Source organism: Branchiostoma belcheri, unplaced genomic scaffold (assembly GCF_001625305.1).
Source record: "Branchiostoma belcheri isolate BF01 breed outbred unplaced genomic scaffold, Haploidv18h27 scaffold80, whole genome shotgun sequence".
Lineage (NCBI taxonomy): Eukaryota > Metazoa > Chordata > Leptocardii > Amphioxiformes > Branchiostomatidae > Branchiostoma > Branchiostoma belcheri.
Genome location: NW_017804465.1, coordinates 1,128,840 through 1,265,428, shown reverse-complemented (window position 1 = coordinate 1,265,428; position 136,589 = coordinate 1,128,840). Strand labels below are relative to the sequence as shown.

The 136,589-nt window shown below is 43.6% G+C and overlaps 9 protein-coding genes across 9 annotated transcripts in view; 3 read left to right on the top strand and 6 right to left on the bottom strand.

The window, feature by feature from the left end:
- Positions 1-13,558, bottom strand: part of LOC109486460 — a 17,116-nt gene extending 3,558 nt beyond the window's left edge. Inside the window, exons 1-19 of the mRNA XM_019790289.1 lie at positions 13,301-13,558; positions 12,122-12,312; positions 11,138-11,369; positions 10,278-10,477; positions 9,677-9,829; positions 9,098-9,236; positions 8,599-8,751; positions 7,656-7,835; positions 6,421-6,545; positions 5,788-5,890; positions 4,974-5,076; positions 4,605-4,656; positions 3,789-3,876; positions 2,547-2,645; positions 2,060-2,247; positions 1,561-1,671; positions 1,259-1,493; positions 717-833; positions 243-433 (exon numbers count right to left, since the gene is read on the bottom strand). Coding sequence (XP_019645848.1) covers positions 243-433; positions 717-833; positions 1,259-1,493; positions 1,561-1,671; positions 2,060-2,247; positions 2,547-2,645; positions 3,789-3,876; positions 4,605-4,656; positions 4,974-5,076; positions 5,788-5,890; positions 6,421-6,545; positions 7,656-7,835; positions 8,599-8,751; positions 9,098-9,236; positions 9,677-9,829; positions 10,278-10,477; positions 11,138-11,369; positions 12,122-12,312; positions 13,301-13,535 — 2,895 coding nt within the window. The 5' untranslated portion in view covers positions 13,536-13,558. The remainder of the gene's footprint in view (positions 1-242; positions 434-716; positions 834-1,258; positions 1,494-1,560; positions 1,672-2,059; positions 2,248-2,546; positions 2,646-3,788; positions 3,877-4,604; positions 4,657-4,973; positions 5,077-5,787; positions 5,891-6,420; positions 6,546-7,655; positions 7,836-8,598; positions 8,752-9,097; positions 9,237-9,676; positions 9,830-10,277; positions 10,478-11,137; positions 11,370-12,121; positions 12,313-13,300) is intronic.
- A 2,894-nt stretch (positions 13,559-16,452) lies between these two features.
- LOC109486476 (ketimine reductase mu-crystallin-like) lies at positions 16,453-22,161 on the bottom strand. The gene is made up of 9 exons (XM_019790306.1): positions 22,068-22,161; positions 20,770-20,948; positions 20,189-20,333; positions 19,559-19,621; positions 19,108-19,209; positions 18,581-18,758; positions 18,055-18,176; positions 17,336-17,420; positions 16,453-16,896 (listed from the first exon to the last, which is right to left on the bottom strand). The coding sequence occupies exons 2-9, from the start codon at positions 20,934-20,936 to the stop codon at positions 16,835-16,837; spliced, it is 924 nt and encodes a 307-aa protein (XP_019645865.1). The 5' UTR covers positions 20,937-20,948; positions 22,068-22,161; the 3' UTR covers positions 16,453-16,834.
- A 187-nt stretch (positions 22,162-22,348) lies between these two features.
- On the top strand, positions 22,349-40,986 carry LOC109486459 (lysine-specific demethylase 7B-like). Its single transcript, XM_019790288.1, has 23 exons — positions 22,349-22,490; positions 23,661-23,746; positions 24,428-24,486; positions 26,337-26,395; positions 26,817-26,977; positions 27,566-27,707; positions 28,418-28,616; positions 29,037-29,199; positions 30,966-31,053; positions 31,397-31,503; positions 32,142-32,236; positions 33,396-33,506; positions 34,023-34,187; positions 34,617-34,765; positions 34,984-35,129; positions 35,740-35,845; positions 36,189-36,341; positions 36,836-36,973; positions 37,444-37,544; positions 38,002-38,103; positions 38,568-38,677; positions 39,173-39,377; positions 39,870-40,986. Exons 1-23 carry the CDS (start codon positions 22,384-22,386, stop codon positions 39,956-39,958), a joined length of 2,841 nt encoding a protein of 946 aa, XP_019645847.1. The 5' UTR covers positions 22,349-22,383; the 3' UTR covers positions 39,959-40,986.
- A 3,591-nt stretch (positions 40,987-44,577) lies between these two features.
- On the bottom strand, positions 44,578-47,656 carry LOC109486457. The gene is made up of 7 exons (XM_019790287.1): positions 47,546-47,656; positions 47,226-47,261; positions 47,024-47,094; positions 46,560-46,642; positions 45,680-45,691; positions 45,204-45,255; positions 44,578-44,768 (listed from the first exon to the last, which is right to left on the bottom strand). The coding sequence occupies exons 1-7, from the start codon at positions 47,626-47,628 to the stop codon at positions 44,578-44,580; spliced, it is 528 nt and encodes a 175-aa protein (XP_019645846.1). The 5' UTR covers positions 47,629-47,656.
- Positions 47,657-47,840: 184 nt separating this feature from the next.
- Positions 47,841-53,382, bottom strand: LOC109486456 (contactin-associated protein-like 4). The gene is made up of 5 exons (XM_019790285.1): positions 53,082-53,382; positions 52,481-52,606; positions 49,134-49,318; positions 48,529-48,640; positions 47,841-48,079 (listed from the first exon to the last, which is right to left on the bottom strand). Exons 2-5 carry the CDS (start codon positions 52,569-52,571, stop codon positions 47,841-47,843), a joined length of 627 nt encoding a protein of 208 aa, XP_019645844.1. The 5' UTR covers positions 52,572-52,606; positions 53,082-53,382.
- Positions 53,383-59,934: 6,552 nt separating this feature from the next.
- Positions 59,935-63,812, bottom strand: LOC109486455. The gene is made up of 8 exons (XM_019790284.1): positions 63,809-63,812; positions 63,444-63,654; positions 62,710-62,893; positions 62,126-62,274; positions 61,560-61,666; positions 61,276-61,325; positions 60,948-61,080; positions 59,935-60,050 (listed from the first exon to the last, which is right to left on the bottom strand). The coding sequence occupies exons 1-8, from the start codon at positions 63,810-63,812 to the stop codon at positions 59,935-59,937; spliced, it is 954 nt and encodes a 317-aa protein (XP_019645843.1).
- Positions 63,813-64,080: 268 nt separating this feature from the next.
- On the bottom strand, positions 64,081-95,837 carry LOC109486454 (protocadherin Fat 4-like). The gene is made up of 44 exons (XM_019790283.1): positions 95,783-95,837; positions 91,725-91,933; positions 91,125-91,340; positions 90,543-90,787; positions 90,067-90,218; positions 89,362-89,539; positions 88,792-88,939; positions 88,338-88,446; positions 87,887-88,018; positions 87,278-87,423; positions 86,531-86,741; positions 85,930-86,171; positions 85,268-85,522; positions 84,678-84,947; positions 84,440-84,535; positions 83,850-84,006; positions 83,230-83,377; positions 82,644-82,834; positions 82,023-82,263; positions 81,599-81,719; positions 80,996-81,200; positions 80,434-80,587; positions 79,888-80,027; positions 79,202-79,482; positions 78,592-78,759; positions 78,031-78,205; positions 77,438-77,612; positions 76,859-77,070; positions 76,415-76,533; positions 75,724-75,934; positions 75,224-75,399; positions 74,519-74,662; positions 74,155-74,338; positions 73,570-73,713; positions 72,811-73,039; positions 72,224-72,381; positions 71,621-71,806; positions 70,797-71,180; positions 70,196-70,398; positions 68,999-69,670; positions 67,799-68,245; positions 66,731-66,996; positions 64,736-66,478; positions 64,081-64,315 (listed from the first exon to the last, which is right to left on the bottom strand). The coding sequence occupies exons 1-44, from the start codon at positions 95,835-95,837 to the stop codon at positions 64,081-64,083; spliced, it is 10,533 nt and encodes a 3,510-aa protein (XP_019645842.1).
- Positions 95,838-106,069: 10,232 nt separating this feature from the next.
- On the top strand, positions 106,070-114,708 carry LOC109486452 (cadherin-23-like). Its single transcript, XM_019790282.1, has 12 exons — positions 106,070-106,093; positions 106,484-107,776; positions 108,187-109,317; positions 109,694-109,781; positions 110,469-110,738; positions 111,393-111,600; positions 112,258-112,388; positions 112,737-112,812; positions 113,042-113,228; positions 113,523-113,672; positions 114,121-114,274; positions 114,701-114,708. The coding sequence occupies exons 1-12, from the start codon at positions 106,070-106,072 to the stop codon at positions 114,706-114,708; spliced, it is 3,720 nt and encodes a 1,239-aa protein (XP_019645841.1).
- A 96-nt stretch (positions 114,709-114,804) lies between these two features.
- The window catches only part of LOC109486451 (protocadherin Fat 4-like), a 21,901-nt gene continuing 116 nt past the window's right edge, over positions 114,805-136,589 (top strand). Inside the window, exons 1-28 of the mRNA XM_019790281.1 lie at positions 114,805-114,963; positions 115,311-115,446; positions 115,831-115,990; positions 116,455-117,345; positions 117,505-117,644; positions 118,008-118,186; positions 118,658-118,953; positions 119,409-120,100; positions 120,518-120,803; positions 121,247-121,495; positions 121,841-123,901; positions 124,281-124,419; positions 124,792-124,943; positions 125,458-125,640; positions 126,046-126,171; positions 126,498-126,656; positions 127,083-127,237; positions 127,675-127,785; positions 128,039-130,685; positions 131,138-131,698; positions 132,133-132,282; positions 132,686-132,798; positions 133,099-133,211; positions 133,616-133,796; positions 134,820-134,992; positions 135,412-135,509; positions 135,740-135,801; positions 136,108-136,219. Coding sequence (XP_019645840.1) covers positions 114,923-114,963; positions 115,311-115,446; positions 115,831-115,990; positions 116,455-117,345; positions 117,505-117,644; positions 118,008-118,186; positions 118,658-118,953; positions 119,409-120,100; positions 120,518-120,803; positions 121,247-121,495; positions 121,841-123,901; positions 124,281-124,419; positions 124,792-124,943; positions 125,458-125,640; positions 126,046-126,171; positions 126,498-126,656; positions 127,083-127,237; positions 127,675-127,785; positions 128,039-130,685; positions 131,138-131,698; positions 132,133-132,282; positions 132,686-132,798; positions 133,099-133,211; positions 133,616-133,796; positions 134,820-134,992; positions 135,412-135,509; positions 135,740-135,801; positions 136,108-136,219 — 10,366 coding nt within the window. The 5' untranslated portion in view covers positions 114,805-114,922. The remainder of the gene's footprint in view (positions 114,964-115,310; positions 115,447-115,830; positions 115,991-116,454; positions 117,346-117,504; positions 117,645-118,007; positions 118,187-118,657; positions 118,954-119,408; positions 120,101-120,517; positions 120,804-121,246; positions 121,496-121,840; positions 123,902-124,280; positions 124,420-124,791; positions 124,944-125,457; positions 125,641-126,045; positions 126,172-126,497; positions 126,657-127,082; positions 127,238-127,674; positions 127,786-128,038; positions 130,686-131,137; positions 131,699-132,132; positions 132,283-132,685; positions 132,799-133,098; positions 133,212-133,615; positions 133,797-134,819; positions 134,993-135,411; positions 135,510-135,739; positions 135,802-136,107; positions 136,220-136,589) is intronic.

Here is a 136,589-nt window from a genome sequence, read left to right as displayed (position 1 = left end):
GTAGATAGATAATTCTAACGCCCTATTGTACCCAGAACCTTGCCTATCTATGTCATAGGATGCAGACACGGTTCTGGAGAGTCTTCACTTATCCAAGGGCGTAGATTTGCCCATGGCACGGTTCTGGATACGCGTCCGTTCCAGCATAGATAGAGCACGGTTCGTTACGTACAACAATCCCCCAAAACTAAACGTTACTTATATCTGCACCATATATATATAGTGTGATTAAAAGTTCTCACGTTTCGAAAGTCGCCGGGCGGGAGCTTCTGGCTGTCCGCGGAGTCGTTGAAGTTGAGTACAGAGTCCAGTATGAAGGCGCCCTGGAACTGTGCCGAGCTGATCCCGACAAACTTCAGGTATTTCACCAAAACATCGCTCACGTACGCGCGGCTTCCGCAGCCGAAGGTCTGGCAGGCAGAGCCTGGTGTGGCTGGGGAATCATCAAGGCAAAATCAGCATTATGACCAGTAGAAAGTAATGCTGGCAAAATCTAAGGCTGTGTTGTATCCAGAACCGTGCCTATCTAGTTCCATGCCTGAATTGGTACAGACCCGACAGATAAACAAGCAACTGAATAGATATGAGTCACTGACAAGTAGGACTTGAAACATCTGACAGTTTTCAAACTCTATCCAGTTGCTTTAGTAACTGTTTTCTTGGGCATGGATTTCGCATGATGTTGCAAGTACACTTTATACACTGTATATACTCACTCGTGTCTTTCTCCTCAAAGTCGAACGCTGAAAAGATGATAGAGTTGTACTGTATACAGGGCCGGGCCGTGATGACCCGGATTGCCTCCAGTAGTGCCGCCATGCCCGACCTGTCAGCTATAGACTACAGCCCAGCCTTGTTAGCGTTAGTTAGTCCGCTGTCCAACATCCGCTACCTCGCTTGGTGAGCAGACTACATGTAAAGCTCACAAGGCTGGATTCCAGTCTATGGCAGTATACTCTTCAAGAAGTGTAATCTTAAAGAAAATATTTCAGTTGCCGCAAGACAATATCACATTGGCCAGGCAGTATCCATGAGCTAGACAGTATCCATTTGCCTTCGGTGGTAATGGATACTACCTCGCCAATTTGATACTGACTGGTAGCCTGCTTAAACCAGACCTATTATAGCTCCCGAGTCCTATACCCTCTATTTACGACGTAGGATGTAGGACTCGAGAGCTATAACAGGTCTGGTAGCCAGGCTAACTGCCTCACCGAAAGATCTGCTTGAAGAATAAAAGATGGACTTCATGACTTACTCGTATCCTTCTCCTCAAAGTCGAATGCTGCGAATATGATAGAGTTGTACTGTATGCAGGGCCGGGCCGTGATGACCCGGATCGCCTCCAGTAGCGCAGCCATGCCCGAGCCGTCTGCGCACACGCCTGGCGTGTCCGGGTACGTGTCGTAGTGAGCGGCGATCAGGATCGGCCGGTCCAGGTTAGTGGCGGTCCTCGAGCCAGGCCACACTCCGATGAGGTTCCTGCCCTTGACCTATAATAGAAAGGGATGGTTGGATCAGTAAAAAATTAGCAGGTTGGTGAAGGAAGTCTACACACACGCCCGGGGTGTCCGTGTAAGTGTCGTAGTGAGCCGCGATCAGAATCGGCCGGTCTAGGTTCGTGGCGGTCCGGGAGCCAGGCCACACTCCGATAAGGTTCCGGCCCTTCACCTGTTGGAGAAACGGTGTATATACATAATCAAAACTATGGAGTAAGTAAGATTACATACGAGTTTGTAGATGCAGTATACATTCCTCTGGTAGAAAACCTGTAGGTTATGCTGTCAATCAACTTTGAAACCCAAACATACAGACCTAAACCACCCAAAACAATATTTCCGTCCCGGAAGGATCCATTAATTTCTCCACCGTAATCTTCCTCTGTTATCTAAATGCAGTACTTTACCTTGGGGTTATCCGTCTCGAACTCCTGAGTGAAGACCTACAAATAGTGCTTTGGAATCCAAACATACGAACCTAGCACAAAGTAGAGCCACCCAAAACAATACCCGGAGGAAACTAGTCATCCTGTATATCTAGTATGCTATATGCAGTTTACCTGTGGGTTATCCGTCTCGAACTCCTGTGTGAAGACCTGCAGGTTGTGCTGTACGAAGGTGTCGTACGTGAACTGTAGCGCCGACTGCTTCCCGATGCCGCTGGTGCGGTGGTTCCGGTTGGACGAGAAATGGTCCACCAGAATCTTCCGCAGGTTTTCCGTGGTACTGCTTTCACCAACAGCGGTACCTGGGTGGACGGAAAGAGGCACTACAATCAATCACGTTCCTATGTAGAAGCCTGTGACTCTCAGGGGCTGATATTGTAGCCTCCGCAGCAGGCTTATAGAACCGGGGGTTTGGTGGTCTTCGGCTGTTTTCTGATTGAAAAACGGGGGTAATTCAACCAACCAGGCCGGCTATATGCAATCAGAAAATAGCACACAAAAGCTCCCAAAGACCATGAAGACCCCCAAAACCCCCAGTTTTTGACATGCTATGGAGGCTAGGCTGATTGGGCCTCCTCCCTGAGAGCTTGTGGCCATAGACCTCTAACATAGACTTTGTGGTGGAACCGGTTGGACGAGAAATGGTCTACAAGGATCTTCCGCAGGTTCTCCGTGGAACTCCTGTCGCTAGAGACGGTACCTGGGAGGGGCGGTCAGCGACTTTATGGTCGACAAGAAGCACACTACGGCTCTGAAATCATTCACACTTCCCTGCATACTAGTTGTATATTTTACACATATTTCATCTTGTGCATTGCATATATTGTGATCTTGGTTTTTTCATGGTTTGTTACAGACTGTTCAGCCTCTACCACACATAGCAGACCATGGCCCCCAACGTTCTCAAGACCGTGGCCGGGATTCTTGAGAATGGTCATATGTGGTGGGGTCTCAGTAGACGAGTTTTGCCTACCATTCTGTTAAAGTATTCTGTGCCGACTATAAGTTTTTAAAATAAGGCCGGAAAAGTAATCTGTAATATCATGGATTTCAGGCTGCTCCATACCCAGGGCCGACCTTGGTTAGCAAGTGGTCGGGAGAAAAATGGTGGGAGGGTTCTGAATGTGTGACAGGGGCTTTGCGTATAGCTGACTACACTTATGAAAGGTCACATCCCTCCCTTTTTAGGCAATGGGGTGGAAAATCCAGGTGCCAGATCAAGCAACTACAACCACATTCGATGGATTGGAAGGCCGATGCTAATAGTGCCCAAACTATAGTGCTATAGTGCCCAAACTGTGGCAAATTATTACAAACGAGACCACAGTGTCCCTTGCCTGGCCTTGCACCGTCCCAGCGCCTGTAGTTATAGGTCGGTGGACTTTCAAAGGTCAGTGCGCCAATTAAGGTATTAAGGTGTTTCATGGTGTTAAGGGGGCCTTGCGGTATTATACCTCAAGGTAATTGCTTGTCTGTAAAAAGTTACGCCCCTTTTCATGTTACAGAATATTATAACAGAACTATGAGTTTTCACTAGATACCTTTAACAACCGACCCTCACTGCATTAACAAATTGAAATGTACAGTGAAGATGAAGTCTTGCTTTGAGATACCAATTTTTGCAGTAGTATGTAGGGTTGTCAATTTTGGCAGTGGCTCGCGAGGCACTGCAACTATGTCTACCCTGCAATTTCGTTTCTTGTTTTCGCTTACTATGTACGGTTTTCGTCAAAATACCTGCATAGTACTTAGCTTGGAATAGCTAGCTATGATTAGCTTGACGCAGCGACGATTTTCGTAGTGACTAGTTCTACACACATTCTTGAGCTAAACACAAACTTACCACCCATGACCATCAGCAGAAACCCAACCGCCAGCCAGTCGTGCAGAGCCATGTTCAGATAGCGGCGGTACACCAGCTTCAGTACGGGCTACTAACACTCAACACGCTCAGAACAAAACGTTTTTCACTACGGTAACCTAAAAATCCGTGGTGAGCCCTGCACAGGCTGGCGCCTAGTCTCTGCTGAGCTGGTGATCGAGAGTTGAAAATCCGGTCTTTTTGGATTTAGCTCGCTGGCAAGGTCATAACGGGTCAGCCTATATATAGGGGACATGGGTGTTCATGTAGAAGAAGGCGTTTGCCTGAATATAGCGCTTATATTTTTGAGGCGACGTTTCCGTACAACACGAACTGAGGACATGTGTGTCAGACTAGTGTAAGTTAGTTTAATTGAAGTAATAAAGATTCCGTACTCGTTTTCTGAGGCGTATTGGTGGAGGGGGGATACCTAAACAGCCGAACGAGGACTCATAAAGTAACGATTAATTTTTCTGCATCAACAGGCCCGTGTCTGGAGCTCAGGAATCCAAAAGGTCGGTAGGTCAATAGTTGCTTCTTTGCGAGTAGATTAAAGACACCAAAAACTATTTCAGGTGTACAGGTAAACAGTTTATTGTCGAGAACAAAACAGTGATGTACATAGTTGTGTGAACGATACAGATATAAAACTCCCCCAAACTAACTCGTCAAGTCCTAACACAGTTTATAATCATAGTTGCAGTGGATAGTTGGTTCCCGTGATTTTATCTGTATTCATCAATTAGTGAAAATTGCTGTTTTCATTTTCCATTGTGTGCAGAGATGTGTCTAAGTCACAACGTTGATTGAAGTCTTCTCGGTCATCTGGGTGAAGGGCTGGTAGGTGCGCCTGAGTACAGGAGGGGAAAAGATCATGATTTAACAAATTGCAAAATGGATGGATGAAGTATTGTACAGTTATTGTACATAGCACATACCCAATGAGTGAAGTACAGGTCACACAAATAAATAGTTTGTATGTTGGGTTAATATTTTGTCTTTTGACATATAGTGTTTCAAAAGTGTCCAAAAAGCTGAGAAATTGTCACTAGAGAAAGAACTATGCTGTAATGGAATCTAACTAATGTAAACTAATCAAACAAGCATCATCATCATTCATCGACCCTTTGGGACGGAGTTAGTTGGACAAGTACTGTAGTTCCTTACTTGACGTAGCAGAGATAAGCTACAGTCGCTATCAGCAGCACCAGTGTCAGAGCGAACAGGACAGCCAGGGCAGTGTTCGACTGGCGGAGACCGACTGTAGGGTCTGTATGGGGATAACGGGAGAGTGAGAATCCAGTTAAAACGAGCATTTGGGCGTTACATGGCAATAGACATAGCTATAATTATGAACAGGACAGTGTTCGACTGGCGGAGGCCGACTGTAGGGTCTGTACATGTGGGGAAAACGGGAGGTAATGGTTATGATATTCATTCAAACGTTCAATTGGGCGTTACGTGTCAATAGACCAAGATTGATGGACAATCGAATCAAGGGTGTAAAAGTGATTTGATAATTCGTATGGGAGTTGGAGACGTCTACGTATAAACTTTCTACATCGGTAACGAAAATGAAACTCATCTGACTGAAGTTTAGCCTGTGTACCATCCGGATTTTGCTCAGCTACGCCAGAGTTTTTCTAGCGATGCGGAGCAAAATCCGTACCATACGTCCGTACCAATAATAGGGTTAGAGCGATGTATTCAATCGTAAACAATTGCAATATACGATATCTGTTCATGTAATGGTAGGTTAAAATACAAAGTTAAAGTATTCTACATAAGAATCTAAGGACCAGCTTCTTAACATGTATCTCAAGACGGATAAGATAAAATGTTAAAGCGAATTATCAAGTAGTTAACGAAATATTTTTCTTAAGGACAGGTTAAAGCACAAACATATTCTACGTCCAAATCTAAGAACCGGTTTACTGTGTATTTGATGTAAAGGATATTAAGATAAAATGTTTCCCCTTGCCTTCTGAGTAGGCGATGTTGAACTCCTCCATGACGTCATCAGTACTGTCCTGCATCCCGCTCAGAGAGCCGAAGTACACCAGACCCCCGGGGAATCCGGTTACCTGGGATATCAAAATGATCAAGACAAGGCTTTTATGGAGTTTGAGCTTATGTCCAATAATATTTATTATGCGTTAGATGTCCATGTTCTTCCATGGCGTCATCAGTGCTGTCCTGCATCCCGCTCAGAGAGCCGAAATACACCAGACCTCCGGGGAAACCGGTTACCTGAGATATCAGCGGCAAGAGAACCACGTTTAGGTTAGAAATCTCAACAATCGAGGAAATAATTTCCAATGTTCTCTAATGCATTCTATATGTTCATGTGGATCTGAATTAAGTCAAAGTCAAAGCCCATGGTACTTCTACAGCATTTGTGCAATACGTAATCTTTTGATAGTTTGTCTGGCTCTCATCTTCTCTTAATTTTTTGTCGCCCTAAACTGAGGGGAAGCGTGATGCGAATGCCCTACAGCTCGTGTTTATAACCAAGCACAATGGGTCACCCCTACGACAAGTGTGTTGGGTTCTTTGATGTGTGGAGGTTATCAAGTTAGCGATCAATATCTTAAGATTTTTTACTGGTCCCTACCTCCCCGTTCACAGTCCACCTCTGCAGCAACGTCGGGTCGATCGGCTTGGCACCTTTGGTCACGTGGCTTGGCTCGGCCAATCGGAGGACGAGTCTCTTGTTGTCAGCGTTGTACCTGCCCACAACTACAGGGGAAATAAAGGCATAAATCAGCATTTGCTGTAGGATCTAGGAACAAACTTGCGGACTACTCTTTATCGTGTTAGCCAACGTAGTCAGAAGATTGTCAGATGAAAGATTGTTAAAGTTAGTTAGGTTAAGACATTAGCAAAAGTTAGGCATGGTTTCGGAAGTTTTCCAAAGTTTACCAATTAATGCGTTTTCTTTGTTGGGTTTTCTATTTTGTAATGCTTTTTGAGTATCCTGTCAAGAGTTTTAAATTTCAGATTTAGTGATGAACGGTATATCTGTTTCTATCAGACCTCTCAGGAAACATATGTTTCTATATCTAATCTTACAGAAATAATCTCCAAGATGGCAAGACGATTTTTGGCGGCTGCAAGACAAGAAGTTACCATTTGCCACATTTGGCGTAAAAAAGATGCCAATACAAAAAACGCCTAAACACGCATCAAAAACAAGCTGATGCCTAAACCTTCGACAATATTACAGAAACATGTATTTCGGTCGGTTGTAGCTTACCGTCCAGAGGCACCTGTAGTTCAGAGTTCACCATGACTCCCTCTACTGCCAAATTTCTATGGGACTCCTTATCCTCACCGATCCGAAATTCAGGGAGCGAGTAGGGGAGCCCCTTGTGATCTCCCTTATACAAATAGGATAGTTCCTAGGCAACTATACAGTCTTACAGAAACACGTTCTTACCATCCAGAGGTACCTGTAGTTCTGAGTTCACCATGACGGCCTCCACAGCACCGTTCGGTTTGACCGTGTCGATGTCGATGCTGAGGGAGAAAGTTTCCTCCTCCTTTCCCTCTCCAAAGTCAGTTTCATACTCATGTATCTGGATCGGTTCTAGCTTACCCTAGGCGTCGCTACAGCCTTACAGAAACATGTTCTTACCATCGAGAGGCACCCGTAGTTCTGAGCTCGTCATGACAGCCTCTACTGCTAAACTGCTACCGTAACGAAATTTAGGGCGCGAGACTATGGGAGTACCTAGGAAACTACTAGTCTACAGTCTTACAGAAACATGTTCTAGCTTACCATCGAGAGACATAAGTTGCGTATCAATACAGAAACATCATTATCTATTTCGGTCACTTTTAGCTTACCATCGAGAGGCACTTGTAGTTCTGAGTTCACCATGACAGCCTCCACAGCACCGTTCGGTTTGACCGTGTCGATGTCGATACTGAGGGAGAAGGTCTCCTCCTCCTTTCCTTTCAGCCGCCAGGACTTTCCTGTCAGCGCTATCCCGCTCTTCAGGAGGTCTGGGGAATCGTTGAACGGGTCTGGAAAACAAGAAACAAACTTCATTGTTATTTACTTATTTGTTTATTTATTATTATTTATTTTGAGGTTTCCTCCTCCTTTCCTGCAGCAGTCAGGCGCCAGGACTTCCCTGTCAGCGCTATCCCACTCTTCAGGAGGTCTGGGGAATCGGTGTACGGACAACGAAAAGGTGTGAGAAGGCAAGGTTCCAAGTGCACTCACGGCCGAGTTCAGCCTAGCCTCTACCAGGCTTGAGGAGGCGGCTGGAAAGAGTAGAAATCGGCCAAAATAGAGAGATAAGCATGCCAAGGGAGTTTGGCCGTTGAGAGAACAGTTGTGGGGCGGCGAACTGTTCTCTCAACGGCCAAACTCCCCTGGCATGCTTATCTCTCTATTTCTACTCTTTCCAGCCGCCTCCTCAAGCCTGGTAGAGGCTAGAGTTCAGCCATCTCACAAGTATCACAACACATTTGCATCGAGTTACCAGGACATTCTGTTCCAGTAGACATTGGACACCGAACAAGACTACTTCCTGAGAGGGGTGAAAGGGGCTATTTACATCAGGGCCCATCACCCCTCACTCAACCGCGACGGGGGCCGACATCGTCTACCAGTCTACCATCGTCTGCCTTTGACTCAGTTCGTGTTGACGTCACACTTCAAAGAAGCCACGTGACAATCCTCACTGGGTCAGTCTACTGAGGAAGACCAGAGTGACTGGTCGAAAGCTCTAGGTCAAAGAACTTCTTTGTGTTGGATCTAAAGTTTGAACTTTAAACATACCGAGGCACGTGTCCGGATATGTCGCCATCTGCATGACAGTGGCGATGGTGGCGTCTGTCACCTTCTTCAGGAACGCCAGGTTGTCGGCGGTCACGTGATCCGTGTCGTCACAGGGTTTGTGGAAACACTCCTGCATGTAGCCGCGCTCCTGGGCTGGGGTAAAAAAAAAAAAGGGGAAAAATATTGAGTTACGTGCCTGAAGAAAGAAAATCTACGGTTTTTTTTTTACGATACGCGGAGACTATCCAGAACCGTGCCTGATCCTAAACCAAACCCATTCAGGCATAGGCCTAGATAGGCACGGCTCTGGATCGTCCACGCGTATCGACTACTGTGTCTTGATCAAATCCGATTTGATTTTGCTCTAAATTATATTTTTTTATGCGCATCTTTAGAAAGTACATGTAGTAATAATGTTATCTTGGGAATCTACTATCGTCTGTAGTTAGTATAACGTCTCTACTATTCAATACGGAAAGACAAATGAATCTATACCAACCAGAATCAGTAATGTGTATGGCCCGGAGGTCGGAGTCGGCTACCCAGAAGCTGTAGTGATCTCCGTGCGTCAGTTTGTTGTAGACGTCCCAGTACGGGTCCAGTTCGGCCGGGAGATCTTTCTCAGGCATGTGCAACAGCTTTAAAAAAATAAAGAGGAAGGAAAAGAAGAGAAAAAGATTATTGAAATGCTGCGACGGTCTCTTCGTTTAAGTGTAGGTTTAAAAATAAATCAAAGAAAGTATGCCGTCGGAAGTTCGGGGCTTCGATACCCTTTTCTCTTTTGCTGTGAAAATTTTCGTGAATGACATCAGATATCAGTAAATCTGAATGTATCTTGTATGCTGTTACCTGGTTCTTAAACTTGCTGTCCGGCAGGGCCTCCCAGGCCGAGATGTACGTTTTCTTTATTCACAGCCTATTTCTATACAGGACCGGCGATTTGGGGACCGCCTGTCGCCCTCCTTAGCACAACACAGACTGGTTCCACAATGAGGGTAGACGCCAGTTAATTTTCCCCACTTTTCTTTGCATATACATGCACAGGGGGATAACTGCATACAAGACGCCTTGTTGTTACCTGGTTCTTGAACCTGTTGTCCGGCAGGGCCTCCCATGCCGAGATGAACTTCTGGTACAGCGGCGAGTCGAAGTTCCGCCCGACCAGCGCGATGAAGTCACCCCTGCTGCCGTCAGCCTGGATCCGCGTGTAGGCCTCCTGCAACCCCGGGGCCTGGAGATCGAATATTTGTGTATTTTGGTCGCTTTTTTATGATCAAAGTAACAGCACCATTTTTGGTCACCTACTTCCTTCTAAGGCGGTATACCAACATCAAAACTTCTTTTAAAAGCCTAAGACTCCCATCTCCCACATTTTCGAGTCTTCGTCATGTTTAATCGTTTTTCCAGTTACTCATATGTAAGCGCTGACTAGTAAGTTATGCTAAGGCCATTTTGGTGATGCAGAAGATGGGTGATGGATGTCACTCAATAAGTCAATAATTAACCTTCTCAAGTTATCTAGTACATGTAGTATAGTTTGGATAGTCTATGACTATTGTTTACCCTTGTGTCTAACATTCTTCTGCGCACTAACGTTTAACGTTGTAAAGTTAATGGTATATGACCGTTTGTTGCAACTAGGTTTTCTTTCCTTTTACTCATGAAGAACATTAACGCACCTCCTTGAAGCGCTCCTCCTCCGGAAGACGCTGACTGTCCTCGGTGCTGTTGAAGTTCATGACGGAGTCCAGCACGAAGGCTCCCTGGAAGTCGTTGGAGGAGATGCCGAGACTCTTGATGTAAGGAATCAGAAGCTCCTTCAGGTACTTGGCGCTTCCGCAGCCGGCGTTATGACAGGCGGCGTGGTCCAGAGTGGCACCTGCAATTAAAAAAACTCAATTTTACGTTTTTTTTTAGTGACAAATATGCAGATCTAATGGCATGTTGGCAACTCGCCGTGTGTGTCTTCATCACCTGTGAGCTTCACTCCACTGTACAGTGAGGCAAGTTGTGCCTTCCCGAGGGTACAACATCGGGCATGCCTGGGGATCGAACCCGGGACTTCATGGTTCTAAGCTATCTACCTGGTCAATGTGACTACTCTGTTGTGGTCCCTTAGGTAATTTGTATCATTGACACAGGCATTGAGAATACTGTCTATAGTGACCACATAGACCAGAGTGATCGTCTTGGGCACTTTGACTGCATAAATTTAGACAAAGCACACTTTATTAGCATTGGCAGGCTTAAAAAACTGAATTACCGCTAATTTACAATGCAATATCAAATTTCTCGGTGGATCAAAGACTAGGGAATCATTCAACTTTACTCACTTTACTTCACCTCGAAGTCTAATGCTGCGAAGACGACAGAGTTCTCCTGCATGCACGATCGTGCCGTGATGACCCGGACAGTTTTTTGTCATTGACACAAGCATTAAGAGAATCCAGTCTATAGTGTATATAATACTGTGTATAGATTTTATCGGTACCCCGAGTGGTGTTCTTAGGCAGTTTTGACTGTATCAATTTTTACTCACTTTCCTTCACCTCGAAGTCGAACGCCGCGAAGACGACAGAGTTCTCCTGCATGCACGATCGGGCAGTGATGACTCGTACCGCCTCCATTAGTGCCGTCATGCCGGACCCGTCCGCGCACACGCCCGGGGAGCCGCGGGCCGTGTCGTAGTGAGCTGCTATCATCACAGGACGGTCATCTGGTGTTCCGGTATTCAGGCCCGGCCATGTCCCGATGATGTTACGCCCTTGTACCTGAAAATATAGCGATCAATGGTCTTAAAACCGGTGCAGAGGCCAAGTGGGTAGAGTGCTCGCCTTGCATTGACGGTAGGTCGTGAGTTTGATCCGCGACCGAGTCATACTAAAGACTGGTACATACTGCTTTCTCTGCTTAGCATTTGGGAAAGAGTATGGGAGTTAAACACACAGCACTACGAGAGGACTAGCCCCCTTCCTTGTACCTGTGAGAAGCAATAGATGGTCTTAGTCTATATACTGGCCCTGGAATTTACTGGAAACCCTCTAGCACCAAGGCTAGTCCTGGAGCCGAGGAGCTAGCCTGTATACTGGCCCTGGAAACAGTCTGGTATCCAGGCTAGTCTTTGAGATGAGGAGCTAGCCTGTAGACTGGCCCTGACAACAGTCTGGCACCCAGGCTAGCCCTGGAGCCGAGGAGCTAGCCTGTATACTTGCCCTGGAAACAGTCTGGTATCCAGGCTAGTCTTTGATCCGAGGAACTAGCACCTGGAGATAGCAATCGTTGTTTTTAGGGCCCCTGGTCTGCTTTGTTAATTCTTACTCAAACACATTCCGATGTGTTTTCAGACAGGAGTCTAAATCCCTCCTGCTATAAAATTGTAACATGATGTAACCCAACACCAGTTAACATGGTGACTGACGTTTGGTTCAGGACATTGACGTTATTGGCTTGGAGAAGAGGAAGAAGAGGAAACAGAGCAAAAACCAAATGTTTCCTTAAATTCGGTAAACATGACAAAACTTACGTCCTTGCTGTCCGTGTCGAACATCTGTGAGAAGACCTGAAGGTCATATTTCCTGAAGGTCTCCGTGATGAAGGTCACGGCGTCCTCCTTCCCGCCAGGACTGGTCACGTGATGGCGGTCGGACGAGAAGTGGTTGGTCAGCAGATGACGTAAGCTGTCCGTGGAGCTGTCATAGTTGGTGGTGGTGCTACCTGGGGAGAAAAACAGGACACAAATACAATATTGTTTTCCTTGTATGAGTATTCTTCTTCTGTCACTGCGTAGGCTTATGCAAATTATTGGTTGTGGTCGAATGGTGTTCATTTTACAACGGAAGTTTTGCTTTGCTTGAATCCAATTAATCGCGTCGGTAAATTTGCGCGTCTGTACTAAAATGTCATAAGTCGAAGACTACTAGTCTAGGAGAACAGGGGGATTTTTCTGATCGTCGTAATATGAAAACAAATACATAGTGATACGTGCACAACATCAAGAACACACCTATGTCACTTTATAATCTGTCGTCTTCTATTTTCTTACTATTGTATAGTACTATTATGTCCTGTATACCGAAACAGGGTCAGTCAGTAGGTCAGTAGTTCGAACACACCTTAGCCACATTCCCCACATTCAAACAGGTGGTTTTCAGATAAGAGTGATCGAAAACCTTGTTGATCAACAATTGTTTATTGTAACTTTATTTTGTCTGTCATGAACACGATAGCCTCCACCTGACTCCTTTGATAGGCGTTATGGATAATGTAAAATTTGGCAAACATATGGTCAGTAATTGACCAGGTGAAACCGTGATAAGAGTATCGTTTCCCCTAAGAAGTCATCACCTCCCCTGGCCTGTTTTTCTCCCTCTTTTTGGCTGAATCCTACAACTTTTCAACCCGCTGTGTTGTTGTGGAGATTTAGACTACGTACATGAGATGATGAGGTCTGAAGACAACTCAGACAGCTAAAGGCAGACGTTTAGCGTCAGAGTTGTTAGTGACTGGAATGCTCTACTACAGTCCGTAGTCGACTCAAAAACAGTCAACGAGTTTAAGACACGGTACCGGTTAGACAAACATTGGGAGAGTATGAAGTACAACACTTGAGTAAAGTTTGAGACCGGGATTACTACAGGCAAGCCTTCTCATCCCAAAGTTGGTATCAAGGTATGAAGGTAACTCCGCAGTGTTCTAAACCCACCTTTAGCTACAAGCCATGAGAACGCCAGCAGCAGACTGCAGACCCAGAACCGCATCTTGGACCTGTTCTTCCGGTATCTCTTCTGCACGTCTGACTCCGCGCAGGAGTCTTTTACTCCTTCTTTTTTCCCACCTGAGAAAAGCGACGAAATCCTGAAGGGACGGAGCGCTCGCTTTCTGTGGTGTCTCATCTGGGTAAAGGTAGTTAGCCTAGTAATTATCTGGCTGTAACGCATCAGGGTAGCAAAAGAACCGGTTTTTCTTGCTCTTTTTTTTTTGGGGGGGGGGGGGGGTATTTGTTGTCGGCATCTACATGTAAATACGAGGGCCTGCAGTGGGGGGGGGGGTGATTACGAATTACCGTACGCAAAAAAAAATTGCCGCCGATTACGTTTAAGTCTCAGAGCTGACGGCGACTTTACGCTTTGCGGCTAATGTTCTTTTACGAATTGCGTTGATTTTTGGGGAGGCTGCCTACGGATTACTAAGCCTAAAGCCTGTGGCTATTGACAGGATCGTCCTGTCAATAGCAGAAAATATTGCACTGCTGACAGGATCGTCCTGTCAATAGCAGAAAATATTGCACTGCTGACAGGATCGTCCTGTCAATAGCAGAAAATACTGCACTGCTGACAGGATCGTCCTGTCAATAGCAGAAATATTGCACTGCTGACAGGATCGTCCTGTCGATAGTAGAATAATTTGCACTGCTGACAGGTATTTTCCTGTCAGCAGTGCAAATTATTCTACTATTGACAGGATCGATAAAATTTTGGTATTTTTATTTCGTACTGGAAATTTTGGGGTGGGCGCTGGTTCGTGTAGGTCTTATGTAGATGTTATTATGTATGCTATTAGGCCATTTTTTACGATCCTGCGCTGCGGCCCCTGCAGATCGTCGTGCATACATTGATCCCCCGCTCGGTAGCGCGCGCCTGGCCTCCCGTAAGCAATGCGGCGGCAGTGCGTGCCTGTCGCCCCGACTAGCCTCTACCAGGCACCGCGGATCGCTAGAAAAATAGTAGAAATTGGCCGAAATAAAGGGAATAAGGTCGGCTAACTCCCTTGGTATATATTCCCTTTATTTCGGCCAATTTCTATTATTTTTCCAGTGATCCACGGTGCCTGGTAGAGGCTAGTCGGGGCGACAGTAAGCGCTAGCCATTACAGCCGGCGCCGCGGGAATGACACAGCGGTCCACCGGCGGGTACCCGTCGGGCTAGCCTGGGTGCCACCCCGCGCGCGAGTGTCTATCTCCTAAGTAAAAGTCACGGGAAGCCATACTCCCGGCAGACCTACTTGGCACACTGGGTCTAAATTCTAAATATCTCCTCGCGCATGAGGCGTTTATATAGAGGGCTTCGCGTGGACGAAGGGGTTTGGGTGGATAATGGTAGCGGACAAATACGGTTTCTCCCGAAATCTATCGCCAAATAAACGCCGGACTCTGGGGCACCCAGGGTTAACCGTCAGGCGTGCAAACAGCAACACAACAACCCGCCCCCAGTAACAGTAACACTAACCAGCGTGCCAGGCCCTGCAGCGTGCCTTTGCCGGTACTGGGGGCCCAGTGGGGCCGGTAAAATTCGGTGGCCAGCTGGATACGCGCGCCAGGGGGCTGTTGTTGTTAGCGGGCCGGCTAGCTGAACCGGCCACACCAGCGGTACTTTCCTGGATTTGTTCCATTTGATTTCGAAGTTGTTGAAAGAATAAATAATGGATAGAGATCAACTTCTTTTTGTCCTTTTTATTGTCTTCATCTCATGTAACCGCCTTCGTATTTCAGACAGCTTATGCATGAAATTCGCTTGTATTTATATTTTGAACATGTCTAGTTTTGACAAATATCTGCTGGAGTACTCTGTATTCATCACAGCCACATGAGGGCCTGCAGCCACATGAAGGACTGACTTCCTAGTATCTTCGGACACGAAGAAGAGGCCAACAAACTCTGTATTGATAACTGTTAACGTGATGATAGCCGCCATCGTGAAACGCCTAATCTGCAGTACAGTAGCCTTCTGACTGGTTAAAAAATGAAAACAAAGAAGAAATCATGTCAATACAGCCCAAAATGGAAGATTTAAAAAATCCTGTCAATAGTGCCAAAAATGGCACTGCTGACAGGACGATCCTGTCAACAGTGTCAAAAATGGCACTGCTGACAGGACGATCCTGTCAGCAATGCAGTATTTCCTGTTATTGACAGGATCGTCCTGTCAGCAGTGCAATATTTTCTGCTATTGACAGGATCGTCCTGTCAGCAGTGCAGTATTTTCTGCTATTGACAGGACGATCCTGTCAGCAGTGCAGTATTTCTTGCTGTTGACAGGACGATCCTGTCAATAGCCTCAGGCAAGACGAAAAAGGCCTGATAATACGCCTTACGAATAAGGGCATGCAGGCCCCCAAATAGAGCGTATCAAGACTCAACTGGCCATAATTAGTGCCATACCTGGACACACCGATACAGGTAGATGTATTTTTACTTGTATGTGTAATGCCTGGATGCTCATTTCAAATAAAAATACTCACTTCCGAAAAATAGTCTAATTAGGTTGGACTAACTTATAGGATATAATGAATGAAGACCTTTATTGTACACACATACCCATTGGGTTAAGTACAGGTCACAACAAAAGGATGGTATATAAGGATCATACCCTGCTGATGTTTCGGTGTCTGTCAGCCACCTCTCTTAGAGATTCTCAATATCTACATGTAGGTGTCTGGTCATAGAACGTGACTATGTGATTTCAATAAAGACAGGTGAAGACATTCTATCTTGTAGTAGATTTTTTAATTACTGTTTGTTTCAGAAGAAGTCTGAGTAATTTTAACTTTTTCAAAATCATGTGGGGACTACTGGTCAAGTCTATGCTACAGTTACATTGACAGATATGAATTCAAAATATTTTGTCAATACCTTCATTATTAGAACAATAACTATCAGATATAATTTTACTAAAACAATAAAGGAATGTTTAAATTGTCGTCTTCCAGTTTACAAGAATCAGGTAAAAATGAACCATACCACCATTCTAAAATCATGCACCAATTTAATAATCATTCAAGAATAAGCATAATTAAATTGAGCATTTCAAGAAATAACAGTTATATACTGAACGTCTCCATATACATGTAACGCCATATTAAGGCACATTGCTTTTGAGTGAAGCTGCATACTTGCATAATAAATATTTAATTCATTTTAAACTGCCACTTATGTCCAAAAAATTTCTTGCTTGGTCTAGGAAGCTGCTAACTAATTATAGCCATATGAAGGTTAATACTCATAGTACATGTTCTTTGCGTATAATTTTACTAATAAAACAATTATATACATGTAGTAAAATTCAACAATGATTGTTAAGGCATTATCATAACGGTTAAACTTTACGTAACCAACACCAAGTAAATTGGGACTTACCCCAAATTTTAGTTACGTAAAGTTTAACCGTTGTCATAATGTTAGATACCAACACAGATGAACTTTCATGCTAAGACTGTTAAGGCAGTTGTTCGGGAAGACTGTTCATGAGGTTGTGAGTTTGTCGTACACCAGTTGAGCTGACACCACATCTTCTATGGCCAATCCTGGAGCAGGAACAGAAAAAACACAAGGTAAGCAGTCAGACACAGGAGAATGGAGTCATAAATAGTGCTTTTGTTGAGCCTGGATGCCCTCTGATTTGCTATGGGCCTAGTATACTGGCTGGCTGAAAAAATCACTTATAGGAAGTATGTGAGCCCCAGTATAGAAATAGGATGGCACCCTGGCTAACTTTTATCATAAGAATAACTAATGTACCAAGTACTAGTACATGTACTTTCTTCTGAAGACAAGATAATTCTTCAAGATTTGTGGTAACATGTATAAATGCAAAATAAACCAAGCAGCTGGATAGATTCTCCAAAGAGTCAGGCATTTCAGATACCAGACTAGAGTATGTATTATCCACTATCTTTCAAGATTGGCTGAGTTAAGTGTGAAAGATATTTGAGAATGAAGGAAATTTAAAAGACAAAGACTGACCGAGTGACTTGAAGATGGTTGTCTTGTCCTTAAAGGCCTCCTTCTTCCCTAAGATGACCTCCCCGACCTCTCCATACACTTCAGCCTGAGGGGAAAACAGATAGAACTCTTATCACTAAGTGTGTTGGGCTCTTTTTATGTGCAGAGATTTTACACTACCTTGGTAATCCTTCGTCACTATAATCTCTCTCTCACTCACTCACTCACTCACTCACTCACTCACTCACTCACTCACTCACTCACTCACTCACTCACTCACTCACTCACTCACTCTCTCTCTCTCTCTCTCTGTGACTGTATATGTGTGTGGATAGCATTCAGCACCAAGGACAGGACCTGAAGTATTTGTGTGACTGAGCATCTCTGTAGTTACCTTAGACAGAATGATGTCTCCTGACTCCTTTGGTGCAGCCTCACTACTGTCCACATACACCACAGAACTGAGGACCTACTCTGGGTCACCCCTACCCTTCTCAATATGTGTGCTGGGTTCTTTTACATGCAGTGATTTGACACCAAATTCTCTCTCTCTGTCTCACTCACTCGCTCGCTCACTCACTCACTCACTCATTCACTCACTCACTCTCACTCATTCTCTCTCTCTCTCTCTCTCTGTGTGTGTCTGCGTATGTAAAGTTATGTATGTATGTGTGTGGATAGCATTCAGCACCAAGGACAGGACCTGAAGTATTTGTGTGACTGAGCATCTCTGTAGTTACCTTAGACAGAATGATGTCTCCAGACTCCTTTGGTGCAGCCTCACTACTGTCCACATACACCACAGCACTGAGCATCAACTCTGGGTCTAGCTCCTGCCAGTCTGGTCTGCACGCTCCAACAACTGCCAGTGGAGAGAACACAGGCTCAACTTTGCAAAAATGTTGGTCACCATTCTACCTTTCATATAAGACTGTTAGTCAAGTGACTGCACAGCAGAGTTTGAGAATATTTCAGGTAGTACCCACTACTTTTATTTATCAGTGATTGAAAGAGATCTGTGGTCAACAGTGACAAACAAAATGTAGTGGAAACTACCTGAAACATCTGACCATTTTCAAAATCTTATCCAGTTGAGTAACTGTCAGTGTTGTCTTGGCATCTTGTTACCTGGATGTCAAACCTTCATGGATTTTCCTACTTTGTTCATAATTTTGGCACACTGTGATGATTTTTGCCTACCTGTACCTAAAGATCATACAAACAAGTAGTCTGTTGATTATTTGACACCATGATAAACAAACCTACCGTTGATGTGGCTGCCAGGTTTGACCCAGTCCTTCTGTAGTACAGGAGTTCTGGACATGGTGACAGTTGTGATGATGTCAGCCTCCCTCACAGCTTCCTCCACAGTGGCACACGGCGTCGCTCCCGTTTCTGCTGCAAACTTTTGAACGTTAGCTTGAGTCCGGCCCCACACACGCACCTAGAGTGGTGGAATGGAATGGATTAAACAAATGATAAAGGTTACGTGTATGCAAGTAAAAAAACAGCCCACATGGTTCTGTTTTGTTTGCATATGGCATAAGGCTGCCTAGTTCTGTCCTGTTTTATCTGAATAAAGATTCTCTCCAGTTTATTATTGTTTTTAATGTTATTGCGGAAGTTCAGAAGAACATATGTTAATACATGTAACCGTTATATTAATTTGCCAAATTGTCAAGTACAGGTACAGGTTCAGACCTGTTCCTAAAACCTAAGTCTGTACCTGTAACAGGTCCTGTACCTGATTTATGTTTAGGTTTGCAGCCCTAAACTAAAGTATGTATACCCACCTGGTCGAACTTGTAGAGATGATTGAGTGCGTGGAAGTGACTGTATGCCTGATGCCCAGTCCCCAGTATGGCATGGACACGGGGGGAGTCTCTGGCTAGGTGCTGTAGAGAGACAACAGTATATTTAAGTTAGACCTTTTGACCCAACACAAAGAAGTTCTCTCACTAAGAGCTTTCCACCAGTCACTCTGGTCTTCCTCAGTAGACTGACCCAGTGAGGCTTGCCACATGGCTTCTTTGAAGTATGACGTTAACACTGGGTCCCGACTTTTTTCTTATCTTACAGACATAAGCATTAAGGGACTTTCCTAAGCAGACCACTTGTCCAGCGCGACTGCATATACTAAGAACATTTAACGACATAAACCAGACCTAGGCATGATTCTGCCTGTCTTTCTGCCGTTTGTAGGCGTATCAAAACTTATGTGAGTATAATACTTTGATATTTGACCTTTGTTGCTGCGGCAGAGGCGGCTGCTGTCCTCATGTCTGTGATGTGTCCCCCGTCCATTACCTGTGAGAAGAAGGGGAAGTGAGAGTCTGTGAGTGACCATAACATATACATTTTGAGGGAGAGAAAGAGAAGGAGAAAGAGAGAGAGTGGGAGAGAGAAAAGAGAGAGAGAAAAGAGAGAGAGATGGGGAGAAAGAGAGAGAGGGAGAGAGAGAGATAGGGAGGGAAGGAGAGACAGACAGAAAGAGAGAGTCACTCAGAGGGAGACTAGAGGGAGAGATGATTTCAAACCAGGAACATCCTGTCAATAACGCTGGCCTTTGTATCATGCAGTATCTCTGTATCCATGATCCTGGAAAAGTGCAAGCAAGGCACAAGGTACATGATTGTATAGCAAAGCATCTAGTTTGTGTGAGTGAGTGAGTGAGTGAGTGAGTGAGTGAGTGAGTGAGTGAGTGAGTGAGTGAGTGGGTGGGTGAGTGAGTGAGTGAGTGAGTGGGTGAGTGAGTGAGTGGGTGAGTGAGTGAGTGTGTGAGTGAGCGAGTGAGAGAGTGTGTGAGTGTGAGAGTGAGTGAGTGAGTGAGTGAGTGAGAGTGAGAGAAGATAGAGACTGAACTAGTATCCTTACAGCCAGAGGTGATCCGTTGGTGGCATCGAACAGCACAATGCTAGCCTGGTGTGAGGGTCGGTCCGTGTTGTTTGGGTACAGAGTCAGCAGTTTACAGGCCATGGTGTTACCGGCTACGTGGTAACCAGGTTTCACCAGGAAAAACCTGAAAACAAAGGAGACTATTGTTTGTACTTGTAGTTTTAGTTAAAACTTTGTTCCAACACAAATAAGCATAATACATTTGACAATTAGCCAGAACCAGCTGTACCAGCCATTAGAGGCACTGCACAGCCAGACCTGCAGAGAGCTACTCTCCAAGCAGAAGTTTGGATTTTGGGTTATTTTTGGCGTGTATTTAGATTTTTTTTTATCGGGGTTTCTTTTCTGCACTGAAACTTTTCTTTCACCCAACCCAACCCAACGTGAAAGAAAAATTCCAGTGCAAAAAAGAAACCCTGATAAAAAAAGTCTAAAAACACGCCAAAAATAACGTTAACCCAAAACCCAAACCTCTGCTTGGAGAGTACAGAGAGCGACTGAAAAGCTATAGATTGTCTGGCATTAGACAACAAGGGCCCAAGAATAATTAATTTATTCACCCCTGATGCTGTTCCACAGGAATGACCGTCCTGACCGGCTGGACCACTGTCCCGTCTGCGCGGGAGAAGTCCGCTAACGTCCGCTCCATCGCGGGAACGAGGTCAGCGTAGGTCAGGACCCTTGCCACGTCCGAGGCAGACACCATCCGCGGCAGAACAGACGCCATCTTCTTCGTAAACTGGAACAAAACAAGAAAAGAATTCAGACTACTGGGAAGTGTTTTGGGATGCATCCCTAGACAAAAAAAATATTTATGGATCATACTAAAAGCTGTTCAAAACTAGTATCACCACTATTTCTTTTATACTTCATATATATATATATATATATATAAAGGCAGTAACAGTAGTAAACAAAAAGCTTAATTTATAGGGCAAACTAAACAAGAAGATTCTTAAAGTCTCAAAGACACTGGGTTCAAATTCCTGTTTTTTTTCTCCATACTGAAATGAAACAAGATTAGTCTCAAAGAGATTGCAAAATCCAGGTAAGAATTTGGGCTGGGCTCAAAAGCTTTTTTTTCTGCATCATGGCAAACTGAAATGTAACAAGAAGAGATAATGGGCTAATGAAATACATCTTCCTGCATGATATAAGTAGCAGTGGTCAGTTGCCAGTAACAAAGTAAATGAAAAATATGTTACATACCTGCACTAGAAACATTTTACCTGCACTTTTTAAGGCTTAGACAGGAAATAAGAAGCAGGTCAGAATAAACAAGTTTAACCGGTGCCTATTCTAAAAAAAAAAAAAAAGATCACGTCTGGCTTTCATATAAGTATTGGTCATATAGATTAGGTTTCATATATAAGTATATTGTACAGTGTAAAACTTCATGTTAGCAAATAGTCTTATATCACCACAATTTTTTCTTGTCAAATTGTCTGTTTGCAATTTAAGCCCTCGGGCATGCAATAAACAACTTAAAATTGTCTCCTTGCCTCAATCTGTATATGCAAAGTTAAATGTTCTACTTGCTAACTAGTCTCTACTCTACTGTATAACCACATTACTTACAGTTGCAAGTTCAGGATCTGTAGTAATACTAGTAGTCTCTTAGAATAGACTTGATTGTTTTGATCACATTGTTATTGATTCCATAAAAATTACCATGTAACGTTACAACTGTCCAGCAATAAAGTTAATTCATTAAAGCAAATTGTCTCCTTGCCTCAATAGATGACTGTTATGCAAAGACATTGCACAGTAGTCTTTTGTACGGTAATTAGTAATTGTTGTTATGTTATAGAACTACCTGCTAAAACCACGTTATAATGCGTTACTTACTGATACTTACCTTCCGGTCAGCTGTGGGGTTACCTGCGGTCAAGGTCTCCTTCCCGGGATGCCTTGCGGCTGGCGCATGCGCACCGCGCGCGTGCTTGTTTGGTCTTTTTAATTAACCGCATGAAAACATTGTGGCTTTTCTTAAACTTTCTATAGAATGGACCAATTTAGCGCTAATTTCCACATTTTACGGACAAAGTATACTATAAATTTATTTTACTACTTGAATATTATGATTGTGGGGAGTGTTAACGTATTTGTGACTTGGATAAGTGTTGTTGGATGTTGTTGTCTTCTTTGCGTTTGTAAGCCATGAAGTTTTAAAGATGGCGTCGGATCCAGGCGAGCCCCTGTACTGCATCTGCCGGCAGCCTTACGACGTCACACGCTTCATGATCGAGTGCGACGTCTGTGAAAACTGGTTCCACGGAAGGTAGGTGTTGTCCTGCAGCTCTGGGGAAAATTTCACGCGAATCGGTGGAGGTTTAGGGGTAGAAATTGTGATGTGAAAATGTGGACGCTTTCTGTGGGGAGGGTCATCCTTTCTTCTTTTGGTGTCTTCTTCGATTCGAAGTTAGGACAGATTGGTTCAAAATGTTCACTACATCAGTAACTAATACGGCTAGCATATGCAGCTAGAATATATTTTAAAATCATAGTTTATTTAGCTGTGAAAGAAACGGGTTTAAGGGCAAAGCGCCTTACTGATCGACCGAACAACATATCACTACATCTGCATAAGTGTGGAAAAAGACACCTCGGATATTTGTCTTCATACAGCGAGTTCTGTGTCTTCTTTCTCTGCCTTTTTTTTGGGTAAATATTCAACTCAATACTTGTCATGACACCACTGTGACACCAATAGTACGATCTAGAGTACACATGTTGTAAGGGCCGGTGCCAACTGTGGAACTCGAAGTACTGACATAAAGCAAGACAAAACACCCTGTAGCTTTGTGTGGCAGAGTAGTCACGTAGGCCACTGATGATTCATCCACATGTAGCAGACAGCAGGGTTCCTCTCTCTTTATTCAAAACACCACTGATCATACAAATCTAGTGCTTTGATATGGTGTGTGTTTCCACTTTTCAGATATAAATTACAATGATTCTTTGTTCACAATCCATCAAAATACAGTACTAGTAGTAATACTACTACATGTACATGCAGTTGTAGTAATAGTATCCGGTCTTCGATTACAATTGTGAAATCACAAAAAAAAAAGCAGTATATGAATTACAGTTCAATGGGGAATTTTTGTGGTTACTTTTAAATCTCAAAAAAAAAAAAAATTCAAACAAAATAAGTTACTTGTATATTTTTAGTTTGCTAGTATAACTTTAATCAGTGCTGGGAAGTTTTTGTTACCACTACAATTTAAAAGTACAATTGAGGTCATCAGTATAGCTAAAATGCCTCCCATCATATTTTCAGGGCTTCTGTTTTCTGTCATATTTTAATTAAATTTATTTATATAAGTTGTACATTTCACGAAACAATCCACTGTACCTTTGATAGTTACCAAAATGTATCTTTGTAACTGAAGTGGACGTACATGTACCCATGTTTAATCTGACTGAACCCCCCTCCCCCCTACTGCAGTTGTGTGGGAGTAGAAGAGCACCAGGCAGCAGATATAGACAAGTACCACTGTCCCAACTGTGCCAAGGTTCACGGGCCACTCGTCTGTAAGTACAACACTTCAGAATCTGTTTTGTATGCTTTTCTGACTGCACTTTTATCTTGATTTTATTTAATTACATTATTTTCTACAATCCTGATTGTGAATAGCTAAATTAGATGAAGAAATTTACATCCACAAATAGACATACTAGATCATGTCAATATTTGACTGTTGACCAACTAAGTAGTTTAAGTATATTCATGTTGTAATAGAACATTGAATTGATGGATTATGATTTACTTTATAGATTTTACATATATATGCATCCAGCCATATGGCATCCATAACACTAATGGCTAATTACAAATCAGGGGCTTACTGGCAGCAGTGGTAAGTTATCATACGTCAATGTCAAAATGTAAATACAACTACAGGTACTAGTACAAATATCAGGGGAACACATTTATAAAGAAACAATAGTGCTACAATTCTTATGATTTTGCTTATTAAATTATCTAGACAGTTCTGTGCATGTAGCATACTATGTTACTATTAGTAATTTTTGATTTACAATAATCATGGCATAATCAGTGGCACTGTTGGTTGGGGTAATCACCATGATTCATCACAGCAATGGCCAATAATAACTAAACATACAAGTATTACAACCAATGATTGGCATTGTCTCCTGGATCGCCCATGCCCACATGTAAACCTCCCCTGGTTGTGTCTCGTCTGTTCACAGTGAAGAGAAGGAGAAACTGGCATCGACACGACTATTCAGAAATAGACAGTGGTTCTAAGGTAGGTGACCGTTTGCGGTGGTTGCTGTTCTCTAATCCAGGCTAACCTCACATTTCTCCCCCACTCTCCTGTAGTGAAGAGAAGGAGAGGGGCTTGGCTACGGCCGGACTACTCAGAAATAGACAGTGGGTCCAGGGTGAGTAGTGATGATGGTTTGGTACGGATACAAGCCGCACTGTCACAGGTCCTTACTAGTAGGCCTAGGAAAACAAATCTTGTGTTTCTGGTTACTCTACTGACTAATGCAATATTATATTATACTAGAAAGTTAACGCCATATAGCAGTAAACATTAAGCAAATTCGAATCTATGTAGAAGATGTATAGTACAAATGGTACTCTCTTCTTCATTTTATAGAAAAACCAATTGTACAATGTATATCTGTTTAACTACCAGTAAAGGAAAAATACCAGTGTCCTAATGCATTTCAGTTTTATTTGTTAAACTGTATTTGTTGAAATTTTTTTCTTCAAAATCTGAAGAAAAAAAATCAAAATGTAATCAGAAACACAACAATATTTTCCTAGGCCTTATCCAAATTGTACTGTACATGCAGAGACTGCCTACCTACCCAGTACATGTAGGTCCAATATGAGAAATATAATAAAAAATGTATTGTCATCACAACTACAGACCACTGTTAGAAACTGAGCAGGTAATTCAGGAATGTATGTACAATATTACAGTTAACAGATCTGGCTAGATAATTTCCAAGCAGATGTGCAGTATATTATTACATAGAACTTAGACTTTTTGAGAAAGTTAAATGAGAACTGTTAATGACAAGATTTTGCACTACTTCTTTACTGCTAAGTTTAGAGCTTGTCAGTGTCACCTCATGTTAACATTGTCTTTGCACTAAAGCAACCTGTAATCTTGTCAGTAGTTTCATTTTCATAAAATTAATATTGTATTTTTTTCACTCTGTGTACATTTGTAGAAGCATCACCATATACATGTGCAGCATTTCTTTCTCTTTCTGTACAACATTGTAGTTTCTGTTAGGAATAGGCCAGAAAAAATGGCATGGGGTGTACTTTTTTTGAAACAAACTATTTCTTTAGTTTTCTTTTATCCTGTTTCACATTTTTTGTGATTCTTGCAACATCTACACAACTCCCCTAATGCTATTGTTTCAAGTCTATTCGTTAGTTACTCTTAGTACTGTACTTTGTCTACATGGAGCACAGAGTCACTTAGTCTCTTTTGATGCTGACTGTAGTACTTTTAGTACCAGAAGTATTAGCATTGTCATATTCTTTACTTTGCTAGTTTCATTTCAGTAATGTGCTGCAACTTGCAAGGCTCATCCCAGTGACTTGTGCAACATGCCTTTATGTGCAATATTGTGTGCTTAATGTGCTGTGTTGTTACACTTGCTTAATTGCATGCTGTTTGCTTATACCATGATTCAGCCACTGTTTTGCACTGTATACCACATGCTCACCCTTGTTGGTGCCATTGTAGTGCTGTAATTCATTTTCCATATTCATTGAAACTCTGCTTTGTATTCATTTAAAACTATGTATATTTCACAATGCCGTTTAAAAGAGATTTCATGCTTTTAGTCCCCTTTTTCTGCCATGGACTCATTCACAAAAAGTCAGGTCTATCCGTAATACCAGAAGTTTGCAGGGAAAGAAAGTTTGCCTCCACCAAACCATTTAGCAAAGGCTTAAAAGTAGTCAAAGTTGGCCAAATATGGAAACTATTTGGCCAACATGAGGCAAATGTTATCCTTACTATGTTAGCCAAATTGTATTACAGATAACCTCTGGTGGAGGCTATGGAAAGTGTTGTCTTTAGTTATATAAATTTCAGAGTTGGAAAAACTCCCTGCTGTTTTTCAGGCCGTGCAGACGGGAACGGTCGTCTTCATCAAGGAGCTGAGGAACCGCACCTTTCCAAGGTCAGGACGTCCTTCAAGAAAACTTTCTGTAGCTACTTAAGATCCTACCTTTAGTCTAAGAGTTTTAAGACAATTCATGTTGCTTTTGCTAAATGCTCAGTTGTTTTTATAAGGAAAACAATTATTTCGCTCAGTTTCTTCTTCTTCCGTTCCATACAAATAAGGTCAAAGACCTGGACCAGATGTCTGTCACCATGGTAACTGGTGCTGTGGCAGACACCCTCTGGTGTTGAGTTACATTACAATGAGAGCCTGCTTACCATACATTTGAATGTAGACTTTGATTAAGAATAAACAGTGCAGTTCTTTGCTGAGCTAGGCCATGTGCTACCAGTCATTATGCATTTGCTTTGCAAATGTTACCTTTCTAGTCTTCATTTTGAACCAAACACCTAACACATCTGTGTTTTCTATCCCGTAGTGCTGACGAGGTTCTGTTGAGGTTATCGGGCCATGAGTTGACTGTAGACTACCTGGAGAAAAACGGGTTCTCGGTACCCCTACTGGTGCCTCGTAAGGATGGGCTGGGGCTGGTGGTGCCCCCGCCTACCTTCTCCATCAGCAATGTGGAGGAATATGTCGGTAAGAACATGTAGTGGGAAGAAAACAGTTTTCTTTTTCTGGTAATACTGTAAATCGCTTTATATTAGTGTTAGTAAAAGTTGGCAGTCTAAGAAAAATGGACATGTTTGTGAAGGTGGCAGGTGCAGAAGAAAGGAAGTTGCAGTAATGATAACTTAGCGGGACAGAAGTGACTGCAAAAACCACAAATATAAAAGTACCATAAATATAAAGTGCTTCACAGTATTGTGTACATACTATTGGGAATATGTCGTGGGTTGCAGCATGCGCATGAAATCTAGAAAAGTCTTTTTGTGGTAGGTGATGGGTGGTACGGGTACATGTATGGTAGGAAGTAGTGTAGTGCCTGATTACATAGTCATACCATCCCCTTCACAGTTCCAATACTTTTACAAACCCCAAAACACTTTACAGAGTTCTTTGAACTCGAAGGCTAGGTAAGGTTATGAAAACCCAAAATACTTCTTAAAAGTTTTTAAAATTTTCTGTGTGTGTGTTAACTTTATAATCAGACACCCTTACATAGTACTTCTCCTTGTTTCTTGAGAAATGCAGATGTCTGAAATCTCTGACTCCTTGTTTCCCCAGGTTCCATGCGAGAGATAGATGTGATTGACGTGTGTCGACAGGAGGACCATCGCATGTTGTTACGGGAGTGGACAGAGTACTACAACTCTCCCAACAGGAGCAAGGTTCTCAACGTCATCAGTCTTGAGTTCTCTAAAACAAGGTGGGATAAACCTCATACACTACTGACTTAGATAAGTGTTACCGATTTGGAACTATTTATTGTGTTAGGGTTCTCGGAAATTTTATTGCTTTTTTGTCTGTGTGGAAACCAAAGTTTTATGCCATGTACTTGTAAAGCCTTCATCCATTCACATCAATCCACTAGATACATACACATGTACAGGGAAGTACACAGTCATGTATATCTACCACTTTGAAAACTGTGTGTTTGAGATATCCCTAGTGCAGCACCCCAGGTATGCACAGTTTACAGGAGTGGCTGTGCATTATACTGGGGGACGTTGTGTTATATAAAGTTTAACACTCTGATAAATGCTACATGTATGTGTACTGTGAACTCTCCAGGTTATCAGATCTCGTGAGGCCTCCCCATGTTGTGAGACAGATGAGCTGGGTGGATAACTACTTCCCTGAGCAGCTACCAGAAGACTGTCCCTACAGCCTTATGTCTGTATGTCAGCAGTACTCTAACTAACCACTGTTACTGTGTTTCTCTCCAGGTTATCAGATCTAGTGAGGCCTCCCCATGTTGTGAGACAGATGGATGGATGATGATGTTGATGATGATGATGTAGATGATGATGAAGATGATGATTGTACCTCTCTCTAAGTTATCAGACCTTGTGAGGCCGCCACATGTTTTGCGACAGATGGGCGGATGATGATGATGATTGTGTTATTTCTCTCCAGGTTATCAGATCTAGTGAGGCCTCCCCATGTTGTGAGACAGATGAGCTGGGTAGATAACTACTTCCCTGAGCAGCTACCAGAAGACTGTCCTTACAGCCGCCCGTATGTCTCCAAGTACTGCCTCATGGGAGTTAAGGACTCCTACACAGACTTCCACGTCGACTTCGGGGGAACTTCTGTATGGTACCATGTCTTAAGGGTGAGTTGTGTTTTTGTTCTTCTTTACCGCTGCATATCAGCGTTTGGCACTGAGCTGGGTTTTCAATGTCAGTTTTTGGTGTACATCATTTAGCTAGTATGGGAGACTAGGAAAATTTCAGCTTTGTTGAATTTATGAACATGTAATATTATCAGTAAGTATACAATTTCAATGTGTATGGTACCATGTTTTGAGGGTGAGTTTAGCTGTGTAACACAATCTCTCACTGTCGGGCATTTTGTGAAGGTGGCTGAATGTTCTGACATTTTGTCACATGACAATGTGGCGTCACTTCGCTGAACAGATCGACAATCAATTGCCCCTTTGGCCTCACAAAAGCTTTTACCTTTATCTTGAATTGTTTTTTTTTTTAATGTAAAAGCAAGTAGCCTAATTTTGCTCTATTGTCTGCTTCCCCAGGGAGAGAAGATATTTTACCTGATCCGGCCGACACCGACTAACCTGGGTCTGTATGAGCGATGGGCTTCTTCCTCCAACCAGAGCGAGATGTTCTTCGGAGACCAGGTCGACTCATGTTACAAACTGGTGGTCAAGCAGGGACAGACGCTCTTCATTCCTACAGGTTTGTTTGTTTGTTTGTTTGTTTGTTTATAATCCTGACCAATCAGAGCGAGATGTTCTTTGGTGACCAGGTGGACTCATGTTACAAACTGGTGGTCAAGCAGGGACAGACTCTCTTCATTCCTACAGGTTTGTTTGTTTGTTTGCTTGTTTATAATCCTGACCAACCAGAGCGAGATGTTCTTTGGTGATCAGGTGGACTCATGTTACAAACTGGTGGTCAAGCAGGGACAGACTCTCTTCATTCCTACAGGTTTGTTTGTTTGTTTGCTTGTTTATAATCCTGACCAATCAGAGCGAGATGTTCTTTGGTGACCAGGTGGACTCTTGTTACAAACTGGTGGTCAAGCAGGGACAGATTCTCTTCATTCCTACAGGTTTGTTTGTTTGTTTGTTTGTTTATAATCCTGACCAATCAGAGCGAGATGTTCTTTGGTGACCAGGTGGACTCATGTTACAAACTGGTGGTCAAGCAGGGACAGACTCTCTTCATTCCTACAGGTTTGTTTGTTTGTTTGTTTGTTTATAATCCTGACCAATCAGAGCGAGATGTTCTTTGGTGACCAGGTGGACTCGTGTTACAAACTGGTGGTCAAGCAGGGACAGATTCTCTTCATTCCTACAGGTTTGTTTGTTTGTTTGTTTGTTTATAATCCTGACCAATCAGAGCGAGATGTTCTTTGGTGACCAGGTGGACTCATGTTACAAACTGGTGGTCAAGCAGGGACAGACTCTCTTCATTCCTACAGGTTTGTTTGTTTGTTTGCTTGTTTATAATCCTGACCAACCAGAGCGAGATGTTCTTTGGTGATCAGGTGGACTCATGTTACAAACTGGTGGTCAAGCAGGGACAGACTCTCTTCATTCCTACAGGTTTGTTTGTTTGTTTGCTTGTTTATAATCCTGACCAACCAGAGCGAGATGTTCTTTGGTGATCAGGTGGACTCATGTTACAAACTGGTGGTCAAGCAGGGACAGACTCTCTTCATTCCTACAGGTTTGTTTGTTTGTTTGCTTGTTTATAATCCTGACCAACCAGAGCGAGATGTTCTTTGGTGATCAGGTGGACTCATGTTACAAACTGGTGGTCAAGCAGGGACAGACTCTCTTCATTCCTACAGGTTTGTTTGTTTGTTTGCTTGTTTATAATCCTGACCAACCAGAGCGAGATGTTCTTTGGTGATCAGGTGGACTCATGTTACAAACTGGTGGTCAAGCAGGGACAGACTCTCTTCATTCCTACAGGTTTGTTTGTTTGTTTGCTTGTTTATAATCCTGACCAATCAGAGCGAGATGTTCTTTGGTGACCAGGTGGACTCTTGTTACAAACTGGTGGTCAAGCAGGGACAGACGCTCTTCATTCCTACAGGTTTGTTTGTTTGTTTTATAATCCTGACCAACCCTCTTCATTCCTACAGATCATTATGCTCCCATCATCTACTTAATACAAAAGGAGGTCAATGATTACCCGGTAGCTCTCATGTTTAAAGTTAAAACTTTAGATCCAACATAAAAGAGAAATGTTCTCACTTAGAGCTTTCGACCAGTCACCCTGGTCTTCCTCAGTAGACTGACCCAGTGAGACTTGTCACGTGGCTTCTTTGAAGTGTGACGTCAACACTGGGTCAAAGGTATCTGGTAGACGTTGTCGGCCCCCGTTACAGTTAACCGTTGATGTGGATGATATTATTATCAAGCTCTTATAGTATGTTTTCATATAGATTGTAGATGCCATACATTAAGTCTGTAATGTCTTTCCCCCTGCAGGTTGGATCCATGCAGTTCTAACTCCGGTCGACTCTCTCATCTTTGGTGGAAACTTCCTACACAGCTACAACATGGGCAAACAGCTACAGTAAGTTCTAAACCACTGTTGTCTTTTAAAAATATGATTTTACTTATTTTTAGATTCCAGTATATAATGATAGAAATAGTAATGGTAATATACTAACTTGAAGAGAATTACAGTGTGGATTATTATTAAGGAAGAAACTTTTGGCTCTACTTCTGGTTTTGGAGAACACATAATACAGACTGATAACATTTTAGAGATTGTCAGTGCTATCTTTGACTTTGAGTTCATTGAGCTAAAAAATAGTTTGTGCTTATGAGTATTCAAAACAAAAATTTTATAGACTGCATATAATATTTATATCTTTTTATAGGCATGTTGAACAAACATTATGTTGTTATTACAGAGTTTATGACATGGAGAAGAGACTAAAAACCCCGGAGAAATTCCTGTTTCCCTACTTTGAAGCCACAAACTGGTATGCAGCCAAAAACATCATGGAGACACTCAAGGGTGGGGACAGTATTTTTTTGCTTGTTGTTTGTTTCCTTTTTTTCTTGTTCATAGTTTTTGTAATCATGTACCACTTGTGGACAGTTTGGCAGAGTAGATATTGTACACAGTATACAGGACCTGGTATTGTTGCTGTTAGAATAACATCCAGGTCTTACCATAACCTATGTTCTGAAGGTACAGATTGTTGTGATGTAATTTGTGCATGTTTCATATTTTTTTTGTTTTACCCAGAATGACCTATCTCATAGCATTGTTTTACAGTGGAGCCATAAAAAAACATGCATTACACATAACATGTCTTACACATAATACATAGGGGTTTTCTTTTACACAACCAGTATTGTCTTTTGCCTTGCTTACGTTTCAGTGTTAGACACCTTCCTTAGAGCTTCTGACCAAATTGTAAGCAAGGTTAGACAAGATTGGTTGTGTAAAAGGAAACTCCTATATCCTATACTTTACCAACCTATGTTCCCAGAGTATAATGAGGACTTGCGAGTTCCCCCTCGGTACCTGCTGGACGGGGTTCACTCACTCCTCACAGCACTCAAAAAACACTACACAATACATAACGCATGTCATATATAATACATACATGCACTACATAATATCTAACAGTAACATGTATTTCCCAGAGTATAACGAGGACTTGCGAGTTCCCCCTCGGTACCTGTTAGACGGGGTTCACTCACTCCTCACCGCACTCAGGAGCTGGACTTCTCGCAAGGAGGTGAGCAGGGGGCAAAGGGTAAAATAAAGGTCAATGAACAGGTTAAAGGGCAAACAAAGGTGAAAGGTAATGTCATGTACTGATAACCAATGTACAAAAGGCTGCTGTATCAGGAAGTGAGGAGTGATATATATGCAACTTACATTGTACACTAAAATTACATGTTGTGTGCTGCATGTCACAATGGTTCCTTTTTCCTCTAAGAGATCTGTTTTGGCTGATCACTAACAGCTTCTGTCATTTTATGTTCTGCTAGACCTTTTCCATGTAGTTTCCAGACAGTAGGAATATGGCTTTGCAGAATTTCCAACTAACATGACACTGTACTGTACAGCTATACCCATGTTCTTCCCAGTTGAAATTGAACTACATGCCATAAAGTTTACACTATTGTAACACCTAACCTCTAGATAATTTTCCACAGTATTTATTACTAATATTTTGACACGAGCTGTCCTAAAGTGTACACTATAGTATTATAACACTACTTAGCCCCTACATGTAGATAGTTCAGTACAGTTTTAACTAACTAACATTCCTTAGCCTCCCATTGACACAAGCCGTCATGTTTTTTTGCCCCTGATGCCACCAGAGCCTGTCAAAGCTTCAGGGCATTGTAAGTTCTCACCACTACTAAATCTACAGTCAGTGGCTGTGTATGTGGGATGTCTGTACCGCACTTGTACACACAACTGTGGCTTATGGTGATACTTGCTTGTGATAGTAACACTCTTCAAAACCCCTGTGTCACCTCCCCTTTTCCTATGCACATACAATGTGTTTTAGATACTGAAAACAAAGTGTCTTACCTATATATTCAGATCCAGCATGAAACATTGTGCACCTCACATCTTTATGTTGTTTTTGAAGAGTCCACTAAAGAAATAAAGACAAGTAGAAAAGGTCTACACTGTAAATGCATTTACTTTAAAATTTATTTTCACAATTTTCGTGTTTTTCTCAAAATAATGCAAAATCATAACACTATGACTACGCTTTTTGTATTGCTTTAACCGTGAGCTTCAAACACTGCAAAACATCATTTTCCCTCCTTCAATGAAATGAAACAACTGCAAAGAAAAAATGCCTTTACAGAATCCTACACATGTAATTACCAGTACCTGTATGTACTAAATTTTTCACCTTCTTGTCTCCCCAGTTTCTGAAGAGCCACAAGGCAGAGGTGCCTGAGGTTGTCCATCACACCAAACTCATCAAGGACCTGGCCAGGGAGCTGAAGACTGCTGAGGTGGGGGGAACGGCTTACAATGTAAGTGGTATTCATAACTATATATATTCATTAGTGCCATTACTCCGGCATTAGCATCTAACTCACAACGTTGGCAGAACGTACATTGTCTGGGAAAATCCGTAATGTAAGGTAGATGGAAGGAACATTTCAATGTAAGATTGTATTTGTGTATATAAAGTTAACATCCTGTCTGTAGTTTCCAAAGGTTATGCTGGAAAAGATATCATCATTCTGTAATAGTCAAAATTCTGATGCAATGTTGACAATCATTCATAAAAAAACGTGAAAAATTAGGGTCTCCCGTAGGCACAGTACCTTCTGCTGATGTGCTAAAAATGGACGTACAGTATCTAACATATGCCTTTAGATATGTGGTCAGGGCTTTAAAAAACGTAGTTGGCCAATATGACCACTTTTTGGTGTAACCTTTGATCATTTTTCCCATTAACACAAGCATTAAGAATTCTGACTGTCTATAATGACCACCTGTCCACAAAGACCAGATTTTCAAACCATCTTATGTTTCCTGACCAGACACTAAACGTGAAGCCAGCTAAGGCAGAAAAGAAGAAAAAATCCAAGGAGAAACCTTCCAAGGGGAAGAGTAAGAAAGCCAAGACCACCCTGGTACAAGAAGCCAACCTGGACCTCTTAGAACAGTTCACACAGAACAAACTACAGGAGATCTCTCATACTAAGGTAAGATATAGTCAAGAAAATTAGTTTTATTACCTTTGCCAAGAAGGTTATGTTTTTGAAGTTTGTGCCTTCCGGCCTGGCAGCTTTACACAGTGGAACTTCTGGTTTTAATGCCTGGTGTTCTGGATATGCTACATGTGTGGTCAGAATTTTTGGGTCCCCTAGCAGCTAGTTTTGGAACTGCAGTGGCATATGTGTTAAAGTCTATGGCAAAGCCATGAGGTGAAAGAACTTGAATTGATGTGAATGTTGCTTTACCTGCTGGCAGCATTCTTTGAAGTTTTATATGTACTACATGGTCTACCAAGTTTGGAATGACCAACAAAATGTTACCATGCACTATGTTTCGAGTTGTCCCCATAGGAAGCCATGCCCTCCTGAAGTATGTTACCTTATTTATGTTCCCTGTACCTAATGTTGTCCCCACAGGAAGCCATGCCATCGCTGAAGGTTCGTATCCCCAAGGCCGGTGCCTTCATCCCTCCTGCTACATCTACTCCTGCCACAACAGCCAACACCAACATCACAACAGATGGGAAAGGACTCAAACTGGTGCTCTCTAATGGAAAAATTGTCAGGTAAGTCCTCCGATAGATTTTGCATCAAATTGGTCAGTCTGTTGTCACCATAATTAGTCTAGATCTAACTTTACCATTTGCACAATGCCTCTACTGTGCAGATTCGTCTTTCCACGCTGTCACTTTCTTTGTAGGTCATTGTATGCTTTTTATGTCATAGATTTCCTACAAAATCTCATTAGTAATAGACAGTACTTTGTTGTTTTTTGCTCTTGTAGCGGTGAGTCCGGCCAGCGTCAGCAGGGCAGAGTAGGAGAGTTCCAGCCTCTGGTGATGAAGGATGACTCCAGTGACGAAGAAACTTTGGTTATCAGCGATGAACCTCTCTCAGCCAGCTCAGGCAAACTCAGACTCAAACTCTCATGTGAGTTTTATTCTTAGTCTTCTTAGTCCCGCAGACTCAAACTCTCATGTGAGTTTTAATTCCTAGTAAGGTGTCTGCTGTCTGGCAATGGAGTTTATGATAAGATTACTAGGTGTCACTTCTACACATGTTGAACTTCGTACATACATGTAGATTAGTTACAGCCAGCTCAGGATAACTTAGACTCAAACTCTCACTCTCACTATCATTCTAGGCGTATGCAGTTTATGTCAATATTGCTAGGTGTTGCTTTTATGTTCACACCAACGTAGAGCAGTTACAGCAAGCCCAAGAAAACTCAGTCTCTAATGTAACTATCGTGTGAGTTTTATGCTTAGTAAGGTGTCTGGGTATGCACATGCAGTTCATGTCAAGATTGCTAGGTATCGCTTCTATGCCATACCAACAGTCAGTTTGGGATAACTCAGACAAATATGACAAAGGACAACATGTTCTCAGCTGTAATGTGTAACTACTATGTAATTGAAAAACTCTTCATTTACTGCAGTTTATGTCAAGATTGCTAGGTGTCACTACTAAGCTGGTATGTTATACCAGCTATACAGATACACAGATACAGATAGTAACATTATCTTGCTGTGTTTTGCAGTTAATGGCAGGACTAATGTGAGAGATGCAGCCACCGGAAACCTGTCATCCCCAGACAGAGGGTTCATGTCATCAGACAGTAGCATGGCTTCCCCGATACACCAAAGGTAATTAAAGATTAAAGTCAAAATAGCTACTGGTATGCACAAATAGTTCATCAAGTTGGTAAGTCACTGAAAAAAGAGTCTCTTCTTACACAACCAGGTTTATACAGCCAATGTTTAAGTGACTGTCTCTGCCGGTTGTGTAAAAACTTTTATTCGACATTCATTCTTGTTTTCTAGACTAAATTGCAGCTGTCTACTGGTCCCTTGGATAATTTTGCCCATTTACACAAGCAGTAAGAATCCTGTCTGTAGTGACCACCTTACAACATAGACCGGTGTCCTGAGTGGTCTTCTTGAACAAGTTTGACTGTATTATGGAGCCAAATGACTGCTTATTTTACAGACTAAACCGCAGCAGTCAGCAGCAGCCCCCACCAGCACCACACAGAACAGTTGGGACTATAGAGGACCTTCTCCAGGCCAGTCAGTACAGTGTACCTGATATAGCACCCGGCCAACTCCAGGTCGACTTTCCTGATATTCAGGAGGAACTCAAGTAAGAAACAGCTTATTTGTTTATGTCAGGGTTAGGCAAAATATAGCAAGATACAGAATTATCATGAAAGTTCATCTGTGTTGGCAGTTACATTGTTGAAAGTTAAAACTTTTGATCCAACACCAAAAGTTCTCTTACCTAGAGCTTTTGACCAGTGACTCTGGTCTTCCTCAGTAGACTGACCCAGTGTTGACGTCATACTTCAAAGAACCCACGTGACAAGCCTCACTAGGTCAGTCTACTGAGGAAGACCAGAGTGATTGGTCGAAAGCTCTAGGTGAGAGAACTTTTTGTGTTGGATCAAAAGTTTTAACTTTGAACAAGTTACAGGATTGTAGTCCTGAGAAATCCATAGACATGAACTGTCATAGAAAACGGTAACTGTAGATTAGATGTTTTTTTAATCTTATTTTATAATACTAGTAGGTCAAATGTATTATGCTATAGCTAGTATAAGCTATAAGATGTCTAAGTTACTCTCTGTGCTATTCCAGGAATACGCCTGCCTCCCCGGCTATGCAGGATGCTGTGCAGGCCATGTTGTCTATGGCTCTTCCAGTCAATGTCTCCCCTCCCGCCCCTGTACGCAAAGCAAGCCTACTCAGCAAAAAGGCCAGGAAAGACCAGCCAAGGTATGTAAAACAACAAAACATTGGCACAAGTACCCATTTCTGCAGCACTTACAACTACAGTTTTCCATACTCCTATAGTTAAAGCTAGATGTCTGCTGATGAGATTGAAAATTGAACTAAAAAAAACTGGTTTCATTACCTTTAGGCCACAGTGGATTGAGTGTATAGATGATATTTGCACACACATTAGATTTTGTCCATTTCCCAACCAAAAAAATGTGTGCAACTATACTGTAAATCGTACAAAGCATTCTTTCGTTATGAACTTAAAGGATGACAGAGGTTGAAAGGCGAGGAAGAAGATGCCAGAAGAAGGGAAGCAGAGCTTGAATGACTGCTTGTTTGCACCACCTAGCCTTCCAAAGTCAAAGAAGATGTGATAGAACAAAAATAAAGAATCTGTTGCCATATTGTGCCAGTAAACGAATAGTTCCATTGATGTTTTCTTGAACTTTATCCTTCCACATCAGATCTGGTGAGTCCAAAGAGGAAAGAGCGAAGAAGGTTTATGACTTTGATGAGGAGGATGATGATGCGTCCGTGGACCCCTGCTACAAGGACGACCAGTATGGTGAGTCTAAAGAACAGAGCTAATTGACTGACTGAAAGATTGAATGAAAGACTTAGTGTATTAAATTTCTGCTACCTGTACCAGCTATCAGCTTTTAGGACTACACCATAGTCAAAGTGATACAGAGATTTCCTGATTGTACACAACCAACCAGAAGACGTGACTGTTAACCAACATTAACAACCAAAACTAAAGAGGGCAGGGATACCAGTTAGTAGTAAACAGTAAAACGTACTGCACGGGCTGTAAGAATTGTTTAATATTGATGATGGTTAATACTTTAATTTGTAAATTTAGCCATGACTGTAACTTGTGAAATTATGTTCTTGAGTGCCATCCATTCTTTGATAAAGCTGTTTTGAATTTAGCCTTGAAACAATCTGATGGGAGAACGTAATCGAGTGAGCTGCTCTGTGAGATACCTTACTTACCTGCATGTTTATTTCTGTTCCCCCAGTGTATCCAGCCCTCCAAGGCTCTGAGGACGAGGCTCCTGTCTTCAAACCTCGCTCCAAGAAGCCAAAAAGGGACCCTCAAGATGCTCCTTGGAATCCTAAAGGTGTCTTAGATCTTATTGTTTATCAACATATCTAAGATGATAACATGTTTTCAGTATAGATTGTTGTTTATGGCAGCTAGCAGTTAGCATGATGATTTTGGGATCTGTTAGGTGTGAATCAAAGTGATTTTGAAAAGTTAAGCCCCCTTCTCATGACTTTACTCCTGACCACTCCCCAACCAAGATTGGTACTGGGTTGGGAGTTGCCTGGAATCCATCCTATTCTAGCTCCAGTTCATTCTCTAATCCTCCAAGTAGAATATTACTTTCCTGACTTTGATTTCTCCAAATTTATAGTCGGCGTGTGCACACAACTTTTAAAGATTAGTACTAATGGTAGGCAACTGTGCCGACAAACTCCTAACCATAGATGACCCAACCATGGAGAAGGTCGGAGTCGGTTATGTTTGACAGGAGTTTTAAGTACATGTTCTGAACAACCTCTTCTGTGTTTTCCGTCCCAGCCAAAGTCCTTCCGTCAGTCCCCAGACCTGAGCGTGCACCCCGGGAAGGAGTTCGCAAACCTGAGGTGGAGAGCGCGCTGGCTGACGCTGCAGCTAAGCTGGGAGAGAAGGTCGGTGGCAGGGACATTGTGCAATATTCAGGCAGAATTTCTAATGTATGTTCTTAATCTAGTATTGAAAAAATCTTCAAGAATTCCTCTGAGGAACGGTAAATTTTTAGCAAATTCTGGGCCACTAAATTTACTGAAATGATATACCTACATGTACATTTCGTAACTCTTGTGTATATCACCATACCTTAGCTCCCCCTGGTCCTAAGCTAGCAAACATGGGTAGCAAGTTTTCATGTCCTTCTATCAACAGCTACTGTCTCTGCCTTTTCCCATGGGATGTTTGCCCTTTTCCTTCCATTACCATCTGGATGTACCCAGATAGAGGATCTTAAATCAGCCATAGCAGACCAGGTTATGTGGGCAAGAGTAGTGCAGCAGCTAACCCCGTACCCAAATTGCAAGGGTCGACAGATGATGATGACAATGTATCCAGACAATTTTGAGTGTCAGTATCATTCATAGTTAATTCTCCCTATCTTTTCTACATCACAGAAGCCAGCCAAGAGGAAGTACACAAAGAGGAAACTGAGTGACAGTCTGGACGACGCGCCCCCCTCCCACCCCTCCTCCCTCCTCAGTAAGTCACACAGCGCCATTAACCATCCTCTCATGAAGAGTAAACTGGAAGGAGAAGGCTTGTCAGAAAGTGCGCCGGCTTCTGTACTGGCTGGCAAGATGGCCATGGAGAGTCCAAAAAGTAAGTATTCACCTTCCAAGGGTTAGATGTGCTTGCACAGAAATACTGCAGCATGATTAGATTTCTCAGATTCATAGTGTTTGGATCGATACTTAAGCCTACAGATCTCTTTCAGTCACTGATGAAAGGTTGTGGATGCTCCCTGAAATGTCTGACTGCTTTCAAAGTCAATTACTGGAGTAACTGTTACTTTAAATTGGTATGTTTGTGGTGTCATGATTTTGCATTAAGAGGGCTCTGCAAAAATTGTGAAAATCACCCCCTGTATTATAGTAGTGTTCTCCTGAATAGATGTGAGATGATTCTATTCTGATTAACAAAATGGAAAAAGGGAGGAAGCATACATGTTGTACATAAAATTTCAGGGCATCAAGTTTTAGAATTTATGTTGTTTAACCATTTTGGTAACCATATGATATGGTAGCATCTTGTTTGGGAAAATACTGTTTTGTGATTTATTTTTCTGATCAAGTTCTTGTTCTTTCCACACAGTGAAGAGACCGAAGAAAGGCATGGCCACAGCAAAACAAAGACTCAGCAAAATTCTTAAACTCAACAAGGGAGGTCGGCTTATTATTTAACAAAACAGCTAGTAATATAGTTCATACACTGAGGAAGACATAGGCCAAATAACTCATAGACAATTCAAACTCTACAGAAATAATAAAATGGTGTTTCAAACTTTACCACTGGATATAAGAATCTATTGTCAGTAAAACTAGAACTGGATATAAGAATTTAATTTATTGACAATAAAATTCTTATATCCGTGGGTGAAGCTTGAAACACTATTTTATTGATATAACCCTGGATGAATTATCATCACAAAAGTATCTACAGAGATAACTTCCTGACTTTTTGAGTGAATGCCATCACTGTTCTTCAGTTTCAATAGAATGAGCTAACAGAATACTGAAGAAGAGTGATGGGTGTCACTGGAAATGTTTTGAAGTATTTTCTGTAATATATCCAGTAGTAGATACGAAAATAGTTTCATCAGGTTGGTAAAGCTTATGATATGGGGATTTTCTTTTACACAACTCTGAAGAAGGTCTGAAACAATGTAGATACTCAACTGAAACATAGGCAAGGTAAGAGACAATACTTGTTGTGTAAAAGAAAATCCCTACATCCTATCCAGTATCAGAATTTGAAGTTGTCTATGAGTGTTGTTTGCCTGGATGTCTAACCTTCATCAACAAAGGCCAAGTACAAGTAGATACATGTAAGTTTGTCATAGATTTCCATACAGTGCATTACACGGATGGAAAATTGCAAAGACTGAAGTATAGAAGCCTTACACTATCCAGTTAACTCTGAAGTCTGACTTGTACAGTGACTTAGTCTAGATACAGAAACTGTAATTATGTTTTCCCTAGTTTTTGTTGCATGCCTGTATAATAGTCTGATTTGAAACAAAACAAAAACCCGTAAACCCATACAAACATGACACAACCATGTTCACTTGCATGTATAAAAGCAGAAAAATCTACAGACTCAATATCCATGTAAAAAACATACATTTTTGGTAGTTCTGAAAAAATGGCCTTACTACATGAGCAGGAAAGATTTTTACACAGGCAGTTCTCTCACTGTAAATTAACCACAAGTACCCAGATACAACAAAGTAAACAATGTATAAAGTTTCGCCAAAAAACAGTTACTCAAGCAACTGGATATGATTTTGGAAACGTCAGACGTTTCAGCTAGTATCCACTAGCTTTTGTCAGTGACTGGGACTTACATTTCAGTCACTTTCCTCAGTCACTGACAAAAGCTAGTGGATACTAGCTGAAACGTCTGACCGTTTCCAAAATCATATCCAGCTGCTTTTTGGCATATCATATTACCTGGATGTCTAACCTTCATCGACGTATAATGTATAAAGTTTGTCTGCAAAAAAACTACTTCATTTTGCTTTAAGTACATCTTCAAGTGGCCAGTTTTGAACTTATTCTTTCAGTCAAGGGCTTATGGAAAAACTAGCTCATATTTCTGGTAGGTAAAATTACTAAAAATGTGACTGATGAAAGCAAGTGGCAATACAAAGAACTTCTCCTTTGAGAATGAGTTAAATACCATAAGTGAAAATGAATAATATGCTAACATTTTATGAAGAAAAAGAGGCGTCTGTTCTAACTACTCAATTCTTCCCAGAAAGTGTTTGCAATTGTACATATTTGTTTCTGTGTTAGTATTGAGTTTGTATTGGCTCTTTTGTGTAGAATACTATAAAATAATACACAAGTTTAAGAAGAATACTGTGGCTAAAGGCTAATTATAGGATATGATTTTCCAATGATAAGTTGGTATAATTTTGTATATATATCCCAGTGTAGGATTATCTACCTATAGAAATGTGCTGTTGTGTGAAAAAGGTTTCCCAGAAAATGCAAAGGTTGTTACAAACATGCTGATTAGGTAACAAAACAAAAAAAAAGCATGTATTTTTGTCCCAACCTGAACAGAGAAGTGTTAAGCCATTTTGAGTGTTGTACATCATCATAAGTAATGCCTAGTAAGGCCTAGCAAAAAATGTTGTGTTTCCTGTTTCCCAACTGACCCTAGAAAAAACTGATGACTCTAGAAACAACTGATGACCCTAGCCTATTTTAGGTGGACCCCTGCAAGGGACATATATTTTTCAAGCTGATCATGGTCTGACACCTGAGTCATGAAACGCTGTACAATCAGTTTTCCAACATTGACATTGAAAATATAAGTGTCCTCATGCAAGTTTTACGTTGTTGAACTGTATTGTATATCTTGGATCACAAGTTGGTCACTAGAAATTGCCAAAGTCTAATAAAAAAGAGAAGGAAAAAAGATAATCCCTACCTACTGACCCTAAGACAGGAAACACAACATTTTTCCCTAGGCCTGAGATCTGTGTAACCTACAGCAAAATGGTATGTAATACGTGTTTACAAGTCTGCATGTGGCTTTTGTGTGAAGTGAATTTTGTACTAATGTTCAGATCCAAACATTTTTCTTCCTCGTAAATACTATATACTAAACCGTGTGTTGTGAAACTTTTGGGTGCCTACATGTATCCATGCAGCTATGGACATAGCCAGTTATAAAACAGAATTATTTTGCCGTGAATAATTTCATCAGGTTGGCAAGAGACTAAGTGTATAGGAAGGTTCTTTATTCAACAACCAGTTGGTTTTTGCATCCAATGTTTTGATGACCATCTGTCACCCTCTTCTGCAATATTGCAAATGCATGAAAACCCATAGCCTCTTAGCATGCCAAAAAATGGGGGTCTTCAGGGTCTTTGGGAGCTTTTATGTGCTATTTCCTGATTGCATATAGACAACATAGCCAGCCTGGTTGAATTACCCCCATTTGAACTGGGCTAATCAGAAAACAGCCGAAGACCACCAAACCCCCAGTTCTATAAGCCTGCTACGGAACTGGGCTAATCAGAAAACAGCCGAAGACCACCAAATCCCCAGTTCTATAAGCCTGCTACGGTGGCTAGAAATCCCAAAGGTTGTTGAATAAAGAACCTTCTTAGACAGAATTATTTTTGCATTATGTTGTCTTATGTGATATGTTCTTAATTCAGATTCTGAAGTGAAACCATGTCATGGTGCTATAACTCAACAAAACTCCAGTATTGAAAATCTATCAACACTTTATTCAAATGTCATTATTAACAATCGCATCACAAATTTTCATGATTTCCAAAATTTGTTCTTCCTTGATTCTTGCAAAGTTAGGATCAGAAGTTATTAAGACTAATTCCTAACATGTGAATAATTACCACCTTTTTATGTGGCCCTTACTAACAATAGATAAGTGATGATTAGGTAATGTACACATTATTGTTGAGATAAATTGTACAGTCGGTTCCCAAAACTTGTGCTTTGTGCATGCAAAAAGGTCCTAAACAGTTGATAAGTATAGCAATAACTAACGTTCAAGGATTGTTAGCAAAAGGTTGGTATAAAATTCCAGTAGAAGAGTTGTGTGGCGTTAGAATTCTGTACAGTAGAGTTTAAAAAATACATAAAAATAGAGCATATTTGTAGTGTTAATTGAGTAGAACTGTGTTGTTTCATGATGTTCCTTTCTTGCACTGTATTCTGTATATAAATTAGAAATAGCATGTGTTAAGAATTCCGGAAAAAAAGCACTGCATAGTCTACATAATTGACCACTTTTACTGTTGGTATTTCTTGCACTATTTTGATGTTCAGAAGGAAACGAAAGGTTCATATTTATTTCTTCTACACATCTGAGGTTATTCTGTACATGTATATCAACATTTTTTGTACTTTAAAAGAAGCTTGTTCTGTGGAAGGAAGTTTTCTTAATACGTTACCTCAGTGTTTGTTGTATCCCAACCTACCAAAATAATATATTGATTGAAAATCATTCTTGAGTTGTGTATTTTTTGATAATGCATACTTGTGTTTCTATAGTGAAGATACTTAAATTTACAAAAGTAACACATTACATTGCAGTGGACAGTACGAAATGTATATAGTTCACATATTATCCTAGAAAACCTTGTGAAAGATGTTAGTAACTTGTAGAAATTTTATATACACATCTTGAAACGCAACATCACACGTGAAAATTGCATAGAACGTGCTGCCAACGATAACTGTACATGTGCAAAGCAACAGTAGAAAAAGACGTTCCGCTCCTGAGGCGTTGGCAAAATCGATTGTACCACTACGACTTAAGAATTTCTCTTTACAATGCATTGAATAACCTCTGGCATAAAGACAAGAGGTTGCGTTCTGCGTTGATTGAAATTTCATACATTTTACAGTATTTGTACAAGCTTTTTCACAGTATAATCTACTGTAGTCTCTTACTATCCATAACCCCTTAGGAAGGCCTAGTGGAGGCTACTAGTACTGTTTTCACCGAATCTTACTAGTTGTAACTCCTTAGGAAAGCCTGGTGGAGGCTACTACTATCACCAAATCTTACTATCCATAAACCCCTAGGAAGGCCTGGTGGAGGCTCTTTTCCTGAACTTTTTATAACGCCTAAGGAAGGCCTTGTGGAGGCTACATCTACTGGGCAACATAAGTGAGAGGCGGTGAGTCTACTCTAGGGCTCTGTCTCCCCGTGTACCGGACCTGTTAGCTGCTAAACCTTAGGAATGTCTGGTTGGAATTACTGTATTTTCGCTGAATCTTACTATCCATTACCCCTTAAAAGGGCCTGTTGAAGGCTATATCTGGGCAACTTGTGTGAGAGGCGGAGAGTCTACTCTAGGGCTCTGTCTTGGGCTTGGGTCCCGGCGGGGTGCGTCCCTCTGTCTACCGGCGTTCCGAAGCCTGTTGGCCGCTAGGACCGCTGTTGTCGTGTCGGTCCACTTCCGCTGGCCGGTCTTACTGTTGTACACGTAAGAACGGCCGGAGGCTGGGGGAGAAGAACGACATAGCGCTCAGAAATGATTACTTGTCTGTGTGAGCCTAGTTCCAGTGCAAAGCTACACCTAGCTCCAACTAAACAATGTGTGGTGAGCGCCATTTCAGCACCAAGGACAGATAACGTTAAGTGGATACTACTAAGATCTTACTGTTGTACATGTAAGAACGGCCAGAGGCTGACATAATGCTAAACAATTATTGCTTGTCTACATGTATATGGTTTTTTTAATGTTCTTGCATGTTGTTTTAAAACAAAGAAATGCGGACTTCCTTGGTTTTTTTTCCTCCAGATTTCCCCTCATTGTATGTAATGAGTGGTGAAATCCATTTCAGTACCAAGGATACACGCGAGCGGCCCGTGGCTGGGCGGGAGATAAAAGACACCGGTCCAATGATTGACAGCTCTGACCTTACAGAAACTTACCTGGGTCTACCGCCTGTCCGTCCGGGACGAAGTTGGATTCCTTCTTCCCTTTCTGCAATGGTACAGAATAGAATAATGTTGTGTGAGGGAAGTTCAGGGTCATTTCGTCAACTTAGCAGTGTTCATATATTGACATAAAGTTACATCTATTTTACTTGATTTGTTGTCGTTGTATGTTCGTGTGTTAGAATGGCCAATACACTTGCTTCCCATGTGGTTTTCATTTTAATTCCTTTAAAATATCTTTAATTTGATCAAATGTATGGTTGGTGAATTATGGTTGGCGCATTTCGATTAGAAAATTAAGTATAATAGGTCAGAATTTCAAACCTTAGGGCATGCTGAATGTAGCTGGTACATTGTGATTGTTTGTCCTGATTGTGATTGACCTCATGTCTTATGGGCTTACATATTTTGATTGGCACAGTATGATTGCATATTTTGTCCTCTACCATCTGGTGTGCTTAGTTTCCTACCTCTCTGAGCCTCTATTGAGGAAGAAGCAAAGTCCGAAGCGTGCAGGCAGCGAGGGAGGTGCAGTGCAGATATTCAAGTGAAGATTCAAGCATGGCAGCGTGCATGGATGGGGCCAAAGATAAGCCAACAGGTTGTTGCGTTAGCAAGGCGGAAACAAACAAAATTCCCCACAATCAAAACAGCGCTCTGCAGAGTATTAGTTCAACTAGGACAACAATGTAGATTAAGTAGTTTTATGTATCACGTCACGACACCAAACACAGCTTACGTTCTGTTCTGACGAGAAGGGTTTTCATCGGGAACTTTTAAAAACGATTGCGGCTCCTGCGATCAACGGTTGATCGATGTCATGAAAAGATGATCATGCAACATGGAATGAAATGACAAGAAATTAAATGGAAAATCGCAGCAAGATTTTCTGATAAGATAGATATGAATGGATGACATGGAAAGCGGCAAAATGGTGGACGATTGAACAAAATTATAAAAGGATGAATGGATGGATAGATGTAGGGATAAATTAACGGATGGATAAAGGAATGAAAGGATGAAAGGATGAAAGGATGAATGAATGAATGAATGAATGAATGAATGAATGAATGAATGAATGAATGAATGAATGAATGAATGAATGAATGAATGAATGAATGAATGAATGAATGAATGAATGAATGAATGAATGAATAAATAAATAAACGCGTGGTAACCCTGATTTTTTGTGACTTCAGTCAAGATAATTCTGGAAATATACCATTACACATGCAAACTGGCCGTCATGCCGTTAAATGAATGGCGCACAGGCATGGGTAACTTTAGAAAGCAAGAGTTAGCGAGAATAAAGACTGCTGTAGTCAAGGTTAAACAGTTTTTTTCACGAACCTCCAGCTCCTCCCAGTCCGTGCTGGTCCTGTTCTGAATGTAGAAACTCTTCTTGGGCGGGGGAGCGTCCACTACCAGCACTTCTGTGGGGAGGGTTGTAGGAAGAGGCTTTGTCACATACATCATGTACTTGTAGAAAATGGCAGAAAAACTTCACGGTTGATATTTCAACAACAACGCTACTGCTTAAGCCGCTATGGACTTATTTAGTTATTACGATTGACCACATACATAATATACATGGAGGGCATGGTGGAACAGGTGCACCTAAGTGCAGCACCTAAGTGCACCTTTTAAAGGGCACCATGCTATGACTGGTAGTTTTTTTTTAAGAAATTGGGGTTCTGCAGTACCATCACACGATAGCTATGCAAAGGAGTGTAATTCATAGTAATCAGGCTGGGTACATTGAACCACCAGTGAGAAAATAACAGAGCATCAAAGTTGTGTAGTGTCAACAGTACCTTGAGTCGGTGCCTTCTGTTTGGGGTAGGTTATCGCTGGCGGGGGCGCCTTAACGTTCACGAAGGAAACGCTGTAGGACATGGAGGGTAGCAAAAACATAAATTCATTGATTAATTACTCAAAGGCCAATATACACATCTATAGTGATATGAACGCAACATGTGGTATATTCTTTGAGGTTTATTTAGATAGAATACTCACCTTTTCGTCGGCTTTTTCGTGGGTTCAACCTGCACCCTGGACGAAAACAGGCATTGTAATTAGTATACACAAAGAAACACAGATGGACATACACAAACATGTACAGACACACACAGAGACACACACACACAGGCACACACATACACACACACACACACACACACAAACACACACACACACACACACACACACACACACAGAGATACATTCACACACACACACACAGAGAGAGAGAGAGAGAGAGAGAGAGAGAGAAACTAACAGACACATACACACAGTACACCAGGTCCTGTCCTTGGTGCTGAAAACTATCCACTTACTTCTGGGCTTGTCCCACGGAAGGTCCATCACAACAGAGACAGGCATCACAACACTTGCAGCACCCGCAGTACCGAGTACACATCCTCCTCCACCAGGGAGCACACAGGCAGAAGTTGAGCATGTACACACACTCACAAACAGTACACCAGGTCCTGTCCTTGGTGCTAAACACTATCCACACACACACACACACACACAGGGAGAGGGGTAGAGAGACAGAGAAAGAGAGAAAGACACAGAGAGAGAGAGAGAGAGGGGGGGAGACAGACAGACAGACACACACAGAGGGGGCACTTACTTCTGGGCCTGTCCTACGGAAGGTCCATCACAACACAGACAGGCATCGCAGCATTTACAACACCCACAGTATCTTGTACAGTTTCTCCTCCACCAGGGCGCACACAGGCAGAAGTTGAGCATGATGACGATGCCGATGAAGATGAGGATACAGATGATGATGACGGTGATGCCTGCTGCCGTCTGGACCCAGGGCACCGGCGTGGCTGTGACGGGAGGAATGGTGGTGGACTCGCCTTTAGAAAGATAACAAACAAGGGAAGGATAGACAGAGTGATGTATGTCTTGTATGACATGTATGTCCTGTGTTCTTGAAATGTTTTATGTGGCTCTGTAGTGTTATGAAAGTTTCAGACTTGAGAATGCACTTGTCAAATCATCTGTGGTGCTCCAACGGTCAAACAGTTAGACGAAAGGATAGATGAGAAGATATAAGAAATGTAGATCATAGCTTTATGCAAAACGACTGTCACAATATGGCAGAACTAAACCATGCAACACAGTTTTTTTTTCAGTAGCGATTGGTCATTAATTATGACGATGAAGATGACAGTGGTTGATGAAAATTTGATCATTGTGTTACCCTTTATGTAGGAATATGAATGAATGAAGGAATACATTTAAGCATCGTACTACTTTTCCGCACGATTTCGAGGGTTATTACATAGGAAATCGCCACACCTACCTGCATAGCATAGCAGCGGCCCTAGTGTGACGTAACCCTCCTCCGCCGACTGCCCGGTGTCTCCGAACCGCAGCATGGTCACGGGCAGGACTGACTTGTCTGTCAGGTAGCCCTGGGGGGAACGGAGGAAGCACATCATACATGTACCTTATTGTGATGCAATATTCCATACCTTGCATGCTGTGTTGACATGTAGTAAGTGGTAGGCTTGATATGTGTTAAAGTTGTAATAAAAGAGATCTCGAACCAGTTTAGCTCACTGAGGGGGACACTTCCACTTGGTTGTGACAGAAGACAGACGCTATGTACAGTGTTTACAGGTTCATTGTACCGGGGAAATCACCCTTGGCTAGCTCTTTTCTACAAGCACAGTAAACACTGGACCACAGCTTAACGTCCCGACTGAAGGACTGCGACCCTTTACAGTAGTGTACATGTCGGGTAAATGACATGACAACAGCCGGGATTCGAACTCCCAACCTCTTTATCAATAGGAAAGACCGCTACCCATTGTTGTTTTGGGTCTAACTGGAATAATGTACTGTTATTTTACCGTTCTGAGTTACTAAATGAAAATCAAACAGAAGCTAAAGTTTTTGACCCACCTCGTCTATCCTCCATGTTGCGTCGTTTGCGTCACAGTTACAGGTGAGCGTCGCCGACGTCGTCAGGTCGCTGGCGCAGGTGCCGTCGACGCCGCACGCGCACTTGCCGGTCAGACCCGTGGCGCCGCCCCAGTAGGTCTGCTGGGCGCCTGACCGGTCCACCCACCACGCGTACGGGTTACTGTCTGTACGGGACACAGGTAACTACAGGTAAACACACCGGTAACTACGTATACAGGTAAGCACACCGGTACATAACCCTAACCCTGCCCAGTAGGTCTGCTGGGCGCCTGACCGGTCCACCCACCAGGCGTACGGGTTACTGTCTGTACAGAACACAGGTAACTACAGGTAAGCACACAGGTAACTACAGGTAAGCACACAAGTAACTACAGGTAAGTACACCGGTACCTAACCCTAACCCTCCCCAGTAGGTCTGCGTACGAGTTACTGTCTGTATTGTCACAGAAAAGCAGTAACAAGTAATTCATCTCTGGAATGGGAGCTACAAGTGTGGTGGTTCTATTTTGGTTTAGCAAGTGCATGTATCGAAAATGGGAAGAAAATGAAAATTAAGTGGGAGCTTTGTTGTAGTAACTACATTTTAATCATTTGCCGGACAATGCATGTCACAAAAGGGGACAAATAGGTCGCCGCTACCGTTGACTGATATGTTAGTAATGACTGTTGGGTCATACCAACTCAGTCATCAGTATAGGGGTCAATTGCTGCCAAGTGATTACGCTAAATGCTTCACATTTGACTATCTTTTTAGTCTATTGTAATCAAAACTAGGCAGACTTGGTCAATTTTTATAGTTATTGCTATTTTCACTTGTTTTAAGTGGTTGTGTTCTAGCTTCTTCCCCATTATGAATAAGGCTCAATAAGGAAATAGTCTCCTTAGCAATTCTATTTTAGGACGTTACCCAGTAAGTAGGTAAACATAAGAAAATAAATGACCTAAACACCTATTGTTTACTGGAATTGTTGGGCTAAACCTGAACAAAACCTTAGACCGGAGTCTTGACTGAAAAAAGGACAGGCACACTAGTTGGAAGCAAAATCATGGGCTCTGCTCCGTCAAGTTCAACGACGGAAATTTATGAAGAAATGTCCTGCAGCATCTGTCTAGAGCCGTGCACTAGGCCCAAGGTGCTGCCATGTGGACACACCTTCTGCCCGGACTGTCTGCAGCGTCTACAGGACCATGGAGGGAGGAGAGTGACGTTACAGTGCCCAAACTGTCGTCGGCAGATCAGGCTGCCACCCCAGGGGGTCGCTGGTTTGCCCGACAATCTCATGGCGACAAGTAAGCGGGGAAGGCTTCAAGACCAGGCTGCTGGCTGTGATCAAGCAGAACTAAGAACGAACCAAGAACAGGTCGCTAGATGGGCGGTTGGAACGAACAGAGGAAAAGCAGCACCAACTACTGTACGAATCCAACCTGCTGTCTTTCAGCCTAGAGACACCCCCGTGCCAGTATCAGGGCATGTGCCGGCCCGGTCTCTCCCATCTGCACCAATCACAGCAGCACCTGCAGCAAGGGACACAGGTCATCACCATGGTAACCAAGAGCAAGAGGCCCAGTCTCTCCCATCTGCACCAATCCCAGCAGCACCTGCAGGAAGGGGCACAGGTCATCACCATGGTAACCAAGAGCAAGAGGCCCAGTCTCTCCCATCTGCACCAATCCCAGCAGCACCTGCATCAAGGGGCACAGGTGATCAAATACATCAGCCTCAGAAGGTGACATTTGGTGAATATGGATCAGGAACAGGACAGTTCTTTCATCCATGGGGTGTTGCAGCGTCAGAGGAAGGGAAGATCTTTGTAGCAGACTGTCTTAACCAGAGGATCCAAGTCTTCACCCTGCGGGGAACGTTTGTCCGACAGTTCCCAACAGTCGTGTCAGATGAACAGAAGATAAGCCCAACAGATGTGGCCCTGGGCGGGGTGGGGAACCTGTGGGTGGTGGGGTGGACAGACTCTGCTGAGTTCGCTGTGCAGTACAACAAACAGGGCAGGGTGCTGAGGAAATTTGATCTACGGAAGTCATTCTGTTTCAGAGGAGTTGCTGTGGACATCAGGAGGAACCACATCCTCATCACACAATCCATACAAGACTTCTTTAACGAACATGGTGAAGTACAGGTGTTCAGGCCAGATGGAACACTTGTGAACACTGTGAGGGCATGGTCAAAGAAGAGTTTCTTACTGCAGCGGCAGGGGATGAAGGAACCCCGGTACATCACTGTGGACGAGGAGGGGAACATTCTTGTATCAGACGGTAGCGATAACTGTGTCTATGCGTTCAACAAGAATGGGCATTTTCGGTTCCATTTTGGAGGTTTGGGAAGAGGTGAAGGTCAGCTGGACTACCCCCGAGGCATCTGTACAGACAGGGCAGGGAACATCATCGTGGCAGACTGGGGAAACAGTCGTGTGGAGATGTTTGACAAGACAGGAACATTCCTCAAACACATCACTACTAACATGAAGGATCCATATGCCGTTGCCATGACACCACAGGGACACCTAATAGTCACTGAATATAGGACCCAGACAGTCTCCATATTTTGAAGCATCGGCTGTTGATACTAGGATACGACAGCATAAATTTAGGTCCTGCTGACAGGACGATGAAAACGATTCTGTAGCCTATGTTATGCTTAGACCCAGCATGTTTACGGGATAATCTCAAAGCACTGTGCAGGCTGAGTTTGAAACTATGTTTTGTGTATACCTGTTATGCTTAAACCCCAGCTTTTTATCTGATAACCCTAACGCGTGTGTGAACTCTTGTACTGTACATTTTGTCGAGTCAATAAAAGAATCTGTTTCCTTTTTTATAAAGCCCAGTTGTCATCTGATAGTCCCAAGGCGCCGTGCAGACCCTCGTACATGTACTTGAGGCCCTGCTGGCAGGTGGCTGGGTTCGAGACTATAACCCATAACCTACGTTTTTATGCTTAGTATAAGCCCCAGCCTGACAGCCCTAGTGCATGGTGTAGACTTGTTGCAGAGCTGAGACTATAGCCTATGTTTGCAAGCTTCTCATATTTACCTGATAGTCCCAAGGCTGTGCAAACACTCGTGCTTGTTTATGAGGTGCTGCTGGCAAGTGGCTGGGTTCGAGGCTATTGCCTATGTTATAGCCTATGTTATAGCCTATGTTATAGCCTCGAACGCAGCCTCCTGCTGGGGTGTATACCTGATAGTCCCAAGGCGCTGTGCATACACTCGTACTTGAGGTGCTGCTGGCAGGAGGCTGGTTTCGAGACTATGCCAATGTTTGTATGCCTATTATAAACCCTTGTTCTAAAACAAACAACCAAACAAACAAACCTGATAGTCCCAAGGCGCTGTGCATACACTCGTACTTGAGGTGCTGCTGGCAGGTGGCTGAGTCCGAGACTACGGCGGCGATTTGCGTCATGGAGACCTCGTACGCGATGGAGTCGATGTACTCGCCTGTGGTCACATAATGTTATGGACAACGAGTTAAGAGGAGTGGCATACCGATTATTAAGAACACAAAGAACATGGGACTGCACCCCACCTTTTCCTTCATGATATTTTGAGGTCTATGCCTGAATGGGTTAGGGTTTGGATCAGGCATCGTCTCCGCGTATCCAGGAACGTAGATGTGCCCCATTGACAGAGCACGCGTACGGTTCTAGATAAAGCACAGTTCTGGCTACAACAAATATTACTTGTAGTGACATTCTGGTGTGGTAGCTTTGTATCAGCCCTCAAACACACCATCCTCGAAATGCTACAAGGGTTGTCTCTTGTTTTAAACAATGCCGAGGGTAAAAATTACGCATCAACAAATGTAAGCTTTACTACACAACAATTGTTCAAGGTACATTATGTATGGCATCTATTGAGACCAATCTACCTTACAGACACAATGTAGTACGGAATGAGAATGTTTTAATCCTACCTGCGCTGTCGAATCCCGTGATCTGTGTCCGTGTCTCGCTGTCGTGGTTGAGGATGGTGACAGCTGTCGCGCTGGACGTGAAGTCACAGTACACGACAAAGGACGTCAGACTGCCCGTCTCGTCTATGTCTATCGTGTACCGGCCGTTCGTCGTGAAACCGGCATCTTTTAACGCCTGGCAGTTCTTATACTGGCCGCAGACGCAGCCTGGATAATTATATAATAATGATAATATCACTGAACCGCGACGGGGGCCGATATCGTCTACCAGATACCTTTGACCCAGTGTTGACGTCCCACTTTAAAGAAGCCACGTGACAAGCCTCACTGGGTCAGTCTACTGAGGAAGACCAGAGTGACTGGTCGAAAGCTCATAGCATAGCATCTCACTTCTTTAATGTGTGTTAGGGTTAGTGTAAAGTGTAATATAAAAAGCCAAACAAATAAAATGTGTATCGACCCTCCTGATCATAAAGATGGGAAAAGATCTTTGCTAAATTCGATTTACTGCAAAAAGCTGTGATCAGATTCTCGCCGATGAGATTTTGTGTATTGAGCATTGCACTTTCAGTAAATAGTGAAAGGGGGCGCCAATGTACTACACTACTACATCAGAAAGTTGTGCTACTTTACTCTACAAGCTATGCCAGCCAGCAAAATCGTGTAACAAGAAAAAAAAAACTACATGTAACTGTTGAAGCGACATGACGACTTTTCATGTACATGCAAAACCATTATACAACTTCCCCAATAGATTCCGAGTAAAATATACATGGTCTTGTTTTCGTTATACATGCTTTTTTGAAGTGGAAATTGTTAAGGGATTATTAAGATAAGACCGACTTTTGAATGTTATCGTAGAACGAAAACATCTATCAATGACTCAATGTATATCAATGTATATAGCACTGTTTATTATTGCACACAACACATTTTTGTTTGATTTTTTTCCTTGAACGGAGCACCTCACCCCACCGGCCGCAATTGTCAATGACCCTGGACGTGATGCCCCAGTTTGGGGCCTTGTCCAGTACAACATATAGATAGATAGATAGACTCCTTAGTTACCACACGAACACACCGAGGTTGATAACTCTGTTTGTACACACGTGTTTTGTGACCTTCTAGTTAGACCTTATCAACCAGGTTATCAAAATTAAACAGAACGTCAGCCAACCCAGAACGTGATAACACTACTTTGGTTACATAACTTTAGCTATATACTGTGCATGGAGTAACGATTGTACTTGTGTATTGGCATGCTATCTGAGTGCTGAAGAATATTTTACTTGAGGTTCACCTGTGGCAATATCAACTTACCCGTGTATAATGAACAATGAACTTAATTGCATATTCAAACTCAACATGGCCTAAATACATGTATTAAGATAGATAACTAGGTATAAGAGAGGAAAAATTATGCTATATGTCTCCAATGTCTCCGCTCTCATCTTGAAACATCCTCAGGCACATTTACGGAGTTTTCAATAGTGGATACCTTCCTGTTTTACTTTCTTCAGCGTTATTGTTCAGATTCTACTTTCCCCCAAAACAAACTCCGACTGACTCCACTGATCAGCCTGGTTTAATCTTCAATGGTCCCATTTTATTTGTTTTTATCCACCTAATGGAAATTAATTAGTTTACAGTGTCCTATATCTCGGGAGTGTGGCGCCCTAGTTTCATGCAGACAGACAGGCAGATAGGTACATGCAGATTAACAGATTGACATCTATTACATCCTTGACATTTATTGCGCTCCTGTATGTGACTAATCGACTTTTGCCATGTAGCGAATCAACTGTAGCGAACTGACAATGTAGCGAAACAACCTGTTACTCTAATCTTTCTTTCTTTCTTTATTGGCAATGACAACAGATGAATACACAGGTTATCAAGGCAGTGGTGACTGGTATTAGATAACCCACAAATACAAACGTGGAGACAAACATGAAATAAGAAATCTACTATAAATACAAGACCTGAAATAAAGATAACATACTAACTGGTTACAAGGTACAATACTATAATACATAATATAAGAAAATCGAGACATTCCTAACTAGCAGCAATATGTGCAAAGAGTGTAGATACTAAATTGGGATGAATGGAAGGCTTTGGGTAAAAGTTAGATATGACTGCAAGTTTAAAAGAAGAATCATATGATCCCTGACTGCCATGTACAAAGTACAGGGTTTTTCAGAATCACATTTTGCAGTAACGTTAGTGATAAAACGCAGGCTTATCAGGTTGCTTGAATAGAAATTAGGCAGTAGATGAAATAGTATACCAATGGAGTTAGAGGGCACAATTTGTAAGCTTTAGGGTCGATAACTTGGTCGCCTAACTTATCTGTTATACTACTCCGCCTATTTGCTGAATTCTCAGTATTTTCTAGCAACAGGTTTGAGTTTGTTAGAAACTATTAGAAAGTACTTACCGATACTGACGATCAGAAAGATGATAGAAGTTCGCAGGATGTTGTTGTTCCCCATGTCTAGTTGTTTCAGTGGCGCTATCTGGAGTTCATACTCAAACTGCTGTATACATATAGAAGTGGTGTTTCAATTTTAAGTCATTTTTCACAAAACGAAGTGAAGAGAAAGACAAACTTATGGCATATCAGTGTTGCGCTAAGTGTAGCTAAGATGTAGTGAATTCACTGACTACAAGCGGGACTTGAACATTTGCTACCTACTTCCCTTCACACCGAATGAAAGAGCCCTAAACTTTGCCTCGCTTGTACACACGTAGGCTTTACACAAGCCGGTACCCAGATCCTTCATAGCAACTTACAGACCACTTTTCACACGTACACTGTACAAACGTAATGGCAGAAATCATACAGTTACAGTGGCTAAAGGTGTTGACAGGAAAAAACTTAAACAGAAGCGTTCTTACTTCACGAATCTGTCGTCACTTCCGTCACTTCACACAGTATCTACAGCGCAGACCGGCTATGTATGTAGTTCTAATGTTTCAAAGAACACTTAGGGGAAGTATATTACTCTTGACCCGGTATAAGGTGATCACCCTACCTGGTACGGCTACTTTCACTGACGCTTTCTACAACAAGCCACCGAGTTTGTCCCAGAGTATCGCAAACACGTCTCCTGAGTATCCAGTTGTACACTGCCCAAAAAACTACACAGAAGCTTTCGTACCTTCACGAATCTGCGTCAGTAATGTTCCGTAACTCTTCACAGTATCTACAACACGGTACGGCTATGTAGGTCCAACGTATAAAAAAGATGCCACTCTTGAGACCCTGTATTAGGTAATCACCCTATCTGGTACGCACTTTCTCCAACAAGCTCCGAGTTTGTCCCTGTTTCACAAACACGTCTCCTGAGTATCCAGTTGTTTCACCTCTCGGGTTACCAAACCCGCCAAATATTTGGCACAACAAGGCCGGTGAGTAAAGCAACCGTTTCAAAACGATCGCCCCACCACACGTCAGTCGGTTTTTGTTACCTTTGTCACTGCGAGCGGATGTTACTGAAAAGAACTGCAGAAACAACAAGGCCAGGAATGGGGACGGTATTTGGAAGAGCGTCAGTTTGCTTGACGTGTGCCGCATAGCAACGAACCAATACCTGTCATAGGAGCGGCCATAGTTGTCAGTTTTGTCACGCTGTCGTTAGGGTTAACACAAACACTTACCGACAAGCCACGTCTTTTTCAAGAACAATCTCTTGAAGAAATCTTAGCCAACCCTCCTTAGTCTCAGACACTTAAGTTAGTCTTAAAATAAGGTAAAGTTTACAGGACCACTTGAACTAAATCTTTATCCTATTGCTCGGATAATCTAACTTTATTAAGTTCGTAATGTCCAATTAACAAAAGGAGGGTCAATATTAGGCTAAGTTATCGGCAAACACAGGTGGGTGGGGAGGGGTGTTTGGACAACCCGGGACTACTTTTTTTAGATGAGGGTCTGCATGGGGGATCCTGGCGACGCCTTATGAGAAATGACGTGTCCTAAATTTAGAACGGCTGGCAATACTTAACGGAATATTAAGCTGTTCTTGTGTAAAGCTTGGAAACTACTTCATTGGATTGTTGGGGTTCCTGGCGAAAATAGTCCGGCTCTCGACTACACCATACAAATTATTTTTTGATAACGCTTAACAATGAATTCTGGACAACACATAACGTGCTACGTAGAATTAAAGTGGCTTATTGCGCTTCACCAAGAATTTCCCTACGCAACGATTAACGGTGAATTAGAATACTCTCCAGCAGATCTTTCGGTGGTTAAAAGACAGCATCAAATTTGTCACCGGCTACCATTAAACCGGTGTAAAAAAGGATACCGATACAAAAGAAGAAAGCCTTAAACACGCCAAAAATAAGCCGAAGACTATACCTCTGCTTGGAGAGTAAAAAATGTCTTGCTACGCCTCATGGAAAACGGCATGCAGACCCTCTCCGATCGTGTCTCTCGGGCAGCGCGGCCAGACAGGTGGCATGTTTGCGTGTGTGTGTTACTGTACGTCATCCCCATACAAACAGCTGTGTACCATGCTTAATGGAGCAGGGCATACCGGCCACAGATAATGTGGACGTTACGTGCGAGGGTGAACAGATGCAGGGGAAGGGTCTGAGTCACACCAGTAAGGCCACACTGAGTTAATTTTATGGATGACAGCATCTGAAGACCCTCAATCTATTGCGCGCGGGCGAATAAAAAGAATCGGCAAAAAATCCGGCAAAAAATCAATGCCAAATCACAGAAATACAAAACTGGTATTGTGAATTTGCGGTAGTACAAAGCGACTTTTACGACAAGCCGGCACATGCTGGCCTTTTGCGGCATTTCTGAGTCGGCAATGTACTAAGGTCTTGACTTCGTGGAGCGTCGGCAGCCTGGGTGCCGTCCCAAGGAGGTGATGTTTTTGAGAACACGCGAAGCCAATGCGTGCGTAGATGCATACAATTAAGTCAGCGTGGCCTAGTATGTACGCTACGTGCGTCGTGAATAGATGTAGGGAAAGGCCTGAGTGACACCGGTTTAAATAGGAACAAAAGTGTTGGCTTGGCAGGGGCCGTGGTACGCATGGTACCGGATTCACTAGCAAATGAATAGGTTAAATACTGTTTCAATAGGGGCAAAGTTTAAGGACAGTTTTATTCAGAGTATGTGTGTATCGTTTGAATACAGTGTCAGGGTATGTTGTTGTGGAATATACAAACTGTGGGTTTTATTTATTGTTCACACGGTTTGACATTGCATCGCGTGGCGTAATGGTCAGAGTGATTGGCTCAGAACCAAGAGGTCTTGGGTTCGAACCCCTGACATGCACGATGTCGTGCCCTTAAGAAATATACTTTACTCATCTTTCGTCAATATACGGTGGCATAACGGAGAAACACCCTGTTCGAAGAGTTACACTGATGAGGACACTTAAAGATTGTTTGTTGCAAATATGCCAAGAACTATACATTTTACATTTTAGAACAGTGATTCTTTTTTCACACTTCTCAATTGGACAGCACTTTTTTCTGCCACTAGTGCATTGAATTTTCAGTATATCCCAGAGAAAAGTAAATAGGAAACTTCTATCTAAACAAAATGACAAACACATCTTATGCCGGTAGCAAACTTTATTACAAAATCCACCAAGAGACATATGTACATATGAAACACATTTTTTATCGTTATTGCACAGCAACCTTAAGTGCATGGTACCGACACAAATATCCAGAAAACGAACTCAATGTTTCGCACTGGTCTATTTTATAGCGATATTTCATAGATCAATTTTTTCACACATAAAACACACATATTTACAACTTCACATCTTACGTTGCTGATATTCCCGTCAATAATAAAAAGTACAAGTTGAGTCTGGGTATTACAGATATAGAAACTTTGCTAGCAGCATATTTGCCCCAGGTCCGGTTTAAAGCAGGTTTTGGATACAACTGTATTTGTGATGGCTGCTTTTTTTTCTTGTCATGTAACATTTCAGTCACCTTTGATATTAAGTATAATATTACTATGTTATTAGGAAGATATATGGAAAATGTTATCCTTGTCAAACAAATGTACAAATGTAAAAAAAAACAACAACATACTTACAACCATTAATTATATTGACGACATCTACGCATTGTAGAAGTCCTGTCATAGATTTTTATCGTACAAAAATATATCGAGTCGACCGAAAATATTTACATAAACTCCACCCCACGCCACATGGATTTGATAAACAGTTGTAAGACCCAAAGTTTTGCTGGTTCAAGTTTGTTATTCTACTTTGAAGAAGGAGTCATTAAGTGAAATACCTGATTTAACATACATGTCTAACCTTACTGTTGACCATGGCCAAACATATATATCAATGTTGTAGTTTGGCAAGTGTGCTATTTGATAACAGTGAAACACGCTACATGATAAGGCTGTCACAGTATGTTTTCGTCTGTTCAATGAACGTTTCGCAACTCAAACTAATTGTAACACGTACGCAAAATGTCGGTACTTTGATCCTATGAGTATCAATAGTTTGTCAAACCTTGTATTAGCAGACAAATCAGTAGTATTGTATAGTTGATCAGATAGTAGTTGTATGTTCTCTATTGCTTTCTTTGACATTGTATATATGCAGTTCACCCCCGGTCATTATTTTGAGAATAACAGTTTATCAAATCAGTGTGGCATGAAGTACGTAGACCTACATGTATCGCTACTCTAAACAGATTTAAACTGTAATTTCCAACAGTAGTAAAAAAATCTACTATTCAACAACAGCCTTTGACAAGAATTGAGATGAAGAGACAAAAAATTTGGTACTTCTGTGTTGGGAATTACAGTTTCAAACTGATCTATCAACTCAGATGAACTTCCAGACTAAGCCTCGCTACTGTTACTGTTTATGTTCCGCCGGTTGTTGAGGTTACTCCGGGCAGTGTCCAGCCATTTCCGCGCGCCCGTCCGCGTGTTGTACACGTACGTTCTGCCGGTGGCTGGGAGGGGAATAACAGTACAGAATAAATGTATTGTATGACAGTTATAGTAGGTACAATGTGGGGCAAATTGTACATAAAAAGAAATTGACCTATTGCTAGTATTTAACAATGCTAACCTGCTTTCATAAATGATTTTAGTACTACTAGTGTTAAGGACACTAGTAGTATTCTTATTATACGAATGCTCCAAGAATTCGTAAATAATAGAATTCGTCAGCAGAAATTCATGGCAATTTTGACAAAGCTTGGGCTATAATAATTAAAACCTGTGCTCCGAAGCGTATTATGTTTATCACATCTTATACAAGACCCCTTTGTAGCAAAATTACCGAAAACGCTACGAAAATGACCATTTTCAGTAATTTTGCTGTGAAGGTGACGCTAGTTTTACTCTAGTAGCACGTAAACAACATGGCGGCTCCGTTGTGTTTGGGACACGATCCGGTAGAATTTGGTCGCGTTTTTGCGTATTTCGGGAGATTTGAACATCGGCAACACGCCTGTCCATGAGTTTAGAGTGTAGGGAAGCTCAGGATACCTAGAAACCGGGGCGGGAACGGATCACCGTGCAGCTGAATGTAGATGTTTGGTTCGGTCAATGCATCTTTCCACGTCTCTTCTGTTCTCAGTGTTATCTGTACGAGTAGGACTAGGTACCAACAGAAGACGCCGCGCCTGGCATGTTACGTCTACTCTTCTCGGTGTGTACTGTTGGTTCTTTATTTGATTGTGCGATTTCAATTTTCAAGGCAAAGAAAGACATTAAGTGCGTTTATGCTCTTACAAGCTACAGTTGATGCAATATTGACAAATTGGGGGTGTTTACTTGGTTCAGCTACAGTTATACAGTATTTGACTACATTGCAGGTTGAAAGAAGAGTGTCACACACTTACCAGGATCTACCGCCCTCCCGTCAAACTCCCTCCTGTTGCTGTCAGCTGAGGACAGCTCAGTCCGGTTGTTGGTAGTTTTACGGACCCGGTCAGGCGCCACCCGCCGCGGCCTCTGGAACTGGGTAGCCGCCGCCTGGAGGGAACAATGGTACATCAGTGTCTAAGAAGATGTGCTGACATGGCAGTGTTAGGTTAGATATACTCTTAAGTTATATTCTGCCATAATTTTCTATGTTTGTCATGATATCAATGCAGTGGGGTAAAATCCAAAATAGAAATTTTGATTTTTTTCTTTTCATGGATGAGAGCTAAGAAGATATTTTCTTACCAAGACCAGTGGATTCTCCGAGGTCTGTTTCACACTGTCTTGTTTGTACCCTGTAAAAAGAAAAGAAAATCAAACTTGTTATCAGGACATCAACGATTCTATCAGGTAGTCGTTGTCAGAGTTTTAGAGATATGCCAGAAGAATGATAGGGTCTGAATTGAGAAAGTTTTACAAACAGGAGATGACGTTAAAACCCGGTAGCTAGATTAATGAAATTTGGAAACTTCAGAGACGTTATCAAGATCTACATTTACAATGTGACTGTAGTTGCCGAAAGAACTCACCACTCTGGTCTGTGATGACGGCGGTCTTCTTCTGGTCCGTCCAGGCGTTCTCTATAACAGTCGGCGTGTCCGGTCTCCGCGGCCTCGGCTGCTGTTTCTTAGTGTTTCTGGTTTAACGAAACACATATCATTTTATTATAGTGTAGTAAGTGAATTCAGATACTTTTCTCTTCTTAGTCATGGTGGAAATGTAAGAACAGATATGTTTTATGATCAAAGATTCGTCTATCAATATCTATCTTTGTCTATCTTGTAATCTGGTACGACCGTACTACTAGTACTTCAGCTGACGGCTAGGGTGCTCCGGTGCCGTATCCAGAACCATGCCCAGGAACGAATTCTATATATGGATCACGTATATCCAGAACCATGTCTGGGGCAATCTACGTTTTCGGATACGCGGAGACTATCTTAGTATCCAGAATCGTGCCTGATCCTAACCCATTAAGGTATAGAACTACATGCATGTAGGCACGGTTCTGGATACCATAGGACTAGATATGCACGGTTCTGGATACGATACACGTTGTTCTTTCAATGTCTAATCCGTGACTATATCTACTAACTTGTTTTTCCTGCAGCAGTAGACGATGAGGACGATGAGAAGCACGAACAGAATCACGGCGAACACGGAGCAGAGCACGATGGTCAGGATGCCGTACCACGTGTCGTAGAACGGGGTGGACGCGGTGGTCGTCGGGAACGCTTCTTCCACCTGTATAACGTACAGGTTAGTCAGTCTACCATGTACCTTGACGTACTGTTACATGATGAAGCTTTAAGCCAGCCCTTCATATGTATACGATATGTCCCATTGAAAAGCAATGTACTCATATATGTTTGAGATGTTCCCCCTATTCACCCTGCATCTTAGTACTAGCGATACGTACCATAGAACCAAGCATGGCATAGTTACATATACGTTTTCCAGTGTGTCTACTTTTTTGGTGACGCCTGAGGGGCGGAGCAATTTTCCATGCATGTCAGACTCGATGGAGGACACTGACTAAGAGATGTTTTATTCACCCTCCGTTTGAGACATCGGTTCCATCTCATCATGTTTGTCAATATGTCTACTGGTATATGAAAACTAGGGGTACGACATTTGAAAGCATGCTGGTGCTGTGGTACACAATAGGAAGCTCCTTACGTTAGTTATAGCGTACTGGTTGAAGTCCCCTGTAGTGAGTACAGAGTTGGGCGTGCCTGACGAGTCTGCCTGCAGCACGTCCAGGACCTGCTGGGACGTCAGGAAGTCCTTGGTCTGGTCTATGGCCGCGAAGCTGTCTGTGTCGTTATTAGCCAGCGCGTAGATAGTCACGACAGTAGAGTCACTAGAAGAGGAATGGGGATGAAAGACGTTAGAACAGTTCTCGAGTCAGGCCCAAGATCCTTTTTTTCTCTTTCTACTACATCAGCATGCAGTTGACAGTTACCCTAAAATATATACATGTGTAATTTTTAGGACAAGTGTTTATGAAAAATAGAGAATCACATATTTGTACCCAGGAGTAGGATTTTTTATGGAGTATTGCAGAACGAAGCATCAACAAGGGTCAGCTGAATTCTGTACATGTATAAAACATATGCACGACTGTCACAAGAATGCCTTCAATTTGCGATCCTACGACGATCGTACGACGTAACGTAGCCAGGGCCCTAAACACTTCTGTAGAAGCCACTACCTAGCCGTGGTCCCTAACCTAAGCTATGTACACATTTTTACTCGAGTTGTGTGAGGAAATAGTGTTAGTCTTTCCAAATGGCACAACACACTGGGGTCTGCCAGCGATGTTAGGATCTTCCGAAAATAGTTTCATCAGGTTGGTAGATTATATCGTGTTGTGTAAAAGAAACCCCCTATAAGGATTAGTTAACACTCACGTCTGCAGCAGCCTTCTCCTGGCCGATGTGGTGCACGTGGTGTAGGAGACCCCGCATCGGCCTGGCGAGAACAGCGCGGACAGGGAGGCGAGGAAGGCCGCCTGGTTAAAGCTGGTGCACGGGATGGTCAGGGTCAAGTTCACGCCCGTGTCCTGCACGTCATACGTGTCCACGCGGATGTACCCCAGGTCTGACGACAGCTGCGGTGAGCCTGTGAACGGGAATTGGTGAAGTTTAGGAGTCAATTACCTACTTTCCCTAGTGATTTTCTACTTTTGCTATTTTACTAGATTATCCGACGCCAGACAAATTGTAAAAGGCTTGATGCTTACATTAAGTCCCAAACAAGTCGATTTAAGTCTTACCCATAGCAGTTTACCCATGGAGTAAACACATGTGTCCTAAATGCCATAGTTTCCCTACTTTACTACATGTTACGTTATGGCGCGGCCACATTCGTCACAAGTCATGGTACGATTTGATGCACTAAGACTTCAAGGAAGCTGTGACAGAGCCAACCGGTGACAAGGACGCTAGACGACTTTTACCGTTACAAGACGGTTGAATTTTGCAGGACACGACTATTGCAATCGTACGAAGTACGTGGTTGGCACAAGCAAAGTCTACAATAAAATACTCAAAGTCCTTTACCCCCGTCCCTGGCGATGGCTCTTGCCACGATCTTCACGTCCTTCTCCAGACTTCCTGAGCCCGCCAGCCGCTTGAAGTTCCCGCTGAACGGCTCCATCGTGAACCACTCCGTCTGGTCCACCAAGGAGAAGATAATCTCGGAATTCGTGGTGATGTCGGCGTCGGTTGCCGACACTGTCGTCAGGACCTCCGTACTGGTGGAGTCGTACGGCAACTCAAGACTGGACACGGACAGAAACACGACAGCCGTTAGAACTTTGCATATTCTTGTTCTTCTGTTTTATCTAGTGATTGCTACCTGCTCTATTCAGTTCGTATAATGTTGAAAGAGTAAACACATGCTGGCCCTCTTCCCCATAGTGTGTCCAAACGAGTTTGGAGTCCACTAAGGTGATAACACTCATCTTCATTTGTGTTGCTACCACTATACAGAGGTCGCCTTTTGAGAAGAAAATACACCCTATACCAACATGGTGAATGAACAGTAGTGAAGAACATTCAGATGGTGCAAAGAAGTGCCTCTATCAGATTGGCGTCTGGTTTTGTGGCAGAAAAAGTTAAAGAAAACATGCTAAGTAATTGTAGCAGTGAGAAGAAGGTTCAATCGGTCTATGTGAAACAGCTATAAAATACCAGCTTACCTGTAGAAATCCGGGTTGAAGACCGGCGGATTGTCGTTCAGGTCCGTGACGTTCACCCTGACAGTTGTCGTGCCTGTCAGTGTCGGCGTCCCTCCGTCCGTCGCCACCACGACAAACGTCACGATCGCGTCCGCCTCCCGATCTAAGGACGACCCGATGGAGACTACACCCGAACTGGAGTCGATTGTGAAGTAGTTGAGTCCCGTCGTGCTAGTGTTGGAGATACTGTATGCAATCGCTGCGTTCGTACCATTGTCTGCATCAGTTGCAGTAACAGTTAGCACACTAAGCCCCGTGTTGCTGTTCTCCACATACTGAGTCTCGTAGAGAGATTGTGTAAAGATCGGGTTGTTGTCGTTGACGTCTACGACTATGATCAGGACAGTGACGCTGTTTTGCAGCGCAGGGTTTCCCAAGTCCGTCACTTGGACGGTAAGACTGTAGTTTGTTATCGCCTCCCTGTCTAGTGGTGCGTTCACAGTGATGTTACCAGTAGTGTCAACTATGGCGAACTGGTTGCCAGAGTCACCGCTGGTTATAGTGTATCTCAGGTCGGCGTTGTTGGAGATGTCGATATCGCTTGCGCTGATGTTACCAACGCTTGCTCCGATTGCCGCGTCCTCGGATATGTAGAAAGTATAGTTAGCGTCAGACCACAAGGCCGTGTTGTCGTTTACGTCTAGAACCATCACGTAGACCGTAACGGTTGTAGATAGGCTCGGGCTGCCTCCGTCGTAAGCCCGTAAGGTGATGTTGTAGGTGTCGTTGCTTTCCCGATCGAGGGACGACGCCAGGAGGAGAGGGCCGTCGGCCTGATTGACGACGAACTTGTTCTCCTGGTTGCCGTCGATGATCGTGTAGGACACTTGCGCGTTCGTGCCGGAGTCGGCATCGGTCGCGGTGACGGGGGCCACCGTGCTCCCGACTGCGATGTCCTCGTATACAGAGACAACGTAAGGGTCGGACGAGAACACGGGGAAGTTGTCATTCACGTCTAGCACGTTTACTGTCACCGTAGCAGTGGCGTTTAGCGAAGGACTGCCTCCATCGTACACAAAAACATCTAGGATATACTGATCAGTAGTCTCCCTGTCCAAACTCGAGACCACGCTAACTTCTCCGGTAGAGGCTATAGCAAACTGCCCCTGCGGATCGCCGTTGGTTATGTTATATGTAAGAGCTGCGTTAGTACCGCTATCCGCATCGTTCGCTCTTAACATGTAGAACGCGCTGTTCACTGCCACGTCCTCTTCTATGTTGATAATGTAGTTATCTGGGTTAAAGATTGGAGAGTTGTCATTTTCGTCATTCAGCCAGATGGTCACTCCGACCACGCTGGACAGTACGGGAGAGCCCTGGTCTGCGGCCTTGACCGTGAGGTAGTACCAGTCTTGTGTCTCACGGTCAAGGTTGGCGGTGTTCGTGGTGATGTCTCCAGTGCTGGAGTCGATGACGAAGTTAGAACTGCCATAGACGATACTGTACACTACCTGGGCGTTGGTACCAGCGTCTATATCAGTAGCAACCATGGTTGTTACTAAAGTTCCACTCGGGACGTTCTCATTGACGAAGACGTTAAACTGGTCTTGAGAAAACGTCGGTTTGTTGTCGTTGACATCAGACACGGTGACGGTCACTTGCATGGTGTCATTCATAGTGTTGGCGTCGGCGGCGTCGTGGTCGTACACCGTGATAGTGAGGACGTAGGACGCGTTCGTCTCTCGGTCCAGGTACGTCCCCAACCTAAGGACGACCAGAAAAAGCACAAGCAATTAATTGGTTGTCCCAAACCCTCAGCGACAGAGCTTCAGAAGATTCATAGGCTATAGTTGACCCTTTGTCTGGAACAGTCTACCACCAGGCACACGCATGGCCCCAACTCTGGATTCTTTTAAGAGACTTTTGAAGTAATCGAAATCAGAAATGACCAAAAATGAACGGACACTAACCATATACAAAGGTTCAAACAAAGGTTTCAAACAAAGAAAAACGAACCTGATTTCCCCAGTGGAGGAGTCGCAGAGGAACGTCGCGCCGTTGCCGCCGTTGCCAGCGGTAATGTAAAACTCCAGGTTTCCGTACGTCCCCGTGTCGTTATCCGTGGCGTTGGCGTTATAGATCAGCGTGCCCAGAACCGCGTCCTCGGAAACCAGTACTGTCGAACTGTCCTCCTGGAACACCGGCTGGAACTCGTTCTCGGGCAGAACTGTGACGGTCACGGTCGCCTCGCCGGTAAGGACAGGATCACCCTGATCGGTGGCCTAGAAAGCAAAGCAGGACACATATTGATTTGATTTGATTTATCAGCCAAAGATTGAGATATTCAAGAATTCATTCTTTCCTAGAACTACCGCAGAGTGGAACTTGCTGTCACCAAGTACAGTAGAGACATTGTCATTAGATAGCTTTAAACAATGTCTAGAGTTAGGTGTTCAAGGGCTAGGTGTAACACGTCGATCGGTGTCGAGCGCCGCATGCCCGCAAGCTGGTGTGTTACGCCGAAAGGCGAATATACCGGCTATACAGATACAGATTTATTCAACGGACATATATATCTTAAAGAGTTTTGTTTCTGTTATGTAGTTTTGTGTGGCTAACCTAATTTTACAGTTGATGTCATAGGAACAGAGCAAACTACCGCGAACTAAAAGTTGTTAATAGCATTGTCAGAAAGAGTGCTGAAATTGACTCTGTGCCCCAGAATGCTATAGAGAGCTTGCTGAAGAGGACTGAGCGCTGGTAAGTGAAGTGATCTCGAACCAGTTAACTCACTGAAGAGCTACTCTTCCACTGGTCGTGACAGAGAAGACAGACGCTATGTACAGTATTTACAGGTTCATTGTACCGGGGAAATTCCACTAGCTCTTTTCAACAAGCACAATGAACAGTGGACCACAGCTTAACATCCTGTCCTAAGGACTGCGACCCTAAACAGTAGCGTGCATGTCGGGTGAGCGACAACAGCCGGGATTCGAACTCCCAACCTCTTAGTCCAGAGGCAGGATCGCTAACGACTGGACTACGCACGCCACTAAGTAAGTAAGTAAGTATTACCATACTTGCCTGGATCGTTAGCGTGTAGAGTCCGACGGTTTCGTGGTTCAGCTTGTTCTTCAGCAGAATCTCGTCGTTGCTGAGCTCAAACGCGTCTCCGGTATTTCCGGCGGAAATGACGTAATCGTGCACGGCGTTGGCGTTGATGTCCAAGTCCGTCGACGTGAACTTGACCACCGTGGTGCCCACAAGAGCACCCTCTAGAATGGATACGCTGTACGTTTGTGGATTGAAGACTGGTTCGTTGTCGTTGATGTCTAGGACCGTAATGGTAACGTTGACGTCGGTGAAGTTGAAAGGCAACACGCCGTAGCTGTCATATGCCCTAACAGTCAGCTCGTATGTGTCTGTTGTCTCCCGGTCTAAGGTTGTAGCGATGGAGATGTTGCCGGATTCCTCGTCGATGACCCACTTCCGTTCTGAGTTACCGGCCACGATGGAGTACAGAACCAGCCCCTGATGATGATAATGATGATAATGACTTTATTAGCAAAAAGCAGACTTACATATTTTTTTATTCCAACATGTAATCACCAGACGTGGTGACGACACATTCAAGTTTTTTCAACTTATATTAATGCCGCCACCAACATAGGGGACAAATACATGACAGGACAATACTCATTTACACCTGAGCTAAGTGAGGATAGTTGAGTCTGAAGTATTATGCTAATTTACATCTGACATCTGTAAAATCAATCGCAATATTAAAAAAATAGCTATCAATAAAGGTTTTAAAACATGATTCATATTGCTATGCTCAGAACTTTTTTTATAATACAATGAAACACTTGTAATCGGGAAATAATGTTGGGTCTTCTTAAAGGCATCCAATGTAATTTCAGGGGGGCAAAACTGGGAATATTCTGAATAAGGCAAACTTTGTGATATTGACACATACTGCTTCACATTAGCACATTTGAGTCAGCATTTCATACTTTGGGCATTTAATACAGCAGAAACAAGCCCCAAGATGAGTCCATTATTTTCTCGGTGGTACCCTAAAAATCAGCCCAGTGCCCTTCCAGTAAGCATTTTCCGTCAGAATGTAGGAAATTTTTGCTCCATGAGGGTCAATATACATTGGGACAGTGTGGTTTCAACTCTATGTCTAATGTATATAAATGACCAGAATATTGGCTTTGAAAAATTGGTTTTCCATGCCCTAAAAACTGCACTGGATGCCTTTAACGTAGCTCGAGAAAGTACCTGGGATCCGGCGTCGTCGTCGGTAGCGTTCACTGTTGTAACTACAGTGCCTATGGTAGCGTTCTCGTTTACCGAAGCGGCGTAAGGGTCCTGGGCAAACACCGGGGCGAACTCGTTCACAGCGCCGACGGTTACGGAAACAATCGCGTCGGAGGAGAGTGGAGGGTTGCCGGCGTCAGTCGCGGTTATGGTTAGCGTGTACTGGGTTGTGCTTTCATAGTTCAACGTATCCGCGAGCACAACAGCTCCGTTGGTTAGGATGTTGAACTTGCTCTCACTGTTCCCAGCAGTGATGGTATAGGTAATATCAGCGTTGGTGCCTATATCTGCATCAGTAACGGTCACGCTGACAATGGTGGTGGCGACTGCTTCGTCTTCAGGCACTGTGGCACTGTACACAGTTGGGCTGAAGGTGGGGTAGTTGTCGTTGGAATCTATAACAGTTATCTCCACATACGTGCTGTTAGACAGAGGCGAGGTGGACATGTCTGTGGCCTGTACGGTTAGGTTGTAGAAGTCGGTGTTCTCCCTATCTAAGCTGGCTGTAAGTTTGATCACGCCCGTGGTGGTCTCCATTTGGAACTTTGCCTCCCCGTTCCCGTTTGTTATAGAGAATGTAACAGTCCCGTCCGCGTAGCTGTCGTCGTCTGTAGCCGCTACTGTGGCCACCACCTGTAGTGGTAGTAGTAGAGGTAGTATTAATTGTAGTAGTTACTGTGGTAGACTGGTTTGATAGTTCTTAGCAAAAGTTCTTTCCCAGAACAACATCACATTGGAATAAGCTACCTCGCGATTGTTTCCCTTATGCCTTTTGAAGTCTAAGGTCAACAAACATCTGTTCTCACTGGCTGTACAGTAACCCAAAACATTTTGAGTGACCTATGAAGTAAATAAAAAAAAAGGTACATGCCTCCTGGCCGTGGAGGGCTGAATTGAGAGGCTACTTACATAGGTATCAGTCCATAAAATGATCACACATTTACGGTTGTGATCATTAAGCATACAATATTAAAATATATATCACAGGGGAGACTAGAATCCAGGGGAATCCGGAATCCTAGGGAAATCTGGAATCCTCATAGGGGAGATTAGAATTTCCTTATATTCAGATCTCAATTCGGTAGAAGAAATACCTGGATCATATTCAACATTAAAAACAATTGCGATCGAAGGTACATGTAGTTTACAAAACATTACCTCTCCGTAGGTGGAGTTCTCAAGAATTGACACGGACCAGGAGCTCTGGGTGAAGTCAGGCGGGAACTCGTTGACTGCGCTGACGGTCAGACTGAGGGTAGCGTCGGCGGAGTTGGCGGGGGATCCGCCGTCTGTCGCGCGGATGGTGACCGTGTAGTCTTCGGTCACTTCGTAGTTGAGCGGGTTGCTCAACGTCACGGCACCTGGTGGGGTAAATATTTAGGCAACATTTAAACGTGATATTCGCCCGTTTGCACAGGAAAATGTTAGTGCTGTGTTGAGAAACTTTAAATGTAAAAAAAAAATATCCCATCTACCACTTATCTACATGTACATGTACATGTAAATGTGCATGTCATAACTAACTATCTAAGCACAGCAAAGACACCCCTGTACAGATGTTCTAGGGAGCAAGGCACTAGGGATTGAATATCCAGCATATCCAGGAAAATGGAATATCCTTGTTAAAAGCCCTACGGAGCTAACCCAAGAAAAAAATTCTCTTGTATTGTTGTGTAAACGTGCTTTATTATCATATAATGTGCATTAAGCGTGTTTATTCAAAGTAATTGTAGCAGAGACAATGGTCAAAACATCCTACCTGTGCTTGCATCGATGGCGAGATCGTTGTTCGTGTTGCCGCTAACGATAGAGTACGTGATAGCCGCGTTCGTCCCATCATCAGCATCCGTAGCCCCCACAGTAACTACAGCAGACCCTGCTGCGGTGGTCTCGGCCAAATCCACCGTGTAGAGGGACTGCCCGAATACCGGCGTGTTGTCGTTCACATCCGTTATGGTGACTGTTACAGTCGTGGTGCCCGTGAGAGAGGAGGCTCCGCCGTCGTCTATGGCGAGGACCGTGAGCTGGTAGCTGGCGGTTGTCTCACGGTCTAAGGTTTGCGCCAGGCCGATGGCTCCCGAGCTGCTGTCGATGACGAACTTCTGCTCGGCGTTTCCTGCGCTGATGGTGTAGCTGATGTCTCCTGCGAAAGATGACAAAAAAGTCAGTGGTTTTAGCTCAGTTTCTACAGCAGTATTGTGTTGATTTCTTTATTTAGACCTTTGTTTATCTGTTCTTAAAAAGGTTAAGGTAGACTAATAGCCTTTCTTAGGGCGTAGGGGCAGTGGGTAGTTAGTCCAAGGCACTGTGTCTAGGGCACGGTATTGGAAGATGGAGCCCATCCATTTTCTTCCACTGCCTTTTACCTCCCAAAACAGAGTACCTTTCATTTTACACATAATACCTGGGTGAAGTGAGAAAAGTAATGTAAACCACACAAGGATTAGCCTGAAATACAAGGTATCGGACCCTTGAACTCTCAGTGTCCGCTATAGGTAAAACTCGTGTCCGCTATAGCTAGCTTAGATTCTCGGCCATTCGACACCAAAATATATGTCTTAGCTTAGATAAAACGATTCTCACCTTGGCTCCCGAAGTCGGCGTCAGTGGCGACCACAGTCTCCACAGTGATGCCCTGAGTGGCGTTCTCGCTGATGCTGACGGAGTAGGAAGTCGGGTTGAAGACGGGTGTAAACTCGTTCACTCCAGTCACTTCTACTGCGACAGTTACGTTAGTGGCGAGCGGCGTGGTCACTGCACTGTCCGATACTGCAGGGAGATTTCATAACACTTTTATTAATCCATGGATCCAAGGCATACAATAATGCCTCGATTGAGAGAATATCGCCCACTTGCTACTAACACGCAAGTGTTACTGTATTTATGTACATTATGGACATTTCTCTAGTTTATAGTTTAGTGTTCTCTCTCCTCTCTCCTCCACCGCATGTCAGCTGCTGCTAAGGCGGGCCATGTTGTGTTTAGTGTTTAGTTTAGTGTTGCATGTGTCTATAACCGTGCTTTATGCTTACAAATGCTTAGGCACGGTTCTGGATATTCCACACGCATCGATACCCGTGCCTGGGGCAAATCTACGTTCTTGGATACGCGGAGGCTATCCAGAACTCTGCCAGAACTAGATAGGTAAGGGTGCTGTTGCTATTGTTAGAAAGGAATATAACTCACCTTGAATAATGATGGAATATTCCTGAGTATCCTCATAGTTTAGGTCGGGAGTTCCACTAACAGTCAGGATACCCGTCGTGCCCATTGTGAACTGTCCCTGGCTATCCCCACTCATTATAGTGTATGTCAGCTGGGAGTTAACGCCGTCGTCAATGTCACTGTAGTAAAAAAAGGTAAATGGAAAATATTCTTCTTCGGTGGAGTTTTCGAAAGTGCAGTTGTATGTACCGACGTCCCTTAGAGCCTGACATGCATGCATGCAATACTTGTTGTACAAAAGCTGTTTAAATCTTGTAGCCATTAGACATGTAAAATACCACTGAACAGTGATATGAGAACTGCAAATTTTTAATATACACATTTACGATATATCAAAATCGAACGTTCTGCTGCAGTATCTTAGAAAGCTGCCAGGTGACCCAAAATCTAACCATGTATTTGACAGGTCAAGACCAACACACACACCAGATTTCATCCATTATGCATATTTTGTTGAGCTGCTAATCCTTATCCAAACATATGCATAAATAAGAACATACAAGTGCTACCAAAATCACGTAGGCGAAGTTAATAAGTTCGTACGCTACCTGCATGTAATAGTTGCCACATTAGTCCCACTGGCGGAGTTCTCTGCCAGCGTGTTGCTGTATATGGACGGCACGCAGAGCGGCGTGTTGTCGTTGACGTCTGCCACCGTGACGCTGACGGTGGCGGTGGCCGAGCGCGTCGGGGCCGTCCCGCCGTCTGTGACCGTCGCGATCAGCACGTAGGACGCCGTCGCCTCGCGGTCTAGTTCTTTGTTCACCATGATGTAGCCTGTAGTATGTAAAAAGTAGGAGATATTAAATCTGGCGAATGATAAAGGTTATAGAAATGCTGAAGCCGTCCGTCGCCGCCGCAATCAGCACGTATGACGCCGTCGCTTCGCGGTCAAGCTCCTTGTTCACCATGATGTAGCCTGTAGGATATTATTGAATATTATACATCTAGGCACCCGATGCTTGTTCACCAATAATGAGAGTTACTGAGTTTTCGATCTTGTTGTAGTGAACTATCAGTGGAAACACGTAGCCTCTTAAGCCCCTCCCACAAATTCAGCACCTTCCTACGACCATCCTCTTGACCACAAACCACGGTGGCGGTAGATTTTCAACGTTTTGAAACATTCGGCTGGCCGACACCCAACCACTGCCGACCTTCTCCCAATCTACTCCCAGCCATGATGTGGGAAGGTTGGTAACGATCAGAAGGCCATACTCAGCTTAATGTCCAGATACTTGCAGTTACCTTGTAGATTTTAAGCTATCCTTCTTGATACTTATATTGCAAAGATGTTCTGTCCTTACCTGTGCTGCTGTCTATGTAGAACTTGCCCTGGCTGTTCCCGCTAGTAATGCTGTAGTAGATGTCCCCATCCGGCCCGGCGTCAGGGTCGGTAGCCAACACCTGCGTCACGTTCTCTCCTAAGGAGATGTCCTCGGAGATTGTGGCTGGGGAATGAGATGTAAGTCAGAATCTTTAATGTACATCAGTCCATAATAGCTGTAGCTAATTACTCTAATAATTCTTGGACAGGGGGCTAAGACAAAGGCTAGACCTGTTCCCCCTGTCCAATTACATACTTTGTTATGTAATGAAGCTGAAATAAATAAATAAATAATATTCAGGCCATCGTAGGCTCGCCGGTATTCTTACAGGGCTGGGAGTGTTGTCCGTTCGCCCAGGTTTTTACGTGGTCAGTTTCACTTACTTTTTAGGACGGCAGCAGTCAGAAAAGCTGGCTAAAAAGTTAGCTATATTTGCTGTCAAAAAAGGCCTGTATTTTGGGACTAGGATAGGAAAGACTGTGCATTTACGTGTACGTGTTATTTCTGGAGCTGTCTTTCTTTTGCATTCAACCACCAAACTGGCATTTCTTTCTGCTAGCTTACCCGAGTACGTGTCTGCGGCGAAGGTAGCCAGGACCGAGTTGGTGAAGGCAGGCGGGTCTTCGTTATACCCGGTCACTTCTATCTGTACGGTAGCGGTGACGGTTCTCTCGGTAACAGTGGTGTCACTACAGGTGACCAGGAGGGTGTACGCCGTCAGGGTCTCGTAGTCTAAGTTGGTGGCGTCCTGCAGACAAGATGCAAAATACAAGATGAGGTTTTATCGCGAATCACAGTTTTGCTACTGAATTAAAACATTTTACAACTAAATAGAAACATTCGTTATGAATGTGACTATGCACAGTGGTTACTTAAAATAGAACTGTTTACTTATTAGTTGCTGTACGAGATGCAAGATTAAGAGTACCTGCATGATGATATCTCCGTTGGTGGCGATGCCGAACACGTTACCGACGTCCCCGCTAAACTCGGCGTACACGACAGAGGCGTCTTCGACATCGGTACAGGTCGTGGTGACAACAACCGCACCGTTCGTGGTGTTCTCTTGCACCTGTGAATTAAAAAATAATTAGGTGAGATATCTTATGAATGTCCGGATAAGCAAGTCTATTATGAAGAAAAACTAGTACTCCACCTGTTTCCCTTATGCCGAGTTTCGGTCATATTTGTTGGTCCCCAGAATGTCGCCGAACAAATTAATAGTCGACCCTATGAAAAATCTAACCTATCAAATGCATGGGGCTCTGAGACTGGCAAACATCGGCCGATTCCTAAAAATCATTTAGAGCTTGCAGGCTTGTCGCCCGATTGATTTTGGTTCTGTTTGACAGAGGTATTACGGCTGGAGGGATCTCATCCCAATCCCCATAGAGATATCTTTCAAAATTTACCTTGGGATAAAACGAACCTGACCCAAATTGTTTCACCTGTAAGTCAAGGTAAGCATGCTTACCTGTACGGCGTAAGACGTCGGGCTGAAGACCGGGTCGTTATCGTTAACCGTTAAAGGATGCCAACCCAATTTCAAGTTCATACCGTAAGATATCTTTTCAAATCTACATCAAGGTACATGTATATTGAACCTAGCCATTTTCCAACTATAAGTGCTTACCTGTACGGCATAAGACGTCGGGCTGAAGACCGGGTCGTTGTCGTTAACGTCGGTGACGGAGAAGGCGAGGTCCACGGTGCTGGTCTTGGCGGGCGACCCGGAGTCCACCGCCTGCACCTTGAGCGCGTAGGACGTCACCGACTCGTAGTCAAGGCTAGACTTCACCGTAATAGCTCCTATAATGGGAAAATATGTAAAAGAATATATGCATTTAGGATGGTGTCAGAAGTGGGATTAGTTTTCCTTAAGCAAGACACCAGACTTACATTAACAAAATGTACCCGAAATATCAGTAAGCATAAATTACGAATCTGTATTCAATCACATTAGATTCTTTTTATCCGTCTTATTATAGGACTTTAGGAAATTCCTGGAGGATTTAGAAAGGACGAGCATCCCATGACAAGAGGCAGAGACGGCAGTCAACAGGACATGGAAACTTGGTGCCCGATGCCCAAGGTAAGGTATTACTTTATCTTATAGCGGAAATGAATACATACCCGAGTCTGCGTCTATGAGGAACTTGTTGCTTGAAGGGTTGAACGAGAAGGTGACAGACTGCGCCGTGTCATTGTCGTTAGCTGTGATCGTCATGACTGTTGTCCCCACCGCCACGTCCTCGGCGATGTTGATGCTGTACGAACTCACGGCTGACGCGTCAGGGTCAAAGTCAGGGGCGTACTCATTAACGTCGGTCAACGTCACTCCGACCTGTGGGTTGAAAACAACAGTCATTTGTTGCTTCCGTGAAGTAAAAACTTGAGGCAAGATACATGTTCAATGGTACGATATAGACATGTCCGATGTAGACTGCGATTGACGAAGTGGTCACTTTACCTTGTACACTTACTGCATCGGAGGCGTACAGACATATGCGTGGTTCTTGGAAGGTCCCACATCTCACATATAAAATCATCGTTAGAGTATCTCATATGAAGGTTATTCTTAACCCACTGATCAATTTCTTTAACCAAGAATATGGACAAATGACCGATTTTTTCCTGATAAGCGAGTGTAATCTTTTAGCCTGGTTACCAAACCTATTATAGCTCCCGAGTCTTGGTAACCAGGCTAGTAATCTTTATAACTGTGTTACGATTAGCCGATGGTATCGAGTTTAGACTGTAAGCTTATGGGCTGGAGTATTTGCTTTGCGATGAGCCATAGACAGTACACTAGAGTTATTCTTACCTGTACAGTAGTTGTAAGCGCTGGCACTCCGGAGTCGGACACTTGTATCTCCAGCGAGTAGGTCTGCGTCGTCTCGAAGTCCAAGTCGTCCGTCCCGTCCTTGACGACACTCACGACCCCTGTCACCATATTGTTATTTTTACTTTTGTAATCACTTAATAATATGTTTTGGAGTATTTTGCATTTTGTCTGACTTTTGTTCCCCTTTTCGACTTCCAAAAAATTGTATCTATTTGCACTTTATTTGCATACCAATCAATAGTTTGTGTTTATAAACCTGCATTTCCCCTCTGGTCTCTCAGTCACTGACGAAAGCTAGTGGATACTAGCTGAAACGCCTGACGTTTCCAAAATCATACCCAGTTGCTTGAGTAACTGCTATTTTGGCGTATTGTATTACCTGGATGTCTAACCTTCATCGACGAAACAAACAAACAAACAAACCTGCGGTACTGACGGCAAACTGCCCCAGGCCGTCTCCGCCGGAGATGGCGAACACCAGGTCGTCGTTGACGCCCGAGTCCAGGTCGTCGCACACCAGCGTCGCGACGTTCGTGGCGTCGGCGGCGTCCTCGGCGATCGTCGCCGTGTACGTGGCCGGGCTGCACGACGGCTCGTTGTCGTTCACGTCGTTCACGGTGATTTGGACTGTGACACTGTGGTTAGAGTAATTCGAGATTAGTCGTGATATACGTTTTATACCTTGATAACAATAATTATCGAAAGCAATTAGACATTTAGTGATTCAAGTTGTAGACTACAATGTTTGCATCATAAAATTAACTTGGAGCAATCTATCACATTGGTAATTCCCCCCCCCTTTTTTAAACATTTCATCCCAATATATCCTCCGTAAAATCAACTGTAAAAGCAAGGCTTTCATTTGTCTGATTTTCCGAATAAAACGTTTCGTTCTTTGTGGCAAATCTAGGCCTGTTCAAGCTAAGAGTCTCCCGTTGATTTGCATTATGAATTATACCGGTCTTTGCTCTCAAATTTAGTGAGAGACAACTTGAAGCCTACCTTGCACTCCGTCTGTCTGCCAGTGCGGCGCTCTGGTCCGTCGCCGTGACCACCAGTTGGTACGTCTGAGTCGTCTCGTAGTCCAGCTCCGCCTTCAGCGTGATCTCCCCCGAGTCCTCGTCAAGTCGGAAGTTGGTGTAGGTCGGCATGGTGTACACTATCACGCCGTCGTTACCTGTAGGGGCAGGGTCATTATATTTTGTGTTAAGCCCCTGACACTTATAGGCGTCTATAGCCTCCCTACCTTCTCCGGAACACGGTTGGGAGTTATATTGTAATCCCCTGTCACACATAGTCAACCATGGCCTCCCGATCTTCTCCAGATCGTGTTAGGGAGCTAGTCATGAGTAGGTAATCTGTTGGGAATTGGTTAGCAAGGTTGCCTTCTAGTCTCGTAAGTCTCTGCGCTAGCTGACTATAATTATATTATTCTTAGGCGTCAGTTTTTAGTTTTTGCAAATTTCGTTCAGTATCGTCACCAAAATTAACGTTATTTTATCCCGACTAGATTAACTGTCACATAGTGCGCAAACATGGTTTTTAACGTCTTTCCAAAAAAGTCAACTTTACACTTCAGAAATTATCATTCCAACCTGCATCACTGTCTGTTGCAGTCACCGCTGCGACGGAGGTTCCGACCGCCACGTTTTCGTTCACGCTTGCGCTGTAGGACGTCTGCGTGAAGGCGGGTGTGTAGTCATTCGTCTCCGTCAGGGTAATGGTGACCAGGGCTGTTCCGGTTCGCGGCGTCACTCCCCCGTCTACAGCCTTTTTCAAATCAAATCAACAGTTAGAAGAATATTCTTCAATCAGTGACTGTTTTTGAATGGTAGAAACACGTAACTCAAAATTTTCGATGTCGACTGTACATCTGTACCTCTTAATCACCTTTGAAAAACATTCACTGATTGAAAAATATTCTATTGTTACTTTTACGTGACTGATGAACCTCTTTACGAAATCAAATCATTCAATCAACTTGACAGTCTTGAACTCGACTGAACTGTGTTCATTTAACACTTTGTCAACTAAAAACGATTCTGTCCATCAACAAAATCTATCAGTTAAAAGTATTGCATTACATAAACAAAACATGTGTTACATGAAATCATAAACAAAGGCTAATGTAAACGAATCAAAATCATGGCCCTTACCTTCACGGTGAGGCTGTAGGATGAGGGAGCTCCCGCGTCGAAGTCAGGCACGTTTTGGACAGTGATAATTCCGGAACTGCTGGCTATAGCAAAGTACGTCGACGTCGTGGAGTAGACGAGGTTCGCGTTGGTGCCGTCATCGTCGTCAGCACAAGTGACCGTGACCACCTGCGGGATTGATACGTCGACGTTAGTGACTTATGCTGATATCTGCTGATATCAAAGTGTTGAGATATTTTTAGTAGCGTTAAGATATATTGCGTGGCGTCGAGTGTCTGAATGCCAAGACGTTGTGCCCTTGGGAAAAGCTTTGGCAACTTTTCTTACTCCACCCAGGTGTGAAATGGGTACATGACTTTCGTGGGGAGATACAAGGCAGTGGAAGGAGAGGGATGTGCATTCAACTGGACTAACCACCCACTGCCCCTAAGGCCTCAGAAAGACTATGGGACTACCTTTACTTTTAACAAGGTTCCGACATACACTACATGCAACATATGCACGATATTTCAGCTATAGACAGCCTTTTTGAATACCAGCGTAATTTATACTCAACCTGTCCGCTAACTGGCATGGTGAAGCATAACAAAGATTTCAAACATTTCTTCACCTGAGTGGAGACGCCAGTATCCTCTGCCAGCGCTCGAGTGTACACAGCCGGACTACACACCGGGTCGTTATCGTTGGCATCTCCAACAGTTATGGTGACCGTGGTGGTGTTAGTGTTGGGCGTCCCTCCACCTGTCACACCGTCCGACGCCCTGACGGTCAGGCTGTAGCTCGCCGTGGACTCCCTGTCTAAGGCGTCCACTAGGATCACCTCGCCCGTGCTGTCGTCTATGGAGAACTTTCCCTCGCTGTTGCCGCCCTGGATGGTGTAGGTGATCTGGCCTGTGGAGTGGTGACAAAGTGGTCTTGTGGTTATTATGGTTGGTGACTTAAAGGTTCTGAGTTTGGATCCAGAGCATACCCAAATGTTGTGCCCCCGGGAAAGCAACTTAACACCTATTTACTCAGTCCACTCAGATAAAAATGAGTAACTAGCTTCGACAAGGGTACCGCTTAGGAGCATAAAGCGGGGGATCCCTTGTTTGAGGATAGCCACTCCTCGAGCACGTCAAAGAACCAAGTAGCCTTACCGAAAAGAGTAGGGGTCCATCTTAGATTGAATGGTTCAAACCTTACAATCTGATCTTACTCAACTTGTAACTACTGTACTAAACCGATGTGTTATGCCAAACCTTTGAGGGGAATTTGCCGGTTAAGCAAAACAAACAAACACACGAACATACTGACCGTGTGCGTTCGCGCTGGAGTCGCTGTCGTAGGCGTCCACATCGACCACGGTGGCGCCGACCGCCTCGTCCTCGAACACGGTGTTGGAGTAGGTCTCCGGGCTGAAGTACGGCGTGAACTCGTTCGACGGGTCAACATATCTGGAACACGATGGGTAGAAAACATTAGCGTGGCTACGGCTAGGCTAGGCTAAGGCCAATCATCATCATCATCATCTATCATCCTCCGAAGAGGTGGAGCATACAAAGTTAGATCGCCAAAACTGTTTGTCATTCATCACAGAGATACGTTCCTGGCCCTCCAAGCCTGTTCCAGTTTCTATAAGTTTCTTAAGTGTTATGTTTGGACGTCCAACTCTTCTCTTTGTATCAGGGTTCCAAAGTAGAAGCCTACTGGCTGGTTCTTCACTACGTACAACATGACCGGCCAAACTTAGTCGTCGCGACATTTAACTACTGTAGTTACATTAAATTAGGCTAAGGCTAAGGTTAAGACTAAGGCTAGGCTAAGGGTTTGAAACGGAGCAATTTCATAAGAAACACTCACATAGACACAGGCACAGTAGCGGAGTTGGACGGAGTGTTGCCGCTGTTGTCCTGGACCAGGATGCTCAGGGAGAAAGTCGTCTCGTCCTCGTAATCCAGCTGCTTCTTCAGCTTCAGGTCCGCGCCGCTCATTTCAAAGTACAACTTCGTGTTGCCTACAATGGGACAGAATAGCATATACGTATAAATTACAAGGTAGCTAAAATTTATTAAAAACATGCGTTCTACATCATCTAAATCAAACGTCCTTTAATGATTTACCATATTGAGAAAGAAAATGATAGAGCAGTACTTGTGTATCATATCCAGCACCATGACTTTCTAGTTCTATATTGGCTGAATGGGTTATTGTGAGGATAAGGTATGGTTCTGGATAGAATCTACAGAAGCAAACCAGATATACGGAAATGTCTTGCATCTGTATTGTATTATCGATTAGGAAATAACTCTGGATGAAGTACATACTAGGATGAATTACAGAACCATTACACCATCCTCCCAAGTCTGGAACCCAAATATTAACAATCTATCCACGTAAACAAAGGAATGAATCAGTACCGTACCGGTAGTTATAGAGTATGACATCGTCCCGTAAGCCGCGTCGTCCGTGTCGGTACACCCCAGCGTCAGCACGGTGAAGCCGACCGCCTCTGTCTCCGACACAGTCTCGATGTACGTGGCGGGGTTACACTCGGGTGTCTGGTCATTTTCGTCTGTCAGGGTGATCACGATGGACGTGGTGCCCGACATGGTGCCTCCGTCTTCGGCCTAGTATTTGGGGCGTCCAAAACATAGTGTTATCTTTATGTTGCGGCGTCGAATGTCCCAGCGGCTAGGCTAGCGGGTACGAGACCAAGGGGTCACGGGTTCGATCCCTGGCATTCCTTGCTAGACGTTGTTTTCTTGAGAAAGGTACTCCCGCTCCCCCAGGTGTAAAATGGGTACATGACTTCGGTTGGGGAGGTAAAAGGCAGTGGAAGGAGAGGGATGGGCCATGATGGGCAGTGCTATATGGATCTGTATTTGTCCACAGCCCTAAAGGATATGGGGTTATTTTTTTGAAGGAATAAATTACAGTTTGGTATGTTTATGTAAACAAAGGAGTGAATGAAGCTAGGAAAGGTTCACTACAGATAAGTATGGTTTTCTTAAATATCGATACTTGCCTTAAGCTGTAGTGTGTGTGAGGACGCTGCCTCCCGGTCCAGAGTTGCCTTCGCCATGATTTGTCCCGTGTTGGAGTCGATCTCAAACAGGTTCAGTGTGTCTCCACTCGTGATGGAATACCTGCAGAGATTGAATATAATTTGGAGGTCCATGTTAGCTACCCGTATATCCAAAGAAAGTGGACTGAAGGTCCATATTAGCGTCATAAAACGCTCTCCCAAAAACACACACTTACACACACACACACACACACACACACACACACACACACAACACACACACACACACACACGCACATACACACTCACACACACACACACACACACACACACACACACACACACACACACACACACACACACACACACACGCATCCAAGAACAAAAACCTACTGGCGAAGGTAATCAACACTATGTATCTTACGTGATCTGTCCGAAGGAGTCCGCCGTGCTGTCCGGATCCGTGGCGGAGGCGGTGTACACGGCCGTCCCGATTGTTGTCGCCTCGCTCACGCTCACGGCGTAAGGCGCGTTGTCAAACACCGGCGCGCCCTCGTTCACTGACGTCACTTCCACCGTGATGGGCACCGTGGTCGACTTCCGGTCCGCCACCACGGCCGCGCTGTCTGTTACCGTGGCAACCAGGGAGTATGACGTCTCGCCACCTGATTGGGCGGATAAGGTAAGTCTTGGGTCTGTGTTTTGGGTCTGGTGTGACGTTAGCCTTGAAATAAGATACTTGTACACCCCTGTCTGTAACGTAACCAATGAATTATGATAGATATACGACAGCCGCCGATACTAAAACAATACTGATGTAGCCAATATATTGCTATCACTAGTCTTAACCACGTCTTTCTAAAGGATAGTTAACTTGTATCTATGGCACATATATGGCCATTAATTGGCTACGGGGGCTGCGACAAGAGTAACATAACTGCGTAGGCAAATGAACTCTATGTTGTACAAACTCCACGGCCACATTATAATCCCTACATCCAGCATAGTCAGGTAGCTATTATGCTATTACGGCGAAAGCCTTTACCGTCGAAGTCCACGGCGGTTGTGAGTTCTATCACGCCAGCGTTGCTGATGGAGAACTTTGTGCTCGGTGACTGGGATAGGGTGTAGACGAGGGTGCCGTCCGCGCCGGTATCCCCGTCCGAGCAGGTCAGAGTCAGGACCGTGAAGGGGGTGGTCGTGTCTTCGGCGAGATCGGTGGTCAAGAGAGACGGGCTGGGGAGGGGAGACAACACGTTAGTCTGAGACAATGTTTCTACCTCACATTGTATTACTCTAAGCCAAGGAGTACGCAGAACTGAAGATATTTGACAAGCATGGGAATTATCGTACACAGATCCGCGCCTATCTAGTTCTATGCCTGAAAGAGTTAGGGCTAGGCTCAGGCAAGGTTCTGGATAGTCTCCGCGTATCCAAGAACCTAGATTTGCCCCAGGCATGGTTCTGGATAAGCGTGGGATTGGGCTACTATACTGAACCGTATCTGAAGGCTTGTCATCAAGTTCTGTCTAAATACATGTAGAAAGGGTACGTACATTTCCTGACGAAATATGCGATTGACTCTCTGGCTATATTAATTGTATGCACTCTAAAATGTGAAGTGTGCTTACGTGCAGGAAGGTGTGTTGTCGTTGACGTTGTTGACGTTGACCGTGACCGTGGAGGTATCGTCCAGTCCGCCGCCGTCAGTAGCCGTCACGATCAGCTTATAGTTCGTGTCCGTCTCGTAGTCAAGCGCAGACACAAGAGTCACCAGACCTGGGTGGGATATGCGGCAGAAAGAGAACGTTAGTAGCAGCACATTATGTGACCGTCAAATTTATACTTTACATTCCGTTTTATGCGTCCAAGTCATACATTATGTTTACATGAGGGAGAAGATAATACCAGGAAAGAGCGCTCTTCGATCTCGAGTTCCGAAGACCAGATTTTGTCAGAGTGAGAACAGTCTGTTACCATGGTGATAGAGGATATGATGATTGGTCGTCATGGTGACAGCAAATCGTAAGCTCCTATTGGACTAATTTTCATAATGATAAAGAATTCTGAGCTCTAATTGGTAGTTCTCGGAATGGGAATGGTTCTCCGGAGTTAGGAGTGTACGACTAAAATTAAGCTCTCAGAGATTGGGCCCCGTCAGTTCCTGGCTGTGAAAGGTTGTTGTGTAACGCATACTAGCCTACCAACCTCCATATCAACTAATATTGTAACAATAATAATTTCCACTCACCTGAAGACGAGTCTAGGCCGAAAGGTGAGTTAGCAGGTGAGGTGATGGCGTAAGTGATGGTTCCGTCTGACCCGCTGTCGGCATCGTTAGCAGTAATAGTGATCACACTGGTGCCTATGGCGGTATCCTCATCCAAAGACCCGGCAGTGTATATCGTCTGTAATAAAGGTCAGTGCGTCAGATATAGAAAGTCAATCTGCATTTGTAATCCTCAGATTGACAGCAACCTTTTTCTCGTCAATCAGTTGTAGAAGTCACTCCTGTTCAATAACTTTTGTTATAACCTGGTTAGCTTTAGTATTGTGTAGTGTCTTGGGGTGGTGGGACTTCGGCGTGCTGTTATATATATAAACTCTATTTATGTAAATTGTATTTTGTTGTGTGGCGCTGTTAAAATATGCTAGGAACTTGAGTGCAGCGCCACACTGCCATTATTACTGTTTTGTTGTGTGTTGATGAATAACAAATACGTTGGTCTATTGTTGACAAACATCAGTACATCGATTCACTCTAATCACATTGCAGCTAAACAATTGATTACAAGGCTGGCTAAATTGCATAATTTTAGGCAATACAAACGCAAGTGTTACCTGTGTGAAGGCTGGATCGTCCTCATTCAGGGGGTTGACGTACATGGTGACTGTGATGTCGGCTGTCCTCGCCCCATTCGGGTCGCTATCTGTCGCCTACACGTGAGATAGATGAGATAAAATAAGATTTTGCTTCGTCGTAATTCTCTGCCTATGGATGTCAAAGAATGACACATGAGTTATCGTACCTAGAACCGTTCCTATCTTGTTCTAGGCCTGAATGGATTAGGACACGTACCTTGATTTTGAGCTCGTACGACGTTGTGCCGGACTCGTAGTCTAGTACGAAATTGTCCAGTGTCACCGCCCCGGACGTGGTGTCCAGCACAAAGACTGAGCTGGCCGGGTCCTCGTAGTAGCTCACGGTTCCGTAGGTGGTGTCTGCGTCCTGGCAGTTCAACTGGGCGATCGCTGTGTTCGAAGCGGTGTTCTCGTCCACTGACACGGCGTACAGGTACTGCGTGCACACCGGGCCGTTGTCGTTGATGTCATCAATGGTTATCGTCACCTGTAGATGGTGGAGTAAATAGAGATTTAAAAAAATGTAAATGAGTTTATTGTAAATGAACGCAGGTGACCCCAAATGGAACACGCGTGGTCAAGCATGATTCGGTTCCAATGGTCGAACATGATTCGGTTCCTTCCAAAGGTGTGGACTTTTGGGTAGTCAGGTTTAACCACCGTGGATCTTGCCATGAACCAGGTTAATTCAATGTATTAATGCAATCTTTGGGCAAGTATTTTTTCACAAATAACAAATTTATGTCATGTCTACACTAGATCCACAATAGTGAGCAGAATTATTTCTAGACCCCGATGCGGACTTACCTGTTGTGTAGCCGTGTTGACCGGCGACCCTGCGTCCGAGGCCTTCACTGTTATAGTGTAGCTCTTAGTGTTTCCCATCGTCTCGTAGTCGATCACCTTAGCGGTGTAGACCACGCCTGTAGACGTGTCGATCTCGAAGTTCCCGTCCGTGTTGCCGTTGATAATCTCGTACGTGACGGCCCCGTCTGATCCTCTGTCGCCGTCAGTAGCGGCGAAGGTGACAACGGATGTGCCAACCTGCGACTCTTCGTCAAGCTGTCAATCAATCAATCAATCAATCAATCAATTACTCGATCGATCGATCGATAAATCGATAAATCAATCACTATGTATATCCCAGAATCATACGATAAAGTACAATGAGATGCGTATTGCTGTTTAATATAAAATCATTAAGGGGGTTCTAAACGGCACCTTGGGGATCGCCCTATGCCATAGTATAAGTCTGCAAGGCCCCGTTTCCAACAGACAACGATCGCTTCGAGACCACAACTGAATTTGTGTGACCCTTCATTTTATGACTTGAATAGACAATAAAACAGACAAAACGTAACAAAATTCGTTCCTTATCTGCGAAATTGAGTGTTGTACCAATCTTATGAAATCGCTATTGAAAGAGGGCCCGGGTGTAAACGAATAGTTAAAAACGTTCAACTACATACCGTAGGTGATGTGGGGTTGGCAGCGGCGAAGCTCGGCGTGAACTCGTTGTCTCCAGTGATGTCTATCTCTATAATGGCGCTTGAGGACAGCCCCGTCGATACTCCATTCTCGTCCACAGCTTTCACCACCAGGGTGTAGGACTGAGCCTCGCTGGCGTCGTCATAGTCGATCGCCTTCGCCACTTCGATCAGAGGGTTTCCGTTGTCCACATCCGATATCTTAAAGTTACCCGCGGTGTTTCCTGTAAAATGAAAGGCGTTGAATAATGATTATCTTAATCATGGTTAATCCTTTTGTCACCCATGTTGTTTACAAAGTGCTAGATAAATGCACTTTACCACATTCATTATTCAACAAAAAACAGATAAGAAGGAATGGTTACGCAATCGTAGCGATGCCAAATCATATCCTATCACCCAAGACATATAGGGTAACAACCCTGTCAATCAACTAAAAAACCCCACCTCCGCCCATTCACTTCCAATCCTCCCCGCTTAGGACAAGATACCTACTACAAACTCTCCATAAACCAGCCCCATCCAAAACAATAAATATTCCTTCACAAAAAATAACAGACTAGTAGGAGAAATCAAACGTTACCTGAGATAATAGAGTACTGGATTTCGCTGTCCGGTGAGTCGCCGTCAGCACAGGTGAGAGTCGCGACCACGTAATTGATGACTACCGACGTCTCCACGACCGAGTGTGTATAGAAGGCGGGGTTGAACGTCGGCGTCATGTCGTTCACGTTCACGACGTTAACGCTGACCGTCGCAGTGACGGCTGAGCCCCCGCCGTCAGTGGCTGTCACCTGGGGGGGGGGTTAGAAAGTCAGTGCAGTATACATGTATATCAGATGTTCAATGGTTACAAAATGAATTATGATAAAAGTTCATCTGTGTTGGTAGTAATCATAGTAAAACATTGAACTTTATTCCAACACAAGGGTTACAGAGCGACGACCACTGTCGCCTTCATCAGGATAATTAATGACCAATCACTTCAATGAATTATGATTTTATGATTAGCATCGCTAAGACGTATTTTGCTTAATAGAAAGCCAAAATGACCACTTCTAGGCATGGAGCTAGGTGACACTACAGACGTATGACTATGCCAAAAGAAGACGACGGTGAATGTTTATTTTCAAAGCTTGAAGATTGTTTTTGTTTGTTAGTAGATGTTGACAAAAACTGAAAATCATTACATGATACTTCAGTGGAACTTCCGGTTTTTCATATCTTGTGTCCTACACGTGCTACGATCACAATACTTCCAATGCTTCTTGGTGCGGTATTCTAACACATATATTGAAATTCTGATCAGAAACACTGTACTTAGAATTACCTCTAAGACGTAAGAAGGTGTTGTCTCGTAGTCCAGTGTAGTCCTCAGCTTGATGTCCCCAGCAGTCGGGTGGATATAGAACTTCCCGTCCAAGTTACCAGTTACGATGGCGTAGGTTAGGTCACCGAAGTCTCCATAATCGCCATCTGTGGTGGGCAAATATAAGGTATAATACATAAATATACATTTAGGTTTTAACGTTAAACTATATCATCATCTCCATCAAGAAGTTTGTGCCTTCGGTTGCTTTCTTGTGCGTGTGCCAGCCAACATAACTCGAAATGGATCGTCTTGATATTGCATATGTGGATAGGGATTGATGATACATTGTACCTCGAAATGATCAGATCATAAGAACCCTAGCGTCTTTCCAAGGTACTGCAGGACATCTGGTTTTGACATCTCGTGTTCTGGACATACTATGCTCACGATTTTGGGGGTGACGTCGGTTGTAAAAATTAACATCATTTAGCGAAGGTATGAGATCATGTAACTCTAGTTTGATTATTTAACCTGGGATATTTCTACCAGTGAGAGCTATCCACTATTGCCGGTGAGGACGTGGATAAATTAGTGTGTTTTGTACGTATATGCTGTTACGTAACCTACCCGAACAGCTGAGAGACTGTATAGTTGCGTCCACGGTCTCGTCTTCATTAGGCGTGGCGGTGTAGGTGGGCTGGGTACAGGTCGGGTTGTTCTCGTTCTCGTTCGTCACTTCAACCACAACCGTCACCGTGGCTAGAAAGAAGCGAGAAGAACCAAATAAATGCCATGAATGCCTGCAATGAGCTTTGAAATAAAAAATTAGGATAGATGATAAGCGTGGTCTCAATCGACACTTAAGAGGGCAATAGGGGAGGAAGTTAAAATGTCGAGCTTCGTTCCAAGTTTCATGCTTCACGAGGACCTGTGGTGAAACTGATGAACTGAAATGAAGGAATTAGGGCCTAGTGATCTGCTAGGGACATGGCATCTGGCGAGGTGAACCGATATCTGTCATCACACTCAAGTTAGTGAATTTTCTAAACATTTCAGAAGGATGTGCGGTAAACTGTACCTGAGTTTGCCTGTGGGTTGGTCCCGCCGTCCGTGACCGTGACCTCCATGGTGTAGAGCCAGTTCTGGGCGGAGGCGGTGGCAGAGTCATACTCCAACGCAGCGCTCGTCTGCAAGGCAGGGCAAAAATCAACAACTTTACACTGGAAAGCTTTGATTCAAACAGAAACGGTAAAGAAGTACAACGTTTAATAACTTGGGGAAGGGTGGCCAAGCCCTACATGCATTCTACTGTCTGTGCCTTCCCAAAATACCGCTTGGATGTTTCAGGTATTGATTGGTGGGTATACTCAACATGACACTTTGTGGTCTTTTGCATGTAGGACAAGCTAGGAAGAAAACATGACACTACTGGACGCCCAAGTACACAGGAAACGCGCATTACTGAAAGGATACTAGGTCACCAAATGAATTGGTAAATAAGACTGTTACAAATATTAATGTAGCATCCAAACCTTGACTTCAGCCCCGGTGAGCGTGAAGAGTCCGGACCCGCCCGACAGGCTGTAGGACAGCTGGTTGTTAGGACTGGTGCCATCAGAGTCGCTACAGCTCAGCGTCGCCACGTTTGTACCCGTCGCCGTGCTTTCCGCCATCTGTTTCCTGTAGGGATGCAATTTTGTGTTAGAACCGCAGAGAAAAAGACAGCTCTTGTGTCCCCGACACTCTGAGACGCATATTTCCGTAAGAAAACTTTATTCAAGTATTAAGCCCGCCTCAGAGACACGCCTCACCTGGCGGGGCTTCTTTGTTGGTCGGATTCGCTTTAGAACCTTACAAATTTTGCTAGAAGGAAGTTAGACTTAGTAGCTGTCTTAATTGAACCTCCTCTGTATCGTTTCTAGTAGTAGCGTGTGAATTGTCTACGTGTATCTTTTATCTGGCTATCGCACCACAGACGATCTGACATCCAATTTTCACAACCCTTCTCGATTTGCCTTCTTCACCATTCTAACCTTCAGGGACGTGTCAAAAATCATTCTTTTAGCATCTAAGATTTAAAAAGAAAAAAAAGTGCCACCTACGTGTAGACATACTGCGTGCAGACTGGCGGTTTGTCGTTCAGGTCCTCCAGGTTGATAGTGAGGGTTGTCGTGACGGAGTGGCTGGCGCCGTCAAACGCTCGGATGGGCAGGGACCAGGAAAGGGTGGCACCTGCCGCGTCATAGTCCAGATCAGCTGCAGTGTACACTACTCCGGTACCTGGGGCAAAAACGGGAAGTACGTCGGTCTTTATCGTTGGATAAAAGATATGGGAAAGGCTACGGTAACGAAGTTACAGAGTGCCAGTCCTTTTGTGGAGCAGGCGACTACTCCTATACCTGGGGGAAAAGTCCTCTTGTGGTTAGGCTGGTTAACTAAAAATAGTAGTAACATTTTCTGAGGTTCTGGACTCCTCTATGGCAGACCCCATTGTTGTGCCCTTCACACCTATTTCCTCATTCGACTCTGGTGAAAACGAGTACCTAGCTTCGGTTAAGGACGTTCTCTCGGATGCGACGTAAAGCAGGAGGTCCCGTGTTTGAGGAGAGCCACACCTCGAGCACGTTAAAGAACAGATCACGCTATCGAAAAGAGCAGAAGTCCTTCCCGGTGTGAGTGGATCAAACCGGTCTTACGCAGCTTAACTTAACTGTACTTAACTGAGTGTTACGAGTATAGGCGGTTTACTGCTTATGCTAAACAAACAAACAAACAAACTAACCAAAAAAAAAACAACACAGACTTACTGGCATCTAAGGTGAAGTCGTTCTGCGTGCTGATGAACTGGTAGGTGATGGTGTCGGTCCCGCCGAAGTCTGCGTCTGAGGCCGGCACCTCTCCCGCACTGGTGCCCACCGGTACGTCCTCGTTCAGACTAACGGGGGTCGTGGTGGAACCGCTACACAGGAAACAGATTCGATTTAATTTTTTTTGCAAATGATATGATAAAAGCAGAACACAAAGCACAACATTTCTTGCGCGGTCCGAAAAAACAACATGGTCGAAGGCTACCTCATAACTGATTCACTAGGGAATGCATTGGTCCAATTTGTGAAATTCTTTCAAAGCAATTGTAGTACTGAAATAAATGCACCCCTGAGGCGTCGCAAAAAAAAAACGCAGATTAGAAAGGAAGCCCAATTTCTCTTTACAACTGAAATAATAATGATGATAGGGTCAGTCACCAAGAAACCAGAAACACAGCATTTTTATAAGGCCTTACCTGAATACTGGGGACTCATCGTTCGTATCTACCAGGTTGACCGTCAGGACTCCCGTGTCCGTATTGAAGGCACCGTCAGTTGCCGTGATCGTCAGGGTGTAGGACGTCGTACCGCTCTCGTAGTTAATGGACGTGGAAGCAGTAGTAGTGATGATACCGGTGGAGCTGCCGATTTCGAAGTCTGATCCTCCGCCGGCTAGCGAGTAGGTGATAGTGTCACCATTGTCTTCATCTGTGGCTGTCACCTGGAAAACGTGTTATAAAATGAATGGATGTTTGAATGTTTGTTATTTAGCATTTATTTATCAAACTTTACAGGGTAGAATCTAAGATGTATGTACCTGTTTTAGCATCGGCATAAAAGTTATTCCGAGTTCGTGAAAGAAAGCTACATCTGGGCATACAATCATTCTCTGGAGGGCGATATCGACTTCCTGTAACCTTTGACACAGAACGACGTCACATGCGCATTAAGTCAAGTGTCAATGTATCGAGTCGGATAGAAGTTTTATATTTGTCTCTATATATTTGCTATCTTTAGTAGGACATGTTTAAAAGAGAAGAATTAATGCTAAAGCGCACCTGGAAGACTTGGTAACTGCCGCCGACGTCTTCGTTCAGGCCGATGGTCTGTCCGGAGTTGGGGATGTTGGTGATGACTGGGGCTTCGTTCACGTCCGCAATATTTACTGTGAGGTCCGCGGACACCTTGTTTCCGTCGGGGTCCTCGGCCTCAATAGTTAAAGTGTAGGACGTGGTGGTCTCAAAGTCAAAGGACGCACTTGCCGTTGTACTCACCTAGACGTCAAGAAATGACAAAGAAAGATATAGATCTATCTATCTATCTATCTATCTATCCATCTACATGTATCTATCTCTCTATATATGCAGATTGTATCAGATATAATATATTTGTCTCTAATTGTAGTGGTAGTAGCAGTAGTAGTAGTTGTCTATGTCTTTCTATGGTAGCTTAAAGCGATAAATCACGAAATTTTGTCGTTCCTGTCTTCTGTTTACTTTTTGAGAAGCATTTCCAGAGCAACCTACTAAGGGGATCGAAATACATGTACACCACTTATTCTTGACATAAAATCCTATTTGCTACCCAAAATCCGGTCCATAGCAATTGTCCATGGCAAACAAATTATACATCTTCAATTTGTCTAGCTAGTCCCTTACCCGTCCAGTTGTAGTGCCAGAGTTGTAAGTTGCTATTGCCACTTCAAACGGTGCTGGTGAAGGGCTAGCGTTTAGAATGATAAGCGTCACGGTTTGAGTGTCAGTATCTTGCACGGTAAAGTCATACACGGACACACCGCCTCCCACGTCCTCGTTAATAGTGTCCGTAGACGGGAGGGAGGCGCCGAAGTCAGGACTCGCTGCTTGGGCTGTGGAGAGAGATAAAATATTAATATTTTTATAATTTCCGTCAGAGTGGCCCATATCAGTCGTATGACCCCTGCTTTACAGGTGGGTCCTGGGGACAAAATAACACACACAGTTAATACGCATAGTTGCATACAGGAAACACAATCGAGGTACAATACATGAAAAAAAAGATAATTTCGTATAGTAAATAACAACAATATTAGTGCTACCCATAAGTGCAATTTTTCTTATGTTTAATGGAGGGACAGTACTGGATTCATACGTTGTGTCTCGTTAAGGACACGCGATACAGTTCGTTTTTTTCAGATGCTGGGTATATGGGTTGGTGGGCATGGTGAAGATTTTGCTTGGTTTTGTTGTCTTTTATATATACACTAGCATCTTGTTTCAGATTCTTATTTGAAATCAGGAGTTACTACGAAGGGACCATATTGTTGACAGAGCAATCAACGAATCTTACAGGCAAAGAACGATTGTTTATTGTTTTACGTGTTATGATTTTTTAACATCAAACTTTTGCGAGAACAGAGTTTCAACAACGTGGCTCCCAGCATGTTCACAGCATGTTTTGGGGTCTTGTAGAAAGAGGGCCTAAGTTCGCCCACATGATACATGATAGTGGACGATAGAGAGCCCACTCTGTCACCACTGCCGTCCAGTAACTTTAACCCGTTACTTGTGTTGACTAATGGCTATTCCTGCTCTACGAAGGACACACCACACACACGCCACGCCATGACTGACACATGTCAGCGCTAAACCCAAGTAGCCACGAGAAACTAGACCCAGCGTAAAGATGTAGCACTCAGAGAGCCCACTCTGTCACCAGTGTTACCGGTAATGGTAACCCGTTACTTCTGGTGACTAATGGTCCGACCTGCTCTAACAAGGACACCACACACACACGCTCTGATAGCCATGACCCCGCCATGCCATGCCTAACACATGTAAACGCTAAACCCGAGTAGCCATGAGATAACCTACGGTATGATGTAGCAGTGTGTGGATCACTAGGTGGTGACGACAGACTTTCAAGGACGTTAGATAAGGATAAGTCCCCTTTGTGCCTGGCTGCCAGCCCCTTTCGCGAGTGAGTGATAATCTCCTTCGACCACGGAAGCCATACGCCCCGCCAGGCCCAAGTCGGTACCCTGGCTCTAATTATCTCCTCGCTACCATGACGTGATAGAAAAAGGGTTTGGGTGGATACATTTGGCAGCGGACATTAGGGACAAAAAATCTATCGCTTATGGCACCCAGGCAAGTCCCCTTTCCAAAAGACAGCGATATCTATGCGACCTCACAGAGACCGTCTATAGTTTCCATTTTGGTGCATCTTTCAACCAGAACAAAACCGTGAACATGAGGCGACCCACGCCCCTGAAACTCTCTTCTCGCAAAGGTATCACCAGAAGACATAAAACACAAAGCGTAAAAAAATATGCATTTCACCGTTTGGGCATTTTTATTTTGCGCGGATCCCTTTCGGAATAAAAACAATCCTGCGTGCTTCCAAACGAATAATGGATAATCCTACCTTCCCATTCTACCAAATATCACATTTTCAGTAATGTGAAGATGGAAATTGTTTAATTAAGAAGCTCTCTGTCAAATAGCTGGTCGCTCAGTAGTCGTAGGTGCAACCTTCGTTACAACATGTAGCTCCTGTGTTAAAGGATTAGAAATACTACTGTAATGTGCTACCCAGGTTCTCAAACCACGACGTGTAGGTTTAAAATGACCACATATTACATGTAGTTATCTCGCGTGCGGTCTCGAGACCATTTTGTGAATAGCACCACTGGGCCAAGGAAACCTACACTGTAATTATAATGTGCCCTTATGTTTCAAATTACGGCTTGTAGGTTTAAAATGTCCACATTTTACATGAAGTTAGCTCGCGTGCGGTCTACAGTCCATTTTGTCAATACGACCTCCGTTCGACTGTGTCCACACTTATAAAGTTTACCACTGGGCCATAGGAAACCTACAGTTATCCACCACACAGATTGGCGCAACGGAAACATCACCCTGTAGCCTGAATGGGACACTAAGTCTTAAAAGCCCACTAAGTCGGCATTAACCCACCAGTAGGGGGTTAGGCTTTCAGTAGTGTTTTTCTATCGTCCTGCGATGTTGTGTTTTCGGTCGGAGGGAAACAAGCAAGGTGTGAGCCGGTGCATCTGTTTCCGTGTGCTTCAGATTAAGAATTAATACAGGATGTTTTCTGTGTCTAAAACTAAGGGATGCCTCTATAAAAACAAGCCTAACCTGCCTTAAGCGAACTTAGGATAATAGTAGTATCGTATGTCTACAGTTGTATACTATATACATGTATCCAGGAAAAAATTTGGAAAGGAGCATGTCACAAGAAAATGTGGGACTAAACATTTGTCGTAATTATACCAGCTCCAAACATACTGGCTTAAATTGATAAAAATGTCAAACGTTCCTTAAACTACTCGTAAGAAAATTCAAACTCTACTACTGGATCAGTTAACGGATTTATTTCCGGACGTTTCGAGTGACATCCATCACTCTTCTTCAGCGTCACAAATGAACAGAGAACCGATTCACTCTTATATACAAGTAACTAGAAAAACCGGTTAAACAACAAGGTCCGTAAGAAGCTTTATCATGTAAAAGAACGGTTCACTCAATGTACAGGAATTAGAACTAGAAAAACCTGTTCAACAACCGTAAGAGTCTTTGTCTTCCTATGGTAATTTCTTACCATAGGAACTTTCCTTACATGACAAAGACTCTTACGGTTGTTGAACAGGTTTTTCTAGTTCTAATTCCTGTACATTGAGTGAACCGTTCTTTTACATGATAAAGCTTCTTACGGACCTTGTTGTTTAACCGTTTTTTCTAGTTACTTGTATATAAGAGTGAATCGGTTCTCTGTTCATTTGTGACGCTGAAGAAGAGTGATGGATGTCACTCGAAACGTCCGGAAATAAATCCGTTAACTGATCCAGTAGTAGAGTTTGAATTTTTTTACGAGTATCGTTTACCTGGATGTCTAACCTTCATCAACGTTCCTTAAACTAGTATACATATCATAACGACTGCGACCTTGATTTGCGTAAATATTGTAACATTACGGAACAGTGGTTGACTACCATCGTAACAAAGTTATAAGTACACCACACTTTGACTGACAAGCCGGTATTGAGTGAAGTGATTTCAGAATAACATATCTAAATTTAAATGTTCTTGCAAACATACTTAACTCTATACTAAACCCCCCTGTGGGCTTATCATATACATGTAAAAGTCGCGTTCTAACACGTACACTCGTGGTTAGTATACAAATATTACATAAATCTGTAATAATATCACTATACAAATAACATTCATCCTGTAATTGTATTAATAAATCACATTACTGACATAACACACTCATGTTACAATATACATGTATCACTTCGAGTTGCGTAAATGTTTCCATCAATGTTGCAAATGAATGGCAAATTATCTATCAAACAGTTTGTCGTCTTTAGCAGCAGACACGTAAATGCCGTATTACATATCTAAGAACTGTTCGGGTCCTGTTTTCAAGTGTTACAATTTTTTCATTGAACATTTGGGTAATTTACGTCCTACTTTTTGAGATCATGATCATTTTAATTGTATAATTAATGCGAAATCAGCCATGCTGCCTGGGTGGCCAATGTATTGTCTTGTTACAATTGAATTGAAATAAAAATAGAATTTACAACATGACATGGCATTTTTACAAGCTTGATGTTTGTTCAACAGAAATACAACTGCAATAAGTTACAACGAATTAAAAACTCAAGCAGAAATACACCAATAATTAGTCGTAACAAATAAAAACTTACCAGAAGTCCCGAAAACAGCGAATAGGAGGACAGTGATAGTCCACATCGGAGCCATCTTTGATGCTTGTAGTATTCCTTTTTTTTGTGAGCGAAGTGCACTTAGTTTTTCACAGGTCCGCCATCTTGAATAAAAGCTGTACAGAAAGGTCCGGATGAAAAGTCTTCCTCAACCGTATCGGTCCTAAAATCACTCCAACAAAGGACGATCCCCTCGGAAATATTCCAAATGTCTCCAGTGATGTTTTAACGCGCACAAAAGTTGGAACCTGACGAATTTTTACGGCAAACCACGTTGAGAAGTCTTAGTCCAGTTGGAGTGCGTTGAATCTGAAGATAGCGTCCATGACAAAATAAATAGTGTTTGATCAGCGCAAATGTACCTCCAGATCGATCGTGGCACAATAATGCGGTCTTGATAAGGGTGCGGCGACGGGCAAATAGGAGAGAAAAAATAACCAAAGAAACGGTCCACAATGGAACTGTCACCTGTCACGTCACGAGAGTTTGCTGACGGAGGTTGTTACCATAGTTACGGCATCCGCAGGTAAGACAAAAAGTAGTCCCACCTGTCCCAACTCTAAATCCTTACAAAATTTCATTTCCCAAAACGTCCTTTCTCTTAAGGTTGATCAGGCTTTAAGTGTTTGTTGGTTGAGTTTTGGAGTTTTGATCCCGACTTGCGGGTGGCCACACGAACGGCAAGATAAGACTGGGCTAAGCCTGTTTTAATGGACCCGCTAACACGCAAGTAGGCACAAGGGTCGTGTTGACTCTGTAAGTATGCCGTAGCTACGAGGCGTGCACGAAAACAACTTCTGTCGTCAACTAACAGTCCGTTTGGAAACTCTAAAAGAACTATTTATCATGCTGAAAACCACTGACCGTAGAACACACACCTTTAACTCTATTTGAGTCATGGCAATTCAGTCATGGCCGGTGGTAGCTTCTCTAGCCCTCTAACAAAATATTTGTACTGTAACACAGATAGTCTTTTATTGTACATCCATATCCGATCAGGGTAAGTGTAGATACTCATACAAAAGTACTAGTAACGTACATACACTAACAAGATTTCTAAAACTAGTATAAAACATGGGTTCTAAAACTACTCCAGTACGAGTACATAGGTTTAACTTCTCGTCTCATGAATCATTGAATGAGTACTGAAGTTCGTATTGTAAACGCAACCTAAGTTTTATTTATACGTGCAAAGATAAGTTAAACGATCACAGTTCAACCAAATTCTGAATGTCTTTTCAAATGTCTTTTTAGTTATAGTTCTTTTCTCAGTTTGTTCGTTGTTCGCCAGCAGAAGTCATGAAGAAGAAGACATAAAAGACTTCCTGTTCTTTCACTCGGACGAGTTTATTCAGCCCCCCTCGTCCGTGTCCGCTTTTCATGTCAGTCCTTTAATTGCCGTGAGGAACGTCCTCAGACAACATCGGCACTTGAAGAGCACATTCCTTAGGGCCTGCATGGGGCAGTGAATACGAATTACACAAGATCTTTACCGCCGATTACGAATTACGTTAAATTCTCAGGGCTGATTGCGAACCATAATACGGTACCGTTAATGTACTGATTACGAATTATCATGATATTCGACAGCTGGCTACGAGATAGGAAGACTAAAAAGGCATGATTACGCCTTACGGAAAAGGGGCATGCAGGCCTTCATTCCTGTCCCTGTAGCAGATAAAGCGTGCTTCCCTTTCTTTGATTTGAAATCTAACACGTTTTGGTTGCTTTAAGTGACGAACTTCCTGAACGTCCCTTTTTGTGCCTTGCCTCGGGATGGTATACGCCTTTATAAGACGACACTAATAAAAGGCCATTTAAACCAACAATAACGAAAAGAATGACCGAGCTTGCTGAGCAAAAAGTAGACCAGAATATTTCCTTTCAGGTGAGGAAACCGTATCTCCGTTTAGTATAGTCTCTTTTGCTGTACAGTCTTTGGCGTATGTCACTCTTTGACAGACTCTGTGCGTTACATGAACCGTGAAATTTATGGGGAAACTACTTTGTGGTGTACCTCAACAGTGTATCAAGCTATTAGTCACCTTTTCGTCAACTTTCTGTGGCTATACATAGCAACCACGTGCACGGACATTAGTTCCCGTTCTTGGACAAATATTGCGACGAATGATGCAATTCCACCATTTCTTTTGAAATAGATTTAGAGAATAGATATAGAGAACAAGCAATGCACGTGGGGCGACCCCCCGGTGTTGAATTTCTGCTCTCGTAAAATTGCTGCTTATTGTACCGATTGATCGCAATGGAGAGTAATGGCAAGTTTAAAGATTAGCTTGACTCGATGATAAGATAGAACTTTATTGCTCGACAATTACACAAGGTACAATGTATGGCAAACATATATAAAGCAGAGAGTAACAACAATAAAGATAAATGTTGGATAAGACCTAATGTCGAATAAAACATAAAATATCTTAATTATTCAAACAGTAAGGGCTAGCACAAGTCTTTGATAAAGTGTTACAATCGAGTGGGTTAATCACAAGTTTCGGTATTTTTTCTAATAACAAAGCATTCCTTTATAAATCTACCTATTTTTGCGTTCATTGTGGGGTAAAGATATATTCAAATCTGTCTACAACATCGAGACTCTTGAAATCTGTTGTACTTGATTCCAGAAACGTAAATAGCTTGTTACGTATAACATCATATTTGGTACATTCCATAACAAAATGAAATTCATTTTCTATATGCATTGGACAAAATGGACAGAACCTTTGGTCAGGGGCTATAACATGTGAATTATGTTAGCTTGACAGCCCGAACTTTTATCGTTAAGCGTAGAGAAAGATGTCTGATTTATTGTCAAACCAAGCATTTCATTACAAACATAAGGTTTTGTCATCTTGGCGTCTGGTTCTAGAGTTGAACAGGAGCTAGAAAAGTGTTGCTATAGCAGCTAATTGAAGCTAACCATTCTTTACTTTTCTCTTTGTTAACAAGGGTAGTGTTTGCTTTTAATTGTTTTCAGAAAAAGCAAAGTGCGGCAAACCGAACCGTCAACATTACTTAAAATGTTAGCTTTACGCCAAGACTGTTTCATTTCACATGAAACGTCCGTAAGATTGTCTTTTTATGTCCCGACGTAAGTTGGCATATATGCACTATGGAGACAGTCATAGCCTTTCTCTTAAAGACCATCTAACCAGCTCCACTGTACAGTCTGGTACTTTTAAACATTTTGAAACATCCGGTTGGTGCAGACAAACAGTATCCAACCACGTCGAACACATGCAGATGCTGCCAAACTTGCTACCGACCTACTTCCAACTCCCATGTTTGGGGGGAGGCCGGCAGTGTTTGGGAGGCTATATTCGCCTTTATGGCAGGCTCTTTCGACACGCCCCACATGTATGGCCGTGAAGCTAAGGTAACCGTTCTGCCGTCATCGAGACAGGAAGCCGACTCACCGATGCACCGCGCTGCACACCATTACACACCAATAACTTACAGCAGCGCGTACAAAGTACCAGAACCAGAAGCGCCAGACTGTGCCTTTCTGTGCGTTAAATGGTCTCAGAAGAACGTCTATGACAGTCCGCATAGTACATATATGCTTACTTACACTGGGTCACCATTTCACACCAACAACTTTAAGTAGCGCGATCAAAGCACCAGACTGTACAGTGGGGACGGCTAAATGGTCTCTGTGTAAGAGAACGCCTATGACTGTCTCCAATTCAAGTACAACTTACGCCGGGATATGAGAGCAAATCCTACGGACGTTTCATGTGAAATGAAACAGTCTTGGCGTGAAGCTAACATTTTAAGTAATGTTGACAGCTCAAGTTGCCGCACCGTGCTTTTTCTGAAAACATTTACGAGCAAATACTTCCCTTGTTAACAAAGAGTAAAGTATAGAAAGGTTTGCATCAATTAGCTGCCATAGCAACACTTTTTTTTGATAATGGAAGTTTCAGCCATGGTTTGTCGAATTCCCCCAACCATGTCTAGGAGTAGGTCGGTTGCAAAGTCAGCTGTGGTTGGCTTGTGTTCGAGGAAGTCGGCTACTGTTCGGCTGCGCCAGTCAAACGTTATAAAATGTTTAACATGCGGGTGTGGACAGGAGGTTCGGCCATGGTTGGCTGGAGGTTGGCTGTTGGTCGGGGGAAAGTTCTGGATGTGTGCCAATCAGGGCTTAAGCTTCACGGCCAAACATGTGGGGCATGTCTAATTTGGCGTCCCCTGCAAGTGTTGGTCTCGTCACACGGATTGCCAACCTGTCCCACCTGCGAGACGTGTTTTTACATGAATGTTAATGACTTGTACACAAAGCGTGCTTTGCTGAATACCACTTGCACTTTTCCCCACTCTGTAATAAAAGAACAACTTTCTAAGCCATGAGAACACCACAAATGTTTACCAACAATTCATAATACCTATTCATGAAGTTTTCTGGCTAGTCAATAAATTGTAAATACCGGCAAAGACAAGAACGTGGTCTATGAATAGACATCCCAATGTTTAGCCATTGGATCAGCGTTCTAACAACATTCTTATTCATTAGGTTTACTTCAACACAGGTAATCTCTTTGTGCCTCACCACTTCAACCCCCTACGTGGCGATTTAATGAGTAGGAGTGTTTTGGTTGTATTTGTTGCCGCTCCTTGTTATATTTGGAGAAGGAATACCTCTCGTGAGTCTCCGAAAAAACAACCCGTGGGTGCACTTTCGATAGGGGGCGCTTTTGCGTGGTGGTTCATTTGAAAGATGCGCCGATTTGATTTGACTTCATTTATGTTAGTTAACTTTGCCTATAGGACTACCTTTCGCTACCTGTACCTGCCTGTGCCTATGTTAACTTTACGTTACTGGGTACGTGTGAGTTTGCTGTTACAATGATCTGCACTTGACCCATCGGGGCCTTATAAGATCCATAAAAGATCCTTTGTCCGTCCGCCCATTTAAACGGCCGCATATTTTGTCAGTGGAGCCTGTCCTTTCAAAAACCAAGTCACCAAGGCCCATGACCTCTCCAAAATACCATGGGTCAATCACAGTATGTACAAAGCAGGGCAGTTCAATCAAAGCAAAGGCTGAATCATGTTGAAGAGACACGTAATTAAGCTTGCTTTAGAAATGACTCTGACTGGATGCTTTTCACAAGTGTCTCTTCAGTGGGTTTTTCATTAGTTGGTAATTGTAAAGGCAAATAACGCACACCGAATGAGCAAACATTGTATCCTTGCACTTCTTTGGAACAGTTCACTGTTCTAAGTTATGTATCAGTCCGCGCGCTGTGATGTATGCTGCCCCGCGTGTTTGTACCAGTCCGCGTCTCTACCCAAATATCGCCCATTATGTGAGAAAACAAATACGCCAGATGCAGAATAAAAGGCCAGCGGTTCAATAAGTCTCCAATTAAGTTGATAAAAGTCAACTCAGCACACAATAAATACAAACCGCCGCAGATAGAAGATAACAACTTCATTTATCAGAGATACTAAAAAATGTCCTCGATTCTTATCAAAACTTCTTCCAATGTGAAAAGAAGAAAAAACTTTAGAAACGTTGGAAAAGTCTAAAACTACATTTAGAAGGAGCGTTTGTATCCCTCTATAGGGAGGGGTCTGTCAATTAGGCAGAGTCCTTTATCCCAGGACGTTTGTCATGCCTTGTATAAATATTGACTCGGACATTTGTCAGTGTCGCTGGCGTGACAGGTGCCGGGACAGAGTAGGCGAAGCCCATAATGGAGGAATAGTAGCTATGGCCGACAAGGCGTCCCATGTAACACGACATTTAACCATTTGAGGATAAATCCTGTGGTTTATAACTTGAGTTTTATTGGGTATTGTTGTATTCAACATGGTGGAATGATGGAGTTTTTACGCTGTGTTCTACTCGTGTGGTGTGTTGGTGCGCTGGTGGTAGATGTAGGTGAGTGGATGTGGTTTAAGTGTTTACTAAAGGAGCATCATGAATAGTATTAGCGCTGGTGGTCTTCACAGACTATTATCTAGTAGATAATCTCATTAACTCGCACTATCTAAAGCTTACTGTAAAGATGGAGGCACTGAGGTAGAGACAAACCCAGGAATAGACAGAATAATGTAGACATTTTCATTTTCTGTCTTTTTTTTTAGGTTGGTGTACCATTTTGATTTTGAGTTAGGGCCGCCATGATGCTCCATTAAAATATAATGACTAACCACGCCTGATAGGAGATGTAGCAATAGATAATCACTTGAAATATATTAACTCACGCTATCTAAAGCTTATTGTAAAGTTAGGAGAACTGGGTTATAGAAAAACGCTAGGACAGATAGAGTTTTGTAGACAATTTCCTATTCTGTGTTTTTTTTACCTTGATGTACCATTTTAATTTTGAGTTAGGGCCGCCATGATGCTTCTTTAATATAATGACTAACTACGCCTGTTAACAGATGTAGCTATAGATAACCAGTTGGAATATATTATGATATATTTTAGATATTTCGAGTGCAATGATAATTCATTACTCGACAACTGTGTAAGATACAGCGTGTGGTATCTCCTTTCACGTTAGTACAGTTCTAGAAGGCTGCATAAAGCCTTTAATATAATCTTTTCCAGGTGGTAGCCCCTATTATGCTAACCCCTATTTTTACGACCTCTTATTACCTCTAATTACTAATTGTGTATGGTATTATTCTCTTTGTTGGTATATCGTTTTGGACGAATAATGAATGAGCCATACATATAAGTAGCAGTAAATGGAAAACCTCAAAACATGGAAGGGAAACCTGGCTTGATACATGAGAAGATTTTCTATTGTCGTCTGTTACTCGTGTGAAGTTGAACGTGAAAAATTTGGTTAAATCGACGGTTCACAATGTGGAGACCCTTTTTGTGGTCCGCCTTTTTTTTCCACCGTTATACTAACTACGTTTTCCGACTTTGCACTAAATATAGTCGCTAATCCCCGTCTGTTCAGATTTGTTGTTTCAATGTTACCGCAACAGGAAAGGAAGCTAAGGGATCTCAGGTTGTATATGTATGTTCACGGTGTCAAAAATAGCCTCGACTATATATAGAGAACATAATGTTAAAACAAGAATTTTTATACAAGTATACAGATGTATAGGTTTGGTAGTAACATAACAATTTTGCTGTGAGTTTTTGTTATCCACAATTGATTACTATACTTTGATTTCCCACTATATACTATGGCTTCTAAAGTTTCAACCATACAGAGGTCAGATCATACCTCATTTCACCTATAAGGTGTTAAAGCGTAACGAAATCATACATTAACAATTATATTTTCCTGATGTAAACGGTATGATATCTTGCACCAAATGACATTTCTTTCAGTTGTGTATCGTGTTTCAATTCATTCATCTGAAATATATACTATTAGGTCTTTAATTTCTCGAAATGTTAAAAAAAATCCTTGAAGTATATAATCTTGTAGCTTAAATAGGAATTTAAGAGCTTGCAATCACTAGTGCATTTCGAACCTAATGTAATGTAATGGAAGGTAGGCATTGAATGAGTACTCCTTTTTTTGGGCATAGCTATAGAGGCTTAATTATTTCCATGGCTATTTCCGTGGTAGTAGACATTAAATAGATATAGAAGCTTATTTTAATCATTTCCATGGCTAGTTCCGTGGTGCATGTCATGTCAGACTACATAGTTTTCCCCCTGAAAAATCTATTATAGTTGCTCCGCTAAGATGAAAACACTTATCAATTGGTGGGGTTAACGTGAACCCCTTCATGTTAAAGCTATTTTAAAGAAGTATAATATTATCAACTATAAATGGCCATATACATGAATGGGCAATTGATGCATTCCAGTTTGTTGTTTGGTTGTATAGGTGAATGCTTGCTGCATACCTGTTTGTTATTTGCGTTTCCAGTTAGTAATAATGAAATTGGCCACTGAAGAGGTTCAATGGACCATATGTGCTTTATTGCTGTTTACACAGTGTGTTTCATGAGGGAATGTCCTGGCCTGGATTAATAAAGATAAAAGATTTCTATCAGCGATTAAGGTACCAAAGAGCTGTTAGAATCGAAGTGTTCTTTGTTCAAATCCTTGGTACTGGAAGGCCACATATGTTGTATTCATGGAAAAGGCACCCATGTTTACACTCAGGTAAAAATGAGCTTCGCTTAAGTAAGCTAGAATGGAACGAAGAGTATGGAAATGAGAATAACAGTCTCCTTCCTTTAACTTCACATTTGTATGATGTGTTTTAATTCACTTCAAATATTGGAATGGTTAACGACCAGGCGGTCAGTAGTCCGGTTGGAATATTTCGTGAATAAACAGACTCTCTCCAACAAAAAGGCAACACCTGCTCATTAAAAGTTGAGAGCTAAATAAGCAGGTATTGGAGTGTACGTGCTGATCAGGTTGTAAGAAGGTTAAGTCCATGACAGTGTGATTTCATAGGTTCATTCACGGAACACGTACTTGTCTTTACTGTAGTCTTTTGTATGTTTCTATTTGCCGTAGTTAAAACGTTTTGATTATCTGGTTAACCTTTGTGGACCGGTTTAATCAGCAAATCCCTACTTTGAAATATTTGTTAAGATTCAATGAAGCATGTTTTGCAAAAAACAGTGGTTAAACTATGACGAGGCCAGCACTTACACAGAGCGCCGGATTAGGCAAGCTCCAAATGAGCAGTCGTAAAGTTAACGCAATTTTTGAATGACAAAATGTACTTTTTTTTTTATATATTCCAACATGTAGTCACAAGACGTGGTGACGACACACTCGAGTTTTTTTCAACTTATATTAATGCGGCCACCAACACAGGGGACAATACAATACTCACTTTCACCTGAGCGAAGTGAGGAAAAGTCGTGTTAAGTGCCTTTCCCAAGGGCATAAGATCGGTGGCATGTCAGAACTCGAACCCGGGACCTCTTGGTTCCGAGTCGAGCACTCTGCCGCTACGCCACACGACCCCACCTTATTTGTGTTCAGTGTTTGACTACATTTGCAACTAACTCTTTTCTGACGTGTTAGAATACGCAACACCGGTTACACGCACGAATTACTGACCTCTCTTACAAGTTCATCATGCCTCACAAAAGACACGCTTCTGCGATTTTCTATTGTACATGTACGTGTGACGGTAGGGTCATGGCGAATACCAACTGACAGGCACACATAACCTATTTTGGGAGGAAAAGTAGCATTCTTTACAATGTTTGTCTAGAAATGACATTTAATGACACGACGTGAAATTATGCAACAAGGCACAGGGCAATATTTTCTGAGACAGTTATATGAATGTGTTTCAGTAAAAATAGTAGAGCAGTAGTTAAGTTAGACCATCCCCATTTGAAGCTAAACATGTTATCTTTAAGTTCTATTTTCATAGTTCATTACGAGTTCTGTGCTTAATTTAAACACAACAGTTCAAGAGTGTAACTTCTGTCTCAATTTGTAATGTTATTTTGACATATACTTTACATTGACTTTACTCCTTTTTCCAGGATGCACGCCAGTATATGTAGACCCCAACCCATCCACCTCCTTTGATATAAACGAGAACGAAGCTATCGGGTTTACTGTCTACACTGTGACTGTTGACGATGACGACCCAAGCAACAACGCTTTTACATTCAGCATAGCAGGCAAGTTTCATCCACCTTGACTTTGACACTTTTCTCGAAATCATTTGTCTGCCTTGACCGATGTGATCTGGGCTTCATGGAACTTTTTTCTACTTTCAAGTAAAGAATGATTTTACATATTTTGATAGCGTTTGTATGTTTTCTCAATAAGCTAAATGATTTGACTTTGGGCTTCCTGGATGCTTCCCATGATGCTGCAACAGAACTTTTACTCTTGATATCTCGTGTTTTGGACACAATATGTGATCCTGGTTTTGTTAATACGTTCATCACAACATAATGCTAACATGAAAGAGAAGACTGTATGCTGACATTATTACTAAATGTATATTGTTAAATTATACAAGACTGAAAGAGAAACTGTTAACCTTTGAAACTTCTTAACGTCTGATGCTCTCACCTCTCCAGATGACCAGAACTCCGGGCTCTTTACTATTACCCAAACTTCTAATTACAAAGAGGCAGTCGTTACCCTAGTCGGAAACCTCGACTACGAGGCGTACACAACACACACCCTCACCGTCACAGCGACAAACCGTTATAACGAGAAAATTAAGCCTACCATATACGTCAACGTACAGGTAACTATTCTAATTCTAATGTTTCTAATTCCTTACTTTTCCAGAAAGCCATTCATAGCAATTTGTGTTTCATGGCCCATCGTACATGTACCTCGTTGGTATCGTACAGGTTTGTATCACTACGTAGTAGTAAATGGTCTAGAAAGAACATTAAATGCAGGTATTTCGGAGTGTCTAATACAGTGACCAACCAGCTTCATTCTGCACTGTTGAATTTTCTTGAATTCTGTTTTATCATGTCATGACATAAGCAATATCCACTATTACATGAATAGCAAGTCATAATGTATGTACAGTTAGTAGTTATTGTCCTGTGGAAAATAATGAAGTCTGTGTGTCATCTACGTGCTAAAAATTGGAAATCACAATCGTAAATGCTTAGTTTGTCTTGTCCATGGTGAAAAACAAATTACTTTTTTTACATAACCCGTATCATTGAAATTAAAGCTCCCCCTATAACCTAAAGCATCTTATAATTTTCACCCATTGTTTTATATAGGACGTAAACGAGGCACCAACGTTGAACCTGAACAGCGTCGTCACGATAGCTGAAAACTCCACAGTCGGGACGTCCGTTTTTAACGTGAACTGTGCAGACCAGGACACCACGAGTCCGAATGGTGACACCGTCCTCACACACACCGATACCGGCAATTCGGGGTTCTTCGACGTGGCCAGTACAGGAGAGGTGACCCTGTCTAGTTCCACAGATTTGAACTACGAGACCAAACAGCTGCACACCATCACATTTACCTGTACAGACGGAGGCACACCGGCGCTATCAGCCACGGGGACTCTAGACGTCCAGGTCACCAATGTTAACGAACCACCAGTCATCACAAATCCCAGTGCCGGTTCTGAAATCAAAAGCATTGACGAAAATACAAGCCCGAACACTAACGTGTACCAGTTTGTCGCTTCTGATGAAGATTCCGGTGACACAATGACCTGGACCATCGACAGTCAGACTCCAAACACACAGTTTGTTCTTGACGGCGCTACCGGCCAGGTGTCTACAGTTTCTAGTCCAGTTTTGGACTTCGAGACCAACAATCAGTACATACTCGTCGTTCATGTTGCCGATAGTGCAAGCCCAAGCCTGACAGCCTCTGCCTCGCTTACAGTGAACCTGAATGATTTGAACGAAGCGCCAACCTTTACAGTCTTTCCCCCGTCGGACACATTAGATGTTGACGAGAACGAATCAGGTTCTGCCGTCCTCTTCACATACACGGTCTCAGATGAAGAAAGCGGCTCGTTAACATTTACCATGGACACTAACCCATCAGGTGGCACCGCTCCTTTCGAGTTTGTGAAGACAAGTGCCACAACGGCTGATATTCGGACGGTAGCGGCACCGAACATTGACTTTGAGACTGTGAACCAGTACGATTTGACACTGACGGTTACTGACGACGGTTCCGGAAACCTTAGCGAAGACCGGAGCTTGACCATCTACGTACAAGACATTAACGAAGCACCGGTTATTAACAACACCGCATCGTCGCTGACTATGACTCTAGACGAGAACCAAGCTGCAAATACTGCAGTCTTCACCTTTACCGGAAATGACGAGGACCAACCGGGTGACACCTTAACTTGGAAGATAACCAGTCAGAGCCCATCGAGTCAGTTCGACATCAACGCTGCCACAGGCGTGATCTCCACGAGCTCCGCTTCAGTTATCAACTTTGAGAGCGCGGAGACACAGTACGTTCTCGATGTCACACTGGATGACGGTACAGGGGCGAATACCTTCACGGCTACGGCAACCTTAACCATCAATGTCCAGGTACCGTTTTAAAATTGATATGATATGTATTTTAATTGCATTTTCCTGTCCATATGGACTAAAGGCACATGTAACCATATATGGTCTCGGGCATGTAAGATGTATGCCATGTACAGAACACTAACAAGTAACATTTACTACACTCTAACGCTAAATACTAAAATTTTATCTATTAAGATAACATTGTGTATATCTAAAAATAACCATAACTTTATCATACCATAAACAATATCCAACTTTATTTCAAAAGTAATCGGTAACGTATGTAGAATTAGTAGCTACGTTCCTTGGAACCAAATGCTATATGCTACAAACCATAATGATATCTTTTGTACATAAAACATGTATCTGCTGAATTACAGCAAACTTTATAATCCAATCTAAAGCAATATTGTCCAACATTTTTTTAGGATGTCAACGAGACCCCAGACTTCACCAGCTTCCCCGGCTCGGCGTCTGTGGACGTGAACGAGAACACGACCGGCAGCGTGACTGTACAAAGCTTTACCGTGTACGACGACGACAACGCGCTTGTCTCCACCACCCAAGACATCACCTACACCATCGCTTTAGTGAGCCCGGCTGGAGCAACCCTACCGTTTACATTCGACAAGGTGGACAACACCAATGTCGATCTGAACACAGACTCAACCGCCGCCATAGACTACGAGACCATGTGGTCTACCTACAGTACAAACCAGTACGAAGTTACCCTGACTGTCAGTGATGGAACAATTTCCACTCCGAGGACGTTCTACATCAATATAATAGACGTGAACGAAGCTCCAGTTATCACAAACCTTGCGTCTTCGCTGTCCATCACAATCGACGAAGACGAATCGGGCGGGAAGAATCTGATCTTCTTCACGGGGACGGACGAAGACTTGCCCGGGGACACTCTGACGTGGTCTATCGCAAGTCAAACGCCAAGCGCTCTCGGAACGAACTTCGAGATTGGGCCGTCTACGGGAACACTGAGCGTCGTTTCAAGCCCTAACCTCGACTACGAGCAAGAAACGCAGTACCTTCTCCAAGTCGAGCTAAGCGACGGCACAGGAGCTGGACGTCTCACAGCCACGGCGACCTACACTGTCAACATTCGGGACATCAACGAGGCGCCATCTTTCTCGGATACGTCACTGACGTACGAAGTGGACGAAAACTCGGCCGGTGGGGTCGCAGTTTGCCCCACCAGTAACACGGCATGCACTACAACCCTACAGGGCACCGACCCTGACGGCGACACACTCACGTACTCACTCATCTCGTACAGTCCCGTAGAAGACGGATACTCCAACCCCTTCCAGCTAACCCAGTCAGGAAACGACCTAGTCCTAGAGACCGTGGCAAGTCCTGAGTTAGACTACGAGCGAGCCACAGCGTACACTTTGAAAATTCGCGTCAAAGATGGAAGCACATCCGGAAGTAAGTCCTCAACTGGAGAGATCACGATTAACCTCGTAGACTTGGACGAGTCGCCGGAATGGAGGAACTTGCCGAACAGCGTCACCGTGAGCGAAGACATGGCGGGGAACCAGAAGGTGTGAATCACTTTTGATTGCAATTTTTTTATAATCTTTATGTTGAATAAGTAAATTTTAACATTACTATCATGAAAGTTCATCCGTGTTGGTAGTTACATGTTTAGAGTTAAAACTTTTGGTCCAACACAAAAAGTTCTCTCACCTAGAGCTTTCGACCAGTCACTCTGGTCTTCTTCAGGAGACTGACCCAGTGAAGCTTGTCACTAGATGACGTCAACAAATTTTGACATTGTATGCTAAATGATAGCCTGTAAATGTATAATCATTCTAAAGACTGATGCCTCTGTAAATAGCTTCACAATTCAGCCATCCAATAAGGCTGCCAGGAGGCATGTATATCTTTTGCTAACCAGTCTACTACTACTTCTATTAGGTGTACACGCTAGACGCCGTGGATCCCGAGGGGGTTGCAGTGACATACGCCCTCAACACCGTAACGACAGCGTTCCAACTAGTGGCTGGTATTTATGATTATTTATGTTGTAATGCATTATCTTGAATATTTGATTAACTTAATGTGAGGAAATTGTACCCTTTCTTGTTTCATTTGATTTCAATTGATTTTCTTCATTTCCTTTTCTTAAATAAATGATATAATTTTCACTATAATGGTTATATATGATAGAAGTCCCCAACAACTGTTATTTATATTCTACCATGGTATAATGGTTACATATGATAGAAATCACCAACAATTGTTACATATATTCTACCATTTAACCATGATATAATGGTTTTATATGATAGAAGTCACCAACAACTGTTATTTATATTCTACCATTTAACCATGGTATAATGGTTATATATGATAGAAATCACCAACAATTGTTATTTATATTATACCATTTAACCATGGTATAATGGTTGTATATGATAGAAATCACCAACAATTGTTATTTATATTATACCATTTAACCATGGTATAATGGTTGTATATGATAGTCATCACCAACAACTGTTATTTATATTCTAACATATGTTAATCATTCATAGTGCAACTTTTGTTCAGATTTCGTCCGTTCGTTTTGTCCTTATACTGTTATGTATTCACTTTAATTCAATCATTGTGTCTGTGTTTTTGGTGTATTTCTATTACCATGGCCCATTAGGGAAAAAAGCGAAATAAAGTTCCTTTATTATAATAATAGGTACGGGCGAAATCAGGACCACGACGACCCCGAATCTCGAGTCCGGGGCTTTCCTGTACACATTAGAGATAGAGGCTGTCGACGCCAGTTTCAACACAGCCACAAGCACGCTCACAGTCAACGTGGCTTTCTATGACGACAGTCCACCGGTTTTTAGTCCAACCACCTACAACGTGAATGTGAATGAGGGAGAGAGTTTGGGGACGACCGTCACCACCATCGCGGCTACGGACGCTGATGTGGGCGATGTTGTACAGTACTACATTACAGGTTGGTCTCATTACATTTATCATTATCATTATTGCACCTTTACCTGGTTAGGTGTAACAAGTCTATCGGTGTAATATACCCAGCTGCCACCTCGCCGCGTGCCCGCAAAGCTGGTGTGTTACGCCGAAGGGCGTTTATAACGGCTATACAGATACAGATACATTTACCTAGTCCCATCCTCCTGTCTGAGGGTCGGGGACTATGGTGGCATCCAGTATCAGCCTCCTCCACTCTCTCCTGGTTCTGGCCCTGTGAGAACCATTTACTAGTAATTTTGGATACATTTATTATCTATAGAGATGATCTGTAATCTGTATCCTGGGGTGGGCTGGTTGGTACCGGTTGGTGAGTCGGCTGTGGCCTGAAGTTTATCCTATTCTTCGTCCAGTTTTATCCTCTGATCGCAGAATATGACTTTCCAGAATGTAATGCTTCAATATGTATAGATGGATGGCACAGGCGACCAGTCTTGTTTACCACTAGCTCCCTACAATGCTCTAGGAGGTTGGGAGGTGATGGTCTGGTAAGTGCGACAGGTGCCTAACTCCCAACCATGGTCTGGAGAATGTCGGGAGGCCATAATGGGCTATGCGTGATGTTGGCTATGTGTAATGGAGGCTTAAAGACCTGCATTTCTTGTTTTTGTCCTGATAGGAGGAAACGGGTACTTCCAGGTGGACAGCTCGGGCGTCATTACGACCGGAACCGAGCTGGACCGGGACGCCGTCGGCTCCCCGGCCTCCTACACCCTAACCCTCACGGCATACGACACGTCAGGTCTCTCTGCACAGGCCACGGTCACCGTCAACGTGGACGCCGTCAACGACAACGCACCGATATTCTCCCAAACTGTGACCTCTGTGTAAGTAACGGCAATGTTAGTACTTCTTGGTATGGGAGTATTGTTTTGGGTGCCTGACTGTTGAGTTTGTGTGTTTGGCGTACGACATGTCAGGGCTCTCCACTCAGGCGACGGTCACGGTCAACGTGGACGCTGTCAACGACAACGCGCCGATATTATCTCAAACCGTGACATATGTGTAAGTAACATCTGCTTTCTTTTTGTACTTTAAATTTTCTTATCATCATCTTCATCCCTTCGAGACATGAGCCTGTGATTAAATTATGCCCTTCCAAGGACAGAACTGGGGTGATATTCTCTCAAACTGTTACTGCTGTGTAAGTATAGAATTGTTGTTAGCACTTCCTGGTACGGAAGTATTGTTTGGAGTGGCTGACCGGTAAGCTTGTAAAAGCCAAGAACCACACTATATCATAGATGAGCCTAGGTCTCTACACAGTACCCGTGACAGTACTCATTTGTCTTGTTTCAGGACGTCCTTGTTTCAATTTTCCCCCAGGGCCCAAATTATGGGAACTCTGGATCTGGCTAATCTGGCTCCCATTGTAGTCTTCTGGTGGTTATTTCAATCAACAAGTTCAGTGTTAGTGTTTTGTAATTTTTCGTTATCTCGTCTCTAGACGAAGTCAATTGTATGCCTCTTTGTTTTTAATCCAGAGACGTCACAGAGAACACCGCCACGACCACCTCTGTGCTCCAGCTGACCTGTACGGACGCTGACACAGGCACAGACGGGGACCTCGTGTACGCCATAGACTCCGGCAACACGGACGGCCTGTTCGGGCTGGGTGAGTCTCTACTAAGGTTGGGCTACATCCATTATCAGGGAGAAGAGTATTGCTGTATCCGTAACAATGCTCAGATATGGTTCTGGATAGTCCACCTGTATCCAGAATAGGGCCTGGGGCAAATCTTCAATCTTGGATACGCGTAGACTATACTGAACCGTGCCTGATCCTAAGCCTGCAAGTGCCTTTTATGGAAGTTCATAAGGAAAATGATACATGCGTCAAAATTGTGCATGCTGTTCTACATTTTGTATAGACATCTTTACTTTGAGGTGATGAGTTGTGTAAATGGCATTGTTAATATGTCACCTGTAGACTGATTGAAAGGTATTTTGGGCATCTATGCAGATACAAGTACGGGGCTGATCACGGTCGCCATCGCCATAGACATGGAAGCCGCTGCCATCATCTCGGCAAACTTCAGGTATCAATTATTTATTTATCATTTATCTATGATTATTTATTGGTTTGGCAAACACAACCAGGGATGTCCCATTAGCGTACATGTAGCTCTTATGAAAGGCTAGGCCGGGAAATAGATACATACAATGGCTATACACATAATCAATAAAACATATATACAAAGAGTCTGACAATTACGTTCGCTTGCTACTAATAAAATCATTCTTCTTTCTCATTGAACAAAACTTCAGGTACACGCTGAAGGTAACGGCCGTGGACCAGGCCGCTGTGGCCGCCGACCGTCTCACCAGTACTGCTACCATCTACGTCACCATCACTGGTCAGAACGAGTTTACCGCAAACTTCACCACTATGCCGGCCAGCGACACTGTTACACTGTCAGAGGACACAGCGGTGGCGACTACGGTCACATCTGGTGTAAGGATGACTCTATGAACAATACGTGCTTTCCATATCTATACCTATCCATCCGTCTCCCTTACTCTGAGGAAGGTAACTGAAGTAATATTATTTTCGAAGGGGGCAGGAGGCAGATACTCTCACATCTATGCTTCTGTGCCAATTTTCCCATTTAAACAGGCTATACAAGAATCCTGTCTATAGTGACCACCTGTTCACATACACCAGATTTTATCGGTCTTCTTGGGGCGTTTTTACTGCACTGAGTAAACATAATTCCGTGTTATTTACATATTCTATGCTGGTATTTAGGTTGCGGCTACTGATGGAGACCAGGGATCCCAGGGTGACATAGTGTACGCCATCACGGGAGGAGACACCTCCACACCGCGTACCTTCACCATGAACCCCGACACAGGCAGGATCGTACTGGCTCAGCCTCTGGACTTCGAGACCACACCGGTACGTTAAGCAAACTGTTTTACACACACTTCTCTTCTCAGGTCCCGGTAGCATAAATTCAATCAAGTTAATCTTATTGTAAACTCAATTTGCCAGACGTCTATGCGTACGATTGGCGCAAGATTAAAAACTGAGAACATCCTGGGGTCAGTCGTGCATGTGTCATTCCAAATTAAACTTAAATTATAGAAAATGCTGTCTAAGATCCTTTTTGGTGGTTGGTCCTGTCTCAGTCTGCTTGAAAATCCTACTACAACAAAACCACACGAAAGCCTATGACTAATGTGACCGTCTCATTATCTGTCTAATGGCTGCATTTTATGAACAGTATATCATAGATTTTGGTCTCTTTAAGTACTTCTTTTTGTATGGGCATTGAGCTCACCTCGCCTTTTGTACGCCCCATTAGACAATATGTTGTGAAACCAAATATTTTTCCCTATCAAAGGTATACTTCCTGGAACTGTCCGCTATCGATGACGGCAGCCCTGCTCTGACGGGTACGACCACCCTGACTGTGAGCGTGACGGACGTGGATGACGCTAGCCCCACATTCAGCGCAGAGACATACGAGGCAACGGTCAGGGAGGACGAGACAGCAAGTATGTGTATAAATCAATTCATAAGCAACAAATTGTATGTTGTATTGAATGGATTTTGTTAATTTAGGAAAGTATTATGTCCACCTACCTATCTTGTCCCCCGAACTGTCATGAAGAATGGGGCGATGACACATTTGATTATATGCCTCCCGACTGTTTGTGTTTGTGTGTGTGTGTGTGTGTGTGGTTACGGCCAGCAATTCTGGAAAGGCGGGGGATGCCCATTCCAGGCTTTCCCTTGTCACCCACTTCATCGACCTCCTTCCAAAGTTCTCTGGCGGTGTGGTTTTGCACAGGTTGCCGTGGTGCGTCTTGAAGGCCGAACAAGAAAACAACATTACACCAAGTCAAATCAAACATTCCCTATGTCGTTTAGTTGAGGGTGTCGTTTTCTTTTACCCTACATTATTCATTTTTCGGTTTCAGTGTTATGACCTATAATTTTTTTTTTGTAAAACTCAACGTTGATGGCCGTTACTTGCATCTTATTCCATGTAACTTCCCTCCACAGACGCCTATATTGTCCAGCTGACGGTGACCGATGCGGACACGGCCGGGGCGGACCTGACCTACTCCTTCATCGCGGGAAACACGGCAGGGAACTTCTGGCTCTTCACTCTGAATAACACCGAGAACAACCCATGGGTCATGCTGAACAACCAAGTCGACTACGACACGGGAGATGATGTGTAAGTACCCTTTTTATGAATTAATAAATGAATACAAAGAACAAACCCTTGGTCATGCTCTCGAACCAGCTAGACTATGACAGTGGCCACGAAGTGTTTTTTTTTCTTCTGGGACGAAAGTATTGTTTTGGTCGGCACTGGTTTGGAGGGAGTTTGTATGTTTCATGTCCCCAACAATTAGGCTCGGAAGTAAGTGGGTTGGTAGAGATTTGGTTCCAGTTGATTGACAGGGCTGTGACTCAGTATGTCCTGGGAGGTAGTTTGTGGTATGAGGTCGCTTGTTAATTGACTTTGTTGTCTGAAAATTTGAAGTGAAAACTTATCCTTATTATTATTTTTTATTCCAGCTTCACATTAGTGGTCAAAGCGCAAGACCAGTCCTCCAACACAGCAACTACCCAAGTCGTCATCTACGTAGAACATGTGAATGAGTTTAACCCAGTCTGGGGCTCGCCTTCCGCCTTGCCGTCTGACACGGTTACGGTAATTGAAATGCATTTAAGTACTTTCGTCTGCTTTGTCAATATTACTTTACATGTTGCATTTCCTAGAGAATTTTCTTACCTTCCCACAAAGATTGAAGACATAAATACTTAATGGTCTAAATCAGAACGTGCTGGCCTGATAGTTCAAAGTTAGCAAATTACATGTGAAAAGTTACACTGTTCTTTAACACAAGAAAATCGGAATTTCCGACTGACTGAAGACTGAGCAAGGTTACCGTTGTCAAATGCAGTTAAAGTTCCTGTGAGTCGCATTTTCCTCATTTTGAGAACAGCTAAAAACTTTTCCATGTGTTGGGCTGAAAATAAAGGTCAATATGGAAAATGCTTCATGTTTAACCCATGCTATCTGACGCCATCCCAGGTTGACGAGGACCAGCCTATCGGCACGACTGTGCTGACCCTGGACGTAAGCGACTCTGACGCGGGGACGGACGGGGACCTGACCTACAGCATCACGGCAGGGAACACAGATTCAGCTTTTGAACTTGATCCTAAAACCGGGGAGCTACTGGTCAGCAAAGGTACGCACTTTTTAAATCATTAATACAAGATATACTGATAAATGTAATAACAAAATCATTAGCCTTCCTAATGGGGTGGGAATCGTAGAATTTGTCAAAAAGGGAAATAATTCACCAAGGGGAGTCAGTCCACGGCATGCAAATGAAGTCGAGTGGGGCTAAACTCTAATAGCAAATTATTACCTATTTGGATAAATGTTACAGTTTTTGAACCCGACTTGTTAGTGGTGGAGACAACACACTTGAGCTCATAGGTTATATCAATGTAGTCATCGTAAAAGGACATTACAAAAGTACAATAAATCAAATGCGTTTTGTGTTGTACATGTATGAAGGTCTATATATACATTGACCTCTGAGCATCAAAATCAGGTACCGTACTGACGGCAGACTCTTCAACTTGAGGAGACTTAAGGCCAAGACGAAGGTGAAGGTGACGTCTGTGCGTGACTTCCTGTTTGCAGACGACAGTGCGTTAAATGCTGCCTCAGAGGACTTGATGCAACAGAGTATGGATCGCTTTTCTTCTGCTGCTGACAACTTTGGTCTCACGATAAGCACTAAGAAAACAGAGGTCCTGTACCAACCTGCACCGCATAAGCCGTACGTGGATCCTGTCATTACTGTAAACGGGGAATCACTAAAGGCAGTTGCAAAATTCAAGTACCTTGGCAGCACACTCTCCAGGTCTGTAAGCATAGACGATGAGGTTGACGCACGGGTCGCTCTGGCAAGCTCCTCCTTCGGACGTCTGCGAGCCTCAGTGTGGGAGAGGAGAGGCATTAGACTGAGCACGAAGTTAAAGGTGTACAGGGCAGTTGTACTGCCATCACTACTGTACGCCTGCGAAACATGGACGATCTACGCACGTCATGCCAGAAGGCTCAATCGCTTTCACATAAACTGCCTGAAAAGACTCATGAAGATCACTTGGCAAGACAAAGTCCCAGACACAGAGATCCTCCAGCGGGCCGATCTGCCAAGCATCCACACACTGCTGAGGAGAGCCCAAGTCAGATGGGCAGGCCACCTGGTAAGGATGCCTGACACACGGCTACCGAAGAGACTTCTGTACAGTGAACTGGTAGAAGGCAAGCGCTCAGTGGGAGGACAGAAAAAGCGCTTTAAGGACACACTGAAAACAACTCTTAAAAGTTTCAAGATAGATACATCTACCTGGGAATCAGCAGCCCAAAACCGTGCTGCCTGGCGCAGCCACATCAGCAGCGGTGCTACTCTCTACGAGAAAACCAGGATCGCAGAAGCCGTGAGGAAACGCGCTTCCAGAGCTGCCCCCACATCCCGGACTCCAGAAACCCACCTGTGCCCGACCTGTGGCAGAACCTTCAGAGCCCGTATAGGACTTGTGAGCCACAGCCGGACACACAAGACCTGATGTGATGTTCATTGGTCATCGTCGACTACGACGGACGAACAACAACATATATACACTTCACTTTTATGTTTCTTTTATGACTAATTAAACATATTCTAACGTTTTGTGTTGTATGAAGGTCTTGACTTTGAGACGATGTCCGGGTCGTACAACATCAGTATCCAGGCGGTGGACGGAGGGAACCCCGCCCGCAGTGCAGACTCCTTCGTACTGGTCTACATCGGGAACGTCAACGACAACCCGCCATCTTGTACACAGGTTAGAGCTCACATTGGTCTCAGAACTCTTGGGATATTCGTGCATGTGTCCTGTAGTATTCAACTGTATTCTTACGGAATTTTCTGTGTTAGATCCTTGTCTGTAGTTTGCCTGCTTGAAAATTCTTACTTATTTTACTTTGATCGTGCCCCCGCTTGAACCAAACATGAAAGCGTTTTCACTACACTCTACTCTCCATCACAGGCTTTTGACATTGACAATTCTACGGCATCAAAGTATGACTAAAAACTAACGCGTTTAACTATTCTAATTTTATCCACCCTAATTAACAATTATATCTCATGCATATGTGATCACCGGGACTTTAGATTTAGTTAACTAGAGTGATGTTCTCCCCCACAGACCACGTTCGTTGTCCAAGTACCTGAGGATGAGAGCGTCAACATCTTCCCTGGTTTCGTGAACATCGACTGTGACGACAATGACGGAGACGTCCTCACCTACAGCATCATTTCCGGTGACCCTGCCGGCACATTCCGGATCACACAGAGCGGGGGTTTCTACACGATCTTCCCCGGCAGGTAAAATTTCCTTTTTACTTACTCCGCAGCGTAGTGACTTCGAATGGCAGGGTGGGATAGAGCACACTAGAAAGTGTCACGGGTTCTATCCCTGGCATTCCTGACTAGACGTCGTGTCCTTGGGAAAGGCACTTTATACGACTTTCCTCACTCCACCCAGGTGTAAAATGCGAACATGAATCGGTTGGTGAGGTAAAAGGCAGTGGAAGGAGAGGGATGGGCTCCACCTTCCAATGCCGTGCCCTAGATACAGTAGCACAGTACATTAACAACCCACTGCGCCTACAGCCTAAAAAGGCTAAGGGACTACCTTTACACAACTAAAATGTTACTCAAGCAACTGGATGGATTTTGAAAAAAAGATTTTTAAAACTCTATCCACTTGCTTAAGTAACAATTTCTTTGTCTATGTCATTATGTGTCACCTTCATAGACGACTAGCTTAACCTTAGTCTTGTCTTGCCTCGGCAGCGCGCTCGACTACGACGACCCCACGAACACGCCTCGGTCGTACGACCTGATCGTGCAGCTGAGCGACGGCACCACGACCCTGGAAGTCCCTGTCGCGATTGGCGTGACTCCCGTGAACGACGGCACGCCGACCATCGCAGACGACACCGTCACAGTTTCCGAGGCCACGCCCATAGGTGACGTCATCTATGACGTAGATGACGCGGACCCTGACGCGGCGGACCAGGCGCACGGCGTCGTGACGTATGCCATCACGGGGCCGGCAACACACCCTTTCCGGATAGATGCTTCTTCTGGTGGGTCGGAATTCTGATATTATTGACATTGCCACTTGTATGAAGTAATGTAGTTCCTCAATAGTTGAGGTATTTGATTGCAATTGTAGAGCATAAACTATATAACCAGAACTATCACTTTGCTGCTTCCGAAAGTCTGCTTTAGCTCATGAACATGTTCTTACTCAAACGTTGTCTTACACTATTTCTATACCGTTAAAAGGCTTAAAGTGACAATAACAATTACAGCCAAGCCTACAATAGTGGCAACCGTTGCATAAGGACCACCTGTGACCACTTTTTGGTGGTCCTTTAGATAATTATTTCCATTGATACAAACATGAAGGACCTTGTCTGTAGTGACTACTGTGACGACAACTCCCATGGTTGTTTACTGTGGGAAGTTCTAGAATTCTAACGGTACGTTACTTTTGTGTTTGTTTGTTTCTTACTTTACCTGATATGTTTCTGACCAGGCGTGATCTCCGTGGCCTCTACCCTGGATTTTGAAACGTCGACCAGCTACAACCTTGTGGTCGTGGCGACAGACGGCGGCGGGCTGGCCTCCACCGCCACGGTCACGGTCAACCTGGACGGCGTCAACGAGTTCTACCCCACATGCACCTCTTCCAACTTCGGCGTCTCAGTCAGCGAAACTGCAGCAGCAGGCAGCCTGGTCGTGGATTTGGGCTGTACCGACAACGATAGTGGTTTTGACGGGGCGTTATCCTATACAGCCACACAGACCCCGTCTACGAGGTTTAGCGTTGCAACAGGACAGATTCTTGTATCGTCTGCATTAGACTATGATGGCGGGGAAACGCTGTATTCTCTTGTCATCTTGGTGAACGATAACTCAGTAGTAACCTCAAATCAGAAAACGACTACGCTAACCGTCACTATCGAAGTCACACCCGTAAACGAAGCCACTCCGACGGTTTCTTCAATTTTGTACTCGGAAAACATCTCGGAAGACATCGCTATCGGCAACACGGTTATTGACTTGGACGCAGCGGACACCGACGCCTCTAGCCACGCACACGGTATTGTGACGTACAGCATTACGTCAGGGAACACAAACGGTGTCTTCAGCGTCGATCCGAGCAGTGGAGTCATCGTGACGAATTCGCCATTAGACTTTGAGACCACTCCGCTCTACACACTTGAGGTGATGGCAGTCTTTATTTATTGTCTTAAACTTATTTCCACACGTTAAAAGCAAAGTATGTTATATAAATGACAAACAAGAACCAAGCAAACAGTGCTGGGGATTAGAAATGCAGTCATTGCTTGAATTCCCCCTTTTAATTTAAGAACTAATTCTTAACGAACAAGATACTAATAGTAACAAGTAATGACAATGAAAAATGATCAAATAAGAGCCAATAACAAAATTTCAAGTAAACTTTATTGCAAAACCATTGTACAAGGTTCAACATCTACTGTTATTTAACAACTACGCTACCTTACAAGAGAATCTATGCAGTATGGAATGAAAATATGATATTACAATAGAATATATAAAAATTGGAGGAATTTCTAGCGCCCAGACATCTTTTAAACATACATGATTTATATCTTATAGGTGACGATGGTTGACGGCGGCACCCCTCCGCTCAGCTCCACCACGATAGTCTTGGTCGTTCTGGACGACGTGAACGACAACACTGCCGAGTGCGTGCCCTCGGTGTTCTCGGAGACCGTCTCAGAGACCCAGCCTGCCGATTACGTCGTTACGTCCCTGTCCTGTACCGACGCTGACGCCGGGCTGTTTGGAGCGCTGACTTACTCCATCTCAGCGGGCGACACCAACCAGTTCTACATGAACGGGTCAGATCTGCTGCTGACCAACCCGCTGGACTATGATGCGGGTAATGTGGAAGATACATCTGTTCAATATTGCTTTTTCCCCAAACTGTAGAGCTTTTGCAAATTTTTGTACTTGATTATGGAAATGAGGTTGTAATTATTAGTTGCAATCATGAAAGTCCTCTCCTTTTTCCATTGATCGTTTAGAGCTGAGGAACTATGACATTTTCACAAATTTCTTATGGCAAAATACCATTCTCTGACTATATAAACCACAAAGCTATATAAAGTACTGACCGCCTCTTCTTAGGGACTACCCGGTCACTGTAATTTATTTTTTTTGGTCCCTTAGATAATTTTTACCCAGTGCAACAAGCATTACAAATCCTGACCATAGTGACCACCTATACACATAGACCAGATTTTTATCATTCTTCTGAGTGGTCTTGGTCAGTTTCGACTGTTCCCGAATGTTCCCAACACATTTCAATTCTTCTCCCAACAGTTCCGAGGAAGTACGACCTGGAGATCACGGTTTCTGACAACGGCTCTCCGCCCAACTATGACGTCATCCCCGTCACGGTGCACGTGGACCCTGTGAACGAGTTTTCCCCGGCCTTCGTCATTTCCGGGGATCTCGTTCTTAGCGTGGACGAGGACTTCACGGTGAACGATCCAATCACGAACGTCGCTGCTACTGACGCAGACTCTGACGTCAACGCGCATGGGCAGATCACCTACACTATCCTGTCAGGTAGCAACTTTGTCATGTATGAATTCTAAAGTAACTTTACATAATTAAGTGTTTGTTTGATTGCTCTCGTAAACTAAAATTACATGTATCTACCATAAGATGTCTGACAGTTCAAAATGGTGTTTTTTCTAACAACATCAGCTTATCAATCGTTTCTATGTATCTCTATAATGTAATAAGATGATCAATCAAAACCGATTTACTGATAAAAAGGCGTTTTGCCAAAAGGGCCAGAGGCTGAATTGTGCCCTCTGTACTTTAAGTATATTGCACTTTCTGCATATAACCTTTCCTTTATATATTCCTACTTCCATGGTATTGACGGAATAGTTTGTTTCGTCCCAGGAAACATCGAAGCCAAGTTTGCCTTAGACTCCTCCACGGGCATTCTATATCTAGTAGACGAGTTAGATCGGGAGACCACCGCGTCCTACAACATCCTAGTCCAGGCCTCGGACGGAGTCCTGTTCAACGCCGGAACTCCGAACACCATCACAAAATGGGTCAACATAACGGTCAACGACGTCAACGACAACGAACCACAGTGCACGCCTTCAAACATCGCCGTCACCTTTAACGAGAGTACAGCTACAGGAACGTTGATAACAACCGTTACATGCCAGGATTTGTTCGACTTGGGTACAAACGCCCAAATTCAGTACTCTTTCTCTGGTTCCGGTAACGTCGGTAACACGTTCGCCATCGACCAGACAACTGGACAGATCACACTCCAGAACCCACTAGAGTATGACTCCAGCACCGATCCTCAGTCTTACTCGCTAACCGTCCACGCTGTAGACCAGGGTGCCACTAAACTGACAGGAACCGCACTGGTAACAGTAGCAGTGAGCCCGGTGAATGAAGACACGCCGCAGTTTTCGGAGACAGCGTATGTCGCTTCAGTGTCAGAAGACGCAAGCCTCGGCACTTCCGTTGTACAAGTCATCACAACGGATACCGACGCAGGGGACGACGGTGTTGTCCGCTTCAGCATGCCTGCTGACAGCACCTTCCTACTGGAAGAGACCACAGGATGGCTGGTTCTGAAGTCTGCGCTAGATAGAGAAAGCACATCATTCTATTCCCTAGTAGTTACAGCCACCGACCAACCAGCCAACCCGTCCGATGCTCTGTCTGCTGAAGTGAACGTCACGATCACAGTTACAGATGTGAACGACAACGCTCCTTTCATTATACCTTCATCGCTTCAAGTTACCCTTAGCGAAAACGACGCAGTCGGCTCTCCTGTAGCCTTTATCACTGTTTTCGATTTTGACACCGGTATCAATGACGATCTCTACTACGGTATCACTGGAGGAAACACCAACACAGATTTCTCTATAAACCAACTCGGCGTCATCACTACAGCCCGCGCTCTTGATTACGAGACGACCACCTCCTACTCCCTAACAGTCACAGTCACCGACCAGGGCTCGACCCCATTATCGTCGACCGCACAAGTCGGTATAACCATCACCCCGTATAACGAGTTTGACCCAGCTTTCTCCCAAGCTTCCTACAGCATCGCCATAGACGAAGACACTGCTATTGGCGTCTCAATTGGCAAAGTCACTGCCACAGACGCCGACTTCGGCTCAGACGGCTTGCCAGACGACGTTACGTACAGCTTCTCAACCACGAGTTCGAAGTTTTACATTGATGAGTACACAGGGGATGTCAGGGTGAAGGGAGCACTAGACAAGGAGACACAAGACACGTACACGCTAACAGTCGTAGCAACAGATTCAGGCACCACCCCTGCGGTAAGATCTAACAGCGTGACACTGACGATCACAATAGGAGACACCAACGACAACGCGCCGGTGTTTAGCCCGGCTGCTTACACCGCAGAGGTACCCGAGAACGCAACCGTCGGTTACAACGTTGTTACGGTTGTAGCCAGCGACAGCGACCTCGGAGTCGGTGGCACCGTGGATTACAACATCGTCGCTGGCAACGCTCCGGACAACATTTTTGCCGTAGATTCAAGCGGCAACGTGTACGTCACCTCCACCGCATATCTGGACTACGAAACCACCACAGTTTACACTCTTTCAGTAACGGCTAGCGACCAGGGCACACCCCAGCTAACATCCACCGCCAGAGTAGGCATACAGATAACTGCATACAACGAGTTTGACCCGGTATTTTCAAACGGCGGCACCTACACAGCTACCGTCTACGAAAACGGAAATCTCGGTGACGCGGTGGTTCGGACCACGGCTTCTGATGACGACGCCGGTTCCGACGGTGACGTCACGTACTTCATCACATCCGGGAACTCTGACGGTCACTTCGCGATGGATTACGTCACCGGGTGGATCACCATTGACAAAGAACTTGACCGTGAGGTCACCGGTTCTTACACCCTGACGGTGACGGCTTACGATGGAGGGACCTCACCCAGTAAGTCTGAGCTTATTCAGATACACATTTAGCTTGACAATTTTCATTGTAACTATTCTTCTTGTAGTTCGTAGTTTGCTCAAACTACATGCCACTATAACACACAGCACAACCAGCTTACTAGCCCCCTGCTGTAGTGCTTGCACAACTGTGTGGCCCAAGGGATCCAGAAATAAAGATGGGCACCACCCTTATGCTCCAAAGGGAGTGAAAAGGACATGACACTATGCACATGACACGCAAATTGTAGAGAATATACATATAAAGAAAGCAGGGAAAAGGCACAAATAAGTGACATAAAGATATGTCTTTATGATGTCCATATACCGAATGTAACACTTGACAATTTACGATGATTTTTTGTACCCTTACAAAAAAGGGAGGTCAGCAGACGCGACCGTTCACGTGACCATTGATGACGTGAACGACAACGCGCCGACATGTACGGGTTATTACTACGACCGGACGCTCGCGGAGTCCGTACCAGCGGGAACATCACTCCTGCAGCTAACATGCAGGTGAACGCACATTTTAGTGTCACTACTTATTGTGGAATTAGTGACGAGTGGCAAGGCTAGCTTCAAAAGGCTATGAGACTACTTTACCTTTTACCTTACTTATTGTTGATGGGTACAAATAATCGTAGTGGCCATTTTCTTAGCTAGTGTCGTCACAAAAGACACAAAATTATAAGGGCAAAAGAATGCTGATGATAGCATACAAAATGTTAAAGAATAGCTGTACTGCTTATGTAATAAGCTAATACTTCGTTTCTTCTTCTTCTTCATTATTTACTGATTAGACCGCTATACCACATATTACTGGCAGCATCCCATGTTATTAGATTATATCTATTCTCTGAAATATCTTTTTTTTCTTTCTGAAAACAGTGACCCAGATGCAGGCGTGAACGGTGACCTGACCTACACCCTGACGTCAGGAGATCTGTACGGACAGTTCCACGTCGGCAGTACCGGGCAGCTGACTGTCAGCACCGGGCTGGACTACGAGAACACCACGGAGTATCAACTTACCATCACTGGTAAAGGCATCTCAGAAATGTTTCTTTCGACGAGATTACGTCGGGGACGGAAGTAATGTTTTGGGTGGTGCTATACAATGCTAGGATTGTATGTGTGGATTCTAGATATACAAGAAAGGCGTATTTAGTGCAGGAAATTAGGCAATACAAGTGTGTGAGTAATAATCCGTTCTATGACGTGCAGATTTAATTTATCTAGGAATAGTTCTAGATGATTATGCGAAACAGCTTTGATGTGATGGTTTGTGAGCAACACAGTGTAAGGGAGAGAGAGAGAGACAGAGAGAGAGAGAGAGAGAGAGAGAGACAGAGACAGAGACAGAGAGACAGAGACAGAGAGAGACAGAGAGACAGAGACAGAGAGCACGATCAGTGTTACCTTCACTAGGTTCTCTATTCCTTAAGTTGACAGACCTATTTTTGGCCATATACCATCAAATTCTGCCCAGGAGCAATTTTCTGAATTTTGGCATTTTTTTAACTATATGTATCATCTATGTGAATCCCTCCCCAGTGTCAGACGACGGTTCTCCTTCCCTGTCCGCCGAGGTGACCGTTTCCATGGAGATAACCGGAGAGAACGAGTTCCAGCCGGTCTTCACCCTGAACCCGTACAGCGTGTCAATCAACGAGAACATCTCACTGGCAACGTCCATCCTCAGGGTTAATGCTGTGGACCAGGATGCCGGAACACAAGGTACTGTATGCATGTACCATCAAAGCTATGTTGCTCGACTTCCATCACTGACTAGACTTGTAAGGCGTCCTTCTCTATTTGAGCGGTGTCGTCTGCTGTGGCTCGTAATCAATAACTTCTCCTTGCTTCCAAGTCCCTTTAGTGCATTCGCTCTCCCTGTTAGTGTGGGTCTGCTTCTTATACCTAAAGATGGCTTCTGGTAGATTGTCACCCTTCCCCAGGACATCTTCTCACCATCCTAGCCTTTTCCATTTCATCATATCTGCCACGCCTTTCTGTTTTGTTCTCTGATAAACCTCTTTGTTATTTTGTCTCTGTCTGATATACCTAGCGTCTTTTGACGACAGCCGACGTCAAATGTATTTGTCAAATGTAATTATTCATCATCATTTTTGTGTCCCCCAGGTGAATTGAAGTATTACATCACATCCGGGAACCAGGGCGGCGCCTTCAGTCTTGACTACCTGACGGGTGACCTGAGTACTGCAGCTGTGCTGGACAGGGAGGCGGTGGACACATACGTGCTGACTGGTGAGCCATGCCTTCTTCAATTTTTTGTGTGCTTTTACATACATTTTTTGTCTTCAGCTCTACTGCAATGGTCAATGCAGAGGCAACATCAGCAATATCAACAAGATATAAGTTGTATTTCTTGCCATGTCATAGTGATTGATTTTTGAATCTGAATCAAACTACATGTCTAATTAAAAACAACCTGTTACGACCAGAAGTTAAGCCACCTTTCTTCAGCTCTGAAAAAGTGGCAAGTTGTCATGGGAGTTTGTATTAGATGCTTATTAATAACCTCTACAAGTGTGTTTTGAAAGTTTCTATAATGTGTGTGTAACTGTCTGCAGTTGTCGCCATCGACGGTGGAACCTCCCCGCAGAGGTCCGGCACCAGTACCGTGACAGTCACTATCCAGGACGCCAACGACAACCCTCCGTCCTGTCTCCCCACCTCATACACCGTCACCGCGCCTGAAAACACCACTCTAAACACCGTGCTCACAACTGGTAGGAAACGTCAAAACTCCAAACTTCAACGGTCTTTCTGATAATGTGCTAATTCATTAACTAGTTGGCTTCTTATTTCTATTTCGAACAATATCAAACTTCTACAGCATGCTCAAAAGAAGCCGTAAGATTTGAGTTACCAATGTCATACCAGGCTGACTTTGAGTAACTGCTTACAATTTACCTTTATATAAATATCAAATATAATTTTTCTTACAATTCATATGACTTTCGTTACTTTGTACATGTACTACCTTACATTATTTTGTTATAATTATGATTGCACGTTGCTTAGTTGTATGTATACATGCACATTTGCAATGTATTTTGTTTTGCCTATCACATTAATATAAGCTATAAGCTTAAGTGTGTAGTCAACGCGCCTTGTCAGTAAATACAATAAAAGAAACATCATGTTACTCACAGTGAACTGCAGCGACAACGACGTCAGCGTAAACGCCCAGCTGACGTACGCCATCGTGAACGGGAGTGACGGCAGCGTTGCCGTGTCGCCTGGCAACGGTGACGTGTACCTGGCGGGGCCCTTTGACTACGAGACGACGGACAGTTACTACATCCAGGTTTATGTTTATGTTTATTAGGAACTCAATTTGTAAGAAAGCAACAGTTCCTTACTACAGTTTCTAGAGTCCTGTGCATTAAAATTACATCATAATAGATCTAAATACAACATAGCAATTCCACCGTAAATCACTTAATAACTACGTCTACGATATATACAACACTACAATATAACAGCCGCACAATAAGTACTTAATAACTGCAATATATGCAACACTACAATATTACAACTACACTATACTACCTACCTACCTACCTAGTCCCATGACCGACACTGGTCTTTGGGGGACAAAGCAGACCTTGCAGCAGAGGCGATGCCACTTCTTTCTGTCTGCTGTCAGGAGTTGTGTGACGGTGAGGGACGTCCAGTTCTACATACATAACTACATACATAGCACAACTTGATACCAGTCACTAATAGATACCTGTGTCCCAGGTGGAGGTGACAGACGGCGGATACCAGAGTAACACGGCAACTGTTTACGTCAGTGTGGAGGTGACCGGGGTGAACGAGGCAGCACCGGCGTTTGTGGCGGCAAGTTACCAGGTGAGTGCTTGTATTTATAGATCAAAGACAAGTAACCAAAAAACAAGTGACGACGCACTCAAGTTGAAATTACTTATATTGGCGGCGAAACCAAACAATAAAACATTAAGAAAATACCCAAAAATACATCGGAACATTTACAGACAAAAATTATAATGAGAGATTGCGAAATATTATGTCCACCTGTGTTGGTAAATGCCATTGATCAACCTAATGTTCCAACACTTAGAAATATTATGATTTTTTTGACCAGGTGAGCGTTGCTGAGAACGAAACCACGGGGCTTGTCCTCCTCCAAGTGATCGCCACGGACTCCGACAGAGGAGACGACGGGCGCTTCTCTTACAGCCTAACGGGCGGGAACGCTGCCGGCAGGTTCCAGATCAGCGCCACGAGCGGACAGGTGGAACTCAAGCGGCGTCTGGACAGGGAAGACACGGACTACTACGTTCTCACCGTCACGGCTACAGACTTGGGATCTCCCGCGCTATCCAGCAACGTCTACGTGTACGTCAACGTCACTGACGTCAACGACAACCAACCTACGTGTCCTTCCTACGTCCTGAATTTCGAATTGGACGAAGATGTCAACATTGGAACCACCTTAGCCTCTTTCAATTGTTCCGATGCAGACTTAGATGCCAACGCAGATCTCTCGTACAGTATAATAAGCGGGGATCCAACTAACCGGTTTGCGATGGTACAGAATCAACTCCAAGTTCAGAACTCGCTAGATTACGAAGGAGACGACTGGTACTACTTAACGTTGACTGTAGCAGACAACGGGTTTCTATCCCTCAGTACCAATGTAACCGTGTCCGTTCACGTGAATCCCGTCAACGAGTTTCCTCCCGTGTTCAACGACTCGTCCTACTCAGCAAACCTTTTCGAGAATATTACAAGCGGGACTGTGGTGGTGACCGTCGGGGCTACCGATGGGGATAACCCCGATCAGGCTCAGGGCATGTTCCGATACTCAATCGTCTCGGGAAACACTGGCAACAAGTTCACTCTCAACGACGAGACGGGAGAAATATCCGTGGTAAGACCGCTCGATCGGGAGACTACAGACTTCTACAACCTAACGGTGAGGGTGTACGATAACATCTACGGAGCAACCCCACAGCTTTCCTCCGATGTGCAGGTAGAAATCACGGTTTTGGATGTAGACGACAACCCTCCAAGTTTTGAGCCCGAGTCATACTCTGTAAGTGTTGTGGAAGGCGCCGCCAATGGCACCCAACTGGCAGTACTTACCTACACGGACGCTGACGATGGTGCCAACGCAATTTCCATTCTCAGTGTCACTTCCGGTAACGGTGCAGGTCTCTTCGTGCTAATTTTCGACAGGCTGTTCCTGGTAGGGGCTTTAGACTACGAAACCGAGCAGCAATACGTCCTGACCGTGCAAGCAACCGACGTGCTACAACCGACCTTCACGGATACAGCAGAAGTGATCATCAATGTAATATCCGCAAACGACAACCCGCCAGTGTTCGCCGTGGACAACACGACCATCAATGTATCAGAAGACGCCGCGCTGGGGACTGTGCTATACGACGCCAACGCTACAGATAGCGACTTGGGAGAACACAGCGAACTCACCTACTCTATTGTATCCGGCAGCTCTCCTACTTTCCTCATAGACAGTGTTACTGGTATAGTCAGACTTGGCGCTGGACTGGATAGGGAAACACAGGCGTCCTACGTAGTTAACATCACAGCACAAGATACAGACTTTTACGACTTCATGTTGCTCTACGTCTTCGTCACAGATATTAACGACAACGAACCCACTATGAGTAACACCGTGTATTCTGCAACTGTTGACGAGAACCAACTTATAGGAACTGTCCTCACATCAGTTCTAGCCACAGATCCTGACGAGGGTAACAACAGTGACATCACCTACACAACCCGTGGTTCCGACGCAAATTTCTTTTACCTCAACAGCACGACCGGTGCCATATCTAGTCAAAGCACGCTGGACTTCGAGTCTAGGAGGTCGTACTATTTCTTCGTCAGGGCGTACGACAATGGTTCTCCGCGGCGTTACTCCTCTTGGTCAGGGGTGCAGATTATACTGAACGATCTTAACGACAACAGTCCAGTGTTCTCCCCCACTAGTTATACGTACACTCTTTCAGAGGATTCGCCGTACCCTGTGGACTTGCTAACAGTCTACGCGTCAGACGACGACTCTGGTACGAACGCTGCCATCACGTATTCCATCGCCTCGGGAGATCTCTTCAACCGGTTCCAGATAAACCAAGATGGCGTCTTGAGTCTCATCGACGCTCTTGACCGCGAGTTCACTCCCCTCTACATTCTCTCCGTCGCTGCTACGGATGGCGGCACGCCGGCGCTGGTTGCTACAGCTTTCGTCGCCATCACCGTTGAAGACGTAAACGACAACCCGCCAAGCTTTGCACAAGCTTCCTACTCAGTTAACGTGGACGAAGATGTCACCCTCTACACTACTGTACTGACTCCCGTTGTTACTGATCCGGATAGCGGGCCAAACAGTGAGGTTACGCTCTTCATCCTCTCTGGAAACGACAACAACAAATTCAGCATTGATCCCATCTATGGTTACATTTTCAACATCGCTACGTTTGATAGAGAAGTACAAGACACGTACAACCTCACAATCCAAGCACAAGATGGTGCAAGCCCCTTCTACACGGCCACGACAGTTGTGTACATTCGAATCGTGGATATTAACGACAACGCTCCGGCGTTCGCACAGGCGTCGTACCAGGCGAACATCGACGAGAACGTCGCCGTAGGAACGTCGGTGATCACGGTCCTCGCTACCGACGTCGACAACGGCACTAATGGAGAAGTCAACTACTACATAACGGACGCGACAGTTCCTTTCACTGTGGACAACACTACAGGTATTTGTTGTTGTTGTTGTTTTAATTTTTATTTCCACGGAAACATAAACAGGCAGTAAGGAGCTATATAATGACAAAGGGGATAGACGGAGTTCTTTTGAGAGATATGGATGGCCCTAAAAAGGCCCGGGGTATGCTTGTTGGATAGTCAATAAACAAACTGCAGGAGGAGAAATAAAGCCTGAAAGCCTTATTCTACTCTTTGAATTCAAATCATGATCATCATGAGTACAGTTGAAATAATAAAGAAATAAAAACTAACTACTGGTCATTACAAATACATTGAATAATTTATAAATGAATAAATAAATGAGAAAATAGGTAATATTTTTTCTATAATTTGTACGTCTTTACTGAATACATATGAGTTTTGTATTATTATTGATGGGTGTTATTTTACCTAAAATAAAGAATGAAAAAGTAAGAATGAAAGAAATTTTATACAATTCCAGGTGTGATATCCACAAGCGGCGGCCTTGACCGTGAAACCGTTTCCTCCTACACCTTCCTGGTGACGGTGCGAGACCGCGGGACACCTCAGTTCTCAGACCAAGCGACGGTGACTGTGTCCGTTCTCGACCTCAACGACAACACGCCAAATTTCACCCAACCATCCTACAGCGTAACCATCGAAGAGAACTTATCCCAGGGCACGAGTATTTTAACAGTCAGCGCTACTGATGAAGACTCCGGCACAAACGCAGACATAACCTACTCCATATCTTCAAGCAGTACGTTGGGGCTACAGTTCTACAGCATTGACGCGACTTCAGGGCAGATTTCCGTGAAAGAAGCGAACGACAGGGAGACGCTAGACTTCGTGCAGATGTACGTGGTGGCTACAGATGGTGGATCGCCTGGGCTCAGCTCATTGGTCGAGGTGAACGTGACGATCTCTGACGTCAACGACAACGCGCCAATCCTGGTGCAGACGTTCTTCAGCCTGGAAATCCGATACGACAGCAGCAGCCTCACCAACCTGGCCACACTCAGCGCCACGGACGCCGATCAAGGTAGGCCATAGTCTTTCAAAAATGAACAAAATATCCATACAATGATGGGATGGGTGCTCAGAGTACTTCAGATAATGTTATTCTATGTTGATATGGCACCGCTTCAGATATCTGTAATACTGTCAAACCTGTACTAATAATTACCACATCTAAACCTGGCCATTGTTATAACTTTTTGGTGGTCTCTTTAAAAAATCTCTTTCGTTGACACAAGCATTAATAATTTTGTCTATAGATATTCTGTCTGAACAATTGTCAGCATACATCTCGAACCCCAAGTGGCTCCAATTTTGACTAAACCTGTAACCGCAGGTACCATACAAATGTAGTGGCGTCTTCTGATCAAGTCATATTTAGTACAATTAGTTCTTATCCGTTTCTCAATATCTGAGTTACGTCTAAATATTGCTCTCCATTTCCCCTGTTTCCTTCAGGCATTAACGGCGAGATCCAGTACTACCTGCTGGACCAGACCAGCCTGTTCCATGTAGATCTTCTGTCTGGACATTTCCGTAAGAAGGACAACTCCACGCTACTGCAGCCGGACTACAAGTATGTCATGACCGCCGTGGCCAGAGATGCGGGTAAGGCACGCGCTGGAACAATGTTTTAAAAGTAAATACAGTACTATGGCCTTTAAGACCGTAATAAAGGGCTGTAGGTTGTTTATAGCGTGTGGACATACGCTATAGTATCCAGAACAGTGGTTATCTAGTTCTATGTATGAATGGAATAGGGTTATTATCAGGCACGATTCTATGTAGTCTCCGCGTGTCCAGAACTGTGCATGGGACAAATCTACGTCCTTGGATTTGCGGAGACTATCCAGAACCGTGCCTGATCCTAACCCTAACCCATTCAGGAATATAACTAGATAGGCACGGTTTTGGATCCGCTAAGCTATGTCTATGTAGTATTGACTCTTATGAAATAAATGGTGTCTTCTAAAGAAACAGATCTAACTCGTTAAACTTTCCTTCCCCACAGGTTCCCCGGTGCTGACGTCCAACCCGCCTGCGACCCTCCGAGTGGACACGTTCCGTCCGGAGGAGTGTCTGGTGGACATGGTCGTGGCACTGTCATACGACCAGTTCCTACAGGTTCGTAAATCTTTGTGTAGAAGTCTACCATAGCAAGCTAAACTAAAAGAGATTTTAGATTTTCATTAAGTAGTGTTGGGCTAAAGATAGTCTCATGCAATCTTTGGCTGCTGGCTTCCTGTGAGGTCGTTTGACATCTTCTCATGTGGTCTGTCATTCTCGTATTATGTGACCTCATGAAATGTTAACCTACAACTGACAAGATATACACAAAATCCCATTTCCAGTGAGCCACTCACAACAATACTTCCGTCCCGTAAGTTATCAGTAGTACATATGCATGTTCTCTTGTTCCCTTAGGTCCAGGACGCGTTTATCGCCGCTCTGTCGGCGGTGTTCTCGCCGGGCAGGATCGGGGTGTCTGACGTCACAACTAGCAGCGGCACAAGCCGCAGGAGGCTACTACAGTCCGAGTAAGTATAGCCTGGCAGCCAGACCACCGTAGGCTCGCCGGTATCTCCACGGTGTTGGGAGTACTGCCCGCCCTCCCAGGTCCATTTGCGCACGCCGTTTTTTTTTTTTTTGCAGTGGCTCGGTTTTAATTAGCTCGTCTATACAGAACGGCAATAGCTAGAAATGTCTGATGGAAAGAATTAGCATGTCAGGAGTTGCCTATGCTAAATATACGTCTGTGTTAGGTGAAAAACCCCTTAGTCATCTGTGGAGAATGGTAACCAGGCTTAGAGTAAGTATAGAGTCTGTGTAGGATTGCAAAATGAGTAAAGCCAGAGTGCTCTTTCTATCTTTGCCATAAAATTACTTTCAAGCTTGCGCCAGCTTTAGTTTTTGATCTGCTATTTTTAATCCCTACCTCTAGCTCAGTGACGGTGTCCGTGTACGGGGTCGCGAACACCCTGACCGACTCGTCCTCCGGCCTGTCGGCGGCGAAGTCCTTCCTGTCCGCCGACGAGATCCTGGAGACGGCCCGGCTGGACGACTCGGGGACACCCAGCGCCGCCGTTTCCGGCCAGGAGTTTCTCAACTTCCCAATAACGCAGGTATGTGGCATCGCTACTTCCGAGACGGAAATATTGCTTTGGGTGGCCATAGTTTAAGGGGAGTTTGTATGTATCATGTCCTGAGAAGCGAGGGTTACGACTCGGGGACTCCCAGCGCCGCCATCTCCGGCCAGGAGTTCCTCAACTTCCCAATCACACAGGTATGTAGCAGAAATACTTTCGGGACAGAAATATTGTTTTGGGAGGCGCTGGTTGATGGAGAGTTTGTGTGTATCATGTCCTGAGAAGCGAAGGTTATAACTCGGGGACTCCCAGCTTTGCCATTTCCTCAACTTCCCGATCACACAGGTATGTAGCATCAGGAAGTATTGTTTTGGGTGGCGCTAGTTTTATTGGAGTTTGTACAACAGAATTTGTTACATTTCATGCTAAAGATAAATTTAAGTTCATCCTAGAAGGCAATAACCCTTACTGTGTACAAATAGGTAAATATATCAAAGAATGTTTAGACCTTAGAACAAGTAGTATTAGTTGACCCACCTATTGTTCTGTACGTAGGATATTTTCGTTATACCCATGTATAATTGTCTGTATATCTACATGTCTTTGACCTTACAAAAGTCGCTGTACTTTTTGTTGTGTCAATAAAGTTCTTCTGTATCTTCTCGTGAACAGCGGGGGTGGGAAGTGAGTAGAAGGAGATTGTGTTTCGGTTGATTGACCGGGTTTTGACCCGGTTTGCTCTGGGTAGTAGGATGTGGTATGCGGTCAACAGGAATGTGTACTGAGTAATCATGGTATGAAACAAAAACCATAGTGTAATACCCCATTAAACTATGTCAATCCTATGTCGTAATTACATACCAGACATACAATGTTGTATAGTTCTCTCGAGTACTTGTCCATGATCATACCAGGCAGTTCCAATACAGTCACGGAAACTGTGATCCGAATCATAACAAATTCAGGCATAGAATTGGGCAGACACAGAACTAGATACTATTAGGCATCGATAGGCACTTTCCAAAAGTCTGCATTTTATAATTTCTTGTTTTATTTTAGGTGCGTCGGTCGATTGACAACAGCGTGACGACGGCTGCTACACCCTTTGTGCAGACCCCCGCCGGAATCGCCGTGCTGACGATCAGCGCAGTTCTGGGGCTCATCCTGCTCATCCTGCTGGTGGTCTGCTGTGTCAGCTTTTGTAAGAGGAGGAAGAAGAACAAAGTCGACAAGTAAGGGAACCTCACCCCCAAATATGTCAATTATGTCATAGTTTTTTTAGACTGACGGGCAGTAGTAGTTGCAGTAGTAGTAGCAGTAGCAGCAGCAGCAGTAGTAGTAGTGCATTGTAGTAGGAGTAGTAGTTGTAGTAGTAGTAGAATTAGTAGTAGTGGTAGTAGTAGTAGTAGTAGTAGTAGTAGTAAGAGAGGTAGTAGTAGTAGTAGTAGTAGTAGTAGTAGTAGTAGTACTAGCACAAGCAGTAGTAGTAAGAGAGGTAGTAGTAGTAGTAGTAGTAGTAGTAGTACTAGCACTAGCAGTAGTAGTAAGAGAGGTAGTAGAAGTAGTAGTAGTAGTAATAGTAGTAGTAGTAGTAGTAGCAGTAGAAGTAATAGTTGTAGTCCATGTCTGACTGATACATTGCTGTTTACAGAGGGGCAAATTCGAAACCGACAAACCCAGAGGAAAAGAACAAAGAAAAGGCTAAAACTCAACCTGTGATCATCGCGAACGCCTGGACCGATACTAAAGGTAATCATTTGTCACTGTTTTGTAGGAAAATCATAGACGGCTTTGGAAATCTATGGTAGGATTCTAAGCTTTGAAGTGAAATCACTAAATATACACTCTCGGGGACGATTTTAGAGTTACTCTCTCCACTCGTTGACTGTGATGCATTGTATCATGATAAAAACAACATTACACCTTACTATATCTATTCATTTAACAATGAACAATTAACACTAACTTCCCTTTCACAGGAGTCCAGAATACAAGACTAGATACTCCAGTCAAGAATGCCAGTCAAAACACCCCAGAGAAGGTGAGTATCAGCGTGTCTAGCGGTATATAAAGGCAAAGCAGTATTTGACTTGTTGTGTATTGACTTCAGTGCAAATATATGCTTCAGTCTCATTTTATAGTTTATAATTGGCCATACGACAGTCTCTGTACTTTTTTTGTCGAGTCAGTTTATGAATAATAGTCACAATATCTAATTCTAGAAAAGGGCAATGACTTAATTCTGGCCTGGATTTAACACCAAAGACGTAGGGAAAGAACTTAAGTGAGATTAATGCTTTTACGTCTCGATCGTTGCTTATGATTATCCAAACTTTGTCTTTCTTAGAAGACACAAAAAGTGCCGCCAAACAGTCGTGAAAGAAAAAGTCCCACAACTTCACTAACATCTGAGGACAGACGGAGTAACAGTTACTTCGATGGCGTCGCTACAGATACAGGTAAACTACTAAACTACACCATTTCATCGGGTACCTTCTTGTACCCAGTACATAAGGTCTAGGAAAATCAGCGTTTTGTTTCCGAACACGGTCCTGAAAAAAATAGGATCGGTAGGTAAGCTACAGTGATCAAACTGCAGATTTTGACGAATTTTATGTAAAAGTAAAATGTTTTAGATCACTGGTATCTTGAACATAATATTTAATCATACATACAGATATACATTGTACAGTCACAGGCATATTATAGAGTAGTACTACATTTATTACTATTACTATTTAGTACTACACATTGTCAGGTTTCATATCATTATTCTATGACATATGACAATAGAAATGTAAGATATTAACACTACTTTTTGATTTTTTT

Bases quoted from the DNA above. Each gene is read 5' to 3' on its own strand.
- LOC109486454 (XM_019790283.1), bottom strand. From the start codon at position 95,837: ATGGCTCCGATGTGGACTATCACTGTCCTCCTATTCGCTGTTTTCGGG. The intron at 73,714-74,154 runs GTAAGCTAGCAG...CTCATTCCCCAG, and splicing joins CGCCGCAGACACGTACTCGG to CCACAATCTCCGAGGACATC. The intron at 71,181-71,620 runs GTGAGAATCGTT...CATCTTTCGCAG, and splicing joins CGCCGACTTCGGGAGCCAAG to GAGACATCAGCTACACCATC.
- LOC109486476 (XM_019790306.1), bottom strand. From the start codon at position 20,936: ATGGCGTCTGTTCTGCCGCGGATGGTGTCTGCCTCGGACGTGGCAAGG. The intron at 20,334-20,769 runs GTGAATAAATTA...CTTTGTTTTCAG, and splicing joins CCTGTGGAACAGCATCAGGG to GTTTTTCCTGGTGAAACCTG. The intron at 19,622-20,188 runs GTAAGGATACTA...TTCTTCTCACAG, and splicing joins CCAACGGATCACCTCTGGCT to GTAATGGACGGGGGACACAT.
- LOC109486456 (XM_019790285.1), bottom strand. From the start codon at position 52,571: ATGACGCAAATCGCCGCCGTAGTCTCGGACTCAGCCACCTGCCAGCAG. The intron at 49,319-52,480 runs GTTTGTTTGTTT...TGTCCCGTACAG, and splicing joins CAGCGCCTTGGGACTATCAG to ACAGTAACCCGTACGCGTGG. The intron at 48,641-49,133 runs GTGGGTCAAAAA...CGTTCCCCCCAG, and splicing joins CAACATGGAGGATAGACGAG to GGCTACCTGACAGACAAGTC.
- LOC109486459 (XM_019790288.1), top strand. From the start codon at position 22,384: ATGGCGTCGGATCCAGGCGAGCCCCTGTACTGCATCTGCCGGCAGCCT. The intron at 34,188-34,616 runs GTAAGATATAGT...TTGTCCCCACAG, and splicing joins AGGAGATCTCTCATACTAAG to GAAGCCATGCCATCGCTGAA. The intron at 38,678-39,172 runs GTCGGTGGCAGG...TCTACATCACAG, and splicing joins CAGCTAAGCTGGGAGAGAAG to AAGCCAGCCAAGAGGAAGTA.
- LOC109486457 (XM_019790287.1), bottom strand. From the start codon at position 47,628: ATGTGTACTCGGTACTGCGGGTGCTGCAAGTGTTGTGATGCCTGTCTC. The intron at 47,262-47,545 runs GTAAGTGGATAG...GTTTTCGTCCAG, and splicing joins TCCGTGGGACAAGCCCAGAA to GGTGCAGGTTGAACCCACGA. The intron at 46,643-47,023 runs GTACTGTTGACA...CCCTCCCCACAG, and splicing joins ACAGAAGGCACCGACTCAAG to AAGTGCTGGTAGTGGACGCT.
- LOC109486455 (XM_019790284.1), bottom strand. The intron at 61,667-62,125 runs GTTAGTAGATAT...TCGTTAAACCAG, and splicing joins TACTGCTGCAGGAAAAACAA to AAACACTAAGAAACAGCAGC. The intron at 61,081-61,275 runs GTAAGAAAATAT...TGTTCCCTCCAG, and splicing joins CGGAGAATCCACTGGTCTTG to GCGGCGGCTACCCAGTTCCA.
- LOC109486452 (XM_019790282.1), top strand. From the start codon at position 106,070: ATGTACCTCGTTGGTATCGTACAG. The intron at 109,782-110,468 runs GTATTTATGATT...TTATAATAATAG, and splicing joins AGCGTTCCAACTAGTGGCTG to GTACGGGCGAAATCAGGACC. The intron at 113,673-114,120 runs GTACGTTAAGCA...TCCCTATCAAAG, and splicing joins TGGACTTCGAGACCACACCG to GTATACTTCCTGGAACTGTC.